Here is a 144,179-nt window from a genome sequence, read left to right as displayed (position 1 = left end):
GCGCGCTGTCCGCAGTCAGCATCGCTCACTCTCCATCCCTGGAGTCCAAGAAGTCAGGCTACATCACAGTCGGTTACCGGGGTTCGTATACAATCGGAAGAGACATACAGACAGACGCCAAATTCAGGCGAGTCGCGAGGATAACGGTGTGCGGGAAAACTTCTCTGGCGAAGGAGGTGTTCGGAGACACTTTGAACGAGAGCAGAGACCCGGACCGACCTCCGGAGAGGTACACATCACGCTATTATCTGAAATATAATTTTCTCGAACAAGCGTTTGACAAACTGTCCGAGTTTGGCTTCCATATGAGCGCGTGCAGCTCCACTGGCACGTGCGCCTACTTCAGTAATGATCCGAACGAGGACAAAACCTGGACGAGCTACACGGAGTATGTTTTCTGTCGAGAGTGAGCCCACATTTGTTAAATAGCTATGTTTCATCCACTCTTATAAAAGTATACCGGAGTTATGTTTCCCATTGCACCTACCAATTATCTTGGTTGTTGTTTCATATTTTATATCCAGTAAGGACGCATAACGTGTAACTATCGTGGCGCATTACTGCATAATATCTGTTTTATTCAGAGGGCCTATTTGTCAAACGTTCGCATGTCCTAGATGTATTTTGTATGTGTTATTCATTATGCATGGATTTTATATACACACATGAAACGTTGCTTTACTAATCATGATCAGAAACATTGAGCATTTTCACTAAATAAGTTAAGTTTGGTCCTATAAACAGCCTCGCGGTTTTTAAAAACGCATTATTGTACGGATACATTATTTTTTTTTTGCTTACACTTCTTTTGTATTATCTTCAAAATGTACTGTTTCCATGTTCATATCTTTATATTAAACAAAGTGCACCTTTTTCCTTCCAGCTGTAAATGATATAAAGATGTTGTCTGTTCAAAGCGAGTCAATCATTCAATAAATTATAATCTGTCATCATTCAGTCTCACAATAAAAAAATAAAAAAGTGTCTTTTGCAGCTCTAACGACTAGAACATGTGTAACCATCTGTCTGGGTAACAGCCCAGACTTCTGTATTGTGCAAATGCATCCCCTGCTTAAATATCTTTTGGCTAAATATACATTTAAATGGGACAAAGAGCCAAACCATATTTGGCAATGTTTGTGGTAATAATAATAACAACATAAAACACAAGTCATTAATTCTTGGCATAACTTTTATCTGAAATCATCAAACAATGTTAGAGATTCTGGGAGAAAATAAATCTTATATGGGCGAAATACAACTGGGATTAACAAATTGGCACTCAAGCTTGATTTTTGGATGGATGGAGTATTGTTAACTGGGCTCTCAAGAGGATTGGGGGTCAGCCAGATTATTTAAGTGGCGAGATCATGAATCATAGCCAGTCCTAATGAATGCAGTAATGTACAAATAACAATAATTCCCTTTTCGTTTTTTGTGACACAAATTCAGTCTATGATGTTCAAATGCAGATGGCGCAGCTGTGCGGAAATATAGGTGGCATTGTCATTTCAAGGGTAAATAATGAAAGGATCCAGCTGCAAGATTAGGGATACATGACGGGTCTCTCTGAGTGCAGTGCACACAGTGGAGGACCTCAGCTCCAAGAGAGAGGTTTTGCATTCAACGAATTATACAGAAAAGTTAATTTACAGTACACGTAAACAGTAGGAACGATTTGAAAAGTGTGGAGGAACAATTTAAGGTTTCTACACTACTTATACACTCATTACATGCATACTGTTGTTATTACAGGACATAGTAACAAATACATTTCTATGCAGTTACACAAAGAAAAATGTATACATTCCTGTAGTGGTAATGAAGGGATATCTGAGCCACAACCATTGCTTAAGATACTGTGAGGAAGTGTAATATGTGACTGGTCAGCTTGAAATACTATTTAGGCATAGCGAAGATTCTACAATAAGGACGCTGTTCCCAGGACAAACAAAAAGAAATGACCAAACCCCTTTTCAAAAAAGCAGCTACAAGTCTCAGGACATTACCAAACAGTAAAAGCTTAAAGTCGGATTAAATCTGTTAACTTAAAGCTTTAGATGTAGATGAAGTGATAGTTGGGATATAGCAATACGCAAAGATGTTGTTCTTACTGTAATTATTATACTAATCAGACAATTGGCAATTTCTGAATATCTTGAAAGTGCAGATATGTCTTTCAAATCCATATTTACATACCACGACACTAAGTTCAGACTAAATTAGCTGAAAGTACTTTATTCACCTCTGTAAATCTCTCAGCTGCAGTGCTCAGAGAGTTATCCCTCTGAGCAAAATAAAGTACACAACTCCATTACTTGAGTGAAAGTACAGATTGTACTGGACAAATAATACTCCATTACAAGTGAAAGTTACAAAGACAGATTTTTACTTAAATAAAAGTACAGAAATACTTGGTTTTAAATGTACTTAAGTATCAAAAGTAAATTTCCTTTTTTATGTCAACGCATTGTTTTATTACTGTTGCATTGTTGTGTGTAATACTTACAAAAAGAAACAACCTACTGAATACACGGACTAGCTTGTAGTATCTGTGGATTAAAGAGCTTTCAGAATGTTTCAAAACTAATAGAAATGTAACAACTGAATTGACCAAAAAGACTTCTTGAATTTCATGTTCATTTTTTTATTTAACACTCCTACCCACCCCCACAAAAGCTGCAGGGTAGTGTTCTCACACAGCTCTGGCAGTGTGTGCACATGACCATGCACATTTGCTGTAAGTCCAGGACTAGAAAATACTGTTTATGAAGCTGTTTCATACATGATAACTGCTCTCTCTGGCTCAGCGGCAGCACCAACGCAGATTTGAATGTTCCGGGATGTTTTTTGTCAAAGGTTTAAAAGACAGGCTAATCGCTATCGTTTAGGAAAGAGATCATGTGGCTGTTTGAATCGAGATTGTGATCTTTTTATGATTTAATCGTGCAGCTCTGAACAAAAAAAAATATATAAAAGTTAAAAGATTAACTTATTTAACTCTTAAGCTCATTTACATTTGAATTCACACTTTTGCATGCTAACTAACGTCATTGTCGATTCTTACCTATGTGTGTATCCACAAGGCTATGGCAACTTGGCGGCCATATCCATAAAAAATATTTTGACCAACCATTATTCATACTGAAACTTTAGCTCTAAAGCTCAGATAATTTCAAGCTTTCACAAGAAATTAAAAGTTTACATACCTCAATATGCTTCTGCAGGTTGGACGGCGAGTTTTTGAAGGCTGTGATATGGTTTGTATTAGGCAAACATTTAAAACTAAATGAACCTTTACATTTTTCATAAAACTGGAACGTATTTTCTAAGTATGACGCACTGCGCCGAGGAACCGCCGTCTTCCATTTTGCCAACTGATCAGTGTTCAAAAAATGCTGGGAAATCATTGAACTTCACGACACGTGACCTTACAAGAGTGATTTTTGCTGTCTGTCACATGCAACAAAACAATCATGTTTTAGAGAAGAAGAAAAAAATCATCCAATGATATTCAAAGCTGTTACATAGTAACGACTTTCTACTCGAGGACCTTGATTGAAATGTAGTGGAGTGAAAAGTAGGATATTTGTCTTTCAAATGTAGTTAAGTTAAAGTCACAAGTTTCCAGAAAAAGTAAATACTTTACTCAAGTAAAGTACAGATACTCAAAAAGTGTACTTAAGTACAGTACTCAAGTAAATGTATGTTGTTACTGTCCACCTCTGGATATTAATGGTATGTGCACTCACTGCACAGCTCATTTAGTTTTTTCATGGAAAATATTAAGTGAAGTGCAGATTCCACAAATTCCACGAATTGACGGTTTCAAGCATAGTTTATCTGTACATTCTCTAAAATATATAATTAGAACTTTACTGCATAACATTCTGTTTGATTAAACCATAAACCTCAAGGTGGTCACTCAAAAGTAGAGTAATTAGTAATGTGATCACTTTTTTTCAATGAAGTATTAGTAAAGGAACCTGATTATAACTATAGACAAATTATTAGTCATTTGTAGTGGATTACTATTTTAAGGAACTTAAACACTGAAGTTTCGTAATATTTTGTTGGCATTAAAAGTGGTATGTTTTGTACACACCATTGTTCATCTAATTGAATTATTGTTGCATCCATAATCTTATGTCTATACACCGATAAGCCACAACATTAAAACCACCTGCCTAATATCGTGTAGGCCCCCCTTGTGCCACCAAAACAGCTCTGAACTGTCGAGGCATGCACTTCACAAGACCTCTGAAGGTGTCCTGTGGTATCTGGCACCAAGACGTTAGCAGCAGATCCTTTAAGTCCTGTAAGTTGCGAGGTGGGGCCTTCATGGATCGGACATGTTGGTCCAGCATATCCCATAGCTGCTCAATCGGATTGAGATCTGGGGAATTTTGAGAACAAGTCAACAACTTGAACACTTTGTCATGTTCCTCAAACCATTCCTGAACCATTTTTGCAGTGTGGCAGGGCACATTACCCTGCTGAAATAGGCCACGGCCATCTGGGAATACGGTTGCTATGAAGGGGTGTACGTGGTCTGCAACAATCTTTAAGTAGGTGATATGTGTCAAAGTAACATCCACGTGAATGCCAGGACCCAAGGTTTCCCAGCAGAACATTGCCCAGTGCATCCCACTGCCTCTGCCAGCCTGACGTCTTCCCATAGTGCATCCTGCTGCCATCTCTTCGCCAGGTAAACACATGATCCACATGATCTAAAAGAAAATTTGATTCATCAGACCAGGCCACCTTCTACCATTGCTCCATGGTCCAGTTCTGACGCTCACATGCCCATTGTAGGTGCTTTTGGCATGGGCACTCTGACCAGTCTGCGGCTACAAATCCCCATACGCAGCAAGCTGTGATCTATCCATCACAATTTGGCCCTTGTCAAAGTTGCTCAGATCCTTACACTTGCCCATTTTTCCTGATTCCAACACATGAAATTCAAGAATTGAGTGTTCACTTGATGCCTAATATATCCCACCCCTTGACTGGTGCCATTGTAATGAGATAATAAATGTTATTCTCTTCACCTGTCAGTGGTTTTAATGTTGTGGCTGATCAGTGTATGTACATTTAACATTAAAGGCAGAGAGGTCTAATGAGGATACCACAACTCATTGGCTCATTGGCTTTTTAATTTAAGAGTATGCTCAGCATTCCTGAACCTGGTGCTAATAGCTTTTTTATGAGGCATTTGTATTTTACAGATGGAAGCTGAGATTTTTTATTATCCTCAGCCTTCTGAGTGGTGTGTTCACATACCAATTTTTGTTTAAAGATTGATGAAGACTGCATATGTCCCTTATCCTAACCCTACTGAACCTCAATCCCAATATGATGTTAAATAAGGCACAGCATGTCTTCATTGTGATCTCAATGTGTTTATAATAATGAACTGTCGTATTATCTAGCTGGGACTGAGCCTGATATAGGTATTGAAAAAGATTAATGAGTTATGTAGCAATTGAGGGCATGATGACTCTGCTTGGTGACATGTTGTTTTTTCACACATCTTATTTTCAATTGATGTCACTAGACTACACTAAAATGTGTAGAAAGGTTCCCTTGAATTACCATCCCAGATGTGTATGACTTTCTTTCTTCTGCTGAACACAAAAAAAGATTTTAAAAATAATATTTCTGCTCTGTAGGTCCATTCAATGCAAGTAAATGGTGGCCAGAAATCTGAAGGTCCAAAAAGCAGATAAAAGAAATCAATATGACTCCAACGGTTAAATCCATATATTCAACTGCAATATAGTAGGTGTGGTTCAGAAACAGATCAATATTTAAGTCTTTTTTTTTTTTTTTACTATAAATCTCCACTTTCACTTTCACATCTAAAAGTGAAAGTGGAGATTTATAGATGAATTTATTTGGGGCAGAAGAGAAGAAAGTCATACACATCTGGAATGGCATGAGTGTGAGTAAATGATAAAACAATTTTCATTTTTGGGTGAACAATCCCTTTAGATATTCATAGTTTTTCATAACTGAATGCAATACAAATTCAATAATGTGACATGGACGTGTCTTGCCAGGACTGCTTAAATGTGAGCCGTTAAAGCTAAATCAACAGAGATAAAAACATTTGGCATTATGCAAATGTAAAATGCAATTGTATCATTTTGTAATACCAAGCAGTTAAATCAAAAGAAATTAATTATTAAAATAGATTATTATGAAATTGAGGGTCATATCATTAAATAATCTTGTTTTTGTTCATAAAATAAAGCAACCTATGCTTTAGATATGAAAATCCCCTTTCAGTGTGGGACAGTACTGTAGTGACCATTCTAAATATAAGAATTTGCAGTCTGAATCTTTAATTTGACTGCCAAGGCTCTCTCTAAAGCCTGAAAGTACAGAAGGTTGCTACTTAAAATATTTTTAATGTAAGAACATTCACATTCAACAATGAAGAACATTGAATGTCACTATTGTAGTGACCCCCCCCAATTCAACCCACAACTTCTTATAGCAGTGGTTCTCAAACTTTTTCGGTCATTCCCCACTTTGGACAAGGGGGGGGAATTTTCAAGCCCCATCTGCCCCCATCGCCCCAACACAATGCTAATGAAATATGCAACAAGCTTAAAATGTTCCAATTTATTGAACAGTAGTAACAAGTAACAAATAGTATCAGTAACAAGTTGTATCTAAATCCAAACTAACTATTTACATGAAATAACAGCAAGTTCAAAAATAAAGAAAATAAAAGTGCAGCTGTCATAACTTGCATGAAATTCAAAAATAGAGAAAATAAAAGTGCAGCTGTGTCAACATTTGTATCAAGATAAAAAAAAATTAGAAAAGAAATACAAGTGCTACTTTGCAATCTGTTAAAAAAAAGAAAAAAGAGAAATCCATTTGGCAAGAAAGTATTTAAAGAATTCATTTTCCCTGCATTAGTGGCTGCAATGAGCTTGTTTTGCATTGCACAGTTTCTCAAAGCAGGGTTGCAGGCTTGATACTGCCACTCTCAAGTCATGCTCAATGTTCAGTTGAGATCTGTACTTAGTTTTCAGTGAAGCAACAGCTGAAAAGCCCATCTCACTGAGATATGATGTGGCAAAGGGAAGAAGAATGCACACAGCTCTCTGCCCGATGAGTGGATATTCCCTCTCCACTCCAAACCAGAATTCACTAGGAGTCTGAGCTTTAAACCTGAGCCTCAGGGTGGAGTCAGATATCATCTCAATAAACTGGTCCTCCTCAGCAGACCGAAAATCAGCAGGTGCTGCAGACAGAATATAAATAAATAGGCTTACTTTATTTGTCATTGCATAATAAACACAAAGAAATCTGTTTGACAACAATCCATTCCAGTTAGTAAGTAGCATACAACATAAATAAAATGCATGTATAACATGAGTATAATATTCAATAAAATGTTAAAATACCAACCTGCTGCATTGAATGGATCCATAACCCAGGCATACTGATCACTGTTGTTCGGGAAGTATTTTTCAAACAATTCTCTCAGGGAAGAGATATGCTGTTTAATACATGCGGGATCACTGTGGTATATATATATTTTTTAAATAGACATAACATACTGTGTTTGAAATTGGATTAAAATTATGGGCAGTGTAGCTATAAGATAAACTAATGATTCATTATTCTAATATTCCTTTGTTCCGATCAGAGCACGTGAGCGGAGCGCGCATTTCTGAATATTCCGCTCTGCTCGCTCATTCCGCTCAGGGTCGCGCGCTCAACCCAGAATGGCCTGCTGGTTCAAAAATATGTGAAATAAGGGCTGCCTCCGACTAAAGTTTTTTTTCTAGTCGACTAGTAGTTGTTCATTTAAGCCATTAGTGGACAAATCGCCCCTTTATATTGATTTAACAACTTAAGTAGGCTATACAGGATACTGAGCGTTATATAGCCGCACTCAAGCGCACGACCGCACGCATAAAGCTTGCCACAAAGAACCGGCAAAAGTAATGATTATGAATGTGAAACAAAAATAGCAAGGAGACAGTTAATTGTTTATTAATAAACTGGTGTTTTATGTGTCACTGCAAAGATGAAGTTGACGATGCGGACTCGCCATTAACGAATAAAGACAGAAATGCATAAAAAGGAAAATTTCCCCCCGTTTGGCGCGCCCCACCTGTCACGTGTCTATTCCCCACCAGTGGGGCGCGCCCCACACTTTGAGAACCGCTGTCTTATAGTAAGAACACTGGGCTGGCATGGCTTTTGCCTCATCTTTAATCACATCTACTGACAAGAAACAATTCACACAGGTGTAATGCGAAACACTTGGGCTAATAGGTGATTGTAGTCTGGTCGCAAACCCTGCCTAATCCAATGAGACATTTGCTAAAGGATCTGGTGACATATGTCTGCATGACAATATTTCTGTGAGTCTCTGCATGTTTGAATGTGTTTTTCCATCTAAAATCATGGCTGTGTTCATATTCTATCATCTCTTTGCTTTAAAGAGCTTGTAAACTACTGTGAACTGAGATGCAAGGATTATTTGACAGTCTTCTCTCCATGGCACAAGAGTAAATAAGTATGTTACAGACATACAGTGCAAATTACACAACAGATGGTCCACTGGCATAGATGGAAGGGGCCTGTCCTTTGGGCTAAACATGTCTTAAGGGAAAGCCTTCTGTGGTTTGTAACCACTTTAAAGTGCCATGACCTTACACAAATACAAAACAATTTTCTGTATGTTTGTGTGGTATTTACCAGACAACAAGCACCAAAAAATGTGTAATCACTGGGGCAACATGGCCATAGTGATGAGATAAGAAAACATATCATGTTTTCATAATTATATTATCACCAGATGTCTGCTTCTACATGCTACGCTATTAAAAGTGTAGAGCTTCAGTATATAAGCAGAGCCAGGAGATTCCATATAAAAATGTTCAGCTGTTTTATGCTAGCACATAAATCTGTCTTTGGAGCGTGAAATATTTCACAGCAGTGACCTGGACCGTGATTTCCTGGTTGACTTGCTCTAGAAATAACATTACCTAAAAATCCTCCTTTTAATTGGATCAAATTATATGGTAAAACAGTAGGAACACAACCTTTTTTTAATACATTTATGTTTTCATAAAAATATTCTAAATTCCAAGACAAATAAAAAATGAAATATTATGCAATGTGATACTACTATTTTAAGGACTGCAGCAGATCCTCAGAGCACTCTTTTTGGCACAGGTTATGGAAGAAGCTAATACAGAGACATTCCTCAATGGAAATCTTATTGAAAAGGCAAAATGCGCCGCTCCAAATTCCTGAGGCTAAGATTGTATATTTGGATTAGCTGAGGCAGAATCATTTGGATGCCTGTCTCAGTCCTGGATTGAGATAAAAAAAAAAATGTGAGGCAGCCTTACATTTTATGTGATAGAGACTTGACATGAGCATACTTCTTACATCAATACCCATTCTAAGATCATCAGGTGCAACAGGGTACAATTTGTAATGTTTCTGTCTATCTTTATTATTGCAAAACCAAGAAAAATCATGAAGCATTCTTCAGATAAAGTTATTCATGTACTCCTCGAAACATCAGCCACTGGACAAGTAATACATGGATCACTATGATCAATATAGAGATTAAAAAGCCGATAAGCAACTAAATAGAAAGAGAAAGAGCACAAACATCAAACATCCCTGTAATCATTTCTGGTATTCAAACAGCACAAATCCTTCATCAAGCATTAGATTTTCAAAAGTAATCAACTGTATTTCATTGGGGAGGGGGCTCATTTCATCACTAGCTGTATTCTACAGTATAAGAGGCGGTAAACAGTTAAAAAATGCAATCACATTTAATCAAGCATATGAACACATGTTAGACCAACAAAATTCCTCAAAATGTTGTTCCAACTAGCATAACATATTTAACAATGTTGTTGATTTGCAAGTTCCCAGCATGCATTACTGGGTACAGCATGTTAAGAGCTCATCTTTTTACTTAATTGTTACGTCACTGAGGTTTGTGTGTTAGTGGTTGAGGTGTGTCTGTATTAAACTATTGCTGGTATCGTTTTGGATTAGTGTGTGTCTTCCTTCAGTAGCAAAGATTACTGTTAACTTCATATAAAACTTATATAAAACTAAATACGAGAATGAAATGGTGATTGATAATTTGCTGAACAAGACTGGTGCTACATTCATTATTGACTGAACAAAGTATTTTGAGTTTAGTGAACAAAGAAATTCAAACTGACTAAACAAAGCAATCGTAATTGCTTTGTTTAGTTCTTCTAATATTTAAAGGGGTCATGTCCTGAGGAATAACATTTATCTTAATATTTTTGACATACAAGAGGTCTTTGAACAACAAAAACATACTGTACATTTTAGAACTCCAAAACTTAATCCCCAGTGCAATAAAAGTATTTATTTAACACTTATAAAGTATTTGGGTACTGAAGAAACAAGTTTGTTAAGAAAGCAGAATATTCCCCCAGTCATCCATTATGTAGGTCTTTAGCTGCACAATTGTACGGGGTTTTCGTTGCTGGATGATGTGCTTAATAACTCTCTAATTACCCAGTCATGCACTTGTAATCCGGCAGTATGTGGTTTGAAGTTGTTCTGCTGGACAATGCTGGGATGTTCCTGGAAAGACGGTCTGCATGGCAGTATATGTTGCTCCAAAATTTTTACATATCTGTCTGCATTCATGACGTTCTCACAGATGTGCGAGTTACCCATGCCATTGGAACTGATACACCCCTGGCCCATACAGACACTGGCTTTTGGAGCTGACGCTAATAACAGCTTGGATGGTCCTTTTCCTCTTTGGCCCGGATAATACAACGGCTTTGTATTAAAAAAACGTTTTGAAATGTGAACTCATTAGACCAAAAAACACAGTTTCACTGTTCTACTTTCCATCAAAGATGAGACCGAGCCCAGAGAAGTCAGTAGCACTTCTGGACAGTGTTGATGTATGGCTTCTACTTTACATAGTAAAGTCTTATCTTGCATCTGTGGATGCAGCGGTGAATGATGTTGACTAAGAGAGGTTTACTAAAGTCATCCCAAGCCCATTTTCAAGATATCCATTACAGATTAATGCCATTTTGTTTTAAACACCATGACGTCTGAGGGAACAGAGATCACACATATTCAGAAGTGGTTTTGCACTTTACACACAGAGATTTGACAAGATTCTTTTAAATATATTGTTCAGTGTAGAGGGTGAAATGCCCTAAATCCTTCCAATCTGTATTTGGGGAACATTGCTCTCAAAGTTCTGGATTAAATGCTGAAGCATCTGTTGTCAAATGTACAAGTCTTGATCGATCCTTGCTCTTGAAGGACTAGGCTGTTTTTGGAGGCTCCTTATACAAAATAGAGCACTATGTCACAATAGATTCACCTGTTTCAAATCGCCTTGTTATTTAAACTCATAAAATTGTTATTAGTCTTAAACTGTCCTGTCCCAACTATTTTTGGAGCATGTTGCAATCATCTGATTTGAAATTACTGTACAATTACTGTACAAAAAACAATAAAATTCACAAGGTGATCATCATTTAATGTGTAGTTATAGTGCGTTCAATAAGCAAAGAGTGAATATAATTTAAAAAATCACTCCTTTTTGTTTTAACTAGCATGCTTCATACTGTCCCAACTTTTTCGGAATTGGGGTTGTAAACTATTGATATATGCCATCATGTTTTATGAATAAATCATTGAATGTGTCATTCAATTTGAATAATTTTTAAATTGATTGACAATATATATTTCTAACACATCCCTACAGCAACTTTTTTCATTCAAGAAAAGATCCTTCAAAACTAGATAATGTCCTTGAATATACTTGCAAGACTGTCAGGAACAAAGTCCATCCACTTCTGACTCAACAACAGCAACAGCACAGCCAATAGGGAATATAAAGTCCTTATAGCTTTAAAAAGATATTATACAGTATATATAAAAGTTTGGGTAATGAGTTATGCATTCCTATTACTCAAGGGTCCTGGAGACTCCGAGCCTTACATATGAACCTGTGAACATATGTGTCCACGTGCATTTGTATGTGTGTGCTTGTTAGTGGACATGCACGTGGATGTGCATGTGGTTCCTGCAGGGCTGTGAGAGTGTAAAATATTGCTGCTATCCATTGCCTCAATGTCTCCCATCTCAGTAACTCACTAACAAGGGATAACGCTATTGTATGTATAGGCAAAGACAAGACCTAATTTTTAATTCATGTTCGCTTTATGTTGATCGATGTTTGTCTCTGCCATCATTTCAAATGAATGCTCATTTGTGTGGGTGCAGGAGTCAATTGAATTTGGAAAAAAGACAATTACCGGTTCCTGTTGAGGAGCACAATCCTTCTTGAAGCAGTATTGCATTTCGTAATTTTATTTTGAGGGTATTCTATCCAAAAGAGGACATTTGTTCAGTTGACCTTGTGTTATATGGTTGCATAATTATTGCACCAAAATGTGCAAAATAAGCAAAATGCCACATTATGACTATTCTGTAACAATTAGTAAATATAGTAGTTAGTGTCAGTTTATCTCAATGCATTCTTTACAGTAAAATGTTATAATATTATTCAATTAGTTATTGGTTTAGTAAAATATCTATTTCTATGGAAATGCTTTATGCATGTCTATCTCTAAATTCTACAGATTTTCAGACATTTTATCATGCCAACAACAAATAATTTTTTTTTTTATTTTTTTTGGCCAAAGCCGTACTGGGATAATCTCCCTAAATGGGATCTTGGCAAGTGATAGCACCCTGAAGTAGATCTTGTCGCTTTTATGCATTACATATGAAAACATGTGACAACTTCTCTTTGAAATGCAAAGCTTGATTCACATTAATTTCAGAGACTGAACATTTTGGAACATGAATATAACACTGCACTTCACTGCAGATGGGTCTTTGTTATGCAATACTTTAATTAAGACATATGGTAGCTCAGAAATTTCTCATTCACTCATTCACAAACATATTGATCTTAACTTAATACGTCTATGTTTTAAATCGGTTTAATTATTGACCATGATGAGCTCCTTTTAAAATATTTGTCATAAGCATAATTGTAAGTATGTCACACAGCCTATATTCTTTATGCACACATTCATTTTGCAGTAGACATTATTTGTGATCAAACTCAACAAATGTACCAGGAAACCACTATGTTGCACATCAAAATTTAGTTGTTATGTGGGGAAAAAAATGCTATATGTGGACAAAAAATGCATAGTTCACCAACATCAAAACCTCATCCCAACCCTAAGGGCCTGGACAGTTTGCACACATTAACAGAAAAACGAATTGGTCCCTCTTTGTATTAGGTGTCTTTAACTACTATGTACTAACATTAAAATACATAAAATACATTGTATTTATTGTGTAACTACATGTTGAACTGTAAAATTCTCACAAGTTTCGCATTTGCTGCCATTGAGGTTAAGGTATGGGTAGGTTTAGGAGTAGGGCTAGGGTTAGGGTTTAGAGTAAGGGTTGGGATAGTGGTAAGGTTAACGGTGTAACTAAAGATGTAATTAAATGCAAGTACTTTAAATGTAATATAAGTACATTATTTCAAATGCTTATGTACATAGTAGTTAAAGACACCGAATACAAAGTGAGTCCAATTATTTTTTTATTTATCAAGATATTTTGGAGGAGAATGTAAGGCACCAACTTCATGCACCAACTGAAAGTCAACAGAAGTAAGGTGATGCAATAAGACAATGACCAAAAGAACAGGACTATATCATAAACAGAATGGCTTTAACAGAAGAAAATATGCCCTCTAGAGTGGTCCAACCAGAGTCCTGACCTCAGCCTGATTGAGATGCTTTCATATGAACTCAAGAGTGTGATTCTGAATCAGTTTTGTACAGATAAACGGTGCACAAGAAATCACAGGAACCATCCACCAGACCTAGTAAGGGGTGGTTTTGTCAATAACCAATCTGTAGGCCTACAGCTGCTGAATCAGTTGGTTGCCCTTTAATTGAGGATTTCATGCTCATGACCTGTCCCTCTCATTGGAAATGCATCATGGGAGATTTATATTGATAAAGAACAGTATCATCTGTCACTCACAGCAGTTCCAAATAACAAGTGACTACGAATGAGAACCTAAAACCACAATTCAACAGTCCCTCATTCACACTCATTCAGACTATTCCTAGCATTGTTCGGAACTCAGACACACTTTCTCAGTTTAAGTCTAGACTAAAGACACATCTATTCAGCAAGGCATACCCCTAATTTATTCATCAACTCATTGTTATTCTGCATTAGTAAGGTCTGCCGGAACCAGAAAAAATGTGCCTATTCTATTCTGTTACAGAAGACACTTAAAATAGAAGTGAATGGGGCCAGTTCATAAATGCTAAATTAAAGATTGTTTCAAAAGCCATAAGATAACATTACATGTGTTCACAATGACTTTAGTGTGATAAATCACTTACTAATCTTATCTGTAAAATAATATATCCAGTACAGAGATTTACAGGGTTTAGTTGTCATGACAAAAATGTATGTACTTATAATATTGGTTAGTAAGCGATTTTAATGTGTTTAATGAGGTTTTATAAAGTTAGTTCTGGTCCTCTAATCTGACTGAACAAGTGCCATTCCAAGGGTACTAATATTAATTATCACAGCACTGGGACGCTTCACTGTTTGAATCACTGTTTTCGTGACGCGCCAGTCAGTGCGATATCCTGCTTTGGCTTCATTTGGAACTATTTTAAATAGCAGAGCAAAAATAGTAAAAACAACTTGCATTAACATGTGAACATGACATTCATTAGGATTATTTAAAAGAAAAGAATGAAGTAATATCACTTGAGCAACTAGCTGTTGTACTAAATATCATCATGGCCGTGATTACCTGCCGTACTATATACAGTATGAATCGCAGTTGTGCTATAATACAAAGCAGTGGCATGTTTACAAGCAATTTGATTAAAATGTTATTACATTTTATAATTTCCTGAACACAAAATGTACAGTGATGTGATTCAGTGCTCTGTGATAATAGAGCAAATATCCTCAACATAAAATTTAAAATAACACACCCCCAGAAAGTGAAAAATAATATCATAACTGATTAGACAGCATTAGATTGGGTTCAGAATTAAACAAATGCAATTTGATTTCAAGACAACAAACAATAGCCGTGAAATTCATCAAGCACCGTGTAATCAAAAGGCTCTGCCTCTGCAGCAGTCTTATTCATCCCTCAAATGTTTACCTGCCTCTAGCTTTCATCATCTGAACATAATGCAACTAAAGAAATGCTATTATTGGCATGGGCCTTTCAGCAACTAAGAGAAGCTCATACATACAAACAAACTGATCACACCTACAGATCCTCTAAAGATGAATGGGTCAATGCAAATGAATGATGCTAATGATGTGGTATAGGGATTTTATTAAAGTTAGCAGTACTAAAAGGGATTGCAAAGAGGCCTTATAGGCTATTTAGGAAAAGGTCAGACAAAGTGTTGACATGCATTTCAGAATCAACACCCTGCTAATATTTGAAATCAATGATGCCGTTTGACCTGAGCTCAAATCTCATTTGAAGCTGTGAGCGAAATATCTCACAGAGACTGATGATGATGATAATAATACAAATACTGAATGATGTGATTTATGTTACTATAATACATTTGCAATATCTCTTTTATTAAATAATACTGCTCTGTTTTTATGGTTTTAGATTGGTTTTCGGTACTTTCCAGCTGGTTGAGCTGCTAAACCAGCTAATAAGCAACTTTGCCAGGCAGGGAGATCAGACTAAATTTAGACTGGTTAAAGCTGTTTTTTAAGGTACTACAATTACTATATTTGTATGGAGTCTATCTACATAAAAGAAAAAGAGCATATGGAAGACTGTAGGAGGTTAACAATTACCACTTTATAAAAGTAATCCATCCTCTGCTTTATTTGCAACTCTCCCGTTATACTGCATTGACATTATACAGCAATCTCCATTGAACAGCATTTAGCAGTGTGTGCACACAATGTAGGCCTGTCAAAACAAACCAAAAGAAAAATGGTTAACAACAATCTGAGGGTACAATTCCCATACAAAAACGTAACTCACTGCTTAACCACCACAGTATGATGCATCGTTGGAGAAATTAACTAACTAGTATTTACTGTTTCCGAAAGCATAGTAAATACACTGCCTGGCCAAACAAGCACCATTGATTATGGTGCATAGTCATCGTGGCATTGTTTTGAAAAACATATGCAACGTCACAACAATTATTTCCGTCCAGAGTTGCATTCATTTTTGGCCGAGATCTTGTATTGATGACGGGAGAGTGGAACCACTCCGTAAAGTCTTCTCCAGGACATGTGTGAAAATAAGTTCCTATTTCTCCCTCAACCACTCTTTCACAATTTGAGCCTGATGAATCTGGAATATGCCCGTGCAATCAGGGATGAAAACAAATCCATTGATGAGATAACCTGGACATTCAGATCATTCAGGTAGTCAGCTGACTTCATTTTATTGCCGCATAGCATTGCCTAGATCTGACCAACCGAAGCAACCCCATCGATCATAACACTGCCTCCAGAGTCTTTTACATTGGGCACTATGCATGACGGGTGCATCGCCTTTGCTGGTCTTTCTGTCTAAGGATTTTGGTTCAAACAAGTAGAACCAAAGTCCTAACTCTCAACCTTTTAATTGGCAGTCATGCAGATTGGTTTGGCTTTGTGTTACAAAACCCATCTGTGAGTGTTTGCCTTTCACTTTCACTCCACAGTGTTGTAGTACTGCCCCAGCTCAGATTGACTTGTTAATGAATGAAAAAAGGCTCTCCCTAATTTAGCTTTGTCCTTGCTCATCCCTGCATCATATTATATACCATTCAGGCAAAATGCCAAAAACATCTGATTCGAGGACACACACAAGTTGACATAACTGTTTGCCCTGCTCTCAAAGCTGTTAACATCTGCCATATTGGAATAATTCTGCTACACACATTTAAAAATGGGGCAGTCTATGGGGCAACATTTGAACACTAAAGTAAACTTAGACATTACATGCATGAGTCAAGTATAATCGCTTACTCGCCTTGTGTGTAAAGTAATATCCAATATTTCAACTCATGTGATTAACTGGTAACCAGTGCAGGGTAGATTACTTCTGAATTGTAATCTGGTACAAATAACATGACTAAAATTTAAGACAGTAACGTAATCTCTTGGATTACATTTTAAATGAATCTAATCTGAATGCTTTTGGATTACTTCTGAACTCATTCTTGTTTATTTGATGTCACATTCATTAGGGTAGGGTAAGCTTGTACAGATTTGACAAAAATATGTACTTAATGGATCACAATATGATAATTGATATGATTTGTGTGTGAGTGTGTATATTACTTGCCAATTATCTGTCTGAGTTAAATTAAAAAAGGCACATAAAATGTTCTTACTCTGACAATTTTGGCATTACATACACATACACCATCCATGTGTTATAACAGATCAGACCAGTTATATTTGTGGATCAACATTACAAAAGCTGTCATAAAAACAAAACTGCATTCATGTACACTACTGTTCAAATGTTTAGGGTCACTTACTCATTCTTTATTATTATTATTATTGTTTTTACATTTTAGACTAATAGTAAAGTCATCACAACTATGGAATAATAGAAACTAAAATAAATCAAAACTATGTTATATTTTAGCATCTTCAAAGTGGCACCACTTTGACTAGATTTTGCAGAAATATACTTCTGGAATTTGCTCAACCAACTTCTTGAGGTATCACCCTGGAATGCTTTTTAAACAGTATTGAAGGAGTTCCCATCTATATGTTGGGCACTTAGTGGCATCCAAGTCATCCATTTCCAAAACTAGTTTTGTAATTAAATAAATGTATATGTTGGCACAATTACATTTCTGTCTACAAAACTAATTTCAAACATTTAAGCATATGCCTTCAAATCAAAAGATTTTTAAGATCATGAGAAAAATTTCAGGAAAGTAGCCACAAACTTTGGAACGGTAGTGTACATTTTGAAGAAGAGTACAAAAGCAACCCCCCTCCGGTCAGTGGAAATTCATTTGAATCAATCCTTTAAGTCATTTTGGCAAGAAGTTAAATAATAAATGACTGTGTATTTATAAACTGGTTAACAAATGCGGTGACTAAAGGCTTTCCAAGTATCTCAGTGTTTCAAAAGAGGGACATATATCTGAAAGAATAACAGTTTAAAATGCCCTTAGAAGAGCTCTCATTAACTCCAAGTAATGGTGGATGAAAATGACATGTGGTGACATTGGAATATGCGGATGTGCCTTTTCACACGAACATGTTTGTTCATGTTCGTCATTTATAGCAATTTTAAATTGACGGATCACGTCTTATCGAAATCATAATTGGATTCATTCTGAGTTCTCAGAAGAGCTTTTTGGGATTTTAAAAGTATTAATATGCCTTTCAAAGCATGCTTGCTGCTCTCATACCAATATGCCCTACAATATTACCATACTTGATCTCCTGGGATCATCAAAATCATTTAGCATGAAAACGGATTGAGAACATTAACTTGTGACTAATAATTCACCTCCATGCTCAGCTCAGAACAATGGCAGCTGAATTCACAGTGGGCTAGAAAACATCTTCTTGGCATAACTTCAAGCATATCTGTATTCTCCAGCTGCGGCTGCCTTAGCATTCGTGAGAAATGAAACACTATCCATGTCACTGGAAATGAAGGGCCATTACATTGCATTGGTTAGATGCGTTAGACAGAGCAGTGCAGTATGATAGAAGACAAGTATAGATTGGATCTTTGAAGTATGCCTTCAAAGAAAATTAGTGATAGCATTCTGCTTAGGTTCTGACATAAGAAATGAAGTACTTCCCCTGCCAATTCTCCATTTGACTGGAGAGCAGATGCTGTGCCCCTCTGTAAGAAAACCCTTTGATTCTCAAACCTGAATGAAATCTTCTCATATCAAGAGAGGCTCTTTTCCATTAGATATCCACACACATTTTCATATGTGTGTGTTTTGCTCTAGAGTGCAGAGGAAGCACAATGTAGCACCTGAACTATGATGGAGCATTGTGCAGCATGGGTTACTAAGTGCTGGTATAATGGCCACTGCAACAGAAGCCTCTTGCACAGAGAGGCTGATAATAACAAGCCACGACAAGTAGAAAACACTAGAAAAGGGGGATAAAACCCAATTGACTATGCAATTTACCAAAACATGATCACTATAATCATTGAAAGAACACTGCATAAATGTAGGTGTTTTACAAAACTCATAGTATTGTGAAACAAAATGTGACTTTCAAGACAAAAGGGGTATGCACATAGCACAAAAACAAAGCAACACCATTATTTCCCCTTATTTGATCCAAGGTATTGCTGCGAGCTACTAATCAATCCTGGACACACCAGGATCTAGCTTGATTTCCATCAGAGCCACTTCTATTTAAATGAAAGGGAGAAATTAGAACACCCAGCCAAGGAGCTCTGAGTGCCCAACTGTCAACAGATATAGAAAGGAAGTCCCACCTAACAGTTAAAAGAGCCAATCAGCCAACATCACCTGTCAATCAACTCTAGAACATGCACTCGCATTAGCTATAAAAGCTTTTTTTAGTGTAATATGAGGTAAAGAATCACAATTAATGATTCCAGTGTTGTCAGATTTTACTGCTGATTTGAAATATGTTCTTTGATCATAAACTTGACCAACCGTTTTTTTTAGATTTTGGTCTTTCTCCATTCAAGTAGATAGGAGCTGCTGCACTGGCATGACTGGAAATAGCCTTCCGAGGGCGTACTAAAGATGGCAGACAGACAGTGGACTGACTTGCTAGAAAGACTTTTATTTCTATTCACTTACTGAAAGGCAATGGAACAAGTGCAAAGCATCGAAAGAAGTGTCTGCTTATCATGACAAAAGATCAGCTTGCTGAGGAAAAAGTCACAGATAAGAACAGTAAGGCATTAACACATTCGATTTGAAAAGAGCAATGATGAGATAGCCAAAGCGTTCAACACCATGTGAAAAAGATGGAAAGACCCCTCTTTATTACTCCAATGTATACTTATGTGCTGGACTTAACAGGTAAAGGTACAGACAATGTTACAATATGCATTGCAGCAGGACCAAACATGATTTCCTTTTTGATTTTTGTTTTTCAGTCAATACAAATAAAAATGTAGCATTTTTATTTATTAGATCCTAAATGTGACCATGCCTATAGAGCAGTGGCGGGCCATGCATTAAAAGTCTAGGCATTCAGTGTGATTCATGCCATTAAGAAAACACAGTTTCACAATGACTAAGACACCCTATGCCTTTGGGCATCATACATTATTTTGCAGCTAACTATTAATACCAATTGACATTTTAAAAACATGTCCACTCACAAAAGCCAGTACTTGAAACAACACTTAGCGCTCAAACAAGCCTAATTTTAACTGCAGCATGACTGTTTTGAGAAATGAACTGTTTTTGTCTCCCGAACAGACATTCAAAAATCATAATTTTTCACATGATTCAACCATATAGAAATTTCAGGGTATGCGGTATGGAGTGGTGGTGGTGTAGTGGTCTAAGCATATAACTGGTAATCTGGTAATCAGAAGGACACTGGTTCAGGCCCCACAACGAACAACATTGTGTCCTTGAGCAAGGCACTTAACTCCAGGTTGCTCCAGGGGGATTGGCACTGTAAGTCGCTTTGGATAAAAGTGTCTGCCAAATGCATAAATGTAAATGTATGCTGTGTTCCATTCAATTTGGATGAGGGATATCCCTACTTAATATCTCGGACCATAAATGCATTCCATTCCCCGATATTTGGAACTGCAATGTTCCCGTTAGCTTAGCAGGGGTTTGACTCTCATTAGAGATGTCTCCTAGCAACCCAACTGATAAACAATGCTGCAGTGCTAGCATTTATGCTACAGGTGTACACTTGGTGTTTGATAAACAAGCTTTCATATCATTTAATGTGGAAACAAACTAATTTATCGATATTATTTAATAAAGTGAATGTTTATCACTTACATTGTATATCTCCCTGAGTGTTGACATGTTTGTGTGACATCATGCCCCTGCATCTCGGCGAAATCGGAGTTGAGAATTTCTGCACGAACCTACAAGTTGTAATTCTGATCTCGCGCTCGCTTTCAAATTACGTCACTTAAAAGCCAGATAGAAGGCCTCGACTGGGACATACCAGAGGGCGGACCAAGATGGCCACCTTTTTATCGAGCTCTTCATCACAATAAATAAAAATGTTAGCCTAACAAAATTTGTTCTATTTATAGTACTGTCTTGTTAGCTTAACATTTTAAGTGATTTTTAATTCAATTTGAATGGGTGGGAAGAAAAGAAACTGAAATTTAAACTCATCTTCGAATCAAGATAACACTAGTGACAGCATGCTACATAGTAGCGGTTACATCTACAGTCAAAGCTGTACTGAAGAGAATGTCCTAGAAGAGATGTTTTTGGATGAAAAGGAATTTCGAAGTTGCTGGTGACCCCGAACGAATCACCTGCAGTGAAGAAGAAAACATTGAAGTCTGTTAAGAGTGCTTCTTCTAATGCTGATGTAATAGGCACATTGTCCCAGCTTGTCAACGAAAGGTCCAATTGCATTGAAAAGTTGGTGAGTGGCAATACTGCGAGAATTGATGAGCGGAGTAAGAAAGTTGATGCTGCTTTTGCTGAAATTAAAGAAGATGTGTAAGATGGAGGGTTGTATGCTTGCCTTGGAAAAGCCAGTAAAAATGCTTGAACAGTGAATGAATGAGATATCTTACACCAGATGGTGAGATCTGAGATTGTATGGCGTTTCAGAAGACAAGGATGAAAATGTGTGTCTGCAGGACATCAAGATCTGCCAAGCTGTTTTACCTGAAGATTCAGGGCAGCTCTCGGAAAGAATTGACATCGCACATCAACTGGACAAACGCAACTGATTCCCATCCACGACCCATTATTCTTCAGTTTACATTGTGAATGATTAGAAATGAAACCTGGTGCTCAGAACTATGGCCATTGGTGAAACAGGCATGGGATGCAGGAAAATTGCTTTCTTCGCGGGAATTTGTGCGTTTATTCATGGAGAAGGAGAAATCAAGATATAAAAACTTTTGGCTTTAATATCCATTTTCTCAGAACAGGTGATGTTCTCAGATTGTTTCCCTTTAGACTATAGACACTTCAGTGATGTTTTAAGTTGCTGATTACTTGAAGTTCTGGTTGCAGCGCACAGAGTTTGTTATAGACTCCTCAAAGAACTTGTCTTAGGGCTATGCTTATATACTGAACGATAATTTGCTCTGTAATATTTGTTTTGTTCTTTTGTATGTCTTTATCACTAGTTTCTCTTAATACTAGGGGGTTGAGAGATATTATTAAAAGGAAAGCTTTATTTTTATTTAAAAACAGCTTAAAACTGATTTTCTTTTCAAGAGTCACACTCTGCAGCTGATGATGCAAATTCTGGAGGTCACAGTGGAATAATGATTTGTGGTTTGCTCATGGTTCTGAGAGATCTGCAGGGGTAGAAACGTTAAAGAACACTTTTTTGGAAATGTTTTGTAGGCGTTTTCAGACCCTTTTTGGTCATTTTTTTAGGTTTACTTATTTCTTGGAATAATTGAGTTTTTATATTGGTTAATATTTATGAATACAACCTTAATAGAGAGAATGAAAACTTTTTGAGTCTTTAGAAGATTGAATTTCATTCTGGTTTCAGAAGTACCAACAGGCATTCTTGCTGGTGGGTGGTGATTTTAATATTACTTTAAATGACATGGTTGACAGATGGCCTCCTATGGTTCATCCAGTAATACGTTGAAAAGCTTTATGCAAAAATACAATCTGATTGATATTTGGCGGGAGATGCACCCCAGTCAGAATATTTATATCTGGAGCAGTAAAAATGGCACGAGGCAGTCTCGCATAGACTTTTGGTTGGTTGCAGGTAGCTTTCCAAAGGAGAATGTTTTAGTAAATATTCTTGTTACTCCACTAACAGACCACAAGGAAATATTTATAAATATAAGATTCTGCTCGTTTGTAGAGCCACATCGTAGTTCTTTTTGGAAAATGAGCATTTCTTAAGGTATGATTTAGTTAAATTAGATCTTAAAAAAATAATTTCTTTACATTTGGATTTGGCACAAAAGAAATTCCTCATATTTTTTCAATCTTGAAAGACAGTGGGGTAAACATAACACAATTCAGCACCTGAGTGATCAAGGTCATGTTACTGGTGATTATCAAACTATTTCTCATCTCTGTCATAACTTTTTTGCTAATTGTTATAAATCCAACTATTGTGTTGATACTGCCACTTCCTTTTTAGATTCCTTACAAAGTGTAAATTCAATTAGTGCTATAGAAAATATTTTTATAATCAGGATATACTCTTAGAAGAGGTAGCTGATGCTATAAAATATCTCAAATGTCACCCGGTAATGTTGGCATTACAGCATAAATCTATAAAGAGTTCTCAGATATTCTTGCCACTTTTCTTTTTAAATGATTATATTGAATGCATTAAAAATCACACAATTCCTCCCAGTATGACTCAAGGAATATCATCCCTCATTCCTAAACAGAACAAAGATTTGCTTTTATTGACAATTGGCGCCCAATAAGTTTATTAAATAATGATTATAAGATTTTGGCTCAAATACTTTGCAAAATAATTAAAAATGTGCTCGATTCTATAATAGATGAGGCTCAATTATAATTTTTCAATATTTCAAAATTGTATTATTCATTAATAATAGAAATATATCAAATAATATTTGTCTAGTTTTAGATGTTTTCGATTATTCTAGCCTAGTTTCTGATGATGGTTTTCTTCTTTTTTGGGATTTTTATAAAGCTTTCGACACTTTGGAGCATACATTTATTTTTCAGTGTCTTGAAATGTTAGGATTTGAAGATTTCTTCTGTAGTGCCATAAAAACTTTATACACGAATGGCAGTTGTTCTGTTGTCCTGAAACATGGTGCTACCCACCGTTTTTAAATTTCAAGGGGAATTAGGCAGGGCTGCCCCGTTTCACCTTACATATAAACTAGCTATCTGAAAGGAGTAGCTATTGCTGAAGGAGAGGTGATTATCAGTCAGCTTGCTGATGACACCCTCTTTCTTAGGGATGCTATACAGATCCCTTTGGCAATATATTTTATTGAGTTTTTCTACAAAGCCTCGGGCCTGCGTTTAAATATTCAAAAATGTGAGCTTTTGTCCATAAAAAACTGCAATGACCCCTTTATTCATGAAATTCCTGTGAAAGAAATGGTTAGTTATTTAGGAGTTCTTCTAGTGAAGGACCAAAAAGAAAGATGTATTTTTAATTTTCAACCACTTTCGGATAAAATTCGGAAGAGATTTAACCAGTGGCTACAATGAGAGCTCTCTTTGAGAGGTATCTAAATATTTTTTTAGAATTGGTTTGATAAAAATATTATGTTTGTCAGTCAATTAATCAATTCTCAAGGGTTGTTGTTTTCATATAAGGAATTTCTAGATCATTTTCGGTTTCATGTTTCTCCCAAAGAATTTTCAATAGATATGGGTTCCATCCCATCAGGTGTTCTTGTTTTGTTAAGAGATGCTCAATCTCTACTTCCAGTCTCTTTGAGTTTGGTTAATACTCCTGTTGGTATACTGCACTTGACAGAGATCATAATTAGGTCCCTACTACTACCACCTGACAGAGTATATACTGAAATAGGTATTCTGAGAAATTCCACCTTTCTCTGACAACCCAAAACTCGGCTTTCACTTATTCTACGTTTCAGACAGCATAAATGAGACGGTGAACCAGGGCCGAATCTAGACAAGTAGGCGCATGCGTTTACTGCGCGTTCAGATTAGGCACGGTTTAGGCCGCGCGCGTTCAGTGCTTGAAAACTCTGCCGAATGCTGATGACGAAATTTGCATAGCGTTCGCGTCAGACGAAAGTACACTTCGGGATTAAATCCCCTCAAAACAGCTTTGTTATTGTTAACAGCTAATTATTTATCACTACATTAACCTCCATGCGTTGTTGCAACATTTTTAAAGAACAAATTAAATGCTCAAGGTAACAATATCATAATAACATGGCATATCAAGCAGAAATATGATTAACTACCTTTAAATGTTGAGATCTCTGCCATATTAGTTATTGACGTTACATAGAATAAGCTTTCATACAATATCAAAACGTGAACGCTTTTAAAAATTTGGAATCTTACTGTTATGGTAATTCCTACATGATGTGAACTCAGCATTTATTTGGTCATAATGGGGCCTCTATGATGCCATTATGGGGTGTTTATGATGTCATAATGATGTATCTGGAATTAAATATAATAAATATTGTTAATAATTATTTATGAATAATTTATTGATGATCTTCATCACATTCTTACCCCAAAGCGCAATGGTCTCACAGATTGACATTTATTTTGATATACACCTCAGCTAAGGATCAGGTGATGGACTTTTACTAAGTTGTAAGGGTTAAAAGTAAGTGTTTCAGAGTTGTGAGCTTTTAGCTTTGACCTAGCAAAGTCATTGCTGTTGATTTCAGGTTCATTACAGTTTGTTCATGTACTGTTTCTATTGTTTAATGCACTTAAAATGAACTAGATATGTTTTTTTTTTTAAATATATATTATTTCTTACTACCTCACCAATGGTGTGCAGCTCACACATTGAACTTAATTGCTTCAAAGGATCTAGTGGATGCCATCTCTAAGGGTCCTGCCAGAAGGGTACACAATAGTTGAACAGCAAAATGTGCAACAATACAGGACAAAGTCCATCGCTCTACTGTTGCTGCTGATGCAGTGAAGTCCACTGTATGAAACTTGACAAAATTGTTCCTTGTGTGACTTGGTGGAACTCTTGCTGTTTTGAAATATTCTACTCTTTTATAATATATTCTTGCTGTTTAAAAGATAATATCTTGCACCTCAGCTTTGGAAAAATCAAAGGATTATTAGTAAGCAGTAAGGGTTAAAAAGTGTTTGTGTTTTTAGCTGAAAGCTTTGACCTAGGCAACGTCATTGCTGTTGATTTTATGGTCATTCATTTTATGATCGTTTTATGTTGATTATATGGTCATTAATGTTCATAATGCTGCTATTATTTTATAAACTTTTATTGAATTATAAACTTTGACCATGCACTGTCATTGTGATTCGATATAATGTTTTATGCACTTTTTAATAATGTCATGTGCTCTTTTTGTTAGTAATAAGAATTGAATACATTTCTCTTTACTTTATGTTAAATGTATTATCCTACTCAGATGCATGCAACATGGTGGAGAGGTGGTGGCGTAGTGGGCTAAAGCAGAAGGTTGCTGGTTCGATCCCCACAGCCACCAAGGCACTTAACTCCTGGTTGCTCCGGGGGGATTGTCCCTGTAATAAGTGCACTGTAAGTCGCTTTGAAAAAAAGTGTCTGCCAAAATGCATAAATAAACATAAAATTAGGTTGAAAGTAATCCAAAAATAATATTAGATTACCCTAAAATGTAATATATGGGATTACATTTGTCATGTAATTTGTAATCTGTACCTGATAACAATTCACAAGTAATCCACCCAGCACTGGTTATGTGGCAGTGGTATAGTATATGTGATAATAATCTGTTCCTCAACATTAGAAGAAAACTGAGTTTCAGCTGCATGAACTACAGAGTTCCTGTTTTTCAAGAGCCCACAGATATATAAAGTTAACTATAGCTATTTGAATCGGAACAATAATGCCATAATGCTCTTAAACCCCTGGTGCATCTAAATTTACTCTCAGAGGACCATCATGAATTCCTAACAAACGTTTCCAGTGTGCAGATGTTATGGCATTACTTGTGAGCAAATGCCACCATAACGGCACACTCACTGAAAACAGTATCATGGAAAATGGCATTGTGCTATGTGTAAAAATACATGATCCATTGTGCTGGAATAGAAAATCTCATGTGGGGGACTGTGACTGAAATTCAGGTTATGAACACGAGAATGAACAAATGTTACTTTGAGAAAGGTGAATTCAGTCTAGCCTATAATGGAGGAATACAATTAAATTAATGAAAAATGTATGTAGTAAATCACAACCTGGAGAGATCTATTGTTTAGTCATTTTATTTACAATTATTGCTGAGTGAGCCACTTCAGGTCCATCAATATCTTTTTCCTCTGCAGACAACTTACAATAGATACATACAATAGATTCTACTAATGAAAGAGTATATATAACTCATGAGTGCTTCTTACCAACCATGCCACTTTTAAATAAATTCATAAAGGATTTCTCAATCATCTTTTCCCCTTTAGAACATAACAGGCACACAGATGAGGTGGAATAACAAGATATTTTAGTCAGCAAACCCTTAAATAGAAAAGACTGCAGGAGAAACCAAGATAAGCAATGACAATAAAATAGCAAATATCTATAATTTGACTATAAATACTTTTAGGACCATACAGTTGTCAGTTAAGCTAAGCAGAAGTAATCAGAATCTTTCAATGATGAAAAAGGCATATATAAATTGCAGGTACATGCACATCCCTTTTGTACAGGTAATTACTAATACTTTCAAATAAACAGAGCCTTAGGAATCTCACCCACTAATAAGTAAAAAAAAAAAAAAAAGGTAGAATAGAAGCTCACTGAATAATCAAGGGTGGCTAAACCACTCAATGCTCATCACTTCTCCAGCAAACTCTTAGTGTTCACAGGTCCTTGTCTGTGATTGGTTCCTCCTTAATCTGCTGCAATACAGCAAGGTCACATGGCGGTGGGCTGCCCAGCTGAAAGGAAAAATATATCAACATACAGAATCAAAATCACTCAATGAAGAGCTCATAATGCAGAGATGTTTGGCCTACTTTTGAGTCGCATATAGCAGGTGCTACAGTACATCTGTTGGTTTCGTATTCTGACTTCTGCTCCAGCTTCTGAGCCTCCCAAATCTGACTTGCAGTCAATACACTGAAACACGAAATTAAAGAATACACAGTTAGAATGACAATATTCTCTGCGTAATGCAGTATCGTGCTCTCACCTCCATGAGAAGAGTGAAAGGGCATCTGATAGACTTCTAGCTTGTGGTATGACAGTATCATGAGAGGAAATTAAATTGAAGTAGAAAACACAAGCCAAAAGGACCAGAAATAACCCGACAACAAGATTAGGAGGACAATGCAGTGTAAATGAGAGTATGAGCAGACACAAATGATTGGCATTTGGAGACTGAGGGGGCTGTACGAAGAATGATTCAATTCAAGATTAAGCTCTGAAGGTACTGAGAGTCACTGGAACAAATTCCAATTCTTTTTTTTTTTTTTATGGAACAGATGCAGTCAAAAGAAACATATAGTCCTGCCTATAAATCTGCACAAGATGGTTTGTTCTTATTTGTGAGAAACACAAACTAAAGTCACAGTGCTGTGCTGTCAGTAAAGTCATCCATGAAGCAGATAAAAGGTTAGTAGAATTGGCATTTGGATTTACTGTTGCACACAACAGCAGATTACAATAAAGTTTAAAGCAGGCAGAGGAGAGTAGGTTAGTCATTGACAACTTCCGAGTAGCTCTGAAGTCTCACCTTGAAACAACTCAAATGATAACAGAGTCCCAGGGACTCAATGATCATTGCCGCTCCTTTGCCCAGTGGTGTATTACAGAACGAACAGATTTTCCTGCCACTCACTGACCTAAATTACAAAAAACATGATCTGAGGTCCCAGCACCACAGACTTGCACATCAGCCCATGTGGACAGTAAAAAAACAGCATCTTGTAGACATTGAGACTATGGGAGACACATGATGGCTACAGGATGGATGAATGTCATTATACATGCATCAACGGCACTTAGAGAATAGATGACCAATTAAGTAAGCCAGGAATACCTATTTCGTGATGGAGCTTGAGGCTGTGGCTCTGGTGAAGTAGTTGAGGTTGGGGAACAGGACCGTCTCAGGGAGCTCATGGACTGAGATGCCTGCATAGTGGCAGACCCTGGACGTCCACTATGATAGGACGAGGAGCCAGAGAGGGCAGAGTGAGGCCGGCTGTAGTCTGGTATGGATGAGGTGCTGTCAGTTGTGCTCCATGATGACCTCCAGGAGGAACGAGGCATATCAAGGTTGTCAAGAGACTCACCCCTGCAAGCGAAGTGATTTTGTCAATGTTAGTGCTTAAAGCTCACAAGTAACATTAGTCACTTTTTCAGTTATTCTTATAAGCATTAATAGAGAGTTAGAAGTTTTGGAAGCATGTTTTTAGAAACCAGGTACAACCATGGAATGACCAATGAAATTCCATGACTTTTACATTTCCAGTGCATGATTGTAAGATTAAAAATAATAATGATTTAATAGAGATTGCTCCCACAAAGAGAAATGTCTTGCCAGTGGAATATTGTAGGGCTGAGCATGACAATAAAAAAATTATAATAACTATTCGCATTAATTGTTTATGACTTTCTAAAATATTATGAACTGCCATTACTTTTCAAGGCCTGGAAATCAAAATGCTCCTTAATATTCCCAGGTGATTCAAAACAGGGATGCGCATAACAATGCAAAACATTTTAAAGGTGGCTCATAACCAGTGTTGGTTAAGTTACTTAAAGTAATCCACTTTGTCTATATCTCTTCATTCATGGTCGCACACCCTTCAGCTGTCTCAGAAATGCTAAGAGATGTACATTAATCATACTTGAATGTATTATACACATTACTTTAGCACAAGTAATGTACTTAAAGTAATTACTTCAATTTAAAGTCAGTAACTGTAATTGATTATAATATTTTTTAAATTTTACACATTACTTTGACTAAAAGTAATTAGATTACACTAACTAATTACTTTGTAATCAGATACACCCAACGCTGTTCACGACACACTTATTTTGTCATTCTTTACATATGATTATGAAATGTCTTCACATACTGACCTCCTGATAGGCAGGCTGGCAGGTTCTCCGGCAGAGTTGCTGGAAGTACTTTGCTGGTTAATCCAGCTGTTGTCGGTGTTCAAGGGAGTTTTCTTCTTCATCTCCTGAAGGATCTGCTGCCTATCCACCTCAGCCTGAGACAGCAGCTCTTTCTTATCGTATACACCAAGACCACCGCTTGCTGCTGAAGCAACCATAAATAGTTTGATGTCATGATTTTAGATCATCTTTCTTAGCTTATATGTATCCGTTTATACAGTGGGCCCAAAAGTATTTGAAGACTTAAATGAAGAAAATATCAAACCAAGTGACATTCATTTTAAATATAGCACCAACACACTTCAACAAGATTGTTATGTTTATAAAACAATCCCAAAAACAGGTATTAAGACATTTTCTGGGTATCAAACATGTCTATATTTAATGTGCTGAACTACACCTATGGTTACTCTGTTATGGACATCTACTTGGACTTCAAAATCCACAAAAATCACCTAGAGACCAGATGCTTAAAAGTCTTTGCAAAAATGGCTCCGAAAAGTGAAATTCTAGCTTCAATTAGTTGCAGATGACACTTGTGATATGTGGTATCTAATGTAATGACATTCAAAAGTGTCTAAATACATTTGAGCCATTGTATGTATGTATATATTGTATCATGCAGTAAATCAATTTTTAATCAAAAGCAAACTGATCACAGGGAAAGGACACAAGCTCAATTTCATCTGATTTTGTACGACATTGCGGTCAAATTTCTATAAATAAGTTTGAGCTGATTGGTTCGGTTGATTGATTTTTGTAGTTCCAAGCTGCTCCAACCTCTCTCTGGGTCTCTGTATTTCATGGCATTGAGGATGCTCCTCCTCTCGAGCTCTAGCTCACTTGCAGCCAGCTGTCTCTGGATCTGAGGGTTTTGCTTTCGTTTAATTTCCTCCTCCAACAGCCATCCAGCCAAACCCCTGTGCCTGCCATACACACCTGCACAGAGCCGCACACTCTACAGCACTGTACTGTGTGTCATCTAACTCCAGTACACCCTTGCAATGTGTAGCGCTGGCACATTGATAACATGCTCTTGAGGAATCTGACACGATACCTTACATAGCGCTGCCTCAGAGGTTCATTATCAGTTAAATGACCAATAGGCACACACAAAAAACTATCCGACAGAAAGATAAAAGCTACACTGACCTTTAATATCAGGTTTTGCAACCTCATCAAGCTCTGGAGTTGATTTGGACATGGCCCTGCAAATCAAACCGAAAGAGATAATACGATTACTTTGAAAAAATATACAGAAAATATTTTATCAGTTTATTTGGCAGTATGAGTGCATAGCATGAAAGTATTGCGTCCTATTGATATACAACTTTGTTAAATGCAAGTGCAAACAGAAGAGTCTTTTTTACCTGTGTGAGTAGGATAAGTCAGGGTAAACATTGGTATAGCCATAGCCGTCCACCTTACTGTGCCTACACAGCAGAATCAGCACAGGCAGCAGATGTTCATAGCACACATTCATAATAGAACAACATTGATGGAAAACAAATTAGTGCTGTTTTTAATGCATGGGGGAAAACCAAGCAGACAAGCATGCTAGTTTAATAAAGCAGGACTAACATTTGTGAAGCATGCTATTAAAATACATGATCTGACTGTTCTGGAATTGAGCAAAACAGATTTACATTTTAAAGGAATATTCCAGGTTCAATACAAGTTAAGCTCAATCGACATCAATTGTGGCATAATGTTGATGACCACAAAAATGTGTTTGGACTTGTACCACTTTTTCTTAAATAAATAAAATATGGGTTACAGTATGGGACTTACCATGGAAGTGAATGGGGCCAATCCATGAACATTTTCAGTTTCAAAAGTATAGCCACAAGACAAAGTGATTCAACAGGTGCATTTGGATCCATTTGCAGAAATGTTCATTAACAAAAGGAAAAGTTCAGAGCAGAAAGTGTTCTTCAACATCAAAGGGTCAAAGCCAAAAACACTCAAAAAGAGCAAATAATCCAACAGTGCATAATCCATTATAGACAATGCACAGAGTGGCTCAGAATTGCATCTAGAAAACATACAACACTTCAGATTGGTAATGAGAAAACCAGCCTTGAGCATGATTCCCTAGAGTTGAGGATGATCTCTGGTGGCAGGTGGAAATTGCAGGAGTGGCTGGTGTCACACATAATCAATGTTTTAACATAATTACAGTGTGATACAATCACTTACTAACCTATTCTGTGTAAAGTTATAACCAATTTTACAACTTTGTTGTCATGTATGATGTAATGTCAACAAACCCTATAATTAATGTAAAAATTATGATTTAAACAACTTTACAGCTCAAATAATACACAAGTTTTAACAGAAGATTTAATGCAAGTAAAAGTGCTTTTATAAAATTACAAGATTCACATTTCTGTATTTAAACCCTCCAAAATGTGTCCCATTCACTTCCATTGTAACTGCCCCACTGTAACCTCGAGTTTTGCTTTTTTGTTTTTTAAAGAAAAGGAGGGAAGAGACTAAAATAATTTTTATGGTAATCAACATTATGCCACGAATGATATCGGTTGAGCGTAACTTGTATCAAACCCGGAATATTCTTTTAATGTGCCACAGAGCTGAAAGAAGGTACATTGAAACAAATATCATTTGAGCAATCATATTTAAAAGTAGTACTACAGCATGATTGTGAGTGTGACTTTACTTTTATATAACAGTTCTACAAACACAAACTTAATATCTATCTAACTATTTTAGACACAATGTGGCCAGTTATTTTGTTTCTTTTTTTCTCAGTAAATAGTCAAAGGAGGATCAACTGTTGTGTCTCACAGAGCAATGCACAGACTAATAATATCAGCACTCTTGGGATGACACTTGTCCAATCAGATTAGAGTACCGGAACTAACTTTTGTATCCAGTTTTTTCTTGAACACAGAAATGTTCTAAGATTCAAAACGGATGCCTGTTTTCATTTTCCGGTCTCCAGTTTTTTCTATCACATCTGTGTATGTTTTAAGTGAATATTGTGAAAAAATGAAAAAGAAAATAAAATAAATAAATGTAGTTCCATAGCGCTGACACTATAGAGAGTCACTCATCACAGTTTTAGAAATGAGTGAATGACATGAAGCTATGAGCCGAGGTTAGTTATATTGATACACTAACTACTTCATGTTGTTAGAACAGCCAAGAACTGCACAAGTTGCTGCCTTAACTTATTTTTACTACAAATAACAGTTGAAATGGTTGTTTTCTATGGAGACCGGAACTAGAAAACAGTCCAGCGGCAATCAGAATCATCAAGGTGCAACTCATTGGTTAGTCAGGAAAACGGTGGATAAATAAACAAAAAAAATGACTGTTGCAAGGCTTAAACTCACTCTTTTTCCTCCCGAATTCTCCTTTGCTCTTCCAGTCGCCTCTTCTCCTCGTCCTCTCTCCTTTTCCTCTCCTTTTCCTGATGGAGGCGCTCTTCCTCCTCTTTCATCTTTCTCTTTTTCTCAAGTTGCTCTTGTTCCTCCCTTTTTCTCCTCCCTTCATCTAAACGCTGCATTTCCTCCTGTCTTTTCTTCCTCTCTTCCTCTTGCTGGGACAATCTGGAGGCCTCAAGCTTCCAAGGAGGAATAGGCTGTGTGTAGTTGCTGTATCTGTCCAGCTCCAGAGACCTCAACTCCTGCTGAACAGCAATTGTATGAAGTCTGTGTTGTGCGTTTATGACACATTCTCACATTTGAGAATTTTGAAGATTGTTTTCCTTCTAACCCTGTCTAACTGTTACTGATGCATCCTTACAATAGTGACTTCAATACAACAATTATAAGGTTATTTAATATAAATATAATTATGATGTTATAATGTAATGCATACATCCTCATGGTTTCTCGAGCTATCCTTTGCTATGTCCTGCTGGGCCTTTTTCCACTCCTCGTCAAGTTTTTCTTGGTCCTTCTTGTACTTCTCCTGCAGGTAAGAAAGAGAGCAAGGAGAAAAAGAAAGAGAGAGAGAGAGAGAGAGAGAGAGAGAGACAGCAAAGTGTGATTATTGTAACTGTTATCTGTCTCTGAGGCAAAGTTACAGTAATTTTGGTATTTAATAACAAAAAGTTATGAATTATTATCTCATCATACTGCAGCAGTCAAAAAGATTTACAAAAATCTGTCACCATTAAACATCCATTAACAAGATCATTTAAAGCCAAATGCATCAGCATGTAGAATATTCACCTGTAGCAACTGCTCCTGCTCTTTCTGCCATTTCTCTTGTCGCCTGCGCTCTTCTTCTGGGTCCCAGGACCAGCGGGTAGAGTTGGAGGTCATGGGCACCTACAGACAATTAGAACATATTAAATCATAACACCAGAGAACAGCCACTGGGCAAACAAAATGTGTTCAAGTGTTTTTGAAAGATCGTGATCATACTGTCTTGTCACAGATATGAAAAGTCAGGCAGAATTATGTACTGAACAACATAATCGGTCTACATAGTCTCATTTATCATATCCAAAATGTCTACCACACATGTGAAAGTGTCTATGTTAGCAACTCAACTTACATCTGATATTGCTGCATCAGAGCCACCTGTAAAATTGGGAACATGAGAGGATTTGTCATAGATGCATTTGAAACCATTTACATTTATATTGAAACCCTTTGGATTATCGTAGTCTGAAGGAAGCACATGAACAGCATTTCACCTCAATATCTGATAACATCAAATATGAAACCCATGATCCAACAGTATCACAAATAAATGTTAAATCAGTGACACATGCAATGACTTGCATAAATAAACGCATGCAAATCCTTAAATGAGATTAAATGATACACACACACACACAAACAATTTAACAATGCAAAAACCCCTAAAAAAACTTTGACCAGTCTCAAAATGCGATGCAATGCCACATGCAAGAGCACTGGGTATTAGTAAAACCAAACCCCATGTCCATGCCAAACCAGAACACAATACCAACACACTCCACATTGATTAATGACTCTGAGCTGCTCCTATATTCAAGAAAGCACAACATGATTGACTTGAATGTGGGATCAGAAGGTAGAACATGTCTGTGTATTCCTGTCTGTGTGTTTGCAATGTGGGGAAAATAATTACACATTACTATAGTAGTTCTCTATTTTTTTTCTTAGGGTGCTTCATATGTTGGTATGGTTCCTGAGATGCTGTCTTGTAGAGGCCACAGAGCACGTCTACTAAAATTATACTATAAAATAGTGCTTAAAGGGATAGTTCACCCAAAAATGAACATTCTCTAATCATTTACTCACCATAATGCCATTCGAGATGTGTGTGATGTTTTTCCTGCATAGCATAAACAAAGATTTTTAGAAGAATATCTCAGCTCTGTTGGTCCATACAATGCAAGTGAATGGTGACCAGACATGTGAAGCTCCAAAAATCACATAAATGCCACTTAAAAGTAATCTATAAGACTCAAGTGGTTAAATCTATATCTTAGGAAGCGATATGATAGGTGTGAGTCATAAACAGATCAATATTTAAGGAGATTTATGGTAAAAAATAAGGACTTATATATTGATCGGTTTCTCACTCACACCTATCATATCGCTTCCTAAGACATAGTTTTAACCACCAGAGTCTTATGGATTTTCTGTGGCCTTTATGTACTTTTTAGAGCTTCAAGGTTTTGGTCACCATTCACTTGCACTGTATGGACCAACAGAGCTGAGATATTCTTCTAAAAATCTTGTTTGTGTTCAGCAGAAGAAAAAGGTCATACACATCTGGGATGGTGTGTAAATGATGAGTGAATTATTTTTGTTTGTTTTTTGGGGTGAACTATCCCTTTAAATCACATGAACTCTTTGAGGGGCGTTCACACTGACCGAGCAACCAAAGTAAATTGTTTTCAATGAGAGTTGGCAGTCTGAAGTGACATGAGCGACAATGACCATTAGTGATGCGACAAAGTTGAGCAGAGTTTAACTTTAAGGAAATTAGCAGTGACTACCAACAGGAGTGTAAAAAATTGGAGCTCAAGTAATCAGGACCCCAATATGAAGCAGAGTGGTCTTGTTGCATCCTGAAGGCGTATATCCCGCTTATTATGGGGCTACTTACTAATAAGTACAGTAAATCCACGGACATAACATATTGATTTAAGATGAAATTATTTGATTATGTGTGAAGAAAGAGACCTTAGAGTTATACGAGAACAAATGGTTGCCATGCCAACGGTCAAATATAGTGTAGTGGTCACTATATGAAAACATTTCACTGCAGAATGGCGTGAGTGGCGTGAATCAGAATCAAATACTCCAGAGAGAAATTTAATTAATTTTGGATACTGAAATTTAATAGGAACGCCTACTAGCAACCAACAGTACAGCGACTTGGCAACCTTCAATGACTGAATCGCTGTCAGTGTGAACACACTTTTATTTATCTGCACTACATTAATAGAGGGCACTATTTCCTTGAAAAAGGGCAACTGTAGACATCATGTCAGTGCTTGAGATGGAGGTGGACACTCAACCCCCGTTTACCACAGAGGTAGAACAGAGAACTGACTGTGAGCCCTGCAGAGCCTGAGGGAAGAGCATAGAGGTTATGAGGGGCTTCTGCTCAAGGGAGGAAGAGGATGGCAGGATGAAGAGCTAGCGGCACCCAGCCCCCAAAACACAAAGCCTGAATGTACCAGAACTAAACTGATGCCATTGTTACCTTGTTCAAAAAACTCTGATCTCCTTTTTAAGTTTTTCAAAGAAATGGATTCAGATTCTACATGGGGGGGAAAAAAAAGGTTAGCAGAAGGTGACTTTGTAAAAATGGAAAGTTTCCAGGCACACTGGGGAACTAAATTTAAAAATGAGTTTAGAAATGCAGGACAAAACACTACTAGACAACCGTAATAATGAAAATATGTATACAGTGATTGAATAGCTTATCTTTCGTTCTGTTTTGTTGTAATGTTAGCAAAAACAAACATTCTCATCAAGCTATTAAACACCTTCACAAATGCTTTTCACAAATTGCCTGCACTACATGCATTTAATAAAACAGGCATAAAAATCCTAGGACAGAGTAGAAAAAACTATAAAGAATGTTTTCCTGCATTTAGCTGAAAAGGTAATTTACCTTTATTATTTATGGTCCCGGATTCATCGCGGAAACCACCATTTATCCCATTCGAGCCATAATTCTGAAAAAATAAATAAATAAATAAATAAATAAATAAACCACCCCACAAAAGCAGGCCATCTGTTTAGTGCTATGGAAGAAGTATTGAAATATACACAAATATTAGTTAGAAAAGCACAAGCATCATAATTAGGTGACTCATTGTTGTTCTCTTACATTTCCAGGACGTTCTAGAGAGCTGACGTTCACGGTTTTCATAACTGTGTCCTTATCCGGATTGGTGCTGCGGTATGTCTCAGGGGAACCTAGAGGATCCATACTTGTCAGATTGATGGTCTTATGGCTTTTATATGGAAGGGAAGGTTGGTCTCTGCCCCAGTCTGATTGTGGCATGTCAACAAAATCATTCAGTTTAAAAACAAAGAATTAGCAAGCTACAAAAGCAGATGTACGACTACAGACATATACGAAAACAGAATGATTCTGGTTAATATTTCTATATAGTGGGAATAACAGACCGACCACCTTCCCCTGCCATGCAGTCAACAGAATGAGCTCCACACACTGGGTTTACCAACAAGCTTACAGATGAACCCTGATAGCTCTAACTTCAGTCACAAACCACAAGCCTGTTAGTAAACACTGAGAATATGACATAATTTGCTATAAAGAACGGTGCACTTTAGAAACGGCACATTGCTTAGGAAGATGTATAAACATACCACATTTTGCCATAAGGACATTCAAGTGATGGTTCACCCAAAAATAAAATTGTCATTATTTTCTCATTCCAAATGTTATTCCAAACCCTGTTATTGTTTTCCATGGACCACTCCTATATTTATTTTTTATCTCTTCACATATATCTTTCATACAACAACATGGTCATCAGTAACTCCAATAGTTACCCAGTGTCTCATAACCAAATATCATGATCTCAAATTATAGGCTGCAGTAAAGGTGAGGATTGTAGCTACAGTATCTTATGACTTCAGAATACTTGGACTCTTTATGATGCTTTTATTTTTTGGGGAATTTGACAGTACGTAACAACTATGAGCTTTAATAATGATCTACGGAATGTGAATTCCTTTATAAAGGAAATTCTGTTCAATATGGTTCAATACATGATAAGCTCAAATGACAGCATTTGTGGCATAAAGTTAATTACCACGAAAATGTATTTCGATTCGTCCCACCTTTTATTTAAAAAAAAAAAAAAAAAGTAAAAACTGAGGTTACAGTGAGACACTTACAGCCAATTTTTGGAGGATTTAAAGGCAAAAATGTGAAGCTTATAATTTCATAAAAGCACTTACATTATTTCTTCTGTTAAAATGTGTATTATTTGAGCTGTGAAGTTGTCTAAATTGTAGTTTTTAGTCATTTTAGGATTTTAGAGTTTACGGCGATACTTTGTCAAGGCAACAAAGTTTAAATCGGATATAACTTTACACAGAAAACCCCAATTCCGTAAAAGTTGGGACAGTCGAGTGTTTACCACTGTGAAACATCACCATTTCTTCTAATAACGCTTATTAAGCATTTGGGCACTGACGACACAAGTTTAAGTTTAGAAAGTAGAATTTTCCCTCAATCATCCATTATGTAGGTCTTTAGCTGCATAATTGCTAGATTACTATAAGGTGTGCTTCATAATGCACCACACATTCTCAATTGGAGACAGCTCAGGACTGCAGGCAGGCCAATATGGCACCCACACTCTCCAATTACATAGTCATGCACTTGTAATCTGGGCAGTATGTGGTTTGAAGTTGTCCTGCTGGAAAATACAGGGACATCCCTGGAAATGACGGTGCTGGATGGCAGTATGCAGTACTGTATGTTGCTCCAAAATGTTTACATATCTGTCTGCCTTCATAATGTTCTCACAGATGTGCGAGTTACCTATGCCATTGGCACTGACACACCCCTAGCCCATACAGACACTGGCTTTTGGAGCTGACGCTAATAACAGCTTGGATGGTCCTTTTCTTCTTTGGCCCGGATAACACGACGGCAATAAAAATTGAAATGTGAACTCTTCAGAACAAAAAACACAGATCCACTGTTCTACTTTCCTAAGAGAAGTCGGCAGGACTTCTGGACAGTGTTGATGTATGGCTTCTGCTTTTCAAAGTAAAGTCTTATCTTGCATCTGTGGATGCAGCGGTGAATGATGTTGACTAAGAGAGGTTTACTAAAGTTATCCCAAGCCCATTTTCAAGATAGCCATTACAGATGAATGATGTTTTTTAAGAGAGTGACGTCTGAAAGAACAGAGATCACACAAATTCAGAAGTGGTTTTGCCCTTTACACGTCGAGATTTGACCAGATTCTTTTAACTATATTGTTCACTGTAGAGGGTGAAATGCCCCAAATCCTTCCAATCTGTATTTGGGGAACACTGCTCTCAAAGTGCTGGATTATTTATTTATATCTGTTGGCAAATTGACAATTCTCGCATGATCCTTGCTCTTGAAGGACTAGGCTGTTTTTGGAGGCTCCTTATATACTAGGACACGATTGCCTGTTTAACATCTCCTGATTCAAATCGCCTTATTTCAACTCGTCAAATTTTTATTAGTCTTAAATTGCCCTGTCTCAACTTTTTTGGATTCTGATTTTAAATTATTGTATATTTAAAAAAATATAAAGGAAAATATAAAATGATGTGTAGTCGAAGAGCTTTCAATATAGTATATATGAATATAATTTACAACTCCTGTTTGTTTTTATTAGCATTTTTCATACTGTCCCAACTTTATCAGAATTTGGGTTGTAATATTAGCACGCATTTTGTTTACGTTTTGTGGCTATACTTTTGAGACAGTGAGTATTTTAACATTTACAGATTGGCTCCATTCACTTCCATTGAAAGTGCCTCACTCTAAGCTTGACTTTTGCATATCTTAAAGAAAAGGAGGGACGAGTCGGAATAACATTTTGTGGTAATCAACATTGTCACAAATGCTGTTGATTGATCTTAACTTGTATATAACATGGAACTTTCCTTATTTAAAAAATACAGCATACCGTAATTTCCGGACTATTGAGCGCACCTGAATATAAGCCGCACCCACTGATTTTTAAAAAAAATATTATTTTGAACATAAATAAGCCGCACCTGTCTATAAGCCGCAGGTGCCTACCGGTACATTGAAACAAATTAACTTTACACAGGCTTTAACGAAACACGGCTTGTAACAAAAATAAATAGGCTTTAACGAAACACGGTGTGGCAGCGGGCGTGGTCAAGCGCCGTCCGGGAGAGAAAAGCGGTAAGCTTAGCTTACATCTGAGCTAAATTATGTCTAACACCGGTGTCTAATTTCAGTAAGCATGGGGAGAGCGGCATAAAAGGCAGCAGCCACAGAGCTGAGAAAGTGACACACGTCAGTCTAGTGTTGGCGCATAGAAGAATTGAGAAACTTTATAAAATTGATTGTAAACATTGCTGTGGCCATTAAAAGCCTTACCTGGAACGTCAAGTGCCCTGCTGAAAACTGTCACACTGGTGCCCGTGTGACAGTTTTCCCAAGAAGGACACGTGAAGCAGGGCACTTGAAACACATGGCTTGTAATAAAACATTTGCAGTAAACAGTAGCCTACCAAGAAAGTCATTGGTCACCATCTTCCTCGTCCTGTGCACTGAAACCACTGAAGTCATCTCCTTCGGTGTCGGAGTTGAATAGCCTCAGAATAGCCTCAGATTTAGTTGTCTTTTTGCACTGAGTCAATTCCTCACGCTGCTGTTTCCAACGTCTCCCGTGCAGCAGCTCTATTTCCTTTTCCAACAGCCAGATCAATCGCCTTCAACTTGAAAGCAGCATCATATGCGTTTCTCCATGTCTTTGCCATGGTGAGGGTGACAAAATGACTACCGTAATCAGAATAATGGGAAGTTTGAGCGCTTCGATTTAATCTAAACAGTAAACAAAAAAGTTGTTTGACCTTAACCTGTTCGGCAATTTCATTGGTCTAATGAAAGCTTCACGCGCAAAAAACTGAGCACGTCACAGAATGTTTTTTTTTTTTTTTATAAAATCTGAAAGCGGGAAAAATCCATATATTAGCCGCGTCATTGTATAAGCCGCGAGGTTCAAAGCGTCGGAAAAAAGTTGCGGCTTATAGTCCGGAAATTACGGTACTCATTTGGAATGACATGAGGGTGAGTAAATAATGCCTGAATTATTATTTTTTTTTTTTGGTTTAGCAAAATAATGTGCGAAAAGGACATTAGCACCCAGAAAGCCAGTCACACAACTTACGGACATAAGCAGATACAAACTGAAGATGCATATTGCTAAAAGATTTTCAGTCTTTAACTACAGGACCAAACAAAAGCAGAGGAACTTGTCCTTGATTGTATGGTCAGTTTAAATGAAATATCTGCTGCAGTATATCATACTGTTACACTGTATGTTTAAATAACATCAAACACTGTCAGATGATGTTATTTAAATCGTTTTACCAGGTTTTTCCAAGGCCTGTTGTGGTCAAGTAAGGTTAAAACAGTCTGTACTGTGGAAAGAGTGTACTCGATAAGACTTACTATTCCTGCCATGTCTGCGGATGTCCAAGAGCAGACTACCCTGCTGCAAAGCCTCCTCCATCCTGTTCTTCCACTCATTATAGCTCAAGTCTGCCACCATGTGCCCGTTCACTTTAAGGATCTCATCACCAACCTCCACCTGAGCAAGCTCCGCTGGGCTGCCTTCTCACACACAATCACACATAAAGACATGCCCAAAACATTAATGAAGAAAAAAAGACATGACTGAGAATTACTTTAATCTATAAATAACTTTTCATCAGGAAGGAATTTACCATAATGCCAAAGAGCTAGACACTAGAATACAGCAATGATGCTCTAGTAGATTTAGACAACTGAACAAATTCAGTTTAGCAATATGAGATATGGTTCCATTGCTGTCTAGGATCAGAGATTGTTTGAACTAGGGGCTCATCAGATTCAACATAGAAAACAATCTGCCCTATATAGCTCTAGCAATGGCACAAAATATGTGTTTTATCAGCAGACCCTCTGAAGCTGCACATAGTGCCTGTATTGAATGTTTCAACATTTCATTGGGCAGCACAAGCATAAGTGGTTGACATGCAATACTTAGGGAAGTTGACTTGTCTTGCAGTGTGACATGCTATATTCACTGAGAACTTTATTAGGAACACTATGGTTGTGCCCGACTTGATCATCTGCTGTCGTAGCACATCCACCTCAAGGTACTACATGTGCATTCTGAGATGTTATTCTGCTCACTACAATTGTACAGAGTGGTTATCTGAGTTGCAGTAGCCTTTCTGTCAGCTCGAACCAGTCTGGCCATTCTCCATTGACCTCTCTCATCAACAAGACCTTTCTGTCAGCAGAACTTCTGCTCAATGGATGTTTTTTGTTTTTGGCACCATTCTGAGTAAAATCTAGAGCTCAGCAGTTACAGAAATACTCAAACCAGCCCGTCTGGCACCAACAATTATGCCACGGACGAAATCACTGAGATCCAATTTTTCCCCATTCTGATGGTTGATGTGAACATTAACTGAAGCTCCTGACCCGTATCTGAATGATTTTATGCATTGTACTGCTGCCACACGATTGGCTGATTAGATAATCACATGAATAAGTAGGTGTACAGGTGCTCCTTATAAAGTGCTCAGTGAGTGTATATTGCATCTGAAAACATTCTTTTATCATTATTATGCATGCAGCTTTTATTAATATTTTCTCTTCTAAAAGTGCATTTTTCACAACACAGGACCATAAAAAAAAAGAATCGATGACCAGTCACAGGACCTTCATTTTAACCGTAACCTTCAATCTTATCTTGATATTTATATAGAAAAATTCCACTGACACAACCATGCCTCAACTACATGCTGACACATATTATAGGCATCCTTTGAGAGATGCATGTTTGAGAAAAATCACCTTGATTGTTTTAATGGAATTTAAAACTATTTCTTTTACCTGGCACTACAGATTTGACACGGACTCCTGTAGAGTCCCAGTCAGTCTGTAAGCCGAAGTCTCGGCTGCTGTTTGGTTTCTGGTTCAGGCTGATTCTCATGTCACTGTAGCTCACCTGCAAGACACATTCAGGGCAGTACAAGAAGCATGAGACCTTCTCTGTGTGCCTAAGATCATGACATAGAAACATGAAAACATTTTGCAATGTAGGAATAAGATAAATTCTCTAGAGAAATTATGAAAATGAGTTATGATTAATTGATTGATTGGCTGTGGGTGCCATGGCTGTGTTCCTTGCAAGGTTGCACACCAAACATCATTAGTTTTGTGGCATCAAACCTGCACAATAGGTGCCATATTTCATTTGAGAACTGCATAATGACATACTGATTTTTATGAAGTATTTGATTTGATTAATAATTGATGAGTAACGATTAATTAATGAATAATGACTTAAATTTGGGACTGTTCCTCACACAAAGCAATTGTATGGCTTCAGAAGACTTGGAATAAGTTGTATGGGACTACTTTCATAGTACTTTTTATTCCATTATGTAGCTTAACAGTCCATGATCACTATGAACTGTTGTTGTATGAAAACGAGCTGCATGAATGTTCTATTTAATCTTCTTTTGTGTCTGATGGAAAAAGGCATGCGAGTTTGGTGAGAGTAAATAGTGAAATCATTTTCATTTGTGTGTAAAAGCGGTGGTTGAGATGAAATCCCTCCTTATCAGTTATAACCTGTCTTACCTCATTCGGAGGGCTGATTGGGGATGGAGCTTTGGGCAGGGGGAACACCCTATTGACTGGAGGGACAGGAGAAGAGGTTTGTAATGCTGATCGCACTTTCTCCTCCTCCTCTTCTTCTTCATTACTGCTGTGTACATGGCTGCCCTGAGAGAGCTCTTCATCCTTCGTCACATACTGAGCATAGCGGTAGGGAACCGTAGTTTTCTTAAGGCTGTTAGTCTCTCCATTCATGCGCTTATGAGAGAAATAAGAGCAGACACAATTAATTAAATTCATTTTTCAACAACTCATTGCATATCTGATATTAAATACTTAATGTATTCTTTACTTTCTGTAAAGTTACAAAGTCCCCATTGTTTGTACAATGCAGAAGAGATCATGACTGCTGATTTACCATGGGATAAGTCTGGGTTAAAAACTAATAAGCTCAAACAGAGGATAGATCACATGATACACTTTCTCAAAACATCAGACTTCCGTATTGGTTCAGTAATGGTTTAACTCCATTAGTTTTCTTTAGAATTCATATGAGCTATAAATAGATAAGTACTTGAAAGTAAATTCACCTCACACTGTAACATGTAGCATCATGTTTCAACCTTATTAATAAAAAATTAAAAAAGACACAATTTAATTTGAACTTGTCAAGATGTTTGAGACCAAACAGGGCCACTCACCGTGAATGGTCTGGGAAGGGAGGTGATTCGGTTGGACTGTGTGCCGAATGGTCTGGGCGTGACTACAGAGGTGAGCCTTGCGCTATCTGATCTCTGGTAGCTCCTGGGGACAGAGGCAGAAACTTGATCCAGCCAAGGCTGCTTTGTCTCCATTGAATTGGGCTTATACAAAGAACTAATGGGGCCACTGGAGTTCTCAACTGGCTTAGTGCTGTTAATCAAATCCAACTGTTGAGATCCGTTCAGAATGGTGCTGCTGGTGTTGTTTGGTTTACTGACACTGGTGGGCTTGATCAGGCTGGTGTTTCTGTTGGAGACAGCTGGAACCGGATCATCTAGAAGGCTTGGGGCTGTTTGGATATCTTCTGAATGTTGTTTGCCATATAAGGAGGTATCTCTGGGCTGGAGCGATCACGTTTTGCAGAAAAATCGGTTTGGTCTGATGCCAGGGTGCCAGCGACAGGCTCCTCTTCCTTCAGAGATGGCACAGAGGGTACTGAAGGTTTGTCCATAGGGGCGTAAGTGACGTCAATGGTGTGGCTACGTGGTAGCAGAGTTCTGATTTTCGGTACAGGTTTTTCAAAGACATCATCACCGCTTGTGTTAAAGCTGTTATTGTAGCTGCCTTGCTCTCGGTTCTCTCTGAAAGGGGCAGGATTAAAAGGGCAGGACAAGAGACGCGATTAGATTACACTGAGCCGAGGACCCATCAGAGAAAGTAGCACAGACTTCACTCTATTCTAACACCATATAGTGTTACGGATGCAACAGAATAACAAAAAATAGCAACAGTGAAATCTACAGCTTCTAAAATATTTTAGTCATATTTATCCAAATCAATAAAACATTATAAAATAAAATGTACTGGTTTCTTGCAAAGGTTAAAGGCTAAAGTTGAAATGCAATCCCTCCTTATAGCTTGCAGATTATTGATCAGGAGAAACATAACATGTCACACACTTCATCAAAATCAAATAAATTGCTGTGACGGAATGGATGTTCACCTCTTATCCTGCATCTCCTTGAAGGTTTTTGATTTCCTGGGGCCACTGCTTGAAGTGATCTGCTCAATCTGCTCTCTCTCCTCTCTCTTCTTTACAATATCATAATTCACACTCCTGCGCTTGTTCTTCCACTTTGTAAGATCCTGCAGGGGTAAGGAGAAAGACGCTCAGCCTCCATAACTGGAGCACAGGTGCTTATTCATAAACACTAATGGTAGGGTGACAGTGAAGGGGAAGGGTAGAGAGACAGGAGGACAGATTGAGGAGTGAGGGAGGACTAGATTTTACTGGTGTCCTATTTTGTGTCTTTGGCTCCACCCGTCTCCTTTCCCTTGTGAATTCGGGGCCCGTATGTGACCTAAATGCTCTACAGAATCTCAGTCCAACTACTTCCACACTCACTACATATCATAGAACAGTTAGAAACTATTAATTATTGACATAGTTGTGTGGCTGGAAATGGAGTCCTTCGTGGTACAAACTTTTGGAACCTTTGGTCATTTTCTTTCACATTAAAAAACAAAAAAAACTTTTCAGTCTTTCAGGCTTTCAAATCAGACAATTAAGCAATTAGCCACTGATTTTAAAAATCACTGTTACGCATGGACACAAGTGGCTTATTGCTGTTATAAAACAGCAGCAACAGCAATATAATAAACACCAATGTTCAACTTATACATTTATTATAAAAAATAAATCACAATAAAACTTTTTCCACCAATTAATAATTAATTATTCTTACTTTAGGAGCCTGCAGTTGCTAAGCAACATACACTCACTGAGAACTTAATTAGGAACACTGTGATCCTAATAAAGTGCCCGACATGGTCTTATGCTTTTGTAGCCCATTCGCCTCAAGGTTTGACGTGTCGTGCATTCCGAGATTCTATTCTACTTTACAATTGTACAGAGCGGTTATCTGAGATACTGTAGCCTTTCTGTGAGACAGATGTGTGTTTATAGCGGGTTTATTTACAATGGCCTCTAATGTGGCTCATCCAATCAGAATTTGGAACTATCCATTTAATAATAAACTTGAAGTTTGTCATTTTTACATTTAGATTTTATTTTAACATTATTACAACTTCATCCAATTACATTATTACTTTTATTATAACTTCTTATTTTAATATAACATTATTATAACTTTATTTATATAATAATTTTTTTTAACTTTTTATATGAAAGCTGCTCTAAAATAAAGTTGATTATTATTGTTATAATTAGGGCTGTCAATCGATTACAATTTTTAATCAAATTAATTACATGGTGTCCCGATTAATTAATCGCATATACAAATATTTGCTGAGAAAGCCCATCATATAACAATAATTCAATATATAATGATTATACATATTTATATCAATATATAATTATACATAGCTATCTTTAAATATTTAAAAATGATATATATATATAAATAAAATTTAAAATATTCACATAATTACAATGCATTGCATTCTTGTAGCAGAAGAGTTCATCATTAATAAGACAATACAAAAAGTGGCTTTAGAATACAATGTATTGTTTATTACCATATTATTGATCATAAGTCAATCATTGTCACACAGTTCTGTATTACTGTAATCCATTTCACAAGTGAATTTGTCAATCCATTCGAGATTTACTATGAGGGCTTGTTTAAGGACCCGTCAATTTACACCTGTGTCAGACGTCTCGGGTGTGTTGCGTCATAAACATAAAATGTTTATGTCAGTGTGTCAAGTTAAATATAGTTTAATACTCAATCTTTAAACACATCTTGAGATCCCCTAGTTCGGATTTGAACTTCATCAAGTGTTTTGATCAAAAGAACGTAATGCATGTTTGTGTTGTTCTGCTGAAGTGTTTTCTTCACTGTGTAAACTGCGCATTACTCATACAGCTGAAATTTCACTTACTGCCCTCTGGAGTAAACAGGTGGTACTACAAGCTTGCATTTCTCAGGAATCGTCCTTATTATGGACCGGGGGCATGCGATTAATTGTGTTAATTTTTTTAACGCGTTATTTTTTGTAAAATTAATCGCACTGAATTAACGTGTTAAATCGACAGCCCTAGTTATAATTATTTGTATTATTAAAAGAGGTCCATCCACTGACACTGGGGAAATCACGTCTTATTTCTTTTAAGGCCACACAAAGCACAAACATCATCAATATCAAAACAATGTGATCCGATACTCACATCCTGCCACTTGTCCTCACTCTCCTTCAACTTATTCTGAAACTTCTGCAACTCTTCAAAGCGGACTTCCTTGCTCAAGTCGCTCAATTTCAAGTTAATCTGATCCTCTGTAATATCACTCACTGATTTGCTCCTGAGAACAGATTTTTAAAAAACAAATAAAAGTCAGATTAAGAACAACAAATAAATTCCACGAGGAAAAACTTGCATGCGTTAGGATAAAGGACAGGTTTAATGCATTTCAGCAATTCAGCTTTTTAAAAGGGTAGAAAGTGTTACAGGTCATGTTAAGCACACATAAATAACAGAAATGACAAATTATTTAGGGTTAGTAAAACAGCAGGCATGTCCCGAATATACTTCATGCCAAAATGAGTTGTTATGGGTGAAAGCAGTCACATATTGAAATTTAACATATTAATGGGTTAACTTATTCATGAGTATTCAATAACTTCCACTCATGTGACTCATCGCTTCCACATTGTGAGAGCACAATATCTTCGCATTACAGAAACACTAGTGGTTCTCATGTTCTAGATCTTTCTAGAACAGAACATTTAGTAGAGGTTTTGATTAAACTAGGTAGTAGTGTGTGTGGTCTCCACTGTTTTGTAGTGAAAAGAGTTGCACAGTAGACCATGGTGAGTAAAACATTGTGGGTGTTATTGCATAATGTAGGGGAGAGCAGAACACAACAAAGGCCATTCTTACACAAGCCACAACTCACCCATCACTACCAGAACTGTTCAGTTGCAGTCTAGGAACCAAAGAGAACCATACAAAACAGTCATATATCAGTGTGATGATTGAGACTTTTGTTTATTGACCAACAAAGTAACACACATGCCCACTTTCAAGAGTGCAACCTGCACGGGCACACACACCCACCCACCTGCGCACACACACACACACACACACACACACACACACACACACACACACACAAACACCTAAGCAGTATTTTATTTGTCTTTTTTCTAGTAAAAATATCTAAAAATCCTTAAAACAAGATACATTTACTTGAGAAGCAAACATGTAAGATTTCTTCAGAGAAAGTATCTTGAATTAAGTTTGGACAATCATCTTCAGACTTTAGGGCTTTAATTTGAAAGCAGGTTACACAACCATGCACCTGGGTGACATTTAACATTTGTTAACATAACATTGGCTGTCACCAATGACTTTATTTATGAACAGTGGAAAGCAAAATGCCATCATAGAAAACTTGTATAATTTCCCACCAATCTCAGTGTGGTTACTCATTTAAATGGTGTAGCATTACATGGACTCTCATCAAATGAAGTTTTGCTTGGGAATCGAAGGCTAGGTGTGTTCGAGTGTTTCCATGTAAGTGTAAGTTCCAGCTTTCACAGGATCACAAGGCGGTGGGGAATTTGAACTGCAAGCTACCTCATAAAGAGCAAATGTGTCTGACTGGATTATTTATAGACATTACTCAGGTTTTAACATTCCAACAAAGCTTAGCTGGATACACTTTCACCTTATAAAGTCAGTGAGAAGCCTCTCAAACCACTGAACTAGAATGTGCACTTGATGCGGTTTCTTACATGCATTCATTACCAAAACTTTCAGTCTTTTTTTTTTTATTAACCACACACAAAATGCATTATACAAGTTGATAAGCCTCTCCACAGGAAAAAAACAAAAACAAATCAGATGTAAGTGTATGGAAAAGACACATTATTTGGCATTGCTGTTAAAATGGAGGCTTATGCATCCTTAATAAATTGTCAATAGTTAAATAAATGAAAAATTCAAATCAACTTATTTTGTTATTGTAGAGCTTTAAGAATTCAAAATATGTATAATTGACCAAAAAAAAAAAAACATTGCATAAATCTTTCACCCTGTCAAATTACAATGCTTAGAACTATTTGACATTAACACTTGGTGTACACATTAATTACAAATGAGTGGCAATTTTTAAGCTGGTCCAAAACATTCAGAATAAAACACTGAGAAAACCAAACATCTATCTGATACAATAATTTATCAAGTGGCACATCTCATGCAATCAAAGGCAAACCAATGTCAGACTCAAGCAAACATTTGCCACTTCAAAGATCAGTTAACATGAGAATGAGAAAAGTACACTGCCTCCGAGACCACGATGACAAGCAGACACAGGCATTCTGCAAGCTCAAAAACCTAACCTCTCCACCAACAGCCTCTTCCTGTATCTCAGACGGCTGGCCTCTCTGATGGCTTGCCATTTCTGCATGTCTTCCTCATTACAAGGAAATGGAACACTGGGACCTCCTTGAGTAACAGCTAAACTGTGTCTTGCACCAGAAAGGTTTGCTGTTCCTTGCGTATTTAATGCTCTTAGCTTTCTAAGAAGCATGTCATCTGCTTTCAGGTGCTCTTCTGCTTCCTGTATATTCATTGGCTTGGGGTCCCTCTGCCTAGTTTCATACGGGGCACACAGAAGCTTGGCCTGCAGTTTTGGTGGCAAAGTCCATGGCTCTGGAATGGGCACAGGGTGATAGTTATCAGGGGCCCCAGAAAGAGGGCGTTGAATGGTTTGCTGCAGAACCCTTCGAAAAACCACATCATCTTTTTCTAAGTCAGGGTAAACAGGTTCAGCATCATGATGGGGCTGCATTACCACATTAACATCAGCATCTGATCTGCGACGAGGGGACATGAATTTACCGTACTTCAACTTGGCCAGGTCATCGCTGGAGTGGAAGGTGTTTGTACGCCTTGTAAACATATCATCATTTTCCAAGTCAGGCAGGATATCTGCAGAAACGTTGTATGGGTCGTTAGGGTGTTCACGCCCAAGGAGTGGACGCTTTTCACATTTAATGAGTTTGGGGCCAGAGGTGGGATCCGCCCTGGGCCAAAAATTAGGGGGCCATAACTTAGTGAAGTTAGAGTGCAACCCAGCACTCCACTGAGCAACCATGGGGGGTTGTGTTTTAGAACTGCAGGTGAATGAAAGGAGAAAAGTATAAAGATAGGTTTCAGAACATGCAAGAGGACAGTAGGAGAATGCAAGTAAACAAATGTGTAAGCAGGTTTACAAGAGCAGTGCATGGCAGGAGAATGCAACTAACCATGTGAAATGTTATAAAAGATGGTGTTCAGACACTCAAGTTTCTGTATGTCATTCACTGCAAAATAATAATAATAGTCTTACTTTTTTTATATATATATATATCAATCAACATCCTTAAAACAAGAGACATATACTTGATCAAAATTGCATTAGAGGAAAAAGGAAAAACGATTTGCCAGTGGAGTATGAAAAATAAAATTAATTCTCAGGAGAAACAGTATTATTTTTCTTACTCCCATGGCAAATAAATAAATATATTTTTTATTAAACTTCACTGAAAACAAGATTTATAATCTTTTGCAATTTTTCCAAAGTAAATGCATCTTGTTTCAAGGATGTTAAGATATTTTTTACTGGAAAACAAGACAAAAATACTGAGCAAGAATATGTTTGTTTTTGCAGGGTTGCATTCTATAACAAATTCATCAACCCAATGGGAATCTGCAAACAAATGCTGCTATAGACCTTTTGTCACAACTAACTTTGAGGCATTTTTTTATATATTTGAAATAACTAGTATCAAGGTCATTTTTAATGGATGGATGACATTCCAACGATTTGTTATGCGTTTGTGCTATCTTCCTTTAAAATAAATGCAAAATGCTTTGATGTATTGTTATCTAATGCAATGGTTTTTAATGGGACTTGACTGTCCAAATACTAGAAGTAATAGCAGCATCATGTAAACATAATTTGCTCTGGATTTTGGAAAAGCTGCAGTGTGAGCACTTAACGTGACCACAAAATAATAAAGTATTTTAATACTTGGCTGAATTGTGTAAAAATGTATAATATACTGACAGTATGGGCCTTCTCATGTTTTCCATTTGAATACAAATGTACTTGAGTGATGAGATACATTTTTTTCAATATGATTATTTGGAACAAAAAAACACTACATGTTAGTAAGCATTAGTTGATACTTTTATTAGAACATGAGGAGAAGCTGATCTGGGGTATTGAGTCCAGTCCTACTGCATATGGGGCTGTGATAAGGACCTGGCAGTGAAAGTGAGGCTGGAGTGGGTGGGGCCTTCAGGTGCATGAGTGTGAGGGGGTTCAGACTGAGTGCGAGAGAAAGAGGGTACAGAGAGCCAGGGGCTGACGTCACCGTCTGAGTCTTCTGAGGATGAACCTGACTTCTTGTGGCTGGAAAATGTGAGGTAAAAGAGCACAGACAGATACAGGGAAGAAATGTTAGCAACCATCACCAGAACGAAGAGTGAGAGAGAAAGAGAGAGGTAAGCCTTAGCATTAAAATTAAAATGTTTATTTTTTTATTTTTTGTATAGTGAATTAGAAACTAATATCTGAGCAGCTGATGGACTGTTTTATCATGCATGTCTCAAGAAAAAAGGTTTCCTTGATTTAAATGTATACAGGGTTCCCACACTTTTTGACCAACGAATTGCCATGACATTTCCAGTCATCTGAGATTTGATATTTGATAGATGTGCTAATGAATTATTCTGACCAATTTGCAAACCGACACGATTAGTTGAAAAGAACGGATTCAAAAAAGATGTATAATAATTATTGAAATTTCCAAGACTTTTCCCTGATTTCTTAGGTTTTCAATGTCCATGTGAACCCTGTGTACATAAAACACAGCTTGTTTTTATGTTCAAAATATGATTTTTTTTGCCTCAGTACCAGACAGACCTGAAACCCTGGATCTTCCTATACCAAGGGCGGTGCTGGGATCCCAGTTTGATCTTCTTTACATGTGCATCCTCCTCAGGTGTCCAGAATTTGGGCAGAAATGTATCATAAGGCACCGTGGCAGAGGGTTGAGGTATCAGGCCTACTTTACGGGCATAAAGGTCATCTTGAACAGGGTCAGCATTGCCAAACTCATCATCCTCTTCGTCTGAGTCATCGTCAATGCAGACACCAGTGGACACAGGCCTCTTATAAATCCTCTGAATAGGCTGTGACTGACTGCTGCTGCTCAAAAGACAGCCATTTTTGTTACATAATACCAAGGAACAATGCACATCAAACCATCACGCAAACCAATTGAAAATCAAACAGAAAAGTCCACGGTATAATGTGAAAATGAAGCAAAACAATGACACCACAGCAACTGAAAATCCAAACCAATTAGAGTTGGCTGAATAAGACCTGACGTTAGCACTGACAACATGCCAAATAGAAGCGTGTCAATGATGCCATTTCCTGACCTGTGGTGGGTCATTGTCTGCAAGGGCATGTTCGTGACAGCCACCTGTGACCAGGTGCTCCGTGGGAGAGCAGCTGCCTCCATCGGGTTCATGGGTAAGGCAAAGTTGGTTGGTGGGAAAGGAGAGGAGCTGTGAAATCTACGGCTAGCAAGGTCATCTAGAACCACATCGGGGTCTGGACGATCTGCATCTGAATCGCTGCTCTCGTACTCATAAGCCAGAGACAGGTGGGCAGCTGGTATAGAAGTCTGGGATTTCATCTCGGTATTAGAGGAGAGGTCTGAACTTGTCATCTTATGACTGCAATGGACCACCAGTGGTAGTCACAAAAGCACAACGGCAAAACAGTGGGAAAAAACAAGCACTGGCATTCAAACATTGTTAACTTTTTTTAGATACCACAACATGCCAACAAATGAAAACCTCATCATATGCATGTTTTGGATGCTGGTTCCCAACATGGGGTGTTGGTATGCTGGTGTCCCTATAAGGAATCTTAACTAGCTTAACCAGCAAGCATCCCTTGATCAACTAGCTTCATTAGAAAGGCCACACTGGTCTACCAGCACTTTGTGCTGATGAACAGTTCAGCTATGATGGTCCACCAGCTAGACCGACACTAACCAGCTTGGACCAGCATGGAAATTCATGCTGGTCTTCACTAGAACATTTTGTAGTGTAAGTTTACAGTAAATTCCTGGCTATTAGTTGCATTACTTTCACAGTATATTTTACAATAGTATTTCTACAAATTATTACAATTGAAAGACAACTGTAAATTGTGACTATAGCAAACAGGACCAATAAATTACTGTAATTTAGCAGTGCTGTGTTGTAGAATCCCAATGATCATCCAACATGTTTGTTAATTGTCACCATTGTTGAGATTTGTATGCTGAGTGTTGATATCTTGCATGCCTGATTGAACTCTTGATAAAAAGTTAATGAGCGATAAACCAACCATATTATAGCCTAGCTTTCCAAACATCGCTTCTTCATTGTAAATTTAAAATGATACTATTTCTTTACTTTCAAATGCATCAAATGGTGTAGTTTAAAATGTCATGGGCCAACAAAGTCAACCACTAAATTGACTATTGCATCCATACATTAAAGTAATTTGTGTTCTTAAACACAATTTCACCAACTGGGAGAAATGTAATTATAAATAAGTTCCCATCGAGAAATGTAGAGAAAATAGAGAAAGACAAACATACAGAAGGTTAAGTTTCTCTTACACTGTAAAACATGGGTAAGAACAAATTCATGTGCGTAAGCACCTGGAAATGTTTTGTGAGAACTTTTCCCTTGCATATAAGTACACAAAATCCACACAATTATTAGTGAATGAGACTCATTGTACATGTTTGATCAGGTGGTCATCTTGGACACTAGAGTAGATGAATCACCCAATGAGATCCTTAGAACAATAAAAACCCTAGAATCTCTAAACTGCATTTCAATACACAGACTTGCATTACCTAGTAAAAGTGCCATCCTCATCTGTGTACAGAGGACTTCCCCAGCTTCGTCTGTTGTCGTCATTTCGGTCTGCACGTTTCTTGCGCAAAGGTGCTGGGACATAGCCTGTCTGCTTATCTTTGGAGGGCAGGAACTGGTTGAACGTAGCGGTAGCCTTGGGAGTTAAGACCAACGAGCGGCGGTATTCTTTATTCTCCGACATCATGAAGCTCAGCTCTGCTTCAGGGTCACTTCCACAACCTGGTGAAACACAACACAGATAGCCAGGAGTGAGTTTATATACTGACAGCGTTCACTTTTATCCATACAATGTAAGTGAATGGTGACTGAGGCTGTCATTCCCAAACATTCTCCCTATCATGAGGGTGAGTTTCCATTTTAGAGTGACTATCCCTTTAAGACATTATTTAGTTAGTTTATTAAGCCGTGTTCCTAGTGGGGATCGTTGGTTGTTCCCATAATGTAGGCACATGCATGCACGCACGCACACTTCTCTGTAGTAAACATGACAGTGGGAATGGAGAGTGACTCATTGGCAAGTCAGTGGTGAATACAAAACGATTTCTCACTGGGGTGAACAAGGAGAGACCAGAAGAAGGCTAATTACATTAGCACCATCCTCACAAGCTAAAATTGAGCCCCAGTGACCATGACTGACTTGAAAAATGCTAATGTCAATAAAACAGAACCATGTGGAAGTGTATGAACTGAGGGAATTTTGCACTTTCCATCAAAACAGTATCTGCTGACCATCACAAAGACGGCAAAACATAGCTTATGACAAGTTGAGGGTTATCAGAAGCCTTATTTATTTTGCTTTTAGAGATGTAAACAGTATTAGTCAAGTACCACTAGGGGGCACCCAACATTTTTTTTGAGCAGCAACAGTTCATTGATACACTACACTTCAGCTGAAGCAAGAACACATGCATTCTTATTTTCTGTGTTCAGGTTTTTAAACTTGGTACTTGTCAGATACCACTGACATAATTCAAAGTAAAGTGTTATATAAAAATAAATAAGTGTTTGTCTCCACATCATCTCCAACTACTCGAAGTCAAGTCAGAACATACAAAAGAGGCTTAAAGGGATAGATCACCCATAAATAAATATTCAGTTGTCATTTCCTCACCCTCATGACACTCCAAACCCGTATCACTGTCTTTTTTTCATGGAACACTAGAGATGAAACTCTAGAGGGATAAATGCTGCTCTTTTTTCTTTTTTACATACAATGAATGTGAACGGTGGCTGAGTCTGTCAGTCCCTAACATTCTTCTTAACATCTCTTTTTGTATTCCAATGTCATATGACATGAGGTTAAAGTAATTGAGGAAGTAAATGATGGGCGAAATATCCCTTTAAGATATTTAATTGAAGAGTTTTACTCAAGCTAAGAGCCTTACCCTCGCTGCTGCCTTTGAGCGTAGCGTCTGAGGATGTGCTTTGAGTTATGGAGTCTAGTGAGTCGAGACTGTCTAGGGAGTCTTCTCTCCTGTGTCTGGCCTGTAATGGGAAGAGCTCTTCTTTCTCCAAGTACCAGCTATCTCGACAAGAGCTGTTTCGCACACTTCCCTGCAGTGATGTGCAGTTCTCTAGTGTCTGTCGAGCACAAGGGGGTTAGTGTGAGGGAAACAGGCCACACACACACACACACACACACACACACACACACACACACACACACACACACACACACAGGTGTAGCTATCCATATGAGGAGACTCTATAGACAATGATTTTTATACTGTAACAACTATACATTCTATCCCCTAAACCTAATCCTCAGAAAAAACTTTCTGCATTTTTAAATAAAAAACAAAACAAAACATAATTTAGTAAGTTAAGCCACTTGAATTAGGGGGACACTAGAAATGTCGTCATAAACCACATTTGTAGCACAATACCCTTGTAATTACCAGTTTGTAACCTAAAAAATTTCCTAGTAAGCCACCCAAACCTGCCCCCACCACACAAATAAGACACACACACACACACACACACACACACACACACACACACACACACACACACACACACACACGTGTGAAGAAACGATATGATAATCTGCTGTCTTTACTATTGAGTCATGCCAGTGAAGCCAAACAAGTACACAGAAATCTTTTCACTCATGTGTTGTAATGGGTGTGTACATAACATAAGGGTGGGCACTGTTGATTCTGACTACAATAATTGAGATGCGCAAAAACCTATGCAGTTAGTTTACCCAAAAATGAATATTCTGTCATCATTTCCTCACCCCAATGTTGTTCCAAAACTACATGACTGGCAGATGTTAAGCAGAATGACAGTCACCATTCACTTTCATAGCATCTTTTTTTCCATACAATGAAAGTGATTGGCGACTACAAAGGCTAACAAGCAGTCAAATGGGTTGGGAACAACATGAGGGTGAGTTTTCAGAATGTTCATTTTTGGATGAACTAGACATATAAAATGGAAGTTTTACTCAACAAATGTAACTATAAAGTTTAAATAATAATATAATAGAAGGGATAGACATGAACAGGTCACAGAGTATAAACTAAGATTTACAACAGCTCTTCAGCAGCAAAGCAAAGTCTACAAAACACACCATGAAGTAATTCAATATACCACCTAAGAGTAAAGTGAAAGACTAAAGCACAATACTGTACAAAGTCTTCACACATCCTACCTTATATAGTGCTGTGCCAAGCAATCCTTCAAAAGATTTTAGTTTTAGGTAAGGTCCATTATAAAACGGATCAGCGTGTGCCTTTCTGCCCAACCAATATATGGTGATCAAAACCTTTGACAAAAATCAACATAATTGCATTAGAACAGTCAGGGCTGTGCCGAGGAATTCTGGGTCCCCTGACTTTATCTTACTCTGGGCCCATTTTAAGCCATTACATATTGTATTCAGTGTTTTTACATTTTTGTTTTTTTAGATGAAGCCTTTAGAAATGTGATCATATTTGCTACATTGAGATGATACTGCCAAAGAACTGCTTTATGAGATAAACAAACAACCACAAGCCACAATATGGGAGAGGTAAAATGGCATTTTATTTGACACCACAGGAACGAAGCAAGACTCCTCCTTTTAAATAAGCAAACTAGGTAATAGAAATGATTTCACACAAACAATTCACATATTTAGTTACATTACATACTTACATACTTACATTATTTAGTCTCCTGGTTCTCTCCTGGTGCCTGTAGGGGAGAAGAGGTGCGTGTTAATCACTCGCTGCCTGGGAAAAGTACAATAAAAGAATAGTGGGCATGTTTTGGATCTCTGTGTTCACCAGTGAAAGAGCTAGAAAGTGAGAGCACAATTCCATCAGCCTGGCTTCCAGCAGCTCTGTACAAAAGCTCTGCATACACATGTTCACTCAAACACTGACAAACATGCACCCATACTCCAATCCACACACCCAGAAAAAAGCACTCTGTCCAGTGAGAGAGTCTGTCCTGCTTTGCAAGTCTGCAACATCAGCTTGACAGGAAGGCTGACTTAGTAAAACAGACACAAGGCCAAAAGGAGACGATCTGTTCTGATTAACAGGTTTGGCTATTATAGCTATACACCTATTACTAACAGGTGCATAAAATAAAGCATAATAGAGCCATGCAATCTCATTAGATTTTTTTTTTGTGTGTGTTGCAGCATGACAATACAATTTGCACAAAGCGAGTTTCATAAAGGAATGATTTACTGAGATTGCTTTGGAAAAACTTGACAGGCCACCTCAAATCCCAGACTTGAATCCCATTGGACATCTTTCAGGTGAATTTAACTGTCAACTGCAATACAGGCCCTTACTGATTCTCATGTGTCTAAAAAAACATCTAGCTGAATGTGTAAGCCCTTAAAGCAGCAAAGTCAGGACCAATGGTTTTTAAAATGAAATGTGCATCAAGAACAGACAGTATGAGTGTGGTGTTTTGGGTGTCCACAAGCTTTTGGCCATAAAGTAATAGTGCTATTGTATTTAACTGTGCATAAACAAAATATCTATTTCAGGAATGCACAGTCAAACAACACACACACAAAAAAAATCTAAGACACAGTACAAAAGCCTGTTGTGCTGCTACGTGATCTAGTGCTCCACTTGTTTTTTATAAGAATGGTCACTTAAGGTTAGGACCACATAGAATCACCATAAAATATAATATTCCCTCTCTGATGTTTACATCCAAACTAAAGTACACCTAAACCTGAACATAAATTACATTTCCAGTTAAAAATAGTGGGTGCATGTACCTGGAATTAGTGTTTTCAAGAACTCTTTCTTTTTGCTCTTTTATCTTGCTGAAAATGAATTTTCATGCTGGTCCAATCTGGGATATGCTGGTGGACCAACCATGTTCTTTACAGGCAAAAACAAATCGTGTCAACCCAGCATGGTCTTTTTGATGAAGATAGTTGACAGAGGAAGGCATGTCGGTAAAGTTAACTAAGTAGCCGGGTAGGGACATCAGCATACCAGCATCCCTTGCTGAGGACCAGCTATTAAAAGACAGCATATGCTTGTTTATTCAAAAGCTATGTTAACAAATGACATAATTTTATGCTTTATAATGGGCGACAGATACGCCGATCAGCCACAACATTAAAATCACCTGCCTAATATTCACAAACTGGTTAAAAGGTTTGAGTTTACAATGTCCATTTCTCAGTTCGGACTCCGAAGTGATTCATGTACTTTGTTACTGTGAAACTGGAATAAAAACCTCAACATCTTCATCTTAAGATCGACGCCTGGTCCTGTGTGGTTTTTGTTTTTCTTTCAACAGCCATGATGCCAGATTTATGATAGAAATCACAGAGTTTAACAGGCGAAATCATTCAGAGATTTTAGAGCGTGATTATGCTGTTTAGTCAGTGACCTGTGCTTTTCTAAGCAGGTGAACATGTATAGCATGTGCAACTTGCTGAATTAAATAAAGGCGTTCACCACTCCTGATAACACTTTATTGCTCCAATAAAAGTGGTGACAGGGAAAAAAAAATCTGTATCTGCCATTGGAACAAAGTCCACATTTACAAAGCCTCTGGAATTTCAGGAACATTCTTTAGGGACACCAGCATACCAGCATCCCTTGCTGAGGACCAGCTACCAAAACACAGCATATTGTAATTATTTCAAAAGCTATGTTATCAAATTACAGTTGAAGTCACACATTTACATACACTTAAGTTGAAGTCATTAAAACTCACTTTTAAACCACTCCACATGTTTAATATTAACAAACTATATGATGTCAAGTCTTTAGACAATTAGTGTCAAAAACTAACCATCCCAACTAGTGTTGTCAAAAATACCGGTACCAAGTCGGTACTGAAACCAAAAAATGTATACGACACCAGAATTTCTGAAGGTACCAGAGTACTGAGTCTACACGGTACCCATGCAGAGTTGGGAACTTTTGAACGCTCACAACAAGCAAAAGATGGCGACAAGCCAGGTTTGGAAATTCTTTGTATTTGAGGCTGATGAATAGGGAAACATCATAGATCGGCAAAAACTTATTTGTAAATGGTGCTTTCGCAATTTTCTGACGAAAGGAGGAAACACATCAAACTTAATAAAGCACCTGAAAGACAGACACACAGATTAATTCAAGCAACCAAAGCAGGTTAGTTTAAAAGCATATTATCATTTGCATTAGGGCTGAAATGATTAGTCGACATTATCGACAACATCGAAAATAAAAAAATGACGATTTATTGTTCATTGTCGAATAGTCGTTTGATCTCATTTAATGTATCATGAAATCACATTAAACTGTAATGATCCAATAGAGCAGCACGTTCACGCCTGACGGATGAGAGGAATTACACAAATCACAGTCCAGATGCGCTCTAAACTTTCACAGCTTCATTTTATGTAGATCCCAAAGTATTAGGGAATTATAATAAAAAAAAAAAAAAAAAAAGTAAATTCAGAAGCAGTCTCGTTTCGGAATAAGAGGAGCCGGAGCTCTTTAAAAGGAAACATCCCGGCGTCACAAATGCAGTTATATTTAATGTGTTATTGTTCAAATAATACAGAAGCAGCTCATGTTAATAATTTTAAACTCAGAAACTGCCATTTCTCTGTGTGGAAAGCGCCTCTTCAATGAGCTGCGCGAATGTCCCGATATAAGGGGGAGAGACTGAAACTGCACCCGGCTGAGAGAGACTGCCTCGGGGACGCTCATCCCTCGAGTGCGGATGTTTAATGCAGCTAGATTAGAACGTGATTGGTCGCTACTTATTTAATCATAATATATGTCACTGTGCATTTCTTATCGTGAAGAAAAATGGCAATATGCAGCTTTATTAATACGAGAGCACTTTGCACATTAGTTTGGAAATGTTTTTTTATTCATTCTATTGTATGCTTGTTTATTTCAGTTTTTTTTGTACTTAGTAAAAACTTGAAAGTAAAAGTTGCAAAAGTTGAAGCAAATCTTATATAAGTGTTCAAAAATACTTTAAGCATACATGGTACAGTTTTGTTATAATTCAAAAATAATATATTTAAATTAAAGTGTTGCTCAATGGCATATTTCTGTTCTTAGTTCTGCTGCTAAAGTTTTGTTAACTTTGTTAATAAAAGAGTGTTGTTCAGTAACCTGTTTTTGCTTTGGTACCGAAAATGGTAGCGAGTACCGTGAAATTTCAATGGTATTGGTACCGACTACTGAAATTTTGGTAACGTGACAACACTACTACCAAATACTAAGAAAGTGTATGTAAACTTCTGACCCAATGGGAATGTGATTAAATAAATAAAATAAATAAATTATTCTCTACTATTATTCTGACATTTCACATTCTTAAAATAATAGTGATCATCACTGACCCAAGACGGAGAAAGTTTTCTACGATTAAATGTCAGAAATTGTGAATTTAAATGTATTTGGCTAAGGTGTATGTAAACTTCTGACTTCAACTGTACATCATTTTATGCTTTATAATGTGCCACAGATACACCCATCAGCCAAACATTAAAATCACCTGCCTAATATTGTGTATGTAGGTCCCCCTCGTGCCGCCAACACACATCTCAGAATCGCATTCTGAGATACTATTCTTCTCACCACAATTGTACAGAGCGGTTATCTGAGTTAACGTAGACTTTGTCAGTTCGAACCAGTCTGGCCATTCTCTGTTAACCTCTCTCATCAACAAGGCGTTTCAGTCCACAGAACCACAGAAATTCTGTTGTGCATGAAAATCCCAGGAGATCAGCAGTTACAGAAACGAGGGGGACCTACACAATATTAGGCAGGTGGTTTTAATGTTGTGGCTGATCGGCGTGTGTTAAAGTGTTAAGCAAGGACAGTAAAAATTATATTTGCCCTCATCTACATATGCCCCATTTCCCTGGAGTTATAGATAATACAATATAAGCACATGCCTGGGGCATTTTAGTATCTGGAACGCATGGAGCGTGTCATGACATTGGGTGTACTGGGAGCACCTGCACTGCGTACATTCCATCCTGACACCAGTCTTTGAGGCCTCTAGTGAACTCTCTCTAGGTGACATTCCCACAGTTCTAACTATACTGTTTTAGAACAAATACAAATTCATTTTAGTTGTGACAAGTGTAAGGAAATGCAGTCTGCCACTATATGAATTCCACTCAACCCAATTTGTGTAGATGACGGCTTATTATCATAGAGTTGAGCATACATCTACACATTTGTCACAACACTTGGATTATCACATTCTCAGAGACATCAAACAATTATAGCATGGGCCATTGAGAACCATCCCAGACAAATGGGCACCAAAACTTTTGTCAAATCTAATTTACATTAGGAGCACATCTTCATTTGCATTGTGGGTGGCAAACTATTTCAAACACTGGTTAAAAGGTTTGGAGTTTACACTGTCCATTGCTCAGTTCTGACACCGACAAATCCGAAGTGCTTCATGTACTTTGTTACTGTGAAACTGGATTAAAGATTTCATCTCAAGATCGACATCTGGTCCTGTGTGCGTTTTATTTTTCTTTCAACAGCCAAGATGCAAGATTTATGATAGAAGTTACCGAGTTTAACAGGCGAAATCATTCAGAGATGTTAGAGTGTGATTATGCTGTTCAGTCAGTGACCTGTGCTTTTCCAAGCAGGTTAACATGTATAGCATGTGCAACTAGCTGAAGTTGAGCTAGTTGCACCGCTTCTGATAGCAACAACTTATTGCTCCAATAAAAGTGGTGAGAGGGAAAAAAACCTTCTATGTCTGCCATTGGAACAAAGTCCACATTTACGAAGCCTCTAGAAAAAAGAATTTCAGGAACATTCTGACTCAAATGCTGGTTACCAAATAATAATTTATGAGCCCTGCAAAAGCTAAAAGACTCTGTTGCGGTTAGAAAATGTGGATTAAAGAACTATTTTATTTGTGAAACCTCAAAGGTGTATTTTGGGATTATGTAATCAGCTGTTCACTCACATGAATTTGAGACATTTACATGGTCAACAAATTATTTTTGAAAGTATGAATGTAGATCATATTATCATAAAAATAATCTAACAAAAAGCATTGATTATAATTTTCTAAATAATATTCTTACTGAAAGGTTTTAGTTGAATTAAAAGCAAAACAAAATCACAACGCAACACAACAAAACATGGACACCATTAATGTATATCACATGGTTGTCTTTTTAATTGGTGACTCCTAATAATACCACAAGATCATCTGAAAGAAAAGCTCCAAAATCAGCTAAATCAACATTTCTAATCTAATCTGATAAAACTGGGTTATGTTGAAAAAGTGCATTAGTGTTAAACATTCTCCATCCTTTAATGAGAGAATAGTGACTGAAACATTCCGATTTTAACAGCTTATTTTTCTACTCATAACATTTCAATAGGGTCTCTGTTCAGCCAACAGACTTTAAACGACTTCTACTGTGTCTAAACAAGCACAAGACTGTGCCAAATTGCTTATAACAACCAATCTGTTCCCAGGCGAGTTTGTTTGTGCTTTTAACCGTTTGAGAGAATGTGATGTTTTACACCGTTACATTGTCACAAAAGATAACATCAGCCAGCTGCATTCTTTAATATTAATATACAATGAACTCAGAAACCAAGCTACATACCAAAAAGCTCCATTCTTCTGACGGTTTTAGGCCCTAAAGATAGTCTTTTGAGCACATCAATGTCAAACAGTGCTCTACCAGTTCGTGGGAAAATTACACAAATGTAAGATGTCTCTCTCTTTAGAAACAAAGCAATTTCTGTATCTGTGATTATCATGTTGGTTCATTTACAAGTAGTGAGGGACAATCCAAACCACAGAGGCCCATGCAGATCTTGTGATTGTCTATAATAGAGATCAAGAATAGCACCCACACACAATTTAAAATACTTACAAATGGACAAAGTCCAACCCTCAGTTACGCAATGCCCACTGCATATTTTGGGTTTTCATCCATCCGAAATACAGTATGTAAAATATTCAAGAACACAAAAGGACGACAAAGGCTTGCCAAACCTTGTTGGGCAATGCAATAAATGACACACTGACAATGGATAGGCAGGTTCAAGAAACATCAACACCACTCATTTATAAAAACCTTATGCTAGTGGGTGTGTGTGCATAGCTGGGATATTAAGACCTTACAGCCCTGTTCAGTAACATTCAGCTGGCAAAGAATGTTCCTTTGGTTTTATGAAACAATGCTACTATAATGAGTCATGTAAGATTGCATTAATCATTCTCAAAGTTAAAAGTATTAACGGCTCTGTGATGCAACAAATACATATTTCAAAGTTGGCATCAGCTGTGATGGATTTAATGCCTCCTAAAAAGCTTGTTACATTCTGATCTAACTCTTAAGCTACAATGTACAAGTAAACCTGGCAAGGATAACATTTTCAGTGCCTTTCAAATGGAGCCCTTGTGTGCCAGCTTATGGCGTGGATTGGTACCATGGAAGAGTCTTTATTGGCAGGCTGAACATCACAATCATGTCATTCACAATTGAACGATTTACAATGAACGAGTGCCCAGTGCTAGAGACTCACTGATGCCACCCAGTGCCACACACCATTAAGCAAACACCACATTCATTCTCTTCCCGGCCACAACTTAACACTATAGTCTTAAAGTAGATCTGTTATAAGCATACATCAATGCACCAGTGGTGCTCTTTTACTTATTTGACTTATTTTAGTCGTTCATGATTAGTGGATAAAGATTTTTAAAAATCAAACAAATTCAGACTGAATTTCCAGTGAATTATTCAAGACCAATTTGTAAACCAGTTTACATTTTGTGAACGCAAACTACTCAACAGAAGAATTCACTCAGAAATCTGAAAATGACTAGGGTTTGCGAGCAAGTTTTACCCTACACAAGCAGTATCTGAACGTTGAAATAATTTAGAACCGCGCATATGCAGAAAAATGTATAATCACTATAAATGCCAAAGGATATCTCTTTAAAGATTTTCTTTATCGATTAATTCTCCTTATCGGAAAAACACAAATGTGAACTTTTCTGATATTTCTAGATTTTCCATGACTGTGGGAACCCTAAATAATACAATATTAAGAACACTGAGTTCCCAGTATTTTACCACTTACTGTAAATACATTGTACCAGCTAGAAACATCCATCAGGCATGTATGTAACAAAACGACTGCTCTAAATGTGGATTATTGGTTAATCAGTTTGGCACTGGAGCATGAGCAGTTAATAAGAACATTATTGTCACTGCACTACTCTGACTTACTGTATAACTCTTCTATAAACATCTGAAGAGATATAGAATGAAATGACCGCATGTTCGTGACCACTGCATTTCTTTGGTGATCCATTTGCCCTTATGAACAAACAAAGCCTCTGTTATTTGGAGCAATATAACAGCTCCTGATGGGAAGTCAGGTAACTGATGAACGTTCATAGACTTCAGAGTATAAAATCTAAGGGTACGGTTTTATCAAGACTCTAGATCAGTTGAAATGCATAACTCTGTATAGTGGGAATGAAGAGATAACATTCTTTATCGTTATTATGTAATCGGTAGTAACATGGCAATATGTAATAAAACACAGTCAAGCACAAAGTTCAGACACAGCTCTACCTTCATTTCACCATTGCTTTTACGACAAGAAATGAAAAGTTCTAAACTGTGATTTACAACTAGTTATTACTGCCATAATTTGACTCCAGTCCATGATTTGTGATGTCAGTGTTTGAGAATATCTAAGGATGTTTAACATAATATGCACCAATAATTCTTCTACCATCAACCGGACAAAACTGTCATCATGTGAATCTAGTGTACATCAGGTTCACGTTGGACTCTAAAACTGCTTTCCAGAATGTTGCTCTTTATTTAGAGTCCCAGAAAAACACTAACAAGCACTAAGTACACTGGTATTTCTGTCATGTTTTCCATTAAAATATCTAAACATTCTTAAAAGATGAAGCATTTTCTTGAGAAGCTATTGTGTGAGATATTTGTTTTCAGAGAATATATCTTGAATTAAGTTTATTTTTCCTTACCTTATTGGTAAATGTATTTTCTAAGGGCTGTGGAGCAGTGCATGATTATTCATTACATGCAACGCATGTCCTGGGAATAATAAACATGGTAACAGATTTACTGTATGGAGACTTCACCCGCAAGTGGTGAGCCAGATAAGGGAGAGATACAGGCAAGCTGTCATCACGGTCATCTGAACCAAAAGCAAAAATGCCAAACTTATAATTACAGCATGTCCACTGATTTTATGGCATGTATACACATACTTGTCCCAAAGAATTATACCTGTTAAAATGGATCTAAATCCAACATTTTAACATGTACATTTTTAAATAATAAAAATAAATGACAGTTAAATATATTTATGCTGTGTTTGTTTTAATGTACCATGATTAATCGCTATTAAATCACAGAAAACTGATTTATTAGTTAGTTTTTAATCGCTTGACAGGCCTTATTTTTTTGTTTAAGCATAAGTTTAAAATGTTTTATTATGCTTATACAATTTACCAATGAGATAAAAAAACAATGATCTAAAAACAATCCTTATCCAAGGCAATTTATCTTGTTTTAAGGATGTTTGGATATTTTAACTGAAATGAAGACAAAAGTCATGATTCAAAAACAATATTGTGTAGTTTTGATACTACAGGCACAAGGAATAGATACTGTGTCCAAGGTTGCTCAGTCTGAGAGATCTGGGGTGTTTTTGTTTTGAGATAGCCAGATGATCTGATGCTAATGGTGTTTACGGACAGAGAAAAACAAGCCATGTAACAGAGCAGCTGTTAGGCTGTAAGAGGAAGGAGCAGATGACCTGGAGTGGCTTCCCTCATTTGCTTTTCATGGACTGATGAGTAATGATGAATGGAGGCTTTGCTTATCTCAAGCCTGCTCGCAACAGACTGCAATATCTCCTCATGTTGCCATCTGTGTGACTATAGACATTTGGCATCTAACTCCACAATGGCTGTAAACCTCTCCCATCAGTGTGAGAGGTCTGAGAACTTTTTATGTGGTGTACAAGCTGTACCCTCACATTGCAGAAAGTTTAGTGCAATCTGTATTAAAAGTTGGCAAGAGAAATCTACAACAGGAATGTGGCACAAAACAAACTAAATTAAATAGTAGATTAAACTGATTTATTGACCATTTGGTCATTAGCCTGACTTTATCATGAACAGCAAAGAAATGGTTTAAGTCAAATTGTAAAAACAGTATTCTCACCGTTACAGATAGAGATGTAAGCAACTTCTACACAAAACATCTACAAAAGAAAGTATATTGTACAACTCGCATGCTTTCTAAAAACTTCTACATCATTGGCAAAAGTACCCTCATTATCAGATGTAAAGTGTTTTATCTCCAAAACTATATAGGGGCGACAAATGTGGAATATTCCTCGCATTTGCTGAGCCACCATAGCAAAAATACACTCACTCAATGGAGGTTTTTTGTTTCTGGGACCATTCCAAGTAAACTCTAGATACTGTTGTGCATAATCCCAGGAGATCAGCAGTTACAGAAATACTCAAACCAGCCCATCAGGCACCAACAATCATGCCACGGTCCAAATCATTGAGATCACATTTTTCCCCATTCTGATAGTTGATGTGAACATTAACTGAAGCTCCTGACCCGTATCTACATGATTAGATAATCGCATGAATAAGTAGGTGTACAGGTGTTCCCATGAGCAACATGACGCTGGGTTATGGTTAACAAACTTTTAAAAACAGCCTCAAAATGTTGCCATCCATATGAAGCTGATGGAGACCAGGTGCAGTCTATTTCTTGGCCACCTTACAGTTAGCGTATGCAAATTGCACACCCAACAGGAACCCGCAACAGAAAATACATGCTGATACAGTAGTGTTCTTGTTGTAAACACAAGCATGCATTCCTGATGGATGTAAAGCTACACCAGAAGAGTACAGAGGAGAAAACAGGCTATTTAAAAGTTACCACCAGGAGTCGTATCACTGCTACACTTCATCTAGTGTCAAAAAAGTGACCTTTCTATTTTAATTTTAGCAACACTGGAACACTTTCAACAAATGCCTGACAGTGGACACAGACAAACAAACACATGCAGCAAGGCCCACACATAAAGATCCTCACTTTCACACTCGCATACAACCAAACACATACCACACACAAATAAAAGCAAAGCCAGAAAGTGAGTGATCATTGCCCAAAGGGAGTGGATTAACACTGTGTTTAATCAGAGTCTCGGTACGGTTGCTATGGCAGAGAGGGTGTGGTGTGGTAACCGTCACAAAGCAAAGCTTGCTTTGTTTAATCTCAGCCCACGGCTGAGCGTATGAAGGCCCTGCCACTGCTGAGGTAACAATGACAGGAAATGGATTGTTTGAAAGATTATCAATTCTTTCCTCTCCATATTCAAAGCAGTCTTATCAGTTTTTGATGTTGAGGTCACATATTAGAATAATTACTGAATTGATGCGTCAATAATAATCAAAACATACCAAGATATTGCACTGGACTTGTCACGCCAGAGTTGAACACACCTTAGTCAAATGAGGTGGTTCACAAAAGGATCAACTATCAGAAAACTCAGGAAGAGAACAAAAATGTCCATTATACATTATATATTTAGAAATAGAAAATGTGTTGTTCCAAACCTGCATGACTTCCTCTCTTTTGTGGAACACAAAATATACACAGATATATCGATTATTGATCAGCATGTTATTTTATCGACACGTTTTTGAGGTATTGATATATTAACATTAGCCGAGATTTAATTTAGGATCTAGTCATCACCATACAAACTTCATGATGGTTTTTGTACTTCTTCAATAATGAACAAAGAGCATTAGATGTGTTTACAGGTTAGTGTATGAAACTGGTGTAACTGCACAAACTGAACGATTAGAAATGATTATGCAATATCTCTGTATGTAGCCTTGAAGAGGTTTCATTCAAGCTGTCAAACCACAAAAATACATATATTGTGAAGGCTATATAAAAGATACATATACACAATATGTCATCCAGTGATGCTAGAGTAAATAATCTTTGTCCTTTGGGGCCGAATTTAATGGGAAACTATTCGAGTTTCGCTCCGCGGCGCTGCAGAATTTTGAGCTGTCACAGGAAACGCTCACACTTTACCGAAGTTGTGATGAAAAATGTGTTTGAAGAGACAATGACTATTGTGCAACGAGCAGCCCAATTAATATCTGAAAAAAAACAAAACAAATGCTGATATATTGATAATCATCAGCAAAATGTTCAGATTATCGATGAGTGAAAAAGCATCAATCCAAAGCCTATTAGTCAGCGTTTGCCTCATTCACGTCCTTTTCCATACAATTATAAGTGAATAGTGACTGAGACTAACAGGTTTTGAACAACATGAGGGTTAGTAAATGATGACTATCCCTTTAAAACTCTGTTCAGAATTTTATACAAACACTGTCTGAAATATGAACGTTCTAGGTCACTCGAATGACTTGACTTGGATAATAGCCAAGTACTGTTTGTGCCTTTGTTCCCAAATATCAAACAGTACTACAGCGGTGATGAACATGTCAGAGCTGGACAGACAGAGCTTAACATCATTGCCTCCCAAAGACACACCTGTGAAAATACTGGTTGTTCAACATGCCATATTTTTCCACCCAAGTCACAGGTATGACCTGATCCAAAACACTGAAACCACAAACATATTGCATTATGCTGCATGCATACGGCATAAACAGATGCATGCTGTAAATGGAACACCAACTGCGCAAACAAAACATATGTTTAATCTCTGCTCATCTCACATTTAGACATAAACACACCAATTCTCATCTTCAGTTTCAATGACAGTGTGGGTTTGATTTAATATGATCACATTATGGTTTCATTGCCACTTACCTCCTCACCTCTGCTATGCTTAATTTACTAGCTGTTCAAAGAAATCACTCTTCCTTAACTAATGGCTGAATTCACATTATGTTTTCTTATTCATGTTTCAAACCGGACTGGATTAGATTACACCAAAACAAGTCACTTTTAAGGGTTAGATCAGTTAGAAATACACAGTGAACATTGTTAAATTGTTACATTTTTACTGTGTGGTTGTCAAGAGCCACAAGACTTTCCTAAATCTATTTTAAAGCAGCAATTTTCAAGTCATGGTTCACATTATTGCATTTCTTAAATTTTAATACTGGCTTTACTGGATTTAAATGGAAGGCTTGGTAACACAAGCCTGTTTTTCAAAAGTATGTGGATATGAGACCCATGGACAATGAGATCTGCCAAAATGACCATGCAGTAAACAGCGGTTGTATGCATGTCCACAGCTATTTTCACATTGGGTCAAACGTATTACAGAACTTGCTGTTGCATTGTAAGCTGAGGAAATGAAAACTTACTTGACAGTTCCACGTGTGGATAAGTCTTGCAGGTCTCCTGGGTGGAAAAGCTGGGCCTCTTTTAGTCCAAGCTTGACACAGGCTTTTAGGAAGAGGTTGATGTTGTCCTGTCGGCAAATAATATGTGTTCACCTAATGAGTTAGACAGTAATCATACAAGAACTCTTTTGCGCACGCAGTCCAGAAATCATTGCATCCAAAGTTCAGACAGTCCTGTGAGCTCACAGGGGGTGGGAGGAGACAAGGGAGGGCAGGTTGCAAATAAGGAGTGACACAACAAACTGAAAGCCAAGAATGAAGGCAGATGCCAGTGAAAGACCTGTGCAACTACCTGTGACAGCAGGAGTTTGCCCTTGGGGCGGTGCAAAATACATGACAGAGTGCCAAAGCCACAGCTCCGTCCCCCACACATGTATGGCAGTCACTCACACACACACACACACACACACACACACCCTTGTTGTGTTTCCATGTTTTATGGGGACTTTCCATAGACATAATGGTTTTTATACTGTACAAACTTTATATTCTATCCTCTAAACCTAACCCTCACAGAAACCTTTCTGCATTTTTACATTTTCAAAAAACATAATTTAGTATGATTTATAAGCTGTTTTCCTCATGGGGACCGACAAAATGTCCCCACAAGGTCAAAAATTTCGGGTTTTACTATCCTTATGGGGACATTTGGTACCCAGAAAGTGATAAATACACGCTCACACACACACACACACACACACACACACACACACACACACACACACACACACACACACACACACATGTTGTGTTTCCATGTTTTATGGGGACTTTCCATAGACATAATGGTTTTTATACTGTACAAACTTTATATTCTATCCCCTAAACCTAACCCTACCCTAAACCTAACCCTACCCTAAACCTAACCCTCACAGAAAACTTTCTGCATTTTTACATTTTCAAAAAACATAATTTAGTATGATTTATAAGCTGTTTTCCTCATGGGGACCGACAAAATGTCTCCACAAGGTCAAAAATTTCGGGTTTTACTATCCTTATGGGGACATTTGGTACCCAGAAAGTGATAAATACACGCTCACACATACACACACACACACACACACACACACACACACACACACACACACACACACACACACCTCACTCTAGTAACTAACCCAGACACATACCTACATTTGCACAAATACTTTTGTACACAAACAAACGCAAACGGACTCTCCCTTTTCACACCCAGAAACTGTCACTCAATCTCTCAGAAAACTATCTGAGGAATCTTCAGGGCGGTGGATTATTTTGGAGACAAGGTTGCCATGAAACAGAGGCCGTGTGACTAAAACAACAAACAATTTGCTAACATCTAAGGGGGTGGGTAAGAAAATGCTAATTAAATATATTAAAGAGCTAGTTCACACAAAAATAACAATTCTTAATCATCCTCTTGTTGTTCCTAATCCAAATTATTTTCTTCTGTGGAAAACAAAACTGGGATGCTAGGCAGAAAGTTTGGAAACAACAGCCTCAGTCACCATTCACTTTCATTGAATGGCAAAAAGATGCAATGCAAGTGAATGGTGACTGATATTATCATTCTGCCAAACATCTCCTTTTGTGTTCCCTGGAAGAAAGTCTGTCTAATTTGGAACAACAGAAGGTAAACGCAACAGAATTTTCATTTTTGGGTAAACTACCCCTTTAAGAAAACTTGAGATTGTATTGAATGCTGACTATCATGACACTGAAGTAGTGTTGTGACATAGTTTCAATTTGTTTTGATCAACCATCTTGACTTCATGCATAGCCAGCCCCCGGTTTGCTCTGAAATAATCACGGGGTGCTTTGGCCTATATTTAAACAGCAAACATGCTTATTAGCAGATGGCAATGAAGAGCTTCCCTCTTAAGTTTGACTTCACTTCTCATTCACCTCCTTTCTAATGCAACTTCTAAACCTTTTCCTGAGGCGCAGGGTCAAAGTTTGTGCCCTGACCCTGTGGGTGTTGGTCGATGCGTTTGTTTTTAACATTAACCACTAGTTTATCTGTATTTACAGGTGACAAATGAGTCTAATGGAACACACACACACAGGTTTCTGAAATGTACATGGTTTCATAGTTTCAGTGTACATGGTTTACAAAATGTTTTATTCAATTCCATTCACATGAAGATGTCTCCATTTGTCCCGTTCCTCATCCAAGCACTCAAACCGTGTTTCATCAGTGTCCTTAACCTTTAACACAGATGTATCTGAAATATCTAAGGTATGAAAATGTCCGTTGGCGCATGCAGAGCTCTGCTCGCGTTCACGCGTTGTACATGAGTTCTGCGCATGTGTCAAATGCAAAGACATGTAATCAAGCTTCAAAGTGTTGGACCCTATTGAATTAAACCCCATTGTATGGGCAATAACACCTTATTTCCATAAAAATATCTACATTTGTGTTCTGCAGAAGAAAGAAAATCATACGAGTTTAAGGGGGCTTTCACACTTGGTTCGACTGCCTGTTCCGAACCCGAGTTCGATTGCTCCCCCCTCCCTCCTGCCCCTGATGGACTGTGTTCACATTATATATTTGTATACGAACCGCGGTACGCTTGCGAAATGAAAAGGCGTCAAAATTCAATGAATAGACTTGCTCGGTTCACATTTGTTCTTCTTTTTTTTAACCTTTGGTTTTGTTTTCAACATCAAGATACAGAAACACACTTGCGTCTGTCTGCCGCAAAAATACTGAAATCGTTCAAAAGACAGCGGGCTGTCCGCCGAAGACAATTTTTGTGAAGGCAAGCAGAAATCATCTCTCTGCTTGCAGTGCGTGTGCGTCAATCCCGCTTTTCTTCAAGGTAAGTGTATACACACACACACGCACGAAAGTAAACCCTTTCCGCTCATTTTGAAAGTGACGCGTGTGAGACTGACGACCACATTACACGTCATCAATAGCGGTTCACTTCCGCGGTTTGGTTCGATTGCGTTCATATCAGCAGCGAACCGTACTGGAGTTCACATGAACCGTACCCCAGACCACCTTTTTAAGCGGACCCGAGTACGGTTCGCGGGTGCGCACCCGAGTTCGGAAGACAGCGTTCACATCATCCAAACAAACCGAACTCTGACGTCATTCGAACCGGGGTGCGCACCAAAAGTGCTAGTGTGAAAGCCCCCTAAGAATAAAAATATATCAATTATACACTGGCTGGCCAAAATAAATAAACGGTCACCGTTTGGATTTAAATAAGCACAACTTACCATACGCCCCATTGAGAGCGAGAACAACTAACCACGAGGAGGTTACCCCATGTGACTCTACCCTCCCTAGCAACCGGGCCAATTTGGCTGCTTAGAAGACCTGGCTGGAGTCACTCAGCACAGCCTGGATTCAAACTGCATGACTCCAGGGGTGGTAGTCAGCGTCAATACTCACTGAGCTACCCAGGCCCCCAATTGTCCAACGCATTATTTAAACCTGGAAAGATAGTGGTGAACCATGAGCTTCGCAGAAGAAATGCGGTTCGAAAAAAATCTTGAATGATCGTGATCGGAGATCACTAATTGCTTGAAGGCACATCGGAAAAAATGGACAGTAGAATTTATGGCTATGTTTAATTGTGAAAGTAAGAGCATTTCCACACGCATAACGTGACAAGAACTTACAGGATTGGGACTAAAGAAAGCCACCTGTTAGTGAGGGTAATTGGGGAAAAAAAACAACTTCAATTTGCTAGGGACCAAAAAGATTGGACTGTGGAGCAATGGAAAAAGGTAATGTGTTTGGAAGAATCCAGATTTACCCTATTCCAAAGTTATGGGCGCATCAGGATTGGTGCATGATGGGTGCATCATCATGCAAAGTGCCCAATGTACAAGTCTCTGGAGGCAGTGTTATGATCTGGGGTTGCCTCAATTGGTCAGGTCTAGTCTCAGCAACGTTATGTGGCAATGAAATGAAGTCAGCGGAGTACCTGAATGTACTGAATGACCAGGTTATCTCATCAATGGATTTTTTCTTCCATGACTTTGGCATGGGAATATTCCAGGACGACCATGCCAAAACTCGTCGAGCTTAAATTGTGAAAGAGTGGTTCAGGGAGCATGAGGAATCATTTTCACACATGAATTGGCCACCACAGAGTCCTGACCTTAATCCCATTGATTGTATTTGGGATGTGCTGGAGAAGACTTTACAGAGTGGTTCGACTCTCCCGTCATCAATACAAGATCTCGGCCAAAAATGAATGCAACAAATGTTGTGACATTGCATAAGGTTTTTGAAACAATCCCACGATGAATGCTTACAATAATTAAACCTAAAGGCGGTCCAACAAAATATTAGATTATGCAACTTTTTTTTTTTGGCCATGCAGTATATATTAATCTACATCATGTGTTAATAATTAGAAAGAGAGAAATGGTTATTATAAAAAGTATTTAATAAAGTAAAAATGGATTGGATAAGTCAGTTATCAAAGAAATGGTATCCATACATTTTTTTTTTATAACTGAACCGCTTCTTCAGGTCAAACTAGTCCCAAAGAGGAGATTCCTTTAATACACTAATTAATGACTATCAGTATCCATTAGCAACAGTTATGTCATTTTAGAATTCATCCTATATACCAAATTATGAAGAGATAATGATGCTGAAAGAAGCTCATATAATCTGTGGAATGACATCTATGTAAAAGTTCTCAAAGTTTTATAACTAAATGTATCGGCAGTGTATAGAACAGTCAAGTTCTCATTTGAAACAGAAATGTATTTTTCAGTAAATTATTAAAGTGAATGGGGAATGTCATTAAATCGAAAATGTAACACTTTATCATTCTGGTCATTGTAAACCTAAATAATAAAATATACAATTTTAAATACACAATTTTAAAAGCAAACAAACCTGGTGGCCTATGGATAGATCTATTTAAATAATCTGTTCTGCCAATTCTCCATTCACAGTGGTTAGACTTGTTTCAAAAATATCCATCCAACTCAATTATAGGGGGTTTATGAAGGGCTGTGCTCTACAGAGTCATGTCTATGCTAAACCTCAGGGCAAAGCCCTGCTAGAATGACTTTTCTAGTGTGGCCGACCAATGTGCCACACAAGTGTATGGTTCCTCTCTTCGGATTGTTAAAAGCAGGATCGACTATCCAGGGAAACACAAGGGTAAACCACAGCTCCGGGTTTGATGGAATACGGAGTGTGCAACTATGGGAAACTGATCCAAAGATCAGCAAAAGCCAAACCCTGAATAGAGTTTAGCAATCCAAAGCCAGAGTCACTACATAGTCCACAAAACCAAAGGTTTCTGCTCTTGCTCTAACAAGCCTTGATTTAACTAAATGTAAAACCTCTGTATTAAATGAATATCCTGGTCCGTCTTAATACAATAGGCCCTTGGTGGGAAATCTAAAGAAAAAGGAGACATTTTAATAATTAAATTAAATAGTTAAATAAAACTATATTGAAATCTCATAATAATCTCACAAATACAAAACAGTATTAATGTGTTATTAGGAGATTTCTTTGTAAATCACGGGCGTATTAAAGAAAATTAAGCAGAGGTGCCTTTAATGTGCACGCTACAACAGATTGAGGGTGGATTTGAATTGCAGGTGATCCTCCCTATGCCCTTCTCACTTCAAAGTGAATGAAGAGCCCTTGAAGAGGGTACTCTGAAGGAAACATGGCATTCCTGTATGAATGTATCCTTCACAACTGTCTTGTGTAAGGGCCCTTCAAGGAAAGTAACATTTTCTCACTTTCATTTGTAATGAGCTTCTTTCGAGTGGTGTCCCCTTCCTGCAGCAGTGCCCTTCAAGGGAGCAAAAATGCAGTTTGGAGTTTGCCCCCAAACATCGAAGCGGCGTGGCCTTAGATGAGTAACAGGTCAGATAAAAAGTCCACTAAGTATTGTGCTGTAAGTTTATCAAAAGAATAATACTTGATTACAATGGCATTTCCTACATCACACACTTGCAGTGTAGACAGCTTTATTAATTATAATGGGAGGTCAGGTCACTTCTAGTGATAACATTTCAATTAGTCATTTATTGTATACTGTCATAAAAGGAGTTGTCTGATTCAGCTAAAGCCAGTTTGTTTTTGTTTAAACCATAATTTCTTAAACTATGGGTCGCAATGTATTTCAGTATATGTTTCATTATTTCCTTATTAAGAGTAACAGAGATTTCAAAGAGCAAATCTTTTCACAACTCTCTTCCATGCTGCTGTGCTGGCCAGGACTGTTTTTTGGCTATTTTCCACAGTATCATTTGATATTTTGCACACAGCTAGAGGACAGTCTGAACTGATACCACAGCAAATTTGGTGTCTGTAACTCAAAAACTTTAGTGCCACCAACAGGTCAAATTTCCACTCAAGTTTATGCTAATAACTTTTGTACTATCAACTAACTTCTCCCCTGATTCCTGAGCTCACAGCGAGTCAACTGCATACCAATATTTCCGCCATTTTGAATTTTAAGGAAACAAAAACATTTCGCTACTCCTACAAATATTGTCCGATTTCCACCGAAATATAACTTTTTTATGTTTGAAATAATTCCTGAGAAATGGCTTCACGAAGTTGATGGCGAGCACGCCAAAATGGGCTTCATGCTGTATCTCCGCAAACACTTTGACGGATTATGAAAAAAGTTGGTATGTGTCATCGCCATCATGCTTTGGGTTCACGTTTCGCCACACTGCCCCCTACTGGTCAGAAAATAGCAAAAATATCTATTCTGGTTTATAACTCTTGCACACTTTGGACAAAAATTATAAAACGGGTCTCTTTAGATTCAGTGAAACATTCCGAGTCAAACAGTACCCAATTTTCCCATGTTGGCCATTTTGGATGTCGGCCTTTATGAATTTTGATGCAAAATGCTGTATTTTATGAACGCATTGCCGTATCATTACGAAACTTTGTATGCGTCATCAGGACCATGCCCTGAAGGTGCCTGAGAAGTTTGGGTCCGGCGCCACCTAGTGGGGGAAACATTTGGGTGGTAATATCTTTTAATGGCATTTGTCTATTTTCACAGGACTGGTCTTATTAAGTTCGGGAGAACTTGCAGAGCGCAACGATACCATATTTGCCTGTTGCCACTTCAAAAATAGTTCCAAAACTACTTTTGGAACGAAACCACCAAAATAAGATGCGTCATTAGTACATTTCTTAAGCTGAAAGAGAACATGGCAAAAACAGGTCGATGAATTTTAAAAGTGGTCTCTGCTTTTACGTAAACTGATAGAACTCCACTTAATTTCAAAATTTGCATGCAGTGTCTTTGAATTCAGTGTCTTTGTCAGAGTTGCCATCACTGATCATGAGGACAGTTGCATACATTGAGAAACATGGCAGCCATTGGACAATCATCAACAAATTTGACCTGGAGCACACCAAAATGGGCTTGAGGCTGTATGTTTGCATTTTTGTGAAACTGGTCTAGTTAGATTGTGTGGGTCATGCAGAGAACAATGATACCATTGTTGGCCATGATATGATTTTATGTAAATGTTTTGTTGTTGCTATTACTCCTATAACATTTGTCCAATCAACATGAAATGTTCTGCACAACCTGTAGTACTTAAAATACCTGTAGTAACTATGGTATTTTCGGCAGAACTATGGTTGTCATGTTACATGTCTGTAATGTTTACAAAATATGATGCCTTCTACAGTTCAAACGGGATGCAATTAATTCTATCAATATCAACAAATATTTTCCTTTATTTCCACAGTTTGAGAGTGTGCATGCTTGTGAGAATGTTGAAATGTTTAATTTGAGTATTTTGTTTTTGAGTCTTTGAAGGGATAATCATTTCTGGAAGAGTCTGTCTATATCACAATTGCTTTAGTAATAAAAAAGTGAATCAATTAAAAGGAATGTTTCCGGGTTCAATACAAGTTAAGCTCAAGTTAAGCTCAGTTTTTTTTTAAATCAAAAATGTATGTTACAGTGAGCCACATACAATGGAAGTAAAAGTATATAAAAGTGGAGAAAAAAAAAAGTATAACCAAAAGCCAAAGGATATGTGTGTAAACATAATTTTAGTGTGATAAGATCACTTACAAACCTTTTCTGTGTAAAGTTATAGCCAATTTTACAACTTTGTTTCCAAGATGCAGCAATGTCAACAAACCCTAAAATGACTAGTTTTAAAAGAAGAATTAATGCAAGTGTTTTATACAATTATAAGCTTCATACTTCTGTGTTTAAACTCTCTAAATAGGGTCCCCGTTCACTTTGTAAGTGCCTCACTTTAACCTCGATTTTTGCTTTTTTTAAAGAAAAGGAGGAACGAGTCAAAATTAATTTTTGTGGAAATCAACAAATACTGTCGATTTAGCTTAACTTGTATTGAACCTGTAATATTCCTTTAAAGTATAGGCTATAAATATAGCTTTGTAAGTGTGGGTCCAAGATAAAGTCAGAGTGGAAACAGCAAAGGTTAAATGATAAAGTGAGGGAGCAGAGATGAGAGAAAGTAAAAAGTGTGAAGAGACAAGAAAAACATTAGCCCTACCAGGGTAACACCATGCTACTGAATGGTTACTATATACATATTTCATGATACTGTCATGGTACGCCAATGTTTTGGAAGTATAATAACACTTGCTTGTTGTACGTAATATAACAGAATAGGCCATTATTTGTGACAAAGGGAAAAATTTAAAAATTATGTATACTGTATAATACAAGATAAATGCTTAAATACACAAAAAGCAAATAAATTAGTTAAGTATATATATATAGATACTAATAAAAAATAAATAAAAACCATGTAACTGCTAAGGTCTGTGCACGCCACTACTTGTAAAAGATTGTGTTGATAAAAAAGGTTTTTAGGACATTTTCAACATGTAGTCTGATGAGTTCAGCATGTGCTGCATGGAATTCTGACCACCTTGTCTCCACTCTTACATCAGCTTCAGGACGCAGCGCCCCAAGGCTCGCATGCCCAGTCTAAAACCATAACCTGAAGACACAGACTGCATCCGAAAATGGGAAAATGCTGCCTACAGAAGCTCTATAATGAGGTTGGATGAAACAAGGTGCTTTTAAACCTGTTCAGAGACCAGATTCCTTAAGAGTTCCATTAAAAAATGGTGTCATTTAAAAACAATAATGCATGTGCCACACGGACTGCTTTTAAGATACTTTTGGGTGCTTTAAGCTTTAAAAATGAGTCACAATCAACTGTGATTGTGTTAAGATGACAGACTGGGATATTCATATTGGTTTGTCCTTTTGTGATCCACATAAGTATACGGGTTTGAAATGACATTAGGGTGAGTAAATTATGACAGAATATACATTTTTCGAGGAACTATTCCTTTAACAGAGCTAATCAGCCTCAAGGAATAACAATTGTACTTAGACGATTTCAGAGCCTTGAATGAGCTTTTCATTCTGTGGAAAAAGTGATTTCATCAGTCATAAACATAGTTGAATAGAGGCCATTATGTTCTTTTGGAATTTGTGTTATATATATATATATATATTTTACCGGTTGCTAGGAGCGCAGAGATGGTTCTTTTATGGACAAACATTACAATCTCAACTACATTCAGCAAACAAAAATACAGTCCAAGCTGTGTTTTTCTTTGCATGCCTTTACTTAGCCGTTGCCATCTAAGCAGTCAATTGTGAGTTTATACTCAGTGGGTTTCAGGGTTGGCTATTTTATGGAAAACCTCTGTGATGCTGTTGGACAAGGAGATGCTTATCCAGACTTACCTGAGTAAATAGTTTTAAAGGGCAATGGTATATAAATGAGCTTACATGTGTTGCATCGATTAGGCCAAAAAGCATGATAAATGCATTGTTTAATTCAAGCCCATAGGCCACGTGTCTTCGCTCTTGAACTAACAAGAACTAAATAAAATGTGTATGTTTATGCATGTGCCTGTGTTAAAGCATTCGTTCACCCAAAAAAATGTATTCTGTCATCATTCACTCACCCTGATGTCGTTCCAAACCCATATGACTTCCTTGGAACACAAAATGGAGAGTTTAAGGGACTGACAACCTCAGTCACCATTCACTTACATTACAAATTTTTTCCATATAAAAGTGAATGGTAACTGAAGCTGTTTGCCTACAATAACACCTATTTTGGTGTTCCAAGCATGTAAAAGAGTTTGGAACAACACGAGGATGAATAAATTATGACTAACACTTTAACCCCACATGCTCCAGCTACCCTTCTTAACTTGCATGTGCATGCAGTGCTCATAATGCAAGAATTGCAATGTTTTCTGTAAGACAAGATGGACACTTGGTGAGAGTTTTCACTAAAGCACATGACTCCTATTGAATTCCAGGTCGAAATAAATTATTAACTCAACGCAAATCACTCCAAATACATGATTACATGTCAGCCATTTAGTAAATAATTTGAACTTCTAATTAATAGTTTAGGTTGCAGAAAACACATGGTCTTAGTCAAGGTGGAATACTACATCAATTCTGCTGAACTGTTAATGTATTCACATCAAAGAGCAATTAAAGAAAACAGCTTACCAAGCCAGCAATAGGTGTGGATAGTCTGTTTAATTTCTTAACGAAGCCAGGCTTGATCTTGTTGATCAGACTAAAAAGAGAGGGGAAAAAATAACAAAAGTCAACACAAACAATCGAAATTTGCCCGCGGTTTACTGTTTTAGGCTTTGTTTAATTTTGGCCATCTGGCTTGAGTTTACAGAATCATCTAACGCCATAAAAAAGAAAAAGAAGAAGAAAAAAGTTCACTGTGGAAACATACGCAGGCATCAGATGATGGCCTCTTTGAAAATAAGTCTAGTTTTGTGTGAAAAACTGGTTTGGAGAGAAACACAGAAACAGTGAAGTGCCAATTCAAAGGTGAGCAGCTGATGTGAAAAAGGGTGGGACTGATGAGCATGAAATATAAAATGTGCAAAACTTGATTTCTGACTGTCTTGTTTATATGTAATAAAGGGAGAGGCAGACATTCACAGTTAACTTTAGGTTTCAGTAATAGTAGCCATATAATAATATGTATGGTACATTTTTGGTGGTTTTATATGTTGCTTATACTTACTAATTTTTAAAAGGTAAACAAAGCAGCCTAATCATTTTCTAATTAGGCCTATACATATATAACATTTTTAATAATTTGATTTATTAGAGGTATCAATATTAGTATAGATATTGGCGATACTGGCCTAAAAGTACTTGGTATCGAATGGAAAAGAAAATAATTGGTATTGCCCATCCCTAAATTACACTGAAACCTACACTGTAAAAACATCATTGGAGCAAACTTAAATTCAACGCAACATGATGCAGTAAGATTTTTGGGTTCTCTTGATGTAAACACACAATAGACCTCAATCCTTAACACACCTCAATAATGGTGACAATCAACAACCCTCATTAAGTTACAAGGTGGGCTCCTAACATCACCACACAACTATTAACTAACAGTGCAAACAAAAACAAAACAAAAAAAGTCAGCAAACAGCAAGTAACAAGCCAAAAACACCATCCACATCATTTACTCATATGAATCATGATTCATCAAAATCATTCAAATGCAAAAGTTTTCAGTTGCAGATGCCATTGTAATTCACTATTCACAGTCAGCCGTGACATTTAATCAATAAGTGAAAGTGTCCAATAACATTGTGGTTACTTAGATTAAGTGAGTAGTATTCAGCTGATCTTGTGATCCTAACATGGCTGCCCCATGAGGGGACCCTCTGCATGTAGAATAAAACATCTTTTATAAAGTAACTTATATGACTGGAGTCTTGATCTCATGTAAGTGCTTATGATTTTATACATCTAAAACTCTTGCACTCGCACTTCTAGACATCATTTATTTAAGTGATAGTTCACTCCCAAAATGAAAATTCCATCAATGTTTACCCTCATGCCATCCCAGATATTCTTCTAAAAATCTTTGTGTTCAGCAGAAAGTCATACACATCTGGGATGTCATGAGGGCGAATAAATGATTAGAGGATTTTAATTTTCCTTTAATCAACCAGACACTATGTGTAAAAGACAAATTGTGAATCCTGCACAACAATACAGAGATCTGTTCACACTTTAATTATCTGTTTATTTTATTAATTATTATTGTGGCCCTGGCAGTAGTTTCACAGTAATCTTTGTTTAAATGTGAGTTCCAGAGTGGCAGTATCCTCAGGTATTGTGTGCCTTTGCTTGTTCCTGTGGAAACAAAGCTAATGGCTCAGCTCTCACTGCAAGTAAGCAGCATGGGAGAACAAGAAATGGACGTTGAGATCCTGCACTGGACTGGGGTAATTCATTAGTGTGCTGAGTCACTGAACTGACACCAGCGTGTCAGGCTAGTGGTGCTGCAGCCCACGCTCTGTCCTAGAACCATCCAGTCAGGTACACAAATAGCCTGAAATCACTGAGCTTGCACCCAGCCCACTGACCCAGCGCTCCCTCTATATAAACAGCAAAGCACTGCTACTGTAGAAGAGGCCCGAATTCTATTTGCAATCTGCCCTGCTCAGGTTTCTAAAGCCTGCTAGCTGGATCACCTCATCACAGCTGTCCTTTTAAATGCTATGCCATCAGTGTTGTTTTCCTCTGTAAGTCTAATCAATACTTCCTGGGACAGTAAAGAACAAACAAGTCTGAATGTGGAGGGATACAAATTATGTTTTTAAATATATAGCAGCATGACATAATGCTCCCTAAATGGCATGCAGCTGACATGAGATGCTAATTACAAATGGAAAAGTTCTGTTAATGTTAACTTGCACATTTTTATAATTACATAATTACATATTACATCACATTTCAGCCACACTCAGCACAAGTTGTGTTATGTAGGCTGGTCTGGAACGCTGGTGTTCTGACCAGACTTCTTAACTAGCTTAACCAGCAGCACAGCTTTGTCAACCAGCTTCACCAAGACTATGCTGGCTGGCAAGCAATTTCTCATGGTGATGCTGCTCCACCAGCATGACTAGCACCAAACCAGGACTTACCAACATAAACCTGTGTGAACTAGCATGGAAATTCAGGAGGGTTGTATATTGTTTAAGTCCAAAATAATAAGTTATGCCAAAAACACAAGGAGCTATTTCTACCTTGTAAGTAATTGAGGACTGAGCTTACAATACTTCCTTAAAAAAATAATTATATATATATATATATATAAAATGTTCTATGAACAGGAAAATCATAATAAAAACTAGTAAAGTAGTAGTATAGACAGTCTTACTTACTCACACAACAAAACTCCATTCTCCAGAGAACTCCGGAAAGTACTGCTCCCAAACTTCTTCTTAGTAACTGCCTGCAAGAATGAGACAAACACAGGAAGCACCAGAAACCAGTGAGAGGGAAGGTGGTATGTGCAGGGAGAGGAGAGGGAAAGTAAGTAAAGTTATTCTTCCAAGCTGCAAGTCCAAATGACTAGCACACAAAGCACATCAGCACAGTCTCTATTGAAGAATCTTGGGTTATTCAGCATTCAGAGCTGGAGCCCAGCAGCCAAACCAAAGAGAACGAGAGCATCTGGAGGAATGTCACAGTTTTGCACACAAGCTTCATGCCTTTCCAATGATCTCAAGCAACTCCTGCAGGATACAGAAGGCAGGCAGCCCATTGTTGTTGCTCGCACACAGGGAACCATTTATGTTGTGTTTATACCCTCAGAGTATGCCGTTACAATGCAAGCGCTGCTAGTCCACACCTCATATAACAGCAACGAGCAAAGCCCTTTTTACAGAATGCAAATGTTTTCAATTTTCAAGTTTAAGAGCCCACATAAAAACAGGTAAGAATTTTTATTTAGCTTCCATGAGACAATGTAATGATAATAAATAATCTTTATGAGCTTTATAATAAGCCACTGGCACTGGTACAAGACATCAACTTGTCTAAACGTTAAGACCACCGCAGACAATGTCTTCAAAAAACTATTTTGTGTCTACAAAATCTAACCCGTTACACAAAAACAACATTTCAGAGTTCAGAGATATAAGATTAGGGTTCAAAAAACAACAAGATTAGCGTTGAAAAAATAACAAATATGTACAATATACAAAATGTAGAGATGTAAATATAGTCAAGCCAATTATAGATAACATCAAGTCGGTTTTGTTTTTTTAAAGTACACTCAAGCTGCTTTCTTGGCCATCCTTCATCCTTCATGTATTCAGAGGGTGTGGTGAGCCTCACATGTAAAAGGACACTGGATAAGAACAGTACTGACTGTGAGATCAGAACCATAATATGTCTGTCCTTTATTGTTCTCTTTATGTCAGAAACAGGGCTTCAGAAGGAAATTTCTATGTCTGCTTAACTAAAGAACACCAAAAATAATGGGAACATTTTGATGTGTAGACAAAAAATATGGTTTTCTCAAAAGATCAAGTTACACTGCAAATTGCAAACTAAAGGTGGATAATTTCAGCAGGAATTTCAGTCAAGCCTTTTTGGAATTCCAAAAAAGGTGTGACCTGTTTTGGCCAAAAAATTATTTTAAAGCTCAAATTTACAGCTTACCTCACCCCTGCTTAACATCCATGTAAACTCTTTTGAATTGTATTCAGCATCAAACTTCAAGCCTTTCAAAACTACACATAACTAATGGTCTAACATTCAAATTAAGACAAAACAGTCAAAAGTATTATTTAAAAAAAAGTTTTTCCGGATAAAAGGGGCAAATAATCCCTTCATGCCTATTAATGTAACCATTACAACCACCACTAGTATGGAGTGTAGTGATGGGCGGATCGACACTAAAGTATCAATACTGATGTGGTATCAAGTATATCGATCCTCACATCAAAATATATTTTTTTACTTCTATATAAATATAGATTTTTTTTATCTTATTATTTAGATTATATGACTATTATTGCGTCTCATAAACTTAGAAGTGAAAAATGATAATTATATTAGCAAACTGTTGCATGGCACAGAATCTATTTTTTCTTCCGCTCATCTTGACGTACAGAAATGCTAAAATACACCAGCTGACAGACAGCTCACCCTTTGTCACAGGACTCGTTCAAAGAGGGAGCAGTGCTTTCCTGAGGTAATGACAGAAAAACACACCTAGACGTGACATGTATTATAATGGGCTTGTTTGACATTTTTACAGGTTTATTTAAATTCAGATTTGTTAAAACATTGACAATGATCTTTAATCGTCGTTAAAAAATGATACCCTTTTCAAAATTTACCATGGATTTACTACAGCATTACTATAGTATTCATATGGTAACATGTTTTTAATAATGCTAGCCATATAATAATATCTATGGTTAATTTTGTGGTTTTATATGTTGCTTATATTTACTAATTTTTAAAAAGGTAAACAAAGCAGCCTATTCATTTTCTGCTTGGGCCTATAAATATATTAAAAAAGTAATAATTTAAGTTACTAATTTTATCCAAAGAATTAGAAAAATTAAATTTATTAGGAGGTATCTGTATTGGTATCGATATCAGCGATACTGGCCTAAAAGTACTTGGCATCGAATCGAAAAGAAAATAAGTGGTATCACCCATCCCTAATGGAGTGTGAAGAGAGAAGTTGATCATGAGCATGGTGCAGTAAACATCAGAGTTCAATGAAATCCTGACCCCTGCTGTTCCTATCATTGTATTGTCAATAATGTTTTGAAGCAAATACCAAATAATTTGATAGCTTGAAAAAACAAATAATTTACATAAAAATGAAATTAACAAATAAATAAATAAATACGGTATCCACTCTCTATGCCTAACTAAGGTATTTTAGATCATTCCCTGTTGCCTTTTAATGGATTTGCTATTTTGGATGGCAATAAACCATATTAAAAAATATTTAAAAAGGGGAAAAATGAAGATAATCTTCTGATTAAAGGAATAGTAGACCCTCTGTAAATCCATTCAATGCAAGTAAATGGTGACCAGAACTTTAAATCTCCAAAAAGCACATATTGGCAGCATAAAAGCAATCCACACAACTCCAGAGGTTAAATAGAAATTTTCAGAAGCGACATGATAGGTGTGGTAGAGAAAGATACAAATGCAATTTCTTTTTTACTATAAATTCTCCGCACTGCCCAGTAGGTGGCGATATGCACAAAGAATGTGAATCACCAAAAACAAAAGAAAAATGTGAAAGTGAAAGTGGAGATTAATACTAAAAAAAAGGACTAAAACATTTATCTGTTTCTCACCCACACCTATCAAATCACTTCTGATGACATGGATTTAACCACCCATTTAATGGATCAATTTTATGCTGCCTTTATATGCTTTTTTGAGCTTCAAAGTTTTAGTCACCATTTCATTGCATTGCATGGACCTACAGATATGAAATATTGTTGTAAAAATGTTTGTTTGTGTTTTGCAGACGAAAGAAAATCATAACATCTGGGCTGGCATGGCAGCGAGTAAAAATTTTTGATAAATTATCCCTTGAAGAGTAATAAAAAAAAGCTTGGAAAAACCCAGTAAAAAGCTGGATGTTGTAAATCACAACAAGTCAAACTTAAATTCCACTCTGCAAACCTGCACAAAGCTATTGTTCGTTCATAAAGGAGCAATGATGCATTCCAAGTTGTTTGGACACATGGAATGCTGCACATCGTTAATTATGCCAAAGTGTTTTAAACCCTTTGCCCAAGCAGGGTCCAACGAATGTGAAGGAATATTGTGAGATAACTGTCAACATTAATTTCTGTGGTAATTTTTGTCTAAAAATAACTGTCAGGTAGATATAGATGTTTCACAAGCTACGAGTTCAAAACATACAAGAACACAAAAGCAAGGTAAACAAACAACCTACCAAAATCGAAAGATTTACATTATTTTAAATTATAATTAGAAGTGGTAAATCAAATTATTACAATTAAAAATCTGACCTCTAAATCAGATGACCCTCACTTACCTGCTGAAGACATACAATGAACATCTGTGGGTGAAACATTATCTGAATGTACAAACTCTATCGTACAGAATATACATTTGTTTGGTTGGTAAATTATACCTTAGGTGTGCTATCTATTTTTTGTCCTTTTGTTAACTTTATATTATGGAAGCCGTGGAGCACAGATTAAAAAGAATGAAGAAATTACCAATCTATTAATTTGAAAAATAAATAAAAAAAAGTGAATAAACCAATTAATTAATGGGCAAATAAATAGACATTTAAATGTGATTATTTAATTCATGTTTAAAAAATGTAATTATATTTAACAACAAAATTGTGCATTTATAAATCATTTAATTTGTGTTTAAAATGCAATAAAATAGCACATTTTAAATGCACCTTTTAAATTGCGTTTTAAAAAGCATTTGGCAATTTCTTTTATACATTCATTTGTCAGTTGCTTTTCTTCGTCTAATGTCTTTTTTTTTTTCATTTTACTTTGGCTTTTCTTTATCTACAGTCAGGTCCATAAATATTGGGACATCGACACAATTCTAATCTTCTTGGCTCTATACACCACCACAATGGATTTGAAACTAAACGAACAAGATGTGCTTTAACTGCAGACTTTCAGCTTTGATTTGAGGGTATTTACATCCAAATCAGGTGAACGGTGTAGGAATTACAACAGTTTGTATATGTGCCTCCCACTTTTTAAGGGACCAAAAGTAATGGGACAGATTAACAATCATAAATCAAACTTTCACGTTTTAAAACTTGGTTGCAAATCCTTTGCAGTCAATTACAGCCTGAAGTATGGAACGCATAGACATCACCAGACGCTGGGTTTCATCCCTGGTGATGCTCTGCCAGGCCTCTACTGCAACTGTCTTCAGTTCCTGCTTGTTCTTGGGGCATTTTCCCTTCAGTTTTGTCTTCAGCAAGTGAAATGCATGCTCAATCAGATTCAGGTCAGGTGATTGACTTGGCCATTGCATAACATTCCACTTCTTTCCCTTAAACTCTTTGGTTGCTTTCGCAGTATGCTTCGGGTCACTGTCCATCTGTACTGTGAAGCACCATCCAATGAGTTCTGAAGCATTTGGCTGAATATGAGCAGATAATATTGCCTGAAACACTTCAGAATTCATCCTGCTGCTTTTGTCAGCAGTCACATCATCAATAAATACAAGAGACCCAGTTCCATTGGCAGCCATACATGCCCACGCCATGACACTACCACCACCATGCTTCACTGATAAGGTGGTATGCTTTGGATCATGAGCAGTTCCTTTCCTTCTCCATTCTCTTCTCTTCCCATCACTCTGGTACAAGTTGATCTTTGTCTCATCTGTCCATAGGATGTTGTTCCAGAACTGTGAAGGCTTTTTTAGATGTTGTTTGGCAAACTCTAATCTGGCCTTCCTGTTTTTGAGGCTCACCAATGGTTTACATCTTGTGGTGAACCCTCTGTATTCACTCTGGTGAAGTCTTCTCTTGATTGTTGACTTTGACACACATACACCTACCTCCTGGAGTGTTCTTGATCTGGCCAACTGTTGTGAAGGGTGTTTTCTTCACCAGGGAAAGAATTCTTCGGTCATCCACCACAGTTGTTTTCCGTGCTCTTCCGGGTCTTTTGGTGTTGCTGAGATCACCGGTGCGTTCTTTTTTTTAAGAATGTTCCAAACAGTTGATTTGGCCACAATGTTTTTGCTATCTCTCTGATGGGTTTGTTTTGATTTTTCAGCCTAATGATGGATTGCTTCACTGATAGTGACAGCTCTTTGGATCTCATATTGAGAGTTGACAGCAACAGATTCCAAATGCAAATAGCACACTTGAAATGAACTCTGGACCTTTTATCTGCTCCTTGTAAATGGGATAATGAGGGAATAACACACACCTGGCCATGGAACAGCTGAGCAGCCAATTGTCCCATTACTTTTGGTCCCTTAAAAAGTGGGAGGCACATATACAAACTGTTGTAATTCCTACACCGTTCACCTGATTTGGATGTAAATACCCTCAAATTAAAGCTGAAAGTCTGCAGTTAAAGCACATCTTGTTTGTTTCATTTCAAATCCATTGTGGTGGTGTATAGAGCCAAAAAGATTAGAATTGTGTCGATGTCCCAATATTTATGGACCTGACTGTATTTCACAATCGAATAAAAAAATGCCATTGGACAGTTGACACATGGGAGTAATGAACATTCGACTCTGTTTTAAGACACATCCCCACTCCCACATCTCACTTGAAGATGTAAGACGGTCTGTCATTGGACAGCTTTTGATAAGAGATTTACTTGGTCTATGAAGCCTGCACAAAAGTAACGGACGCGAGGCATTTCAGATCACTGCTACCCCTTTAATGTTCATTCGTCACTGCTGCAGTAAAATGCAGAGCATGCCCTCTCCGAACGTGCACAGTGGTACGGGTCCAGGAAGGGACCCGGTAACCGCGATGCCATCTACAGCAACTGATACATGAAGCAAACACTTCTCTGCGCTGCTCTTTATTCTTAGTAGTCTTAGACTATTTGTCCTGGTGCAGAGTAGGAGCTTTTTTTAAATTCCTACACCATGACATTTGTAAATCAAAGTTACTTGTGCCAACCAACTTCAAAAAGGGTGGCTAATTGTGGGTTTGACATTAACAAACACCAGGAGGGAAATCAAGAATGTTTCAGCCCACAGTCAGGTGCCTTGTGCAAGAATGAGCACATGTGACAAACTCCAGATCATTCAGCTGACTATAACACCCGACCCTTTTCACATACACACTTACATATACTCCCAGCACTGCTCAGTGTGCCCTCACGCCTGACAACCTGCAAGTCATTCAGCTCTGACACTAAACGACACTACCTTCCTTTGCAGGGGAGCAATCAGCTTGGGGCTGAAACTGCCCTGCTGAGGTCCACTGCCTGTGACAATGAACCAGTGTGCATTTGTGATGTCACAGTGAAAGCATTCAGATTCACTCCTCATGAATTAAGAACAATATTTGTTCAGTTACAGCCAGTGCTTTGGCCCTGCCATCTCCTGCTGGGAAGGGAATTCACAAGGATAGGAATGTCCTAATCATTTATGCTCTTTAATAAAAGGGTTCCACAAGTTTTGATGGAATAAACCTAGTAAAGCTATGTAAAATTGTTTCAGGAGTACTTGATTTTCCTTCACAAACAGCATATACAGTGCATTGAGAGAGTATTCAGACCCCTTCATTTTATTTACATGTTGTAATGTTGCAGCTTTCAGCTAAAATGCTTTAAAATATAATTTTTTTCCACATCAATCTACACTCCATACCTCATAATGACAAAGCAAAAACTAGATTTCTAAGAAAACTAGAACTCTGATAACTAAAAATTCACATTGACACAAGAATTCAGACCCTTAACTCAGTACTTAGTTGATGCACCTTTGGCAGTGATTATTGACTCTATTTTTTATATATTACAAAAGCTTTGCACACCTGGATTTGGGGATTTTCTGTCATTCTTCTCTGCAGATCCTCTCAAGCTCTGACAGGCTGGATTGGGACCGTCGGTTGACAGCCATTTTCAGGTCTCTCCAGAGATGTTCAATTGGGTTCAAGTCTGGGCTCTGGCTGGGCCACTCAAGGACATTCACAGAGTTGTCCCGTAGCCACTCTTGCACTGTCTTGGCTGTGTGCTTAAGGTAATTGTCCTGTTGTAAGGTGAACCTTCGGCCCAGTCTGAGGTCCGGAGCACTCAGGACCACGTTTTCATTAAGGATATCTCTGCATTTTGCTGCTTTCAGCTTTCCTTCAGCCCTGACAAGTCCCCAGTCCTGCCACTGCCACTGAAAAACATCCCCACGCTTCACTGTCGGGATGGTATTGCGCAGGTGATGAGCGGTGCCTGGTTTCCTCCAGTACATTTGGAATTGAGGCCAAACAGTTCAATCTTTGTTTCACCAGAGAATCTTATTTCACACAGTCTGAGAGTCCTTAAGGTGCTTCCAAGCGGGCTTTCATGTGTATTGCATTGAGGAGGCTTCTGTCTGGCCACTCTGCCATAAAGCCCATATCAGTGGAGTGTTGCAGTGATGGTTGTCCTTCTGCAAGTTTCTCCCATCTCCACACATGATCTTTGGCGCTCAACCAGAGTGACCATCAGGTTCCTGGTCACCTCTCTTACCAAGGCCCTTCTCCCCCGATTGCTCAGTTTGGCTGGGCGGCCAGCTCTAGGAAGAGTACTGGTTGTGCCAAACTTATTCCATTTAAGAATTATGGAGGACACTGTACTCTTGGGAACCTTCAATGCAGCTAAACATTTTTGTAGCCTTCCCCAGATATGTGCCTCAACACAATCCTGTCTCTAAGCTCTGAAGGCAGTTCCTTTTACCTCATGGCTTGGTTTTAGCTCTGGTATGCATTTTCAGCTGTGAGACCTTATATAGACTTAAAGCCAACCAATATATCACAAAGGCTGATAAATCGGCCGATATTTAGATATTAGTATCGGAAGATAACATTTCCTGTTTGGCCGATTTGTTTCTTGAGGGCGCTGAAAATCGCCTGCTTGCATGTGAAGGGAATGAGACATGTAAACAACCAGTCACGGTTAATTTTGTTGTTACGTGCCATGGTGTTACTACAATAACAGACTAGTGTGCAACACAGTGTCATTTAAACGGTCCGCATATCAAAGCCACAGCAGATGCATTTGAGCTCATAATGATAAAGTGCTCGCCTGTTTCATTCTCCCCCTCCATCCACAACAGTTCCCTGTAACTTTTAACTGTCTTGTCTAATGATAAAAAGGAAAATATCCATAACATTAATCACCATCTGCAAATATTGGCATATCTCATTTAAACAGATGTAATAAACCAACCTCACACAACTTCAGCAGATCCAGCATCATGTGAAGCACTTATTTATCTTCCTCTGAAGTACATATTCTAACAGTCTCTCCTCAACAGTTCCCTGAAACTTTAAACTTTCTTTTCTAATAATAAAAGGCAACTATCAACACAACTATTATATACCATGTGCAAATATGCAGATATCATGTTTAAACGAATGTGATTTTTGAACCTTATGAAAATCCAGCATTTTATCCCCCCCATCAAATATCTTCCTCTGACGCGCGTATTCTTATAATCCAGAATCAAAAATTTTCCAAACCAGGCAGTTTAAACGGTCAGGATATTGCTGCACGCGCTGGATGCACATGAGCATGTGAGTGCAACCTCAAAGTAAAAGCGATTCAAATGTAAAATGTCATGTTCACAATGCACTGTATGTGTAATTGGTTTGATTCTGTACATTTGGAGTAAATGCGATTGCTAATGTGGACATGGTTGCTGGACTACTGTGTGTACTGTTATTTCCTTCTTCCTAATATATTAACAATTTCTTTATGTGCAAATAAATTACAAAAATGTGATGACTAAACAGAAATCAGAATTTAAATTAAATATTATGTAATATTTGTATATTATAAGTTAAAGTTTAGTGTGAAATTGAGTAAATATAGTGCTATATAAGAGTTCATTATTTATGTTTGTTATTTACTATATTAAATTGTGTGATCCTGCTCTCTGGATATTAGCATCAGCCGTTATAAAACCCCATCGATCAACCCAGTCATCACTCATGTCCAATCAGTTGAATTTGCCACAGGATAACTCCAATCAAAGTGTAGAAAACATCTCAAAGATGATCCAGAGAAATGGGATGCACCTGAGCTAAATTTCAAGTGGCACAGTAAAGGGTCTGAATACTTATGTCAATGTGATATTTCAGTTTTATCTATTTAACAAATTTGCAAAGTTATCAAAAATCTGTTTTTTGATTTGTCATTATGGGGTATGTAGTGTAGACATGTTTTAAACATTTCTTTAGCGAAATGAATAATGAAAATCATGGAGAATCCCTGTTGTTGTTTTTTTGCTTGGTTTCTACTGAAAAGAGTGATACTACACTAGTGTGACCTTTAGCAAGGATACAAGTGATTCAGCTTAATACTCCACAACAACACTGCAAATACTAAAAATGTTTTGCTCTTTGCAGGATTGTAATCTCACTGTAAACTGAGACTTATTCAATTTTATATACAGCACAAAATGTTATATTTTGCCAGTTTTTTCAGTTGTCAGTATATTTTACAAGTTCTCATGAACTTTTAAACAGGAATTCAACAAGTCTGGATGATTCAGTATCAAGGTCACATAAAGAAGATTAATTATTTTTTCAGTTTGCACGTGAGACACAAAGAGGTTGAAATTGTAAGAATGAATGCTTCAGTTGTTTTAGTCATCTCACAATTAAGCAGTTAAAACAGTCTCAGTTGTTTCATTACCCTGACCTACCTGCATCTAAACGAGATCAGGTGTGGAACAGAGAAATGCTCTTACCTCTATCCATCTCTGTGCTTCGGAGTAAGCAGTCTCGTAACCCAACGCAGACCGCTGTCTCCACTCCATCACAGTTCGTGATTCTAGGTAGTAGAGGACAGGAGTCTACACTGCAAGAGTGCACGCGACGCGCGCGGTTCTGTCGGGTCGTTCAAAAACTTCCTGCTCTCTTAAAAAATAAATGTATAAAACAGGTCGCGACTACCGCTCTTTCAAACGTCAATGAGAAACGCTCGAACAACAGCCGTTAACGACGCGGTGTAAAAACGTACTGAAGTCTCCCCTTTTCCTTAACTTCTGAGAAAATTACGGAGTTACGTTATACGCCCTCTAGTGCGTCAGGATATATGAGCTTTCACTTAACCTAATCTCAAAAGGTCACATTATGTGCCGACTGTCAAATTAATCGCGTTTCGAAAAACAGCACATTTATTTTTTTTTCACTGAGGTTCAGCCATATTTACCCTAAAAGAATTAAACTAATGTCTAGTTTATCAAAATAAATGCATTCAAATATAAATATATATATAAAAATACCAAGTCAATTAAACTTAAAATATTTTAAAACTACTAAATAACCTTTTTGCTGTTTTTAAGCGTAAAATAATTGATATATAAGGCTGTGTATTCTGAGTGAGCTGTTGTCACTCCTAACAGAGCAATGATATGAAAACATTAGACATTATAATCTCAATGTGTGGCTTCTTAGTAAATCTGCTGCATTCTTGGGAATTTTAAGCACTTTTTAGAAGTGTGAAAAAAACTGTATACAATGACACATGAAGTAGGGTGTAACACTCCTGGGATTTTATCTTTTCTGTCAAAATATGACACGCCTGTTTATGGATAAGTATATAAACCTTTATTTTAAAGAGGTATTCTCTTCTGGCCAGAAAAAAAAAAAAAAATCATCACCATTCGGTGCATTAATATCAGAAATTTATTTTACTGTATACAAGTGTATAGGGGCAACATGGTTCAGGTACAAAATTGTAGAGCTTTGTTATTATTTGAACAATTTTTAGATACTGGTTATTTTTTTATATTCTTTTTCACATTGTGAATCTGTTAGTGTCAACTTTTACAATTTGTTTCATCAAAGTCAAACCTAAACTTTATAAATGCTTATATTCTAAAGTAATCAGCACTTTAGAATATCTGGCAGTTTTTCATCTTAGGTGATACATTAAGGACATTTATGCTTTGGAAAGAGCAACCACAGTGAAGCGGAGCTCCTGAGGATCACGTGCCATGAACTTTTTACAGACCTCTGCAGAATCCTGTAAATCAAGTATAAATAAATTAGATCAAATAAAACTGGAACATCAGATATTTCACAATCCCAAAGCCATTTAGAAAATACATTACAGAATGTCTACAGATAAATCATGCTGCAAACTAAATATACATTGTGTATGCATGCATGTGTGTATATATATGCATGCACGCACACAGTTTGCATATCAACATTAGAAGTAAATTCACCTCAAGAAATGTGTCCCCTGTGGTTTTCCCATGAACAATTGGAAAAGGTTTGCGTCCATCTGCAACACATGAACAAATGATGAATACCCCAAATATCTCCCTGTACAATACAGTGAAAATATTTATTTGTTTGCAGTAGTAACAAACACCTATAGCTTAAGGACAATATTCATGATGTCATTTTAAATGTACCTACCCAGTTCATATAAATGTCCCTCAACGTTTACAAAGGCAATAAAATGCAAATCCACTTTTTCATCTAAACTTGGAGCCTGTAGGAGTGAGCACAGTAAATACCTGTGACAGTCAACAAAGGCACATTTACTGCATATATTTTAGAATACTTCATCAATATCAATGCAGAAGTCATCAGCGTAGACCGGGCTAAAAAAATAAAAAAATAAATACAGCCACAAGGGACACTTTCCTTGTGAGAAGTGGATGACTTATGCATATTGCAAAAACAAAACCAGGCAAGAGCAGTGCCAGCTGCACACTACCAATACTCAAGAGTTGAGACAGAGGTATGGAATGGCAAACAGTGTCAAAAGCAGAACTGAGATCTAACCAAATGAGAATACAAAGGCCCTTATAGTGCACAGAAAGAACAAAGTCAGGAGTAGAAAAGTGGAAAACCAGATTGGAAGGGATCACAAAACTTATTGGAGAGTAGATGTGACTGTTGTTGGGTGGCAACAAATCTTAGTAAAGGTTTGTCTATGAAAAGATTACAGATGTGAACTGCCGAGATTAGAGTTCTGGCTTCTTTGTGATTGCAGCAGTTTTTTAGTACAAAGGAACCATGCGAGATATTTATTCATCAAGTGTAACATGGGAATAGTGATATCAGATAAATAAGTTCAGAGAAGAGCAGCATCAATCTGACAGGATGAGTTAGATTTCAAATGAATTATAATTATTTTTTTTTTTTAAATAATCTGAATTAGATCTCTGTAAAAGAACATATATATATACACAATCTGTGCCATGTTACTACATAGATCCAGAATAAAAAACGAAAATAAGAACAAAGGTCTGTCTGAATACATAGTAGTTCCATGAAAGCCCTGATAGGTCTTACAATAATACTTAGATGACAACTTAAATACTTTTTCTTTCTTCAAATAATTACTTCAGTGTCCATTACTAATATATATATATATCAGCAAATCCAAGCTGTGCCTCTATTCAGAATGTCCTACATATCCATACAGAAACAGTTAACCAAGGACTGACACTCAAATATTTGCAATATGGTGTTTCTGCTACAACACAAGAAAAACATTACACTGAAAAATCCTTCGATAGGATAAAACGTAGTACTACTTAGAAAGACAGCTACTCTGTTTTGCAAATACCAACCTCTGTTTGTCCTTCCTGAGCACTTGACTCATGTGATACACGGATACTCTGAAATCATAAAATATCAGTACCATAAATAAGTAATTGTTCATTTAATGCCTGTTGAGATTTACTGATAACAGTGATAGGTCCATTAGGAATCAACTTCCAAAACAAGTCTCTTCCATGTTTAGATATTTAATGTACTCCGTTGCATCAAAAGATAGAATACTGACTTACCTCATCTTTTTCAAGGTAAGCTGCCTTTTCCTCTGGGCTCATCTTTGTAGATTGCAGTAAAAATGCCTTTAGTGAGGAACTGGGCTCTGCAAAAGCAGAACTTCATGAATATACCACAAACTGCAACGTAGTGGAAACTTGAATAAGAAATAAGACATTTCTGATAAATATATAAACAAAAGATACTAACCAAATTCCAGATGCCTTTGATTGTTTGCCACAGCATGAATCAAACCTATCGTACCACAAGCATTGCCAATGGTTTGTTTCATGAAGTACACCTCCGAGGACACATCTTGTCCTTGTGCTTTAATTTTTGCCTCCTCCTCCAGTCTAAAGGTTTCATACTATATAGAGAAAAATAGTTTAAATTAAACATAATTCCCCTTTCACATACAAGTAAATATCATCTTGTAAAAATCAAAGTCATTTTTAAGAATGACAAAGACACTCCACTAAATTTGGACTAAAAGGAACCAAATTTGCTTAACGTTGCACTCAGTAATTTTTCATTTATGCCATCTTCAACTTACACCTAGGGGCGTGGTTGCAGCATCATTCAAATGCAATAGTTTTCGTTTACTGATGTCATTGTAGAAATTCCTTGTCACAGTTAGCCATGATTAGTGGTGGGTGACATAACCAAAATTCTATATAACAGTAGAAGTCATTTTATATATCACAATATAGTTTTATACTTTCTTTTAGAAAATCAGCAAAAAAAATTTATTAACCATCCATGTAATGGGTTGGGCGATAAGCACCAAAATTATATATAGATATTCTTAAAAGTTTGGGTCGTTAAAGAGACACAGTGCATCCGGAAAGTATTCACAGCACTTCACTTTTCCACATTTTGTTATGTTACAGGCTTATTCCAAAATGGATTAAATTCATTATTTTCCTCAAAATTCTACAAACAATACCACATAATGACAACGTGAAAGAAGTTTGTTTGAAATCTTTGCAAATTTATTAAAAAGAAAAAAAAAAGAAAATCACATGCAGGTATTCACAGCCTTTGCCATGACACTCAAAATTGAGCTCAGGTGCATCCTGTTTCCATTGATCATCCTTAAGATGTTTCTACAACTTGATTGGAGTCCACCTGTGGTAAATTCAATTGATTGGACATGATTTGGAAAGGCACACATCTGTCTATAAGGTCCCACAGTTAGCAGTGCATGTCAGAGCACAAACCAAGCTATGAAGTCTAAGGAATTGTCTGTAGACCTCAGAGACAGGATTGTTTCTAGGCACAGATCTCGGGAAGGGTACAGAAAAATGTCTGCAGCATAGAAGGTCCAAATGAGCACAGTGGCCTCCATCATTCGTAAATAGAAGAAGTTTGGAACCACCAGTGATCGGGGGAGAAGGGCCTTAGTCAGGGAGGTGACCAAGAACCCGACTGTCACACTGACAGAGCTCCAGCATTTCTCTGTGGAGAGAGGAGAACCTTCCAGAAGAACAACCATCTCTGCAGCACTCCACTATTCAGGCCTGTATGGTAGAGTGGCCAGACAGAAGCCATTCCTCAGTAAAAGGCACATGACAGCCCGCCTGGAGTTTGCCAAAAGGCACCTGAAGGATTCTCAGACCATGAGAAACAAAATATTTGGTCTGATGAAACAGATTGAACTCTCTGGCCTGAAAGACAAGTGTCATGTCTGGAGGAAACCAGGCACCACTCATCACCTGGCCAATGCCATCCCTACAGTGAAGCATGGTGGTGGCAGCATCATGCTGTGGGGATGTTTTTCAGCAGCAGGAACTGGAGAGTAGTCAGGATCAAGGGAAAGATGAATGCAGCAATGTACAGAGACATCCTTGATGAAAACCTGATCCAGAGCACTCTGGACCTCAGACTGGGGCGAAGGTTCATCTTCCAACAGGACAACGACCCTAAGCACACAGCCAAGATAACAAAGGAGTGGCTACGGGACAATTCTATGAATGTCCTTGAGTGGCCCAGCCAGAGCCCAGACTTGAACCCGATTGAACATCTCTGGAGAGATCTGAAAATTGCTGTGCACCGAGGCTCCCCATCCAACCTGATGGAGCTTAAGAGGTCCTGCAAAGAAGAATTGGACAAACTGCCCAAAAATAGGTGTGCCAAGCTTGTAGCATCATACACAATAAGACTTGAGGCTGTAATTGGTGCCAAAGGTGCTTCAACAAAGTATTGAGCAAAGGTTGTGAATACTTTTGTACATGTGATTTTCTCTTTTTTCTTCATGATTTTTTTTAATCAATTTACAAAGATTTCAAACAAACTTCTTTCACATTGTCATTATGGGGTATTGTTTGTAGAATTTTGAGGAAAATAATGAATTTAATCAATTTTGGAATAAGACTGCATCATAACAAATTGTGGAAGTAAAGCATTTTGAATACTTTCCGGATGTACTGTGCATGCATATAGCCTACATTTACATCTATTTTGAAAATAATTAAAGTTTCTTTTTTTTATTTAAAATGATGTACAAAGTAGCCTAATGTCACACCTGTTATGTCCATTACAATGAAAAAAAAAAATAATCAATAAATATTCAAATATTAATTGATCCGTTTAATTTTCTATGCATAGTTTTTCAATCAAAGCAAAAATAAATGAATGATTCTGGAGCAAATCCCTCCATGAGGTATTGGTTTTGAATTTAGCCTTCCACTGGACACTGCAAATCTTTTTAGCAACTATATACCCAACTAGCTCTAAATACACAGTTGACTAAGGCAGTGTTTACCAAAAAGATTTCTGCCACGATACACTTTTTACAACTAACAAAATTCAACGGCACACCACTATCCCACATAGGCTAACCATCGTCAATGTTTTCCTTTTCAACAACTTGTCCATGTTTTCTGTCCGTCTTAGTTGTGCATTTACTTGAAATTCGGCTATGCTAAAAAACTAAAACATCAGTCACATAGGTAGGCTGCGCTGTGTGAGGTCACAGGTGGCAAGAGCGCTAAAAGGGTAATGAAACGACAACAAATTTTCTTTTCTAATATGTAGATGTGTTCTTGCAATGCCACAACAAATGACAAGGATGCAAACTCATGAGGGGTGAAAAAGGCAAGACAATCACTGGTCCACGAACATTTTTTCTGAGGATATTTTTTTTAAAGAATAAGCTAAAAGCATCAATTCCAGCTATTTTAGTGATTCACGTTTATTCAAGTTCACAATTGAGCAGAATTAGCTGCAAAATAAAGAGAGTTTTGGATGAGGCTTGCTTCTGTATCACAAATTTGTTTAATTGTATTAATTGATTGGTTCAGTGACCCCTTCTGGAAATGTCACTAGGTGGCAACAAATGAGCGTCTTACATGCTATGAGTGAGTCAGTGAATCATTTTGAGTCGTTCATGACCGAAATCTACCAAGATGTATATGCTATTTGGCCCAGCCTATACAGCTTAATGGCAAAATAATTACCAAATGATCCCAAACAGAGCAAGAACCTTGTAGTCAATAATAGATATTAATAAACCAATATCTAATAGAATTCACTATGTAGTTATAATAATGACACCAGCTACAGCCATGTCCACTTGCACATCCATATATCTTTAATGGACATTTACAAACAGTCATCTATAAATATAAAGCTTGTTTTGCAAACATGGAGCCTATATGGGTGTGTACTGAAGCCATACCTTCTCTGTAATGGGGAAGAGCAAAAGAACAGCACAGGCAGGCCTTGGCACCAAACTGAGAACTTCAGGTTCCAAACCATACACATCCCCAAACTGCCAGGTGGGTACCATGCCCAGCTGCCGTAAAAACTTAACAAAAAGGTACAACACAACATAATTACTAACTCAATTAATATAAAATAGGTCATGTAAAGAGATCAGAAGTATATGGTCAGAGACGTGGACAAAATATGCAAGGGCCTACACAACCCTGATAGCTCTCCATTTAAAAGTTTAAATAATAAACTCAAATAATGACATTTTTACTTTAGAACATATGCAATAAAGTTTTAAGCACTGTATTGTACATAAGCACAATAAATCAAAGTGAATGCCATTAGCATGATCACAAACGTATTTAGATAAACATGATTTATTCATTTGGCACTAGTTTGAATCCTCGGCACACCCAGATAGTCGAGACATCTACTCACTTGGTTCATAACCTGAAAAGCAGACACAGAAAACAAAACAATATCATGTGAAATATGATTACAAAGACGTGAGTTGCAGCTTACCTTTCCTACTAAAAGCTGCCTATAAAAATTAATCGATAAATGATATAAAATTGAATTAACGTGCAAAACTCGTGAATGCAGGACCAAATTCATACCTCTGGGTTAGCTTCCAGTGGTAACCAGCGCTGGCCCTCCATCTCAGACTAAGCCCAGACTGTTATCTTAAATAAAAAAGATGGTATTACTACCCCGAGCAATGGTGTGTAACCGCTCTGACAGCTGAGAAGGAAGTTCAATGGAAAATGTGCATGCGGCTGTGTGAATTCAGCCACAACGTTAATAGGCAACCAGAGGAAGTGACTTGAGTTTCAAAATAAAAGTCATTGCTTAACGGTATAGTCTACGTAAACGTTACCTTTTATTTTTATTTACGGTATGAAAATTTATGACTGGCTCATTGTGAGAAAATTAACTGTTTTTAAACAATACTAAACACTAATCAAGGTTTTCAAACCATCAAAAGTTTGTGTTTGGTTTGCATGTCACATTTTAGCTTGAGTCCAACAGGTGGCGCTCACGACATTCTTATTCTACAAACGCCTTGAGCCGCGAAAGAAGAAGACATTTGAGATTCCGCGGTTGCATTGTTTGAGTTTAAATCGGAACGGAATTTTAAACCTGCAGTTTAATTCTCCTTACCTGTTATGTCAACTAAAATGTATTATAACAAGTATAAAAACAAACCGCGTCAAGAGTCAAGTTTGTCGTCTACTCTAACTAGTGGTGAGTAATCCAAACAGAGCTTTGTATTTGTAACGATATTTTTATTTTATTCAACAAAACGTTTTCTTTTCTACAGCTCCCAACGATAAAACATTAACAATGTCTTCTAAAGAGAAGAAGGACAACACAAGAATGGGAAAACAGGCACCATCTGTCTACGCAGCCAAGATAAAGACGAAAATTCACAGTAAGACATTTCGGTTTTACTCGAGAAATGCTCACCATTACTGTGGGCTGCATAATTTGTGAAAGAAAACATTTAAAGGAATAGTTTAGCTCAACCGCGAGCATTTGTGGCATAATGTTGATTACCACCAAACATATTTTTGACTTGCCCCTCCAGGTTAAATAAAGGAAAGCTCAGTGTTACAGTGAGGCAATGGAAGTGAATGGGGCCAATCCGTGAACGTTAAAGTACGCACGATTTCAAAAGAATAGCCACAAGACGTAAACAACATGTGTTAATATGATAGTAGTTTGATAAATTCGCTTGCTAACCTTTTCTGTGTAAAGTTATAGCCAATATTACAACTTTACAAGTAACAACTGTAAAAATTAAGATTTAACTTTAGTTAAAATAATACGAGTTTTAACGAAAAATGTATGTACAGTAAGTGATTTTATAAAATTATAAGCTTCACATTTAAACCCCTGCGATGGACTGGCGACCTGTCCAGGGTGTCCCCCGCCTTTCGCCCAATGTTAGCTGGGATAGGCTCCAGCCCCCCGCGACCCTGTACACAGGATAAGCGGTTGACGATGGATGGATGGATGGACATTTAAACCCTCCAAAATTGCCTCACTGTGACTTAAATTTGTGCTTTTTTTTGAAAGGAAAGGAGGGATGATTCTTAATTATTATTTTTGCTAATGAATGTTATGCCACAAATGCTGTTAATTGAACTTAAATGAATAGTTCACCCAAAAATGAAAATTCTCTCATCATTTACTCACCCTCTTGCCATCCCAGATGTGTATGATTTTCTGTCTTCTGCAGAACAAAAGATTTTTAGAAGAATATTTCAGCTCTTTTGGTCCATACAGTGCGAGTGAACTGGTGCCAAAATGTTTACGCTCCAAAAATGAAACAGGCCAGCATAAAAGTAATCCATATGACTCCAGTTCTTAAATCAGTGTCTTCCGAAGTGATATGATAGGTGTGAGTGAGAAACAGATCAATATTTAAGTAAATTTTTTCTAGAAATTCTTCTACCTGCCCAGTAGTTTGCGATATGTATGAAGAATGCGAATCACTAAAAACACAAGCTAAAATATTGATCTGTTTTTCACCCACAACTATTATTTCATTTCAGAAGATATGGAATTAACCACTGGAGTTGTCTGAAATACTTTTATGCTGCCTTTATGTCCTTTTTGGAGATTAAAAGTTGTTGTCACCATTCACTTGCATTGTATGGACCAAAATAGCTGCGTAATTCTTCTGCAAATCTTAATTTGTGTTCTGCTGAAGAAAGTAAGTCATACTCATCCAGGATTGCATAAAGGTAAGTAAATGATGAGAGAATTTAGATTTTTGGGTCAACTATCCATTTAACTTGTATTGAACCCGGAATATTCCTTTAAGGCTCCCCCATGTTGTGATAATAACTAGACCTTTCATGATCTCTCAGACACATCATCATTCTTCAAGCTCTCTTTGAAAACCAACAACAAGGCTCTTGCCCTGGCTCTGGTTGCTCAGAAGCATAGAAGTCGAGAGCTGGAGATGGATGTTGTGCGACTGAGGAAAGAAGTGCAGGCTCATAACTTTGATCTTGCCTTTCAGCGTCATAAAAACAAAGAATTGGTGAGTCTGTGAAGTTGGTCTATCTTGAAGTGAAAAGGAAGAACATGCATCATTTTTATTTTCCCTCATACAAATAATTGTAGTTAAAGTGTTTATGCTTTCTCTAGTTTGCCATTATACGTGAGTTTTATGACTCTTCCCTAAACTGGATGACAAAGGCAGTGGACATTTTTTCTAATGAAGAGGTAAGCTGTCACTTTTCTACTAATGATTTACTTTGTTTTGGTCATTAATGTCTATTGATGTTGTTGTTTGTGATGTTGCTGTTAGGACATTAGTCAGGCTTTGTTTATTGTTCACTATACCTATTTGTGAAATTGTCACATATACTATTCATTTTAAAGGTTCCAGAGAGTATAAACGCAGATGCAGAACACAGCAGCACTGAAGGTATGACAAGACATGTTGCTAGTACATGATTCCATAAAGGGTTCGTTGACCCAAAAAGGAAAATACTCTCATAATTTACTCACTTTAATGCCACCCCAGATGTGTATGACTTAATTTCTTCTGCAAAACACAAATATTTTAAGAAGATATCTCAGCTCTGGTCCATGCAATGCAAGTGAATAGTGTTCAGCACTTTAAAGAGCTAAAAAGCAAAGATAGTCATATCAATTTAATGCCTGGAGTCACATGGATTTATTTTACTATCTTCTAATGGGATACAATCGATTTGGATGAGAAACAGATCAATATTTAATAAAGCTGTCAGAATTAACGTGGTAACACATGCGATTCATTTTAAAAGTTTTAAGTTTTCTTAATCACAATGAACACATTTACCATTATTACAGCATAAACACAGGTGTGATGGGGGAACCTTTTATGTGTCTGCCCAGCGTTATTACACTGACTGTCTTAACCCAAGAGTCTAAGGGAGTTTTTAAAGTTTATTATTCTGTTTCTGTTTTTTCCCCTCGTGGGTGTTTTGGTTTGTATTTTTGTTCTTTATAAATAAAGCCCACATTCTTGCCTCTGCGTTTGGATCCTGCCTCTCTCTCTATTGTTTATTAACGTGACAAGTATTCAACATGAACAACATTACGATCGTTAGCGTAGATAATTTTTCCAAGAATATATCATGCAATTACATTCTTTTTTCAAATTGGCCTACAAAAGGTATCAAATTGACTCGTACTCTCAAGTGCCCATTCACTCATGCTATCTGCAGTGAAAGCCATTCACACATCTTCCCAAAGTAAGATATGCCTCCATAACCATTCTTTTGTCTGTATTCTCTTTTATAAACCCATCTTTGCAGTAGTATCAATATGACATCATAAATTACAATAACTGAGTGCAATCGGCACATATTATGGCCGCGTGTGCGCACATTAGCATCATAAATTCAGAATCTAAACTATAGATCTAAACTAATCTAAACTACTGCATTTATATTACTTTAAATCATCATCGAGTGGTTAAAACAGCTTCTTTTACTGACCTCAGTTGAATTCTACTTATAAAATGAGTCATAAATTCATTGATAACATATATTAATGTGACAATAGTTGAGGTTTTACTGAGCATCCTCATATGTCCCAACACCCCCCTGTTTCAACACAGTTGAGCGCTCACCACATTTTTAAAAGATGCACTCAAAGTGGGCGTGATCAGCAGCTGAGTGAGGGGTGAAGGGGGAGTGAACCCAATAACTGTCTGATCCAGTCACCTCAGCTTTATTTTATCAATGCATTTAACAGCATCAAAGATCCTCACAATTGCTCGTAACAGAATGCACAAATAAATTATACACAGTATCGTAAGCTGTTTTGTAAATGTACGTTTTATAGAAACTATGTTAATGTTTTTAGACGTATTCCAAGACGATGATTTACGAATATAAGTGCTTTGATCAGTTAACACACTGACATTAGTGATGGATGGAATTATGGATCTTGAATGGATGGATGGATGGATAACATTTGTGTCTGGGACAATCAATGTAAACTGCATCTAATGGGTCTCAGTCAGAGACACCGCACATCACAGCATATCTCAGATTACTCAAGTTAATAAAGCGTGCTGCGTGAACGGGTGGTGGGGCTTGCATCAAAGTACTATGAACTCTCTCAACTGACTGATGGCGCTTGAGAGTTTGAAGCGCTGATCACGTGCATTGGCAACGACGCGCTTGTCAAAGGGTAAAGGTCACACCTTCTCATGAATAATATCGAGAACACCCATGACATAGATTTGCTGAAATTCAATGGAAAGCCTAAACCATGTACGTCACGACATGTGATGTTGACTCAATGTTCATTTCAAACCCAGATGATGAAAAATCCCTAAATTAACCATTTTACTCTTGAAATTAAATATAAAGAATGTTGACTTTTTCTACAAACCTGTTAACATCTTAAAAAATATAGTGTTTCATGACTCTTTAAATGATCCTCTAAACGCCACCCACAGCGGTGTGATCATTGTCTGAATGCCTGAATGTTGCTCAACTGTTTAGAACTTCCTTTTACCCCTGAACAAATAAGAACTTCTCTGGAAGTATATATGATGAGAGTTAAAAAAATGTTTAGTGAACTATTCCTTTAAGAATGTCAACCAAGCTTTAATTTAGTTTAGTTTGAATGATTAGCATTATTATTTAAAATGTAACTTGCACTTTAGTCACTACATTACCTCCTGATGCTGTTATTTTGTATTTAATTTCCTATTCATTGATTTATTTCTTTTCAGAACAAATGTGTGAAGTGGAGGAAGAGGTTGGAAGTTTGCTGGATGTCTGTAAAAAAGACAGTCCAACAATGTGTCCAAAACAGGACTATGTCATCTCTGAATCAGTGAATACAGCTGTGATCAATGCAGATCTACTGTTCTATTGTTCTAAAAAAGTCAAAGAAAGGTCTTCCAGCCCAGAGAGGGACAATCCAATGCTGCAAAATACCCAATATTGTGCTGAAATGGATATGACCATTGCTGACTGTGGTGCTGAAATAGTGACAGTTGAAACAAACACAAGAAGAAACTCTAAAGCTATGGAAGAACATCAGGAAAAGAAGGATTTGTGTCTGTCAGGAAAAGGTAGTAAGAGTATATCTGCAGATGAAAAAGCACCAATTGATTCAAACTATACAGCACCTCTTTCAAAAGACAATGCAACACAACATTGCTCTCCTGCTGTCCAGAACAAGAAAGAGAATTTTCAGGAAAGTGATGAGTGTTTGTTTGGAGAAATGGAACCAATAACTGCACGCAGGAAGACTCATGTCACCTCTCGTCATACTAAAAGTAGCCAGCGCACATGTAAACAGAAAAACCCAGATCCAAGGAAAACTTACCTAATTTCCCAAGATCCCCCCAATGACATTTTAAATGATTGTTTTAGTGATCTTGAGGTTCAGAATTGTCAGAGAAACAAGGCAATTCCTTGGGATGGAAATCTTTCAGGCATAGCTGCTAAAAATAAAGCAAAGGAGGCTCATGCTACCCAGGAACCTAAAAGTCAAGGTGAAAATAACAGGAGAACATATATATTTCAAGATGAGCTAAGACCTCAGAAGAGCAGGAAGACCAAAGTCTCATCTCTTAATATCGATCAGGGGTTTGTACATGAGGATGTTGAATCAGCCAGTACTGTATACCCACAAGCTGCTGCTACTGATATGCATGTCCGTGAGCCCACAGGCCAAGTTAAAAAACATAAAAACAAAACACGAGCACATACACTTTCACAATTTGAAGAATGCAACGCACAGAAAAACAGAGGAACATTTGTTATACAAGCAAGTGAATCAATTGTCAGTGGGAATTCATCAGACATTTTGAATAAAACTAGTATATTAGAGGATGGTAACAGACCAGATGATTCAGAGGAGGTAACATCAGAAAGGCAAACAATCCCTCAAGTTATCTGTTTGGATGACATTACAGAACAGCAAAAGGATCAGGTATCAGGAGAAAACAACTATTCAGAAAGTTCACAGGATGTTCATAAGTATTTACCAGAGTCCTCTCAATTGACATCATTAGTGCCCAGTAAAGCTAAAAAACACAGATTGGTGACTGATAAAGTAGTAACAAAGAGGAATGCAACAGGAAAAGCCAAATCTAAAGCTGTAACAAGGAAACAGTTGAGCACAAGTACTCAAAGTAATGTTGGTAATTCAGCAACTGAAAAGCAAGATGTGACTGATATTGAAAATGGAGTAGAATACCGGTCTTTATCTCATACCTTGCAGTTAACAAGGAAAACTCATTGCTCAGTCTCAGAGGAGGACTTCAAGTATGAACATCATGCAAAAACCCATAAAGCAAACCTTGACATAAGTGCAAGCACTCCTTCCACTGTTGACAAGGCTGATCAGGCTAACCATATCAACATGGATGATCTTTGCATGAATATGGATCAAACCAACCATGGCCATGAGAGCATGTGCAGGAAAACGTACATTATTTCATCTAGTCATAATTCACCTGGCAAACAAACAAATGGCAGTGGGGCTTCCAGCTGCATTTCTGAATGTCATCTCACAAATGTATCAGATGAAGTTTTACCTTCAGTGACTTTAGATAGTTTCAATGGACACATAAAGGACCAGAGCCTTCAATTCACAGAGGAGAGGCCTCCCTGGGAGTCCATAGGCGGTTACACTGAAGTGCTCTCAGATGAAAGCTCTGCTCACAGCCCACAACCAAAAGCCCACTCTCAAACCTTGAACATTTATCAGGACCAGGAGTTGAACTTGATGCACCAACCTCCAGGTAACCTTTCTACGTAGAATATAGAATGAGTAATTAAAAATGATTCTAGAGAAAATAAATGCATTACAAATGATTGTGTTCTGAAAGGAGAATTAGTGCAAATGTACTTTTTAATACAGATATATCATTTTGAAACTGATTTTGCAATGGATTTTACCTAAATTTTTTCTTCTTCTTTTTTTTTTGACTTATACACTATACACTCACCTAAAGGATTATTAGGAACACCTGTTCAATTTCTCATTAATGAAATTATCTAATCAACCAATCACATGGCAGTTGCTTCAATGCATTTAGGGGTGTGGTCATGGTCAAGACAATCTCCTGAACTCCAAACTGAATGTCAGAATGGGAAAGAAAGGTGATTTAAGCAATTTTGAGCGTGGCATGGTTGTTGGTGCCAGACGGGCCGGTCTGAGTATTTCACAATCTGCTCAGTTACTGGGATTTTCACGCACAACCATTTCTAGGGTTTACAAAGAATGGTGTGAAAAGGGAAAAACATCCAGTATGCGGCAGTCCTGTGGGCGAAAATGCCTTGTTGATGCTAGAGGTCAGAGGAGAATGGGCCGACTGATTCAAGCTGACATAAGAGCAACTTTGCCTGAAATAACCACTCGTTACAACCGAGGTATGCAGCAAAGCATTTGTGAAGCCACAACACGCACAACCTTGAGGCAGTTGGGCTACAACAGCAGAAGACCCCACCGGGTACCACTCATCTCCACTACAAATAGGAAAAAGAGGCTACAATTTGCAAGAGCTCACCAAAATTGGACAGTTGAAGACTGGAAAAATGTTGCCTGGTCTGATGAGTCTCGATTTCTGTTGAGACATTCAGATGGTAGAGTCAGAATTTGGCGTAAACAGAATGAGAACATGGATCCATCATGCCTTGTTACCACTGTGCAGGCTGGTGGTGGTGGTGTAATGGTGTAGGGGATGTGTTCTTGGCACACTTTAGGCCCCTTAGTGCCAATTGGGCATCGTTTAAATGCCACGGCCTACCCGAGCATTGTTTCTGACCATGTCCATCCCTTTATGGCCACCATGTACCCATCCTCTGATGGCTTCTTCCAGCAGGATAATGCACCATGTCACAAAGCTCGAATCATTTCAAATTGGTTTCTTGAACATGACAATGAGTTCACTGTACTAAAATGGCCCCCACAGTCACCAGATCTCAACCCAATAGAGCATCTTTGGGATGTGGTGGAACGGGAGCTTCGTTCCCTGTATGTGCATCCCACAAATCTCCATCAACTGCAAGATGCTATCCTATCAATATGGGCCAACATTTCTAAAGAATGCTTTCAGCACCTTGTAGAATCAATGCCACGTAGAATTAAGGCAGTTCTGAAGGCGAAAGGGGGTCAAACACAGTATTAGTATGGTGTTCCTAATAATCCTTTAGGTGTGTGTATATGTCTTGTATACTTACAGTCTTGCATAATTTTTGTTTCTGGAAACAGTAGAAGACCGGGTTATGAAGAGTTTAACAAATAAAGACTGGAACATTAGCTCTGAATTTGGGAGATCACGAAGGAGAATAGTACCAGTGTCCTACAAAGAACCCACACTTAACTGGTGAGTGCCACTTTTTATAAATTAAAAGAATATTCCATGTTTGATGCAAACTGAGCTCAATTGACGGCATTTGTGACATAATTTGTGGCTTTCATTGTAAGTGCCTCACTGTAACCTTGATTTTTGTTTTAAAACTTTTTTTAAGAAAAGGAGGGATGAGTGAAAATTAATAAAATTTATAAAAAAAATATATTATAATGTTTTGGTAAGCAACCTTATGCCACAAATGCTTTCAATTGAGCTTAACTTGTATTGAACCTGGAATATTCCTTTAAGATGTTGTGTGTGTGCATATATATATTAGGGGTGTAAAAAAATATTGTATTATTATTGCATCGTACGATATGATGCTAACTATACATTACACTATATATTGTACGATACATAAACAAACACATTATAGTGTAATTTCAAACCAAACAGTGCAACGCTTAGAGCTGCGAAACAATCTTCTCCCCATAAAGGTGTGCTGAGCGCTCACAGGAAAAACAGAGCTACATATCTTCAGTACATGGGCGAGAAGAACGGTAGGTAGATTTTAGTGTTACAGCTTGTCGGATTTGCCAAACAATGGCGTTATGTCCTGGTATTTCAGTACATCAAACAAGTCCTTTTATTTACACCGACATTGCGCAAATGAGTCATAACTATCAAAAAAACATTATAAGGCAGTAATAACGGCAGTAAAGTTTACATGCAAAGTGAAACAGCGGAAAACGGCAAAAAAAAAAAAATAGTCTGTCAATCGGTTTTTGCTCAAGCCGCTAAATAATATTGGACTATGTACATATATCATAAAACCAGAGATCAGGTTCCTCTCGAGTTTTTTTAACCACTAAATAACATTGAAAGGAGTTTTTTCATTGCTACAGTCATTTCAGCTTGATCACTAGGGGCTTTCAGACATGAAGGCATGATTTTTTATAAAGCTTTGAAACTGTGTATTGTGAAAAGTGATCTACAAATATAAATTACTTGTGTAGACAATAGGGCTGACCCCAACCAAAGATTATCCTAGTCAACTTATAGTTGTTAGTTTAAGCCATTAGTTGACTAGTTGTCACATTTTTATGATATTCATTTAATTACTTAAATATATATATCTTTTTTAGAGTTCCAGGCTGAGTAAGAATGTTATCAGTAACATTGCTAATACTGTTCTACATTACAGAGAAATACTAAACCGTAACAATGATCTATGAGTGCTGCAAATGACCTCAGACATCTATATACTTGTTTTTATCACTTCATTATTTTAATAGCTTTTTCGGTAATTTGGAGTGTAAGTTTTTCATTTTTTAAATGCATTAATTTTCAAATGCAAAATCACTAAAGCAAGAATATTCAGCAATCCCTCAGCCCAGGGGTTGCTGATGTAATTGGCGGCTATATATTGTGAAGGAGGGAACAAAACAAATGTATTCACAGACATGATGTATCTTCCCGGACAACTAAATACCCGACCGGTAGAGAATGCACAGATTAAGTAGGTTCTTTGCCCAGATAGATGTTACCCTTCACTGTTGCAAAGCCATCTTTCAAGAAGTTAGACAACACACATTTTAATTGCACTTTTTTCAGTTTCATTAGAATTTTTTGTTCAAATAAATAAAAAATAAAGTTCAAAGTTTGAAATCAAGGTGTCATGCTTTAATGTGTAGGCTTAACTCAAACCCTGCTTAATGAAAATTACCCCATAGTACCATCTAGCTTACAACCAGCAGTAATACAGGTGTTCATCGGTTTCCTGTGGAGTATTTTGTTTTTCTGCGACCAACCGACCAATCAAAACTTGGTCGACCAAGACTCCTCTCATCGACATATGTTTGGTTGACCTTTAGGAGGCAGATGTAAACATGAAACAATCAAAATAAATAAATGCAGTGCTGTTGTTTATGTTACTTAGAGCTTTACTTTTTTTTTTGTTTTTTGCAGCAAAATGAGACGTGGGGACAAATACTCTGATTCAAAGTTCTTGAATTCTCCTGTGTTCAAAGATGACAAGAAGAAGAAACGAACTCAGGAAAAAGGAGTCATCTCACATTAACTGATCTACATCTTTTTAATTATTTATTCTTTATTTTGTGTCTGCTTTTATTCCATTTTGATGTGATACATGTGTTTTAATAGATTTTTTTTTAATTTTTTTTACTGAATTTAGCTGCACATTTCAGCTCAGTTTTAATCTAATACACTTGGTGTGAGAAAATATATATTTTTGAATTTTAGATGTAGAAACTGCTCTTTTTGTCGTGAGAAAAACTCACTTCTGCTTGCCGACCCATCTATAGTTTTCTTGGAAGACAGCTTTTCTCAAGATTATGTTGGCAAGTTGCACCTGTGTGCAGGGGTGTAGATTCCACCCCTGTTTAATAAATCGAAACATGTAAATTCTTCAAACTATAACACCCCCCCTCCAATGTTCAAGCCAAATCTACGCCCTTGCCTGTGTGTTATATAACTGGGCACTTGTGATTGACAAACTGAATGAATAATTTAGAGTGGACCGTTCACCTGAGATGTCTATTCTAAGATCAGGAGTATCTGTTTAACCAGTTTATACTGCAGTCTGAAAGCAAACCAGAACTGATATTTGCTATTATTTTGCAAACAGGTAGTTTTATTGTCAGTTTTAGGTAAGTTGTAAAACTTTTCTATGCATTTTCATGAGAAAGGATGCTTTTCTGGTTGAAGGGGTAAGTCTTTTTGCATCAAGGCAAAAAGCAATGTATTACATTCAAATTTTATGGGCAAATAGTTTATTTTCACTTTTAGCCATTAACTGTTTTAATTAAATTAATAATTTGTAGAGCATCTCAACTTGTAAATGCTTGGAAGTGTTAGTTTTATCAAATGCTACCGTAACCTAACCCTTGTCTGTTGGATACCAGGTCAAATGTTCATCTCACTTTTCCTGTTCATTGCTAGACAATATAGGGTTTATAGTTTGCATCCTGTGTTTAGTGTTTCCCTGGGCAGAGGATTAACTACTATGTTACTCATGCTGTTTTTCTATGTAATGTTTTTTTCATTGTTCCAAACATTACTTTGAATGGGATTTCAGTTTTTTTTTTTTTTCCAGACTGAATTTTAGAAATAAAGGCTTGTGTTCAGTTAAGTGTCTCAGCTGAGTGTCTGAAACATGGAGGCCAAGCGAGTAAGGAGGGATGTTAAAGCTTTGTTGTAAGTTTCATTTCATTACTGTAATATGGTGCACTGAACTGCATTAGGCCAAATGTGAGATCATAGAATTGACATGAAGCTTTGTTCAGTCTGTCTATCTACAGGATTACATGACTGTCACCATTTTAAGCGAACTGGTCAATTAATCACTGTAGGATACATTTCAAAAATACCAATTAAGTTTCATTGTACGCTTTGCTGTTTTTGCTATCCAGATAATACATTATTAATCTGTGCAGTTAGAGCAAATTTGTAAAAGCTAACTTGTAACTGCTGTAAGGATCTATACTTATTTAACACATTTTTAGGGGTGAATATATTGGACAAAGACTCAGAGAAAATGGTTTTGATCCAAAGGGGAAAGGCACTTCTACAATGTTAGATGATCTGGTAAGTAATCAGTATACAGTAAGAGCGACAGTGTAATGGAGCAATGTTGAGATGGAAAGAACCATTAATAATTATTTTGGGTTATTGTTAAAGCTTGTATTGCTTAAAATGTTATAAACGCATTTTTACATTCATATAGGCCCACTATGACTTGGCTATAAGTGTGGCTTTGTGGTGGCTCAATAAAGATGATGGGAAGAATGACGTCATGTGAGTAATTTATAGTACTGTCTAATGTGTATGTCCAATAAGATTACTGCTGTGTTGGCAGTGTGTTTTCAACTGATAGTTGAGCCTCACATTTGGCTTTGGTCTGTCTTTATAGAGGAATTGGTAGTCCAGGACATAGCCACCAGTACCCTAATCGCCTGGAAAGAGAGGCAATGATCCTTTCTTCCTTTGCAGGAATGCTTCTGGTAAGGTTCCACTATAAGGATAATTTAGTAGTGGCAAAAGCCTTTCGTGTTATTAGCCAAGTTGTATCATTATCCCCTATCATTTTCAGAATACATTACCAATAGAAGGCATTCTGTCTATGTATAATTGCAAGCCATCTGCATCTTACCCTCATAATCGCACTAAGGTAAGTTCATCGTTGTTCGTTATAGTTCATTGTTTGTGGTGTAAATGTCATGCTGGATGAGAATTAGTGAGATAAACGTACAAACTGAAAATTTGTATGTCTCTTTAGTCCCTCACATAACTGTTTAGACATTGTCAGTTTATGTAAATACATAAGGGTTTATGAAAAGATGAGTGACCTCACAGTCTTTTCCTCAACAGGGTAATATTGTTCACCCATTCTCCCTCTCCTATCATCCATTTGCCATGCTTAGTTCATTCAAAGCAGTAGACCATTCAAGACAACACAGTATGAGACCTTTTCATTTGTGCAATATAATATACTATAAATTAAGAAAGTGTTCATTAAATAGAGCTAAATGTTATTGTTGTTATCAATTTCTTATTTCTCTTTAAAGCACAGGTGCTAAAACGCTGGATCAAGGAACACAGTAAACGTGATGCCACTGCAAGAACAGAGACACTGGAGTCCCCCTCCTCGTCGTCCTCTTCTAGCTCCTCATTTAATGTGAGTTTCAGTCAACTGAAGTTCATTCTGTTATTACCAAATACACAGTTTAGTCTTCACCACTTCTCATTAAATTGAGAATTACTGCCATCATGTGTTCAGATTGTGAACTGTAATTGTTGCAGCTATGTTTTCTGTCAAATACAGGACAGTGAGGACTCCTTTAAAGATGAAACAACACACTATGAGGGCTCTCAAGAATCTCTGCAGGAGTAAAGACAACAGCTGTCCTACAAGCACATTTTTATTTGTATAAAATATTAAACATTTTTAACGTCCTAACAGGTGTTTCATTATTTAGAGATAATCTCAGTCATCATGTAGCTTTTTCATCAAACATATTTTGACATTTTATGTGGTGAGAAAATAGACTTTTATTACTTTTGTCAAAACTTTTAATTATTTTATCAAGACTTCCTCACAACCAGATAGGGTTAATAAAGCGGGTTTTGTTATACACACAAAGTTTGTTTTCCTGACTTTTAAATATCTGCCGAAGATGTTCATATCTTTAGCATATTCAGGTAATGGAAGGTGTGCATATAAATTAATTCCCCTATGCATTCTAATTATAAAGTAGCTGCTGTGAACAAAGAAGATACAATGTATACATGCAGTGATCAAGTTCTTAGACAATATAAAATGACCTGTAAGAACTCATAACTTTTTGGGACGAGTTTATTCATTCTCTGCTATAAGCAATGATTCTATAGATCATAAAACATTTAAGTATCTGGATCAAAACAGAGAAGGCAGTTGAGGTCAGTAATTTGCCAGCTACGAATTTTGATTTGATGAATCAGGGCTTTTAAATCTATGGATGGGATCAAGAGGTTGGCAGCACCACCAGGATGCCAAATCCCAGTCATTGAAATGACAAATAAAGTTTGATCCACCAAATGTTGATGGAGGTTTATAAAGCAGACCTCATGTCTTAGTTTGTTTGACTATTTCTCTTCTTCAGGACTGATTCCCGGTGCTTCCTTCAATATGAGTAAGGTAAATGAGACATGGATAAAACATTGTGTATTATTTTTGCATTTCTTGAAATAGATTTGCATTTGGGTCCAAATACATAACAAGAGAACAAGAATTTGCATTTGCCATTAGACAGATGCCAGTTAAAATGACTAATATATTGTATGTATCTTTGAACAGAAATACACATAACTCATACCGTTTCTAAAAGCTAAAATGTGATATCAGGACTATGCAGTTAATAGCAGAAGGCACTGCTTGCCTCATTATTGCTTTGTGACATTTCTTGCTTTCAGATGATCTTTTATGAGGAGAGAAACTTCCAGGGTCACTCATATGAGTGCGACAGATTGCCCAGACATGAACCTTCATTTCAGTCAATGCAACTCTTATCAGAGTGAAGAGTGGCTGTTGGGTTCTATATGAGAGACACAACTTCTCCGGTTTCCAATATGTAACCAGAGGGGAGTACCCTGACTATCAGTGCTGGATGGGCTACAATGACACTATTTGTTCCTGCCAGACCTTTACCTATGTGAGTAATGCTAATGTGAATGACCAAAGCTTTGCAACTGATGAATTGCTGTTTACATGATTATTTTAGGATATTGTCCTGATTACATGCATATGATGGGAATGAACGATTGCATCAGGTCCTGTCGGATGATTCCCATGGTAAATTCTGATGCTTATCCTTACGTAAATACTATCAATGGTCTTGTTTTGATATAGATAAATTAAAAGCACTCAGCCTTATCATTCTGTTCTTTTCTTCATCAGCATCATGGTTCCTTCAGAATGAAGCTCTATGAGCGTTCTGACATGGGTGGCCACATGATGGAGCTTATGGATGATTGCCCCAACCTCATAGAACGCTTCAATATGTCTGACTTCCATTCCTGCCACATAATGGATGGTCACTGGCTCATGTATGAGCAGCCCAACTATATGGGCAGGCACTTCTACTTGAGGCCTGGCGAGTACAGGAGGTACAGCGACTGGGGTGGAATGAGTTCCAGGATGGGCTCCATCAGGCGTATCATGGATCTCTAATGAAAGGAGTCCTTGTGAAATGTCTGCTGTATGCCTTTTTTCAAACACTAAATAAAGTGGTGTCTGTGCTCAAGTGAATTCAGTTTTGTTCTTGCTCTCTCTACCTAGAGGGGTCACTGCCTGACAATGACACTTGCTATAGGCGCTGCCAGACTTAATTTCACTGCTTGGAGTGCTGAATTAAAAAACAGAGACATTTTTACCCTAGAGTGTTCTCTCTGCTTGTAATGCACAGTATGTTAGAACATGTGAATTACCAAGGCTAAACAGATGAAGAGTAGAAAACTGAATATATGTATCATAATCATATGGCTTATGCTCATTATGTTGTTCATATAGATATTCATATAGTATAACTGTGCTGTAAAATTGCTATTGATTACAAAGTGTGTTGGATTTACGTGCACCAGGCAGCAAACATTCCAAAGGACACACAAAGCAATAAGCTAACCTTCTAGAAGAAGGACCTTAGGGCCTTTACAGGCCTTAAAGCAATGAATCTGTACATTTGGTGCCGAAAGTCTCCCAGCTGCATCCTGTGACCCTTTTCCTGAACAAAAGAACTGTGAGGAAGATCGCATTCCCCTCATGGAGTCCTCTGTTTAAAGACTAAAGCTCCTTTTAGGGTGTTGATTTGAGATAATTAACGCGTGCCAAATGCCTGGTCAAAGCGTCAACCATCCTGCAAAAACAGCATCTCAAACTCAGGGAGGCCCATTTTAACCCATAAGACACTGACATAGGCCACACTTAGTTCTCAGTTTACAACCTTCTGAACATTTCCACACAGGCACCGAAATTTTGAACTCTCTTTGTGTGGGACAAAGCTTACAAGATATTCTTCCCAGGCATAGCCTGACTATATAATCTACAATAACAGACAATCAAGCATCATCATGCTCTAAATTAACTGAGTAACTATTGTAACTTTGAATCTGGATGTCCTAACACATGGAACTAACATTGATCTTGTCCTTCTCATATGTATATCTATCATAGATATTGTCAGACTACCTCATGTAATGTTATCCTGGCTTTCTCTATATGATTTGTTCTTATTACTCTTTTAATCACTTATCATGAATGTTATTACCATTGCAATTATTATTATCACTACCCTCATGTTTGGTATCTATGAAGTCCATAGTTAATTTCCATAATGTTGATGTTGGGTAAAATCATATAACATGCATTGTATTGTTGCTATAAAAGTTTAAGACTGAAATACCTTTAGTCAGAGCAGGAAAATTGGCGAAAGCATCTAACAAGAGAATTATATTCTAATTAACTTAGCATATCTTTGCTTAGCACGCACCGCAGCAACATGCATATGAAAGAAATAACTCATCAACTGTCAAGCAACCAAGTACAGTATTTCCATGTCTCGCTAAACTGTTTTATTATTAGATAAAATCAATAATGCTTCAATACGAAGGTGAAACTGTTAGACTGATGGTTTGCTAAACTTCATATATTGCCCTAACTCAATATTCTGCATTTCCAGTATTCCAAATTTAGTTTTCTTTACTGTGTGTGTGTGTGTATGCACTAGATCAGTTTATGTATTAGGTTTAGAATAGTTTAATAAAGTCTTGTTTGTACTTTATGCTCATAAAGTTAATGTCTGAAATGGTCCGATCCTGTTACTTGCTTATAAACAGTGTTTAAGCTAAATGTAGAATATTATTTCATTGTCCACGAGGTGATATTCCTTCCAGATTTGATAAAGACGTTGGCTTCAACATATCGGTGCACGAATATGTTGATTGCATGTTAAATATTAATTCTGTTAGATTCCCTAGATATTAAATAATTATATAGGGTGGTAGGAGGCACCTGAGGAGGCTACAGGAGGTGGCTTTTCCTCATTTTTGTATTAAGCAATTTCACTTCAAGCACCTGCTAGAATAGCACTGGGGATGTGCTCTTTCCTCTCCAGGAGGGAGAGCACTACAGAGACCACATCCGGAGGGAGGTTAATGTGGGAATACCTCACATGGACTTACAGACAGGGAAGTTCACATACGGAATGTTACCACTGGGAGCACCCTATCTACGGAGAGGGTACGCAGCAGCAGTGTCAGGCCAGGCAGAGTCAGCAAGCTCGTCCCTGGGTCTCCTGTCCCAGTGCCGCTTCGAAGCCCGTACGGGGTTCTTGGTGGCCGGTTGATGGGTAGGCGTTGCTGCCTTCCTGCAGGAGGATCTTCTCAGAGAACAGCGTGCAGGCTCCGATGGTGGGAGAGCCGGGGCCGACAGGAGGACGGATGCCTGTAGGATGTGTTTAATGGCCTCCGTCTGCCTCTTCACCATCGAGAACTGATGGGCGAAGTCCTCGACAGTGTCAGGGTCTTTAAGCGCCTTGGCCTGGTTAACCTGCAGGATGGCCATGGCGTGCAGGGCGTGTAGATTAGAAGTATTTCAGTTAAAATGATGTGCACATATTGAACAGATTTATGAGATACAACAGATTTAACTTTATGGTCCAGAGATAATGATAGACCTATCAGATTTATGTGTTCAGGTATTATAAATGCAGTATAAGTTCATATATTAAAATATATCTGGAAAATTATGATCTAACGTGGATTTACTTGATAAGTTTGTGCCTGGTAACAGGTGCATGTAAAATGTCTAGAAATATAATTATTAGCTTAGCATGAAGCTAAATCTTCACATGACAGTTTACACAAGGGTTATTTCTATTTTGGCTGCCAAACATGTGACTGAGACTTGTCATCTGCCACCTGGATAGAGGTGATTAACTGTGTCACAATGAGGACCTACTAAGTAGTGGGTATTAGGTATTCCAAATTGGGAGAAAAAGGGGATATATATATATATATTTTTTATATAAATTAAAAATGTAAAGATAAAATATGACTTAGATATGAATATTAAAGCAATTTACAGGATTTATCTGTTCATTATGTGATGAACATCAGAAAAACTATTCCGAGGAAAGTGAGAAAGGCCATATGAATGCTGTTTACTTTTTATACAAGATATTAAGAATGGATTTACAATAAATGTGCACACATATGGACTAATTATTATTATTATTATTCATGTTTGTGTTTAAAAGATAATTTTCTATGAAGACAATCATTTCTAGGGTAATCAGTATGAATGCAGAGGTGATTGTGCAGATATGCTCTGCCATCTTACCTGCTGTGACTCAATCAGGGTGGAGAATGGATGCTTCATGATCCACGAACAACCGCATTTCAAAGGCCAGCAATACTTGCTCCAGAAATGAGAGTTCCCAGTTCTGGTTGGGAAAAATTACAGTATTAGTCTTTGACAGTGAGTGATGGCATCTTAACTTTCCGATAGCCATGTTGGCATTTTGCAGAGCTACAGCTGCGCAACACAGGGTCCTAGTTTATCACTGTATTAAAACCTAGAAGCAGCTGTGTGATTGCACAGCATAAAATATTGTCATCACAAGGAGAAAGTAATAGGGGTTGGAATCAGTTTGCTCCTTTCATGTAATTACCATGGTGATTATACTAATGCTTTAATAGACTAATTTATAGATTCTTATTTTTATTCATTCTGTTTATTTGAGAGATCTATATTGAAAGAAATTATAAGTTCACTTAATCAATGTAGCAAGATAACCAACCCATGATGAGTGAGAAAGTGTTGTTTCACAAAATGATTTTGCAAGGTAATTGGTGAAAACAGGATCTTCTATGAACTTTCCAACTACAGAGGCAGGATGTACCTCATAATGCCTACAGAAAACCCCAGATTCAATGAATGGGGAGGCAAGAGCGTCTGCATGGGTTCCATCAAACGGATCATGGATTACTAGAGTTAACTTGATCATTCTTCGCTATCATAAAATACTAATTAAACAAATGCCAATTCTTAAACATGATTGCACTTTCCTTTTATTTTATGTTGGTTTCTCTAATAACTCTCAACAAATTATTTTATGATCTCTAATTATATATCTTACATCCAGAGTTGTATTACATACATAGGTTATATGAACCTTTCATTAGTCAATTGATTCTATAAGATATCTTTCTATAAATTCTTTAATGCTTTTGCATTCATTAATTGTGCTGATGCCAGGCAGAGTGAGCATCTGCCAGCTAGAGAGGATGAGGTCCTGTGCATTTTGATGAGTATGGAAAAACTGCACCAGAGCCAGGCCAAACATAACCAGATTGTTTAATTGCCCCCCTGCTTCCAGCCCCTATTACTTTCTCCTCGTGATAGATTTATTTGAATGACAATACTTTATGCTGTGCAATCACACAGCTGCTTCTAGGTTTTATAAAAGACTGTGATAAACTAGGTCCCAGTGTTGAGCAGCAGCAGCCCTGCAAGGTGCCAACATGGCTATTGGAAAGGTAAGATGGCATCACTCACTGTTAAAGACTAATACTGTCATACGTTATGGTTATAAATTCTACAACAGTTGCACGTTCATATTATTGCTCTTGCCAGGCCATGGAATAGTAATGGAGAGTTAAAAGTAGTCTGCATCTGTCAACTATAGAACTATTTAACTATTGTACCTTTTATTTCTATCAGATCATCTTCTATGAGGACAGGAACTTTCTGGGCCGCTATCATGAGTGCAGCAGTGACTGTGCAGATCTGCACCCCTACCTTACCCAATGCCACTCCATCAGGGTAGAGAGTGGGTGCTTCATGGTGTATGAGAATCCCAATTACACGGGACAGCAGTACTTCCTGCAGAGGGGCGAGTATTCGGACTGTCAGTGTATGATTGGTTTCAGTGACGATATCAGATCATGTCGTATGATCCCAGTGGTGAGTATCCAAACTGTGGGACCATAATCCAGCAAGTAATGATAAGGAATTATAAAAAATAGCAATTGTTTTTCAGAAATGAAATGAATTTATATAAACCATCCAATCATGCACAGAGTTCTCAAATATAAGTGCTGTGATATACTTGTCATATAAGGATAAAATATATTAGAAACTGTATGTTCTGTACTCAGCACATCCCAAATGTATTTTTCTTGCAGTACAATGGCAACTACAGATTGAGACTATATGATCAGGCTGATATGGGAGGTCAGATGATAGAAATAATGGAAGACTGCCCAAATATCACAGACCGCTTCCACACAGCTGACATCCATTCCTGTCATGTGATGGATGGCCACTGGCTTCTATACAAGCAGCCCAACTACAAAGGACGAATGTACTACCTTGGACCAGGTGAATACAAGAAGTACAGTGACTGGGGAGGAACAGACCCAAGAATTGGATCCCTCCGAAGAATCACCACATTCAACTAGACTACATTAATTGCACTGCAGCATGCACTAAATAAATTCTCTTGACAGAAACCTTTGCTTGTTTTGGTGATTATATCGCTCTAGTGTTTTCATGTGAAATAAATGTCATCATTGTTAGATAAATCATTGTTAAATTCTAAATTAAATATCTTTCACTGACCTACACAGAGTTACATTTTCTATTGTAAACCTGGTCACCAGACTGGAAAACATTAATTGAAATATTCAGTAAAGTAAAACGGTCTATCACACAGTTTATACTTTTGGCTGAACAATATGGGGCTCAATCTGGATTAACTGTGCTCATTGGAGTTAAATCTATCAATACCATGACTGTCAAACACAAAAGCTGCCCTGCTATTTAAAGGCACATTGACCCCAGAAAAATTACAGGACCTTTTAAAAATCCATGCATTTAAAAGTGGTACAAATGTGAAATCAAATGCCATATTCCAAGGGAAAGGGAAAATGTATCAAGCTGTCTCTCCTAAACATGTATTCAGTGATCGAATTGTAGCTTTATGATGTGAAGAAGACAGAATGAGAAGACAAAATCATTCTTAATTAAATTATTTTGTATTTGACAGTAAGTATGTTATTCTTTGTATACTGGTAGGGCTTTGTTATTAAGGGGTAATTTTTCACCCTTAATCTGCAATACTGCTTACAGGTTTGTGAACAGGTTAGTCATTCTGCATAACAAATGAGTACTATTGCTACACATATTGTTAAATGGCTGTTTATGATAATGGAACAGGAAAATTAATTATTTTCTGCTTTTTTAAAGTAATTGGTGTAGCATTTACACCTTGTGAAATGAATAGTACTTTAGACAAATGTAAAATGATGTGCACTTAAGAAGAAAAAACAACTGTCTTTTTAACGGCCTATAAAAAACAGTTTTATTCTAGATAATGGTGGTTTCCCTGATGGTGGCTGGCTGCCATGTTGAGATCACATGACATTAAAAATTTACTTTATTCTGAAAACCTGCTGTCTTTGGACACTTTCGAGTGTGCAATTAATTATGACATTAGTAATAACATGCTTGCAAATATGGTCTTTCTGCAATGTCATCGGTAACTGAATACTTGTGGTTTTATGTGGCCAGTGGTGGCTCAGCAGTTAAGGCTCTGGGTTACTGACAGAAAGGTCGGGGGTTGAAGCCCCAGCACCGTCAAGATACTACTGTTGGGCCCTTGAGCAAGGCCCTTGACCCTATCTGCTCCAAGGATGCTGTTTCATGGCTGACCCTGTGCTCTGACCCCAGCTTAGTTGGGATATGTGAAAACAACTGCATTACATTGGCTCTGTACCTGTACACTGCACAATGAAGTTGAATCTTAATCTTAACAAATATCGGCAACTGGGCTTTTAGCTTTTTGCTCATGTTGCACTAGCCTGTTGTTTTTAGATTTTTAGCCATTCTGCTTGCACTTACTTTATTTCTACATATATTTACCTTTTTTTTTTTTTTTGTCTGTATGGTAATGAGGGGGTGTGTTTTTTTACTTCAGGTGTTGTAATCAAGCTCAGTCACAGTGACATCAAAAATTAAATGCAAGTCTACAAACTTAAAATATAGCCATAGATGGGTGTGGACATGCATTTAGAAATTGTAAAATATACCTGTAAACAGACCAAGTCAAATAAGAATGAATGAAAATGACCCAAACCTTATATCACTGTTTAATTAACTGTATATCACTGTAACTGTATGTGCCTTTAGAGACGATACCTTTTTTTTAACACTGGAGTGGTGGACTATGGAGTGACTATGGAGTGGTGTAGTGGGCTAAAGCACAGAACTGGTAAGCAGAAGGTTGCCTGTTTGATCCCCACAGCACCACTATTGTGTTCTTGAGCAAGGCACTTAACTCCATGTTTCTCCGGGTGATTGTCCCTGTAACAAGTGCACTGTAAGTCGCTTTGAATAAAAGCATCTGCCAAATGCATACATGTAAATGATTCAGGATTTGTAAAATGTCTGAGATGTCTAAGAAAATGTTTATAAAATACAATTCAGAAATATACAGCACATCTCACATTCACAAAATCCGATTCATAAACCCAAAATATAATTCACAAATATACAAGTGGGAGCACAAATATTTCCCCAATTTCCTACACAAATACTTTTCATTTAAATAAGGTTTTAAAAATATGTATCTATCAAGTTATTGAATTAATTTGCATCAAAACATTTGTGAATGTTACATTTATTTATGGATAGTTGAATCTGCATTTGCAAATCGTCACATGTGTGGATTGCTTTGGATTTGTGTGAGGCTATTTTAAGATTTATTTTTTTTTAAGTCCTCTTTAGCCAATCACATTGATCTTTTATTACTGGATCATTTCATGTGAACACACTGATTTTTGTCTCCTAAGGTACATAAAGTATGTACAGTAAATTACTTAAACACTATGTGAAGAGTCGTGAATGTGAGCGTGAGTGGTGGTGGTGTAGTGGTCTAAGCACATAACTGGTAATCTGGTAATCAGAAGGACACTGGTTCACTGGTTCAAACCCCACAGCCACCACCATTGTGCCCTTGCTCCGGGGGGACTGTCCCTGTAATAAGGGCTCTGTAAGTCACTTTGGATAAAAGCGTCTGCCAAATGCATAAATGTAAATTAATAATAAGGAGGACATGAAGACCAGTTGCTCCTCTCAGGTAGGGGAATTTAATGGGCATGCAGCAGTGCTCTTAGCTTCAACAAATAACAAAACTCTCAGTAACAGTGAACACAAAGTTCTCTAAATTCAGGGAACATGCCAACACTGGACTGACGTGTAGCTTTCTCTCTCCACCACTGCCCGTGGTGTGGGTGTTTTATCCGCTCTCCCCGTGCACACTAAAATTAGAGACAGGTGTTAGACATCATTTGCCTCAGGTGTAAGTGCCCTTACCGCTTCCCTCTCTCTGGAAGGGCACTTGACCACACGCCCGCTGTCACACACTAATATAAGACTTTGGTCATATCGCCCACTTGTAAGTCAATCATTCAACACAGATCATTAATTCCCTGTTTCACCCCATTGCTCCCTTAACATACAGTATTTTTCAATTTCTAAATGAATGTAAACATCTGTCTGTGACTATATTTTCACGATGGGATTGAGATGCCTCTGGATGCTCCTTGCAGGGTACTCAGCCTTACAGGCTCCATATGGTTAGGATTAGGGTGGGGGTGGCGTTAGGGCATCTGCTGCCTCCCAGGAACAAACTGAGGACCTTTTGTACAACGGGCCTATATTTCAAGTCTGTAGACTTGCATTTCAGTCAATCACAAGATGTTTCTGTGGCCTCCAAGCTTCATTCTGGAGCACTCTAAGCTCGATTGCTATGCCTGAAGTAGAAAACATGCCCTCTCAATACCATACGGACAAAGAGATGTATAAATATATAAAATATGGAAATAAATAAATGTATAAATACATAAATAAGGACAAAAATGTATAAATACTCATTTATGTCACATTTGAAAATGAATTAATTTATTTCTATGTACACTTTTTTCATTTCACTTTCACATTTCTTTGCAAATATATTTACACTACTATCAGACTTTGCCCTCCATAAAAGAGTGGATGAGATTTGAAATTGAAAGATTCTTTAAGATTAAAAGTTATCCTATTGTTGAATAGATGCAGCATAAAAAATATAATATTTCAAATAACATAAATTCTCACACACTCACTGACATTTTTATAATAGGAGAAAGAAGCACAAAATTTGTGAGAGGTGTATAAATTAGCAAATTAATAAATAATACAAATGAATAATAATAATAATGAAAAAATCTAAATGTAAAACTATGTAATACAGAATATCTTTTAATATTGTTTTCAGTTATCCCATTATTCTTTTTATTATTTAATTATTTCACTTGAATTACACTAAAACATTTCTCTGTTGTTGTCACATGCACAATTATTTTGAGTGATAAAGATAATGTCACTCTACTGTACATTCACAAGACATTATATCAAAGTATGTCATGCTTTTACATTTACATTTATGCATTTGGCAGATGCTTTTATCCAAAGTGACTTACAGTGCACTTATTACAGGGACAATCCCCCGGAGCAACCTGGAGTTAAGTGTCTTGCTCAAGGGTCCAACAGTGGCATCTTGGTGGTGCTGGGGCTTGAACCCCCAACCTTCTGGCCAGTAACCCTGAGCCTCAACCACTGAGCCACCACTGCTTTTATTTTATTTAAATTGACTCCCCCAAAAAATGTGTATACTTCAGTGTCATGTATAAGTAAAATATTTAACAAAAATAAGTTTGTTAGGTTTTGAATGATCAAACAATATTTTCTTTAAAATCATTAAGTATTTGGACAATTTCTGGAAGGTAAATTAGATTTTGGACACTTTCTGGTGGTCAAACATTAGTGGATCCTGTCCACAGACTTCATACTTAATTTATTTCATAATCACCTAGCACCAAGTGGTTGAAAGTAGTAATGAGAATGTTTCAGAAAAGTGAAGTCAATTCTGAGGAAAAGGCCTAACATTTGTTTAGAGAAGCCACTTGGTTTGATATTTTGTATCTATGACTTAAGTGTGCAATAATACTATTGAGGCCTAGGTATGTCCATAATGAAGGGTTAAGGGGAAACCCCTTTTGGAGTGGAACAACATTTACATTTACAATACCTGGCAACACTTGTAATTAGCTCTTTAACCATGATGTGATTATTTCAATTCAAAATGTCTTTATTTAATAAGAGAAAAAACTGCTTGTCATTATGCCTCTTTTGATATTCAAAGAACTTTCGCTCTGGGTGTGACCAAAGCTCGTTCATACTATATAGACAATGCATCAAAAGCTGCCAGAGATGTATGGATGACAACTATTGTTTCAGTTTACAAGACCTATTCAGCAGAAGCCATACTGCTTGTTCAGTACTGCTTCATCAGCTTTTGGTATTTGAATGACAATAAAATGTAGGCCCCTGGATTTTGTATATAAACCACCATCAAAGGCTATCAAAGTACAGAAAGTACAGTGAGCTGAAGCACTGAAGAGAAACAACACACTACCACGATGGGCAAGGTAATGGTGCTTTAAACAAGTGTAAATGCTTAACTTTTCAGAGAAAGTTGCAGGTTCATATTGCAGTCATTTGCTTAACTCTTTTAAAGGCTTATATGAAACTATTGCACACTACTATTGCAAACTAAAGTGATTTATTTGTTTAAAATGATGGACCTTTTTTCATCACATGGACAGATCATCTTCTACGAGGACAGGAATTTCCAGGGCCGCAACTATGAGTGCATGAGTGACTGCTCTGATATTTCCTCATACCTGAGCCGTGTTGGGTCCATCAAGTTGGAGAACGGTTGCTTCATGGTCTATGAGCGCAATGGCTTCATGGGCAACCAGTTCTTCCTGAGGAGGGGCGAGTACCATGATATCCAGCGCATGATGAGCATGGGCATGATGTTCGACACTATCAGATCTTGCCGAATGATTCCTCAAGTATGAGTCTCACCTATGCTAACATGATAATATGATTGCCACTTGGTCTAAATATAGCATTATGCTGATTTTCCGTAAACAGCCATACAAGGAAAAATGAATTGTTTACAAATGTATTGCTGCTAAATAATGAATACACTCCAATTAATCTTTCTTTGTTTTACAGTACAGGGGATCCTTCAGAATGAGGATTTATGAGAGGGATAATTTCGGAGGCCAGATGTACGAGCTGATGGATGACTGTGACAGCATCATGGAACGTTTCCGTATGTCTGACTGCCAGTCCTGCCATGTGATGGATGGTCACTGGCTCATGTTTGAGCAGGCCAACTTCAGAGGCAGGATGATGTACTTTAGGCCTGGAGAGTACAGGAGCTTCAGGGATATGGGATACAGCAACATGAGATTCATGAGCATGAGGCGTATCACTGACATATGCTAAACCTCAAGAATGTAGAAAACAAATAAAGTGTTATTTTCAATCCTAGCTAAACTGAGCTGTTCATTGTGTCATTGGATGACTGACTGGCTTACTTTTTAAAAGGGGTCATACTGTCCTTATTGTTTATCATTTTATTTCTTTCCCCTTGCGTTCCACTTATAATGTTAGGTTTCTTAAGCCAAAACATTTGTAATGTAGTTTTAAATGACTGTTTTCTAGCCTCTCTCTAATTCTTAGCATTATACTCACACCTGAAAAGAGTAGTAGAGCTTACTCATAGGTTCTGACAGGTCCAAAAGTTGAATCTACCCCATCCTTCAATTACAGCCTCTTTTTCCGCTAAATATGTTATCCTGCCATTTCTTTATTACTTTAACACTGAATCAGTATCATTATTGTGTAAATGTTGGCGGTTATGTGTCAACTGTTGGACATATGACACTTTAGAAATCCAACAATTTCAAAATAAGCTTAATTTCAATCGATGGCCTTTCTGGACTGGGGAGAAAGTGTTATTCTAATTATTCTAATGATAAAGTGGGCCTAGAGTTTAGTTGAAAACCCAGAGATGTTCTTAAATGGGAGATATCAATCTCTCTGTCTGTAATATCTTTGTAATGTAATGCACATCTTTGATCACATGTGCCTTGTAGGCCAATGATATAAAACCTTGACTTCATTGAAACCTTTTCCAAGTTTTTCGGACTGTTAGCAGTCCGTGGGTGTCCTGTCTAAAGCTGAGAGAAGCTAATCATAAACATACATTTACTTTGTGCAGAAGGGGAATAATCACACTTTTTAAATAATTTATATGCCCCTGCCTATGAGCAATGATTTTTAATGTTTGTGAAAGATCATGAAAAAGGATGTTTGTATAAAAATCTAATCAAATCACTTTATTGTCACACAACCATGTACACAAGTGCAACAGTAGGTGAAAGTCTTTTGTGCAGTTCCGAGCAACATAGCAGTCATGACAGTGATGAGACATATACCAATTACAGTAAACAACATATTTATATTATATATATATATATATGATATATATATGTTGTAGTTCTATTGTGGAGAATATAATTATGACAGTCCAGTGTGAGATATAAGATTAATAAAGTGCAGTGCTGATTATGAGAGATCAAGTGTTCAGATGTCTGATTGCTTTGGGGAAGAAACTGTCATGTAACTGCTGGTGCGGGTCCTGATGCTGCAGTGAGAACAGCCCATGACTCGGGTGGCTGGAGTCTCTGATGATCCTCCGGGCTTTTTTCACACACTGCCTGTTATAGATGTCCTGGAGGGAGGGAAGCTCACCTCCGATGATGTTTCTGGCAGTTCGCACCACCCTTTGCAGGTCTTTGCCGTTGTGGGCGGTGCTATTGCCATACCAGGCGGTGATGCAGCCACTCAGGATGCTCTCTTCAGTGCTGGTGTAGAACCATGTGAGGATGTGGTGGTTCATTCCAAACTTCCTCAGCCATCTCAGGAAGAAGAGGAGCTGGTGAGCCTTCTTCACAACGGCCTCAGTGTGGACGGATCATGTGAGTTCCTCAGTGATGTGGACACCGAGGAACTTGAAGCTGCTGACTCTCTCCACCGGTGCTCCATTAATGGTGATGGGGCTGTGTTCTCTGTCTTTCCTCCTGAAGTCCACTACAAGTTCCTTGGTTTTACTGACATTGAGGGTAGACTTCTGATCAGAGTGTGCATCTCCTCTCTGTAGGCTGTTTCATCATTGTCAGCTGACTACCACCCCTGGAGTCGCGAGTTCTAATCCAGGGCATGCTGAGTGACTCCAGCAAGGTCTCCTAAGCAAACAAATTGGCCCGGTTGCTAGGGAGGGTAGAGTCACATGGGGTAACCTCCTTGTAGTCGCTATAATGTGGTTCACTGTTGGTGGGGCGTGTGGAGAGTTATGCTTGGATGCCGCGGAGAATAGCGTGAAGCCTCCACATGTGCTATGTCTCCGCGGCAAAGCACTCAACACGCCACATGATAAAATGCATGGATTGACGGTCTCAGACTCGGAGGCAAATGAGATTCGTCCTCCGTCACCCGGATTGAGGTGAGTCACCACACCACCATGAGGACTTAGAGCGTATTGGGAATTTGGCATTCCAAATTAATAAAAAATGTATAAATAAAAAATAGATCATTGGAATATGAATGGTAAAATAAAACAAACAAAAAGGGTCAAATAAAAAATTAAACAATTTCATATTAAAAATAAAATGCTATATGTTCTAAATGATTGAGTTAAGTCGAGTTAGAACTGAAGTAAAATAAACCAGAAACTAATACCAGCCAACAAATGTTTAAAGTACAACGTATAGATGACATTGCATTACAATAGTCAATTTATCCATACAAATATAATCAAGGTCAAAATGTTCTTAAAGGAGGTAGTTTCTAATTTAATTATTAATTTACCTGGCAAAAAGAGTTAATGAGATTACATGTACACAGAAAGAACTGGTAACCCATAAAGTGTGGCCGCTCATAAACCATCCAGTGTCCACTGTCAACCTGAATGGAGATACAGTGGCTGAAATAAGAGCGCAGGCCGCACAGTCACTGCTAAACTCATAGGTGTTTTCTTGTGTTATTGTTTGTTGTGCTACCCAACAAGTATGCAAATTACATTGTTTAATAAACTCACAAAGAAAATCATCAAACCAGAAAAGATTAGACAAAAGCATCACCTTCTCCATTGTGTTGAATCAATGCTGAACGAAAACTATGGTAAACCTTTTATATACTTTACGAAAGCAGACATTGTCAGTGACATCAATTAACTTCAAATGTCAGGGTTTTTTTTTTCTTTTTTGCAAGAGTGGTGTACTGCCACACAACAACGGGCATTTGTATCAGTTGTCAATGGAGCAAATTATGTTTTGTCATCTTGACAAAGACAACAGTGCTGCTTATTAACCCTTGATGGCCATGAATTTTATATTATGAGTGTAGTGCAATGCATGATGATATATTCAAAGTAAAAATAAGGAGCTGTAATAGAGCTTTACAATTATTATTTACATAGTAATAAAAATTAAAGTGCATGTGTCCATTGTAATTCCAAGTTTTTTCTTCCTTTATTCACTAAGACGTGCTCGATTCATCTTAAACTACCGTTATTTTGGTATAGCATCCTGTATGCTGCTTATTCTCACAGTTTTTTTTTACTATTGCCACTGACTGAATGTAGGATGAATGTGTGTAGGACCAAAAGGTGCTAAATTACAAGTGATTTTCTCAAATCAAAAGCTATTGGATGGTCTGCTGTGATTGCAGACAATATTTGGACCTATTTTGTAGCCAAAAACAAACAAACAAACAAACAAACAAAAAACATTTACTAATAACTTTTAATCATATAGCTTATTAGTAAATAAATAATGTAGTAATTTAGCATATTAATAGTTTTATTTTTTTATGAAATATTAACAAATGTGAAATAAAAAGAAAAATTGTGTAGTTTTTCGTTAATCTTTGTGTGTGTGAAGGAGGGTTACAGATCATTAAATAACTAAATATAACACTAGCTTTTTAATTTTTTTACATTATTTTAGACATATCACACACATGCTGCTGAGACCTTTGAGAAAACCCGTGACTATGATTGTAATTGATAAATATGTTTTGTGTACAATAAAAGAAAGTAAATATTTGGGTTTTGAAGGAGACGTGAGAAGTGTATGTGATAAGATTTTGTGAGCCAGAAAAAGATGAGATATCCGTTTTGCTTGTTACATAATCCAGGCAGGCAGGGGAAGACAGGGACTGATAGCAGCTGCTTAAACAAAGGAGTGTTTTGCTTCAAGTCTGAAGGTCAGAACGGTCTGGGACGGTCAAGGCTACTGGCACTGGCTCTGGGACGGTAACCATGGCAGGCCTGGGCACTGGCTGTTTAATCGTTACAGGCATGGACACTGGCTCATTAACCGTGGCAGGCATGGGCACTAGCTCGCAATTTCACCACACTTGGGAGTGACGTCACTCTGTTTACATTTAATATTTAATTTACCGTCTATAAATGTAATTAATGTTAACAAATTATACATCTTTTCAAAGGTCTAAGGGTTCAACATTGATATCGGATCTCTGTTTCACAATAGCAGTGCTCCAGAAACAGCTATTCAGTTATTTGTGCCAGGAGTACAAATGAAAACATGCAATATCAAAACGGGACTTCATACCTATGTTATGAAAACGCGATGAACAGATGAATCCAGTTTACCACACTTGGGTCAATTGTCCATGTCAAGCATTCATTGAGAAACATCCAATAGCACTTTTTGTCCATAAAAGTCAGGCATGGGCACTGAGAATTGGTTAGGAAGTGTCTTTATGGCCCTACGTATCGACATTAGTGGGGGATCGTTCAACTTAGAATTGAGAGCAGTACTTAACCGGATAAACTCCTTGGTCCCTGAAGCAGTGGTGGTGGTATGGGATTCCAGACATAACCCAAAGTGTACGTGGGAAATGTATGGTGAGGACTTACCTTGGAGACAGGAGCTGTGGAAGACTTGGAGACAGGGGCCATGGAAGGTTTGGGTGCAGGTTTTGGCCCGGGGTTCTCATCATAACCCAAAGTGAAAGGGGAACCACAAAGTTCTAGAGCCATCTCCACGTATTCACAGAACATCCAATGAGGACCAGCCAGAGGCATTAGTTCCTTTAGTGCACTATTCAGACCAGCTCTGAATAAACTCACCAGAGCTCTGTCATCATAGTGCACTAAATTTGCTAGATGGAGAAACTCACGGACATGATCCTCAACTGGATGATCCCCTTGCACCGGAGGAGAATCGTGACTGCTAGATCCATTCTTGTCAATCAGTTTGTGTTGTATGGATGATGCGAGAGAGCGGGATCAAAGAGCAACCGGTGCAGAAGGTGTGGCTTGCTGTGGGAGGTCGGGAGTGTGGAGGACAACTGCTTTTAGTTTATACACAAACTCAGAGAACGGATCATCATCCATTATGGTGATAACTCCCGTTGTGTTCTTTTCCTTTTGGCCTGGCCTTTCTGTAATGACACACCAAGAGCTCTGTCATCATAGAATATCAAAGAATAGAATGTTTGAGATGCAGACACACTCCCTCAGTTTAAGTCTAGACTAAAGACTCATCTATTTAGCCAGGCATACACCTAATTTTTCCTTCAACGCACAATTAGTCTGCTTTAGTTTGGTCTGCCGGATCCAGAAACCAGAAACATTGATCATGATCTATAACTCTGCAATAAATGTAATGGCATCTATGCTAATATTACTTTATTGTTTCCCTGTCTCAACCTCGGGAGTCCTACCTGAACTTGCACAACGTCTGAGCAAGTAGGCTCACTGGGGGGAACACACACTTGCATAGCCCAAGGGGCCAGCTGTGTGCCAATGCATCTGTGCCGAGGGGAGCCTCAGTCAGGGAATACCACAGTGGGCAGTGGGAGGATTCCCAGGAAGCGAACAGGTCTACCTGTGCTTGACCGAATCTACTCCAAATCACACAGGACCACCTGGGGTGGAGTCTCCACTTTCCCCTGATCTGCTGTGACAGCGCATCTGCTGTGCTGATGATGTTGCCTTGGATGTGAGTGGCTTTCAACGACCTGAGCCGCTGCTGACTGCAGAGGAGGAGACGGCGGAAGAGTTGCAACATGCGATGAGAGCACATGCTGCCTTGGCGGTTGATGTACGCTACCGTCGCAATGTTATCCATCCAGACCAACACATACATGATCAACGGCCGAAGCCTCAACAGGGCTAGCAACACTGCCAGCAACTCGAGGAAGTCGATGTGCCAATGCAGTCCCAGGCCAGTCCAGAGACCGGTAGAGACCGAAAGCCAGTCCAGTAACCAATTGCACACGTTGACCCAGCCACACTTGGAGGTGTCCGTCATAACCACGACATGCCCGTAGAAATGGCAGGTCCATCCAAGGGCTGAACAGACGAGGTGGAGTGGAGCCTGAGGTGCCACTCATGGCCGTGCTGAGTCCGGGGACATCGAAGCACTTACCTGGCTCCGTATACCCACCATAGGAGCAGTCTGGGATGGAGGAGAAGGGGAATTCGTCTTCGTGGCCTGTTGCAGCCATCCTGTCGTGGGTGGGAGTGTGCCACAGCTGGGCGCGCGGGGTCGGGGGACAGACCTCCAAAGCGCCATACCTTCAGTTGATTGGAAATGATTTGGAAAGGCACACATCTGTCTATATTAGGCCTCACAGTTAACAGTGCATGTCAAGCCAAGCCACAAACCAAGCCATGAAGTCCAGGAATTGTCTGTAGACCGCTGAGACAGGATTGCATTGAGGCACATTTCTGGGGAAGGGTACAGAAAAACTTCTGCAGCATTGAAGGTCCCAAAGAGCACTGTAAATGGAATAAGTTTGGAACCACCAGGACGCTTCCTAGAGCTGGACGCCGGCCAAACTGAGCGATCGGGGGAGAAGGGCCTTAGACAGTGAGGTGACCAAGAACCCGATGGTCACTCTGACAGAGCTCTAGCGTTTCTCTGTGGAGAGAGGAACCTTCCCGAATAATAACCATCTCTGCAGCACTCCACCAATCAGTCCTGTATGGTAGAGTTGCAAGACAGAAGCCACTCCTCAGTAAAAGGCACATGACAGCCCACCTGGTGTTTGCCAAAAGGCACCTGAAGGACTCTCAGACCATGAGAAACAAAATTCTCTGGTCTGATGAAACAAATATTGAACTCTTTGGCCTGAATGGCAAGCATCATGTCTGGAGGCAACCAGGCACCACTCATCACCTGGGCAATACCATCCCTACAGTGAAGCATGGTGGTGGCAGCAACATGCTGTGGGGATATTTTTCAGTGGCAGGAACTGGAGACTAGTCAGGATCAAGGGAAAGATGAATGCAGCAATGTACAGAGACATTCTTGATGAAAACCTGCACCAGAGCTCTCTGGACCTCAGACTGGAGCAAAGGTTCATCTTCCAACAAGACAACGACCCTTAGCACACAGCCAAGCTAACAAAGGAGTGGCTATGGGACAACTCTGTGAATGTCCTTGAGTGGCCCAGCCAGAGCCCAGACTTGAACCCGATTGAACATCTCTGGAGAGATCTGAGAATGGCTGTACACTGACGCTCATCCAACCTGATGGAGCTTGAGAGGTCCTGCAAAAAAGAATGGGAGAAACTGCCCAAAAATAGGTGTGCCAAGCTTGTAGCATCATACTCAAAAAGACTTGAGGCTGTAATTGGTGCCAAAGGTGCTTCAACAAAGGTTGTGAATACTTATGTACATCTGATTTTTTTTTTCTTTTTTCTTTTTAATAAATTTGCAAAGATTTCAAACAAACTTATTTCACGTTGTCATTATGTGGTATTGTTTGTAGAATTTTGAGGAAAATAATGATTTGGAAAAAGTGGAACGCTGTGAATACTTTCCGGATGCACTGTATATATATATATATATATATTTTAATATACTAATACCATTTCTGTGGGGGTATGTCCCCCTCAAAATACTTGTTAAAGATATGTCATACAGTGTATCAGAACATATTTATAAATAGAAAAAAAAGGAAGAGGATTTTGAGTTAGAAAGTGCTTTATTGTAACACCAATTTTGTGACATTAGTACAATTAACATTTTAATAATAGGAATCCATGATGCGCCTCATGCTCATGAATCTCATGCCACCCATGTTGCTGAAGCTCCTGTACTCTCCAGGCCTGAAGTATTGCATCCTGCCTTTGTAGTGGGGCTGCTCATACATGAGCCAGTGACCTTCCATCACATGGCAAGAATTGCAGTGAGACATGCGGTAACGGTCCATGATGTTGTCACAGTCATCCATCATCTCGTGCATCTGGCCCATGAAGTTCTCCCTCTCGTAGATCCTCATTCTGTAGGATCCCCTGTACTGTATATTATAAAAAGAAAAGTCCTTTAAATGTAAATTTAGTGGTTTAAAAAATTAAGAGTTAGTATTTTTCAAGAATTGCCATTCTGAAAGTACCATCTGTGCTTTTAAAGCATTCTCCCCAATTTGTATTACATAAAACAGCCTTAAAATCCAAACCCAGCCAGATAACTTAAATTGTAAATATAAATATTTATTTGGTAACATTTTACAATAAGGTTCCATTTGTTAACATGGTTTAATGCATTCGGAATCATGAACTAACTATAAACAATATATTTTGCACAGCTTTTATTAATCTTTGTTAATTTTAGTTAAGAAAAATACAATTGTTCATTGTTAGTTCATGTTAGTTCAAAGTGCATTATGTTAACATATAAATGTATCACTATATGTTGAAATTAACATTAACCAAGATTAATAAATGCTGTTAAAACTATTGTTCATTGTTAATGTTATATAAATGTAACAAATGGAACCTTTCTGTAAAGTGTTACTATTTCTGTTTCCAAGGTGAATCGATTTATTACAAACAAATCAAAATGCACATGGAACTCACCATAGGGATCATACGGCAAGATCTGATGCATTCATTCATTCCAAACATGGACATGTAATCAGCATACTCGCCCTTCCTAAAGAAATACTGATTTCCCATGTAGTTGGGACGGTCATACATCATGAAGCATCCACTCTCAATTCTGCAAGAGTGACAGCGGCTCAGGTAGGAGGACATGTCAGCACAGTCGCTCATGCACTCATATGAGCGACCCTGGAAGTTCCTGTCCTCGTAGAAAATGACCTGGGAAAAAACATAAAATGGTCAATATTGACTGAATTAATATTTATCATCAGTAAGAAGAGCAGCACATTTTTAAACATTACCCAACACAATATTCAGTTATACTAAAATTAGGACTGTTGAACTAAGAATTGCTATGTGTTTTTGTTTGAGCTGATTAGATGCTATTTCAAGACAGATACACAAACAATTAAATAATGTATTTTAGTAATATTAGTAATGTAAGTGTTGAGGATATGTTATCCTTTAGTCTCAGCTTACCTTTCCATGCATGGTTGCAGTTGTGGTTGTTCCAAACTTGTCATTCAAACGACAGCCAGCTGCCTTATTTATACTATATGGACTCCCAAAGAATTCGTATTCCTATTGTTTAAAAAGGCCTTAGTCAGCTGGATGATGTGGTGAGTGGTACCAACCTGAAAGGGTTATTATTTCAAGCCTTTTGGTGGAGAATATTAGAAGTTTCTGCCCATAAAGCAATTCTAGGGGCAAGAAAACACTCTAAACAGCCAAAATACATCCCAAAAAACAAATATGCTGGTGTAACATAGGCTTGTGGGAAAAGTTAACAAACTCATAATATTTGTATCATTATCTTTATAATTTTAATGGCATATATGTCAACTAAACTCACTCATGCCTGGTTGTATACATTAGCTATACATATATAACCAAATACTTTTTGGTTATAAACATTTGAACATGTTACAATATATAGATCAATTATGAGGCTACTTTAATAAATAATTACCCATGTCCTTGTGTACTGAATTATTGAATTACCCATCATAGGATGTGAGATACATGCTTTTTAACATTATATGTTAAAAACTTTGGATAATATCGCAATATGCTCTCTTTTCTTTTGAGAACAATTGTTTCCCTTTATTTGAAAAAGAAATAAATACAAATAAATAAATACTGGTCACTGGTGTGTGTTACGTTTGCAGTTAGTAATGCTCCTACATGCATTCAGGGTATATACATATATATATATATATATATATATATATATATATATATATATATATATATATATATATATATATATATATACAGAGTATATATAATTTTTTGAAAAATAAATACATAAAAAAACAAATAAACTACAAATTGCAATGCAGGGAATTAAATGGAATAAGGGTTCAAATAAATTCCCTCACAATGTCTGCAATATGTGTCCAAGCCTCAACAGTTTTGCTCTTTGCTCCCTGGAGTTTTGAACATGAATTGTCATGTGCAATAATATGAAGAATAATCTTGGTTCAAGTGCTGACCAGTGGTAAGGTATGAATAAAACCATGCCTGGGGAATATTTTTCTTGGCTGCTGTGTGCGCAGCAAGAAGCGGATTGTGACGAGTGACTTAGAGCTCCAACAAAGAGTCATTATTTAATAAGACCAAAGGAGGTGACGCCATCATTTTGTGGCCCAAAGCATCTTATAGAACTGAGGCTACACTGGACCAGAATACAGAGATGATGGGTCAGTCCCAAAACATATGCATCATGGTGCCATTGGTACTTTTGTTACATAAGTGAGAATAGGGATTGTTGTATGCTTTAATCTGAAAATGTTTCAAGGGAGTATGCCTTGTTAATTAGCTTAAAATGTATTAAGTGATGTGCTTAAATTTGAGATGAAAAGAAAATGCTGCCACAAACCCTATCCCATGCAGTCCAGTTTCCAATTGCAATTCTCTCTCCCAAATCGCAAGAGACTTAGAAATTTTCTCTGGTACCTGAACAGCACATTGCTTACATAGGTACGAATCCACCAACTTTCCCACAGACAGATATTTGATTTGTGTAGCACTGCTATGGAATTTGTGCATCACTGCAAGGGAGTGACTAAAGGTAGGATGATATTTAACAGATACAGTTCTATATTTTTTTTTTCACAGAGAACAAGACATCATGCAGGTGTTGTGAGGGCCACACCTGGATGGCCCGCATATGAAAATCAAAGTAATATAATTTAAAGCAATATGCTCACATGATGTTAAATCCAAATATGAATCATGTGATATTTTTTTGAGTGTGTAATAGTCAGATTCCATGTAGTCTCACAATTAAAATTAGCTCATAAACGCTATTACTAACATATTTATATAAAAGAATTTGCAAAATTCTGTTTAAAAATAATTTTAGGTGGAGTATAGCTGTCAAGCACTCTCCGGTCAACCCGTCTCCAGGCATCACCCGCATTCTCTGGGCCTGCGTACACATGGACACTCCATGTGTTTTCACTGATCGGATAGCTATCCAATCATGAAAAAACATCATGGTTACTGTTGTAACCTCCATTCCCTGATGGAGGGAATGAGATGTTGTGTCAATTGTAGTGACACAAGGGGTCTTTCTTGAGAGCCTCGCGTACCTCTGGATTTGAAAATGAGAAATTGGCAGACAGAATTTGCATGTCCTACCCCGGAATTCTCAGTCCAGGGTGCCGAGTCAGTGGGATCTCCTGGGATAAGAGCCCACGTGTTCGCCTCAGTAGAGGGGAAAGGCATCGAGTGCAAGCGGTACACCCGGTCAGTTGTTCTGCGTTACCGAGTTCTACCGGCTCGGACCTGACAAAACATGGGACGAGACCGACTCAGTCATGAGATGATAGAATCTCGCATAGGTATTGGGTGTTGCCCAGCCCGCTACTCTGCAGATGTCTGCTAGGGAGGTGCCTTGGCCAGTGGCCACAAGCATGCCACACATCTCGTCGAGTGTGCTCAAACCAGTAAGGGGGCGGGCACAGCCTGGGTGTGATAGGCCAAAGCTATGGCATCAATGACCTTTGGAAAAGCCTCTGTTTGGAGACAGCGTTCCCTTTCCACTGTCCACCAAAGCAGACAAAGAGCTGCTCAGATCATCTAAAGCTCTGCGTGCGGTCCAAATAGATACGCAAAGCATGTACCAGACACAGCAACGAAAAGGCTGGGTCTGCCTTCTCCCGGGGCAGCGCTTGCAGGTTCATGACTTGGTTCCTGAAGGTGGTCATAGGAAACTTGGGCACGTAGTCCGGTCACGGTCTCAGGATGCCAGACCAAACTCCAGGCAAGTGTCGCTGACAGAGAACACTTGCAGGTCCCCAACCCTCTTGAAGGAAGGTAGTGCTATCAGGAGGGCTGTCTTCAAAGAGAGGGCCTTGAGCTCTACTGAATCAAGCGGCTCGAAGTGGATTCTCTGAAGCCCCGAGAGGACCAATGAGAGATCCCAGGAGGGGAACAGGCTTGGACTGGGAGGTCTCCGGGCACCTCTAAGGAAACTGATAATCAGGTCGTGCTTACCCAAGGACTTACCGTCCACTGCGTTGTGGTGGGCCGAAATAGCGGCTACATACACCTTCAAACATTTCTACATTCTAACCTCTCTTGCAGGAATGAAAGCACTGTCCAAACTGTGCATCTCTGCATGTCTTCAGACCAGGAAGAACACCAATTTGTGAACAAGTGCCACTTTAGGGCATAAAGCTGCATGGTAGAGGGAGCTCTGGCTTGATTAATTGTGTCTACAACAGCAGGTGGTAGGTCACTCAGATCTTCTGCATCCCATCCAAGGGCCAGATGCAGAGGTTCCAGAGGTTTGGGCTTGGATGCGTGAGATCCGAGAACCAAGTCTGAGTGGGCCAGTAAGAAGGCTCATTGGGGGAAATACGTACTTGCGCAGCCCCTGGGGCCAGTTATTTGACAGCACGTCTGTCCCCAGAGGGGCCTCCATTAAGGAGTACCAGAGCGGGCAGTGGGAACCTGTTGAGTTTGTTTATTATTAAAGTCATACCACTGAGTTGAAGAACCCTGTTCCCTGTGTCCTTCTTGCCCTCCCAAACCTGAGTCTTACACTGGTGCCAAAACCTGGGAAGAATTGGTGGAAGTATGCCTCATGTAGTCCTCGCAGTTGGCTGAAGTCCTTAAGTCCCTCCAAGGCCTGCATGAGACCCACCAACAGGCCCTGCTTTAGCTGCGACAAGACCAAGAACGCCGCTTCCACAAGATCTTCAGAGCTCAAGCAGAGGACTGACAGATGATCTGGAGCCTCCTCAGCCAGGAGAAAGCCCCGGGTGCGCCCCCGGCAACAGCAGCACCATGCCCCCCACACTCATGAAGATGGGGCAGAAGACGACCCAGAAGCCATCCTCGACCTCTTTGAGTAAACTGCTGAGATCTGGGGTTGGTCGTGTGCTCAGTGAGTGGCCCGGCTCATTCCTTTGCTGTCTGGGGAAGCCCAACTTGCAGCTCAACAACTGCCAGCAGCTAGTCTCCTGGTTTACAGCGACTTGAAGAAGACTATACTGCAGTGGGTCGGCCAGAGTCTAGAACAGTACTGTCAGCTCTTCCGATCAATGAAGATAATCAATAATCACTTTGCTGACATATTATTGACAAAATACTTGTTTGAATCAGGTAAGCTCTCTAAATAGGAAGGGCTTGATGTTGCAATCCTGCTTGTCACTATACAATGGACCCTCTTGACAGCTTTTTTATTCATCTTCCACATCTTCCAGTAGTGTCCTCTGGTGTTCTGCAGCCTAGGAAATAGAATGTTGGTTATGAATGTAACTGTGGTTCTATGAATGGCAGAAGACCGCCAGAGCCTCCAGTCACTCAGGTCTGCCAGAACACTTCAGTGGAAATGATGACTGCACACTGAGTATTTATAGATGGACATGTCATCAATGTGTCAAGAGGTGACTACTTGTTTAGTAGATTCTCAGCAAGAAGGGAGACATTATGGTTTTCCACTCAGTAGTGTCCTCTGCTGGTCTTCCAGTCATAGAACCACGATTACATTTGTAACCAACATTGATAAAGTTGTGCTTTTATTTAGAAGTTTCAGAAAACAGATCACCCTTTTTATTAATTTACAAATGTGACTCAAGTGGTCACAGAAGAAATGTGTCTTTAGATATTTTGTCAAATTAGCAAGGGACTCAACTGTTTGGGTAGAGTTGAGAACATAAAGACAAGTCTGTAATTTTTGGCTATTGCTAGTTTTAGTGAAGTTTTTTAAGCAGTGGGATTACTCGAGTCTGCTTGAATGTGGTGGGAAATGTGCCAATAAAGAATGAGGTGTGTGAGTCCAGGTAGGTGAGTAGGAGTACTGACTTGAAAATGAATGAGAATAGGGTCAATAAGGGGACTGCTGATGGTTGTTGCTTTATCTCATCTCTGAAAAATTGGCAAAGTTGTCAGCTATTAGAGAGGAGGTGGGAGATGAAAGAGAACGGAGGAGACAAGTGAAGGTCCTGATCAGTTTGCTAGTGGTAGTTTAATAGTCCTTTTAAATATTGTAATAAATGTTAATTCCCTAGGTTCTATGTTCTACCTAGGTTCTAGGTTCTATGTTTTGTTCAGCAAAATGAGCACACTGTGCTACAGTATAATGCCACATTTACAGAAGAGCATTGTGGACATTGGGTGTTGTAAAGTTCTCCAATATTTACTGCTGTTGTCTGTGTGATTTGTCTGAGGTTTGGTTTTCTTTTTTTTTTTAAATGAGTGAATTTGGACATGAGTGTTGGAGCTCTGGGGCTGGTGAAGAAACATCACATATGAAATTTAAAAAAATACTTGGGCCTTATTTGTTATTATTAAATAATATATTAATACAATAAATCTTCATTCTGTTTGTCATTTTTAATATATACTGTGTTAATATAAAGAGTAAACACATTTGATCAAATAAAGAGTACATTTTAAAATGTATCTGTATGTTTTGTCTCTCTATATGTTATTATGTTATTTTAATCCAGTAATGATTTGTCAAAAAGTAATTTACTACATTCAGCATGAAATAAAACATTGCAGGAATGAAGGATGCAGTAAATTCCTAGCTTGTACGTCTTCCACATGGTGGATTGTGGGAAATTAACTGCTGTACAGAACTAACGATTTAATATTTACAATGCTGAAAACTGTAACTACACTGAAATAAGAATCCACACAGGACTTTAAAAGCTATCAAATAGCGAAAGAAGGCATTATACAGTATTTCAGCATTATATATAATGTCCTTTTGGGACATTTTCACGTTTTCACTATAATAATTACTAGAAATGTTTCCAAACCTCTCTTTTTATTGACAAATTCATCCAGATCTGACAAGAGCCCTTAAAGGGATAGTTCACCCAAAAATTACAATTCTCATTATTTACTCACCTTCATGCAACCCCAGATATGTATGACTTTCTTCTGCTGAACTTAAATGAAGATTTGAAGCTCTGTAGGTCCATACAATGCAAGTGAATGGGTGGCAACAAGAGTATGTGAGTGGAGTGGGAGCGGAGCGAGGAGTGGAGCGGCATGATTTTGCCTTGAGCAAGGAGCAGGTTTTTAAAAAATCTCTCGCTCCAAGAGCGCTCCACTAATGCTCCATCATGGGCAAAACATCTTTTAACGGACCTTATTGCAATAATTCACCACGTGTTAAGCAGTGTTAAACACTATTGTCATGAAGGAAAGATGGAATTTCTGATATAACCAGAAATTGTGAAATCCTAAAAGACGTGTCCAGAAAACACAATGATTATTCATTCATATGTGGAGAGAAAATGTAAACGTCATCAATACATACATATATACCTCACCCCTATTTAATATTTTGAATAATCATATCATCATTCTAATCTAATGCATCACAATCTTAACTGTAGGCTATTTTGTCCCACATTAAATAGAATTTAACTTTTAATGAAGTAAAACACCAACTAAACTAATCAACATGTTAATTTAGCATAGTTTGATTGACATCTAAATGTATTTTAATGCCGTAGGCTAATTTATGCATTATACATTTGCAGATGAAGAAGCTCAGCAAATGTGAATAGAGGAAGATTTAAAAGCTAGTATTTCTAAAAGTGAACTCTGCATTAGACATATTGTTTTGACAGTCTTATCTAGATTTAATTAAAAAAAGTGTAGAAAATTCTGAGAATGTATTTTTTTTTCTTTGTTCATAGAATTATAGGGCGAGGTTAATTAAAATAAGACCAATAATAGAAAGGCAATGTAGAGTATCCAGGTCAGGTTTGGGGAATGTACAATTAATTTCATTGATCGTAATCAATGATTAAACATACGGGTTGACCCAGATACCAATACATACAAAAACGCCCCAAAAAGGGTTTATATAGTCCAAGAGTCTGCTTCAAATATATATAGATAATTAAACACAACGAATTATAATTAATTAGGAATATACATTATATGCAGACAGGCTATATTAATTTAATTAAACCCTCAATGGAATTGACCCGTAGGCTACCGCAATCAGTCAGTTCGTCCAGCGAACTGCTTTGCTAAATATTGCTGATCAATTCTCTTGAAGGTTTATTCTTAGTTATAAGCTCACTCATCAAAGCACGTTAACTTACTTTGATAATATCAGCTCGTAGCTTAAAATCGCACATTAAAGAGGCTTTGTTTTATGATCAACAAACACAGACAATAAAGCGTATAATTGGGTTTAATACAAGGAACTAGGATATATCACAAACTCAACAAACAAACATTTAACATAGAATAAACATAAAATAAGCAAAGTAAACACAGTAAGGGAAGATAAAATAATTATTAGAAGTATGGCAAACTTATTTCAACAATTCACCCTTTAGAGCCAGCGAGGAAATTACACACTGTGATGCATTTGAATTTCAATGGAATAATACTTGCAAAATGGACCTATGTGTGGCTGAGCAAGGCTGCGTGGATGTCGCGTCTCCGTGGCATCCTTGAGATGGAGGATTTCGGTTTGGTGTTTCCAGCACGTGGAGTTGAAACTCACTTGAAGAGGAATTGAA

At 37.7% G+C, this 144,179-nt stretch overlaps 9 protein-coding genes across 9 annotated transcripts in view; 6 read left to right on the top strand and 3 right to left on the bottom strand.

Moving 5' to 3' along the window:
• Window positions 1–952, top strand: part of kctd12.1 (potassium channel tetramerisation domain containing 12.1) — a 1,474-nt gene extending 522 nt beyond the window's left edge. Inside the window, exon 1 of the mRNA XM_052141742.1 lies at window positions 1–952. This exon is cut by the window's left edge and continues 522 nt beyond it. Within this exon, the coding sequence (XP_051997702.1) occupies window positions 1–410 (410 nt within the window). The 3' untranslated portion in view covers window positions 411–952.
• Window positions 953–27,154: 26,202 nt separating this feature from the next.
• lmo7a (LIM domain 7a) lies at window positions 27,155–93,892 on the bottom strand. Its single transcript, XM_052141737.1, is given in 35 exon segments — window positions 27,155–27,839; window positions 27,918–28,020; window positions 28,637–28,745; window positions 28,943–29,197; window positions 29,992–30,175; window positions 30,811–30,969; window positions 31,183–31,238; window positions 31,401–31,463; window positions 33,390–33,685; window positions 33,877–33,969; window positions 34,233–34,331; window positions 34,561–34,586; window positions 36,712–36,768; window positions 37,126–37,189; window positions 37,345–37,508; window positions 41,686–41,847; window positions 43,120–43,234; window positions 43,873–44,106; window positions 44,550–44,905; window positions 44,908–45,191; window positions 45,554–45,696; window positions 47,741–47,873; window positions 48,468–48,497; window positions 49,915–50,691; window positions 51,825–51,974; window positions 52,488–52,772; window positions 53,009–53,308; window positions 54,490–54,730; window positions 55,897–56,092; window positions 57,168–57,281; window positions 57,661–57,691; window positions 70,373–70,479; window positions 80,899–80,968; window positions 83,607–83,677; window positions 93,646–93,892. Coding segments are annotated over 35 exon segments (5,619 nt in total). The 5' UTR covers window positions 93,715–93,892; the 3' UTR covers window positions 27,155–27,816.
• Window positions 93,893–94,567: 675 nt separating this feature from the next.
• On the bottom strand, window positions 94,568–100,534 carry uchl3 (ubiquitin carboxyl-terminal esterase L3 (ubiquitin thiolesterase)). The gene is made up of 7 exons (XM_052142781.1): window positions 100,371–100,534; window positions 96,902–97,058; window positions 96,712–96,797; window positions 96,493–96,540; window positions 95,327–95,402; window positions 95,131–95,189; window positions 94,568–94,925 (listed from the first exon to the last, which is right to left on the bottom strand). The coding sequence occupies exons 1-7, from the start codon at window positions 100,479–100,481 to the stop codon at window positions 94,842–94,844; spliced, it is 621 nt and encodes a 206-aa protein (XP_051998741.1). The 5' UTR covers window positions 100,482–100,534; the 3' UTR covers window positions 94,568–94,841.
• Window positions 100,535–101,504: 970 nt separating this feature from the next.
• Window positions 101,505–112,862, top strand: sgo2 (shugoshin 2). The gene is made up of 8 exons (XM_052143020.1): window positions 101,505–101,650; window positions 101,727–101,837; window positions 103,282–103,457; window positions 103,565–103,642; window positions 103,802–103,847; window positions 106,155–108,179; window positions 109,652–109,766; window positions 111,702–112,862. The coding sequence occupies exons 1-8, from the start codon at window positions 101,572–101,574 to the stop codon at window positions 111,811–111,813; spliced, it is 2,742 nt and encodes a 913-aa protein (XP_051998980.1). The 5' UTR covers window positions 101,505–101,571; the 3' UTR covers window positions 111,814–112,862.
• A 46-nt stretch (window positions 112,863–112,908) lies between these two features.
• Window positions 112,909–114,645, top strand: LOC127654544 (uncharacterized protein C2orf80-like). The gene is made up of 8 exons (XM_052141746.1): window positions 112,909–112,949; window positions 113,258–113,339; window positions 113,479–113,549; window positions 113,665–113,755; window positions 113,845–113,922; window positions 114,123–114,210; window positions 114,320–114,429; window positions 114,577–114,645. The coding sequence occupies exons 1-8, from the start codon at window positions 112,909–112,911 to the stop codon at window positions 114,643–114,645; spliced, it is 630 nt and encodes a 209-aa protein (XP_051997706.1).
• A 1,058-nt stretch (window positions 114,646–115,703) lies between these two features.
• crygm7 (crystallin, gamma M7) lies at window positions 115,704–116,565 on the top strand. The gene is given in 4 exon segments (XM_052143062.1): window positions 115,704–115,750; window positions 115,752–115,797; window positions 115,799–115,942; window positions 116,188–116,565. Coding segments are annotated over 4 exon segments (510 nt in total). The 3' UTR covers window positions 116,461–116,565.
• A 4,112-nt stretch (window positions 116,566–120,677) lies between these two features.
• On the top strand, window positions 120,678–121,799 carry crygm6 (crystallin, gamma M6). Its single transcript, XM_052142825.1, has 3 exons — window positions 120,678–120,824; window positions 121,009–121,251; window positions 121,473–121,799. The coding sequence occupies exons 1-3, from the start codon at window positions 120,810–120,812 to the stop codon at window positions 121,746–121,748; spliced, it is 534 nt and encodes a 177-aa protein (XP_051998785.1). The 5' UTR covers window positions 120,678–120,809; the 3' UTR covers window positions 121,749–121,799.
• Window positions 121,800–126,677: 4,878 nt separating this feature from the next.
• Window positions 126,678–127,734, top strand: LOC127655228 (gamma-crystallin M1). The gene is made up of 3 exons (XM_052142904.1): window positions 126,678–126,818; window positions 126,996–127,247; window positions 127,414–127,734. The coding sequence occupies exons 1-3, from the start codon at window positions 126,810–126,812 to the stop codon at window positions 127,687–127,689; spliced, it is 537 nt and encodes a 178-aa protein (XP_051998864.1). The 5' UTR covers window positions 126,678–126,809; the 3' UTR covers window positions 127,690–127,734.
• A 7,516-nt stretch (window positions 127,735–135,250) lies between these two features.
• On the bottom strand, window positions 135,251–136,698 carry LOC127655395 (gamma-crystallin M2-like). Its single transcript, XM_052143223.1, has 3 exons — window positions 136,648–136,698; window positions 136,144–136,386; window positions 135,251–135,584 (listed from the first exon to the last, which is right to left on the bottom strand). Exons 1-3 carry the CDS (start codon window positions 136,657–136,659, stop codon window positions 135,312–135,314), a joined length of 528 nt encoding a protein of 175 aa, XP_051999183.1. The 5' UTR covers window positions 136,660–136,698; the 3' UTR covers window positions 135,251–135,311.
• Window positions 136,699–144,179: the final 7,481 nt, after the last annotated feature.

Source organism: Xyrauchen texanus, chromosome 14 (genome assembly GCF_025860055.1).
Source record: "Xyrauchen texanus isolate HMW12.3.18 chromosome 14, RBS_HiC_50CHRs, whole genome shotgun sequence".
Lineage (NCBI taxonomy): Eukaryota > Metazoa > Chordata > Actinopteri > Cypriniformes > Catostomidae > Xyrauchen > Xyrauchen texanus.
Note: the sequence above shows the minus strand (reverse complement) of the source record. Positions and strands in the feature narration are given on the sequence as shown.

Bases quoted from the DNA above. Each gene is read 5' to 3' on its own strand.
- crygm6 (XM_052142825.1), top strand. The intron at 121,252-121,472 runs GTGAGTATCCAA...TTTTTCTTGCAG, and splicing joins CATGTCGTATGATCCCAGTG to TACAATGGCAACTACAGATT.
- LOC127655228 (XM_052142904.1), top strand. The intron at 127,248-127,413 runs GTATGAGTCTCA...TTTGTTTTACAG, and splicing joins CTTGCCGAATGATTCCTCAA to TACAGGGGATCCTTCAGAAT.
- LOC127654544 (XM_052141746.1), top strand. From the start codon at position 112,909: ATGGAGGCCAAGCGAGTAAGGAGGGATGTTAAAGCTTTGTT. The intron at 112,950-113,257 runs GTAAGTTTCATT...ACACATTTTTAG, and splicing joins AGGGATGTTAAAGCTTTGTT to GGGTGAATATATTGGACAAA. The intron at 114,211-114,319 runs GTATGAGACCTT...TTCTCTTTAAAG, and splicing joins AGACCATTCAAGACAACACA to CACAGGTGCTAAAACGCTGG.
- uchl3 (XM_052142781.1), bottom strand. From the start codon at position 100,481: ATGGTACCCACCTGGCAGTTTGGGGATGTGTATGGTTTGGAACCTGAA. The intron at 95,403-96,492 runs GTTGGTATTTGC...TCACTCCTACAG, and splicing joins CTCAGGAAGGACAAACAGAG to GCTCCAAGTTTAGATGAAAA. The intron at 94,926-95,130 runs GTGAATTTACTT...CTTGATTTACAG, and splicing joins CAGGGGACACATTTCTTGAG to GATTCTGCAGAGGTCTGTAA.
- sgo2 (XM_052143020.1), top strand. From the start codon at position 101,572: ATGTCAACTAAAATGTATTATAACAAGTATAAAAACAAACCGCGTCAA. The intron at 103,458-103,564 runs GTGAGTCTGTGA...TGCTTTCTCTAG, and splicing joins GTCATAAAAACAAAGAATTG to TTTGCCATTATACGTGAGTT. The intron at 103,848-106,154 runs GTATGACAAGAC...ATTTCTTTTCAG, and splicing joins AGAACACAGCAGCACTGAAG to AACAAATGTGTGAAGTGGAG.
- LOC127655395 (XM_052143223.1), bottom strand. The intron at 135,585-136,143 runs GTGAGTTCCATG...TATAATATACAG, and splicing joins CTTGCCGTATGATCCCTATG to TACAGGGGATCCTACAGAAT.